Source organism: Engystomops pustulosus, chromosome 5 (genome assembly GCF_040894005.1).
Source record: "Engystomops pustulosus chromosome 5, aEngPut4.maternal, whole genome shotgun sequence".
NCBI classification, from domain to species: domain Eukaryota; kingdom Metazoa; phylum Chordata; class Amphibia; order Anura; family Leptodactylidae; genus Engystomops; species Engystomops pustulosus.
In genome coordinates, this window is record NC_092415.1 from 104,555,600 (window position 1) to 104,699,778 (window position 144,179).

General features: G+C 40.3%; 2 protein-coding genes across 2 annotated transcripts in view; both read right to left on the reverse strand.

Moving 5' to 3' along the window:
* Nucleotides 1–10,122: 10,122 nt before the first annotated feature.
* On the reverse strand, nucleotides 10,123–79,543 carry SLC6A3 (solute carrier family 6 member 3). Its single transcript, XM_072152792.1, has 15 exons — nucleotides 79,357–79,543; nucleotides 71,014–71,352; nucleotides 69,323–69,454; nucleotides 64,184–64,421; nucleotides 54,783–54,921; nucleotides 51,506–51,640; nucleotides 50,165–50,268; nucleotides 47,314–47,438; nucleotides 43,177–43,289; nucleotides 41,981–42,109; nucleotides 40,483–40,582; nucleotides 34,746–34,846; nucleotides 16,385–16,552; nucleotides 12,451–12,522; nucleotides 10,123–10,763 (listed from the first exon to the last, which is right to left on the reverse strand). The coding sequence occupies exons 2-15, from the start codon at nucleotides 71,297–71,299 to the stop codon at nucleotides 10,740–10,742; spliced, it is 1,866 nt and encodes a 621-aa protein (XP_072008893.1). The 5' UTR covers nucleotides 71,300–71,352; nucleotides 79,357–79,543; the 3' UTR covers nucleotides 10,123–10,739.
* Nucleotides 79,544–129,855: 50,312 nt separating this feature from the next.
* Nucleotides 129,856–144,179, reverse strand: part of LPCAT1 (lysophosphatidylcholine acyltransferase 1) — a 93,749-nt gene continuing 79,425 nt past the window's right edge. The window contains exons 9-14 of the mRNA XM_072152797.1: nucleotides 143,442–143,524; nucleotides 141,598–141,723; nucleotides 141,131–141,284; nucleotides 140,117–140,215; nucleotides 136,954–137,095; nucleotides 129,856–135,320 (exon numbers count right to left, since the gene is read on the reverse strand). Coding sequence (XP_072008898.1) covers nucleotides 135,139–135,320; nucleotides 136,954–137,095; nucleotides 140,117–140,215; nucleotides 141,131–141,284; nucleotides 141,598–141,723; nucleotides 143,442–143,524 — 786 coding nt within the window. The 3' untranslated portion in view covers nucleotides 129,856–135,138. The remainder of the gene's footprint in view (nucleotides 135,321–136,953; nucleotides 137,096–140,116; nucleotides 140,216–141,130; nucleotides 141,285–141,597; nucleotides 141,724–143,441; nucleotides 143,525–144,179) is intronic.

The following is a 144,179-nucleotide window of genomic DNA, read 5'->3' on the forward strand; positions in this document are numbered from 1 at the left end:
GTTGAATTTGTATGCAAGTCGAAACTGTATATTTTATAATTGTAGATCCAGACAAAAAATTTTTGGGCCCCAGTGACAATTGGAGTTTAAACATTTTTTGCTGTAATGGGACCAAGGATTATCAATAAAGCTTCATTACAGACACCTTACAGCTGATTATTGCAATCTAGGACTATAGTAACATCCAGAGACTTCACCAGAGGTCAGAGGGGTCTGTCTGTAACTATCGGTTGCCTGTAAGTCGGGTGTCCTTAAGTAGGGGACCGCCTGTATTATAAAACACTAATTACAGATTGCACTGCACAGATAGCAGGTCAATCTCACACTCTATATACCCCAGGATATGTCACTCACATGAATGTCCAATATATCTACATTTTTTGTTGCATCTACTCTAGTGTCCCTCTGAGGAACCCATTTTATTGGAAGAAATGTGTCAGGATGGGAGAATGCGGGGCGTCAGTTAGGGTTCAGTACGAGGTACTACATTTGTAATTGCGTGAGTAATTATGTCGGGGGTTAGGGACAGTAAGTTGTTATGTCTCCTTTGAGCCACACATTCAATCTCTTGCTCGCTCTTGGCAGTTGCATCTCAGAAACATCTCTAGAATCCGACCGTTTCTCACATTTGAAACCTGTAAAATGCTAACTGTTGCTCTGATTCACTCTCGTCTAGACTACTGTAACTCTCTACTAACCAGTCTTCCACTCACCAAACTCTCTTCTCTCCAATCGATTCTTAATGCAGCAGCCAGGCTCGTCTTTCAGACTAAACGCTAAACGGATGCCTCCAGTTCATGCCTGTCACTACACTGGCTGCCAGGCTCCTTTCAAATGCAGTTTAAAATAATAACCCTCATCCACAAAGCTCTGTATAATGCTGCACCCCCCTACCTCTCCTCTCTTATCTCAGTCTCGTGCTCTTAGATCTGCCAGGGATCTTAGATTAACCTCTATCCTAGTGCGGACCTCCGAATCGCGTCTCCAAGACTTCTCTAGAGCTGCACCCATTCTATGGAATGCTCTGCCCTGGACTATCAGACTAATACCTTACCTCCAAAGTTTCAAATGTGCTCTTAAAACCCATTTCTTTAGGCAAGCATATAACACTCATTAACTGCATGAAGTTTTAACTCTTTTACTAGCCCGTCATGTGTCCTCCTCCCATCTGTTATCCAGCAACCAGCAGGCACCAGACTTCTCTGCAGTCCCATTCACCCTGGACCTTGTATATAAGAGGACGGCTGATGGGTCAAGTGACAGCAATTCCACTTATTATATTTTGTTCTATTCCCTTAAGAAGAATGACAACACCAATAGAAAAAGGAGATGAGCATAAATTGTAATAAAAATGCAAAAATTTATTGAAGTCATTTTTTTAAAAATAGAACATAACAAAAGGGTAGTGTAGTTTTAGGTGCTGGGCAGCGAGCACACAATGGCTGACAAGGAAGTAGACAAATTTAAAGTGCTTAGTGCATAGCCAAAAGGTGCTAATTACATCACAGAAGCAGGTAATGTAGAAAAATATCACAATGCATAAACAAGGAGCGCACAGAGGGAAGTAATAACCTGTACCTGACCTGGTGGGTTTAGAGCAGTGATGGCTAACCTATGGCACTGGTGCCAGAGGTGGCACTCAGAGCCCTTTCTGTTGGCACTCAGGCCATCACCATAAATGACTCCAGGTTCTTCCTACAGTCCCAGACAGCCCAGGACTTGCTGTGCACAGAGGTATTTTAAAGTGACAGCTCTACCTGGGACTATTTTCTACTTTATTGGTGTCCTCAGGTGCTGGTGTCAATGAAAACTGTGACAGAGAAGGAAGTATAAATCACTAATTAAATTTCTAAGCTGGCACTTTGCGATAAATAAGCGGGTCTTGGTTGTAGTTTGGGCACTCGGTCTCTAAAAGGTTCGCCATCACTGGTTTAGAGTATGAGGGCGCTGAGGAGAAGATGCTGCCCTTAAGAAGAATGGCTTGACCATTATATATTCTTTTACCTCTTGTGTCACCCAACTCCTCCTCATAAACTGTAAGCTCTTGCAAGCAGGGACCTCACTCCTCTCGTTCCATATGAATGTTTGTGCTCTGTCATGTTTTATTATATTTGTATTTGTCCCCTATGATTTATAAAGCGCTACGGAATATGATGCCGCTATATAAATAAAGATTATTATTATAAGATTGTTATATGTATTGAATACTCTTCCCAGCTTCAGGACTACCTGCCTAATATTGGTGACCACAAACATCATTTGATGTGTCTTCTTTTGAGTATTTTGTTTTATGTCGTGTATGTGTATCTTTATAGGTACCTTTTAATGCATAATTAATAAAGGTCATGTTTTAGCTTTTATATACTATTGCTGGTGTTATACCTTTTCTAGTATAATTAGGGCATTTTTTGAGAAATCCTGGAGTCTAGCAGGGTGGGGGGTTGAATAAAGGAAGAGAATTTCTCAGATCACTGGCAGATCGAAGAGCATGGGTTGGTGTATAGAATGATAAGAGAGAGAAGAGGTAGCGAGGTGCAGCCTTGTGTAGAGCTTAATGAATATGGGTGTTTAATTTAACCCCTTACTGACATGTGATGTAATACCATGTCACATGCCCTGTGCGGGTGCATGGAGAGGGCTCACAGGCTGATAGCCGGTAAGTCTTTGCTGCATAAAAATTCCCCTAAAAATATGCTCTCGCACCAGCTCACCCTGAGCTGGTGCCATGTATATGTGTATAAACCTACCACTTTTAAGTGGTAGGTTTCCTTTAAGCTCACATTGGGTTACTATGGGAGCACTATTCTTGGCATTGATATTTTGGGAACACTGTTAGATACATCCCTATACAAATATTGTGAGGTAACACTGTTTAAGCACATTTGATGTTTGGAACACTATGCAATGATGCAATTATATTTAACCCCCTTCACGTCGCAGCCTTTTTTCCTTCATATGTCGCATTTTTCATTAATGTTTTCATTTTTCTGTGTACAGAGCTGTGTGAGGACTTATTTTTTGCATAACAAATTTCACTTCTCAGTGACGTTATTTATCACACCATCCACCACTTTTTTATGGTCTCAGTTTTTACAACTTTTCCTGTGTGCTTCAAATGATGCATTTACTTTAGTCTTAAAGGGGACCTACCACTACGATTCTACCTATAAAGGTAGAACGGGTGGTAGGTGGATGAATGGGACCTTTTTGGGCTAATTCTTATGTCCCGGCTATTCTTTTGTAAACTTTAATGAGTTTATATGCTAATTTATTTAAGCGGCTACTGGGGCGTGGAGTAGCCGGACATGAGGCTACTAGTCGCGGCTACTCCGCGCCCCAGTAGCCTCGTACCTCCGCCTACCAGGTAATCTTCGTCCGGGTACCCGGCGTTCTGCGCATGCGCAGTAGCACAGGCCTCGGAGCTACAGCCGCGCACCCGTAGGACGTACACGTAGTACTCGGACGAGGAGTTGCGCGCCGACGATTACCTAGTAGGCGGAGGAACGAGGAACGATACAAAAATAAATGAGATTTTCTCTGCATTAGTTTTAATTCAGTAAAATTGTAAAAATATATTAAAAACTATATAAATGAGGTATCACCATAACTGTAGTGATCCATAGAATAAAGATAATATGTTATTTTATGGTACGGTGAATGATTCCAAAAAAATACAAGAAGAAAGGAAACCAAAATTAAAAAATTGTTTCCTACATACATTTAAGAGTTAATAAAATCTCATCGATGAGCTAATGACCCACTTAAATGAAGTATTTGTAAAGTGTATCTAATGTCGCAAAAAAATAAGCCCTTATTTGTCCAAATTCCCCCCCCCCCAAAAAAAATTGTATAGCCAATAAAAATGGACAAGGCATAATCTTCTCTGAATGGCGAAGCTTCCCTTTATTGTCCTGGCATGTGCCAATACAGCAGCTTACCACCACATATGGGGTATTGTTACACTCAGGAGAAATTGGGTATCAAACTTTGTGGACAGTTTTGGTATTTTATCCACTGAGAATTTGTAAATTTTTTTGAAAAACACATTCATTTAGCCACAAAAAATTAAAATTTCAAAATTTCATCCGGTCATGCTTGACCGCGGCATGTAAGGGGTTAAACACCCACGATCTATGTTTTGTTAGTGCCGGGTTTGGGCTGTGACATCACAGCTCGACACCGGCACCAGCGAGACCCCGTCTCCCGAAATCTTCTTGTGACGTGCCGCCGTAGAAAGGCGTCGCATCAGAAGAAGTACCCTTAATGACCGCCGCAAAAAGCCGATATGGCGGTCATTAAGGGGTTATATACAGCTATGAGTTATATATCTGTATTACTGAAAATTTCATACTCCTCCTCGGCTAAAAATACTCCTCAAAAAAAAGAGGAGTATTATTACCCTTCTAGAAAAATGTTAGCACAACCTCTGTTATGACCATTACATTAACTTATATTTAACCTTCCTCTATTTTCCTAGTTAATCTCCCCTGGTTAAGACAATTTAGATAGATGTGCAAAAACAACCTCCTGACGAAACCACAGGGTGAAGAGTACATTGAGGTGTTTCTACTCCCCAGCATGTTCCTACACATTAACAGCATGACACAAGATAATGTGTGCAGTATGGGACCCTTTATACTTAACTTGGAGGGAGAGATTTATCATATGCCAGGGCTAGTTTTAGTAAATAAAAATGTTTATTTTTTTTAAATACTTTTTGGGGTAGTCAAATTCCTATGCAGCTCTTGATTATTTTGGGGTTGTGGTAGAAGTGCAGAAATGGTCCGGAATAGGTTTAGGGAAAATTTTTAATATGAAAATGAATTTTGCCCTCAATAAGTTGTGTTTCACAGGTTTAAATTCACATTCATTATAGAACTTTGAAGGATAGTCAAATAAATACTTTAGGTCAGATCCGCAGCATTTTAAGTACAATCATCGAGTATTAGGTATGACACATTTTATTAATACAACCAAGCTGCCAGGGGGATATTGCTTTTACATTTCTACCAGACCATTGCTATCACTGCTTGATGCTGCCTTCATTATCCATTATATATGCATTAAAGGACATCTACCACCAGGATAAAAGACTATATGCAAATGAGATGGAAGGGCTCCAGACTCCTTAAACACCTATGGAAACTAGAGCCCCTGAGGCTCATTTGCATACAGTCCTTCATCCTGGTGGTAGATGCCCTTTAACTCATCTAAAGACCCCATAGCCATCCAAAACTAAAAAGCAAGACATCATAGAACATTGAAGAAAATTAGACAAGCAAAAGGGGACCAACCCCATACACACCTGCACCTTTGGGTGTGTCACTAGCAAAGTTAATCAATAAGAAACTTGATTTTGCGGCTTGTCATACTTATTTTTTCATGCAAAAAAGTAACATCAGACATCGAGGAAATCAAATTTTTTATTTGACTTGACATAGGATTGAAATATCAATATTTTCTCAATACGTGGCATTTTAACAAGGATACATCAATATCTATATAAATCCATGTGTAAAAATGTTTAGCACTCATTTGAAGTTTTTTAATATGCACATAAGCAAATTCTTTATGTTCCATGGCTAACATTTAGATTACTAGTTGGCACTTAAGCTATATCACTAGTTATCAAACAGAAATCAACTAATTATCAATTAACATAATTTTAAAGGGGATATCCATGCACTTAACTATGTATGGGGTATACAAAGGATGAGTGGAAATGTGCCACTATACCAGTAGTGGACTACAAAACTGCAGGTGCTGCTCTCATTCACTTCTTTGAGAGCTAAGCCCGCAGTGTGGCCTCATGGCCAATACACTACTAACAGATCCATTAGCTTCTTGCTCTATCCCTAGTGTAGTGACACACAGGCACTTATGCACACAGGTTAACAAATGCCTCCTTTGCTAGTCCCACACTTTATAACAAGCCATGCCCGACAAGAAGCAAAAACCCACAGAAAGCAAAAAAAATTTTAAGGAATGTGCACCTTTGTTTTAGCACACATTTACAAAGTATGCTTTTTTTTTATTAATTTAACAAGATTAATGTATAACTAAACTTTTAACAAGGTTGCATAAATCAACAGTACAGATGATAATAGTAAACTGTATAATGTACTATGTAAAGATACATGTTTCTATGTCCTTCTTTACCCCTTACCCCTTGCTGCCAGGGGCGTAACTTGATCAGGTGCAGAGGTTGCACTCACACCAGGGCCCAAGAGGTTTAGGGGGCCCTTATGGTATTATTTTCCCATATGAGAAGACTATTACTACAAACCATAAATTAAAGTCGGGGGCTTGGCATAGATTTTGCATTGGGGCCCATCAGCTTCTAGTTACACCACTGCCTGTTGCTGTTCGATATTAATTCATTCTTCTTTATTTGAGCAGTTTGTGTAAATCACCTTTCTTTACTGTACTACACCTGAGAAATAAAAGAACTTGATAATGTTCCTAATGACTTGAAGGAAATTAGGAACATGATAAATCAGGGGCACTTACTCATAGATCCAGGCACTATGACTGTGGTAATCTTCTTGTATTTGTTATCCATGGCCTTCCTCCTTCTAAAATCAACTTTTAAAGTTATGCTGAATGACTATGTGCATGTTACAAAAGCCCTCTGTACTCTGGCTTCATAAGCTGTTGTTATATTACTATATTGGTAAAGAATATACCTTAGTGCATATTAAAAAGCCATATTGGTTGGTTGCAAATAACACTACTGTAAATATAAATCCAATCAAGGATTACAGTACACAACAGTACAAATTTACAAATTAAGAAGAAACAAGACAAAACATTTAATTTTAACAAAGTTTAACAGTCAACTATATAGCAGCTTAAAATAAGGGACTGAACTTGCGATGTGAAACAGTCTTTGCGCTGGCTCGTTATACTTATAACAGCTCTCATTGACATAACTAGTCCCAAACAGGATTGTATTGTAGAGATGAAAAATTGGTGAGCTACCATTAGGCCTCTTTATTATCCCCATATTTAAAAATCATTTGATTGAATTTTCTTAATGAACATCATTTGTGATGCCAAAATATTGTATTGGTTTTGTTCCATTGTTACTTACTGAATAGACCAGATATACCTAAAACTCTGTTACCAAAAGAGAAAGCTATTTTCAAAAGGGGCTACCCACACTATGACTACCCTGAACCTTATTATTTTTTTTGCATTGTGATTCAGTAGGTCAATGAAGTAGTACATACCATTGTGAATAGAATAACAAATAAGTTGTAACATATACAAATGGGTAAGAGGAATTTTTCACTCGCATTCAACTTCTCACTCAGTGATATTTTATTCCACAAGTTAATATAAATGAAGACACATGTAACACCTTTCCTTATCAGTTACCTATTGATTACTAATATAAGCAACAACACTACTTTAGTATACATATAAATTGAATTATTCATATTTAAGAGTCTATGTGATACAATGTAGTTTATATATAATATAACACAGTATTAAATCCTGTATTTGATTTAACTCTACAACAATACAGTTAAAAACCATAATGTCTTTTATAATACATATTTCATGACACTAAAAGTATACATTTCACAAATCTTTACATGTACATCTCTATATACTCTCAAGGGCTGAAGTAGATTTATTCCTTTATGTCCTATGTGAGCCAAAGCTTTTTACAAAACAAGATTTTTCACATTTCAATGAAGCTCTGTGCTTTATAGGGAAATCCAAAGATGTTATCAAACCACAACTAACATAGTGAGCACTCAAATCATTTTTCTAGGGTTTTTGTACAAATTATGTTATTTGTTTCTTGCTAAAGTTTGCTACTTAGATGCATCTTCAGGACTGCAGAAACAGGAAGTGGTTCAAATATTTTGGCTGCTTCTGCACTACTGCACACAGCAACGTCATACCTGTTGTCTTAGTCAAGTTTATCACGTTTTTTATATAGCTGAAAACCAACATGTTTTTTCTACTATACATAAATTACCTTTGGCATCTATTCTAATCCTCTGCTATCATCCTGTCTCAGTCTTCCCCTTCAGCTTAGCATTCTGATTGCTAACAACGATCAATCCGTAGAGTGGAAGTGGAGGGAACAGGAGGTGCACTTTATGGACTGAGGGGTCACAAAAGGGTGGGGATGGGGTTTTGCACTCAGCTAGTTCTGGTCACTGCTAAGTAATTACAGCTGCTCAGTTTAATAAAGAATCTTTTATCAGCCATAAGTCTTCCCTGCACACCACCAACCTTTCTCAAGGTATTGGCATGGCTGTAGTCAGGTCAGTGTAGAGAGGCAGTTAGGATCAGCACAGAAATCTTATATATAGGAATAGAAAGCTATTTACTTTTGTGTGCTATGTCTTCTCCGTTCTCTGTACCCCCATCCCCTATTGTCCTGAGAATAGGAGGAAATGATAGCATCTGCTTAATAGCCTGGCTGACACATCCATCACAGCAGGTAGTATGTGAAGTGGTCATAAGGCTGTATTAGATTATAGGTCTATCAGTATAACAATGCATAGGTGTACATGTGTGTGTAAAAATCTGTGTACTAGAACTGCTAGAGGTTGATAGGAGAGCTCTGCATTATGGGAAGTAAAGGAAAGCTGCTCTGGCCTCATAACCTTTAGCTGATCCCACGACCAAAAGGTGCCTGCCAACTTCAGGAGAAGTTGACGATGATTTTATAAGTAAGGCTGATAGATATATATCACAGAAACTGATTTGTCCCTAGGCACTTGAGACCTTCCTCCAACTTACCATATACACTTGAGTATAAGCCGACCCAAATATAAGCTGAGGCTCCTAATTTTAATACAAAAAACTGGAAAAACCAGTATATAGTCAGCCAGCCTCAGAATATAGCCAGCCAACCTGCCCACATTATAAAGCCATCTTGCACCTAATATACAGCCAGCCAGCCCCATGTGTATAGCCAGCCAGCCTGCCTCCGGTATATAGCTATCCAGCTCCAGTATGCCCAGCACATTAAAAAAGTCAATATTTACCTTTCAGATGCCCCACCCGTAGGACCTCTTCTTACGTCCAGCAGTGGCACGACATTATGGGTACAAGCTCTGACATCAGCAGCTGCTGCCATCATATTGTGTGTGCCAGCAGCGGTTGTCATCATAGCCTGTGCGCCACAATGTCACTACAGGACCTGTGGGGGGGGGGGGCATCGAAAAGGTGACTACTGACTTTCTTTTTTTACTCCAGTTTGGGTTTTTCAGCACATTTTTTGTACTCATGTATATACGCTACTTGTGGGATGGTTTAAATATCAATAAAAAGATATAAGATTGCATTGCGTCATCAGTTTGTGGTTATATAGGTAGAGAAATAAGGTGGTTAGAGGTTTTACAACTGTATTAAATTATAAGAATATTAATTATGTCTAAGATAGGCTGCAGTACCAAAATATATGATCCATACCCTAATCAATCTCCAGATTTCAGTTGCCTCCTGGATTTTTAAGACCTGGTGTCTCTTGACATGCAGTTAAAGGGAACCTGTCGCCAAGGAACTCATTTTCACTAAAGACAGGTTGCAGAAGCCTATTACAGCTGCATTGCAAATATGCGATTATGACCTCTTTAAGCATTTGCATTACAATATTATTTTGTGTTATAACTTACCTTGCACCCTGACAAAATCATCTGCTAAGTCCCAGAGATTCACTTTGGTTTGCATGCATTTACAAAAACAAGATGTGACTTGTCTGCGCTGTGCACTCCTGCGCACTCAGCCCCCACCTTTGTGCTGCTATACAGCTACTCCCTCCTCCTTCTTCACTCATAGGAACAGAGATCACAGCCTGGTGAGCTGACATTAGTGGGGGAGGGAGTAGCTGTACAGGAGCACAAAGGTGGGGGCTGAGAGCTGAGGAGTTTGCGGCACAGACAAAGTCACGTCTTCAAATGCATCCAAACCAAAGCAAACCACTGGGACTTGGCAGAGGATTTTGTTAGGGTGAAAGGTAAGTTTTAACTCAATTATATAGCAAAACAAATGCTTAGAGAAGGCACAAAGGCATGTTTTCAATGCAGCTGTAATAGGCTTCTGCAACCTGTCTTTAGAGAAAATGCAGTCCCTGGTGACAGGTTCCCTTTAAGATTTAATAATCCCCAACCAGATATTCACTGACTAGAGACGTGGCACAATCAGTGTATGTGAATTCATGTACTTTAAACTACCACCTACATTCTGAGCCCTGTGAAATACATGTAAACACAATTTACTTTTAAATATCAAGAAAAACCTTTAGTTTAGAGAATATATAACTCTTCAGTTACAAAATGTAAGCTTAAGCTGACCATTCTGATGGATGTGTGAACCATTAAAAGATTGACTTGTGTTCTTTAAATATTTAAATGCATGCCATAGCTTCTAACATTGTGTTAATTAGCTTAGTTTTGGTTTACTGCTCCCTTTCTAAATGTATTGTATCTGTGTAAAAGTTATCCTTTTTAACATTTTCCTTTCAGTTAAAATATACTAGATGTATAAAAATATAACATTAGTAAAAAAAAAAAATCACAAAGACAAGACAGCATTGATACCTATCTAGATTCCACAGACACTGAACAAACATTCTGTAGAGGAAGGCTTTCTTGGAAAAAACAATAATGCCTCTCATTGGACAGTATATTATAAATGTTATTTTTCTTGCTGCAAGTCTTGTCAATCTTCTGAAAACACAAGATGATATCCCAACGTCCTTTTAAATTATCTTACACACTCAACCAATGGTGAAGCTGTGAGAAAAAAAAATAAGAAAGAAAAAAGTATAAAAAACTAATTAATTATGAAACCAAATAGCAAATATATTTCTGAAAGATACAAATCTGTTTTTCACTAGGCCTTAAGAAAGGGTTATAATACAATTTCCAAACAATTTAACGAGTAGAAGCATTCATTTGACTGTTGACATCTTTCTCAGTAGTGGACATCAGAGGGGCTACTCTATGTATGGATCCGTCCCCCCCCCTCCCCCCGACACACTGCAGGAATAGTGCTTTTCTTAGATCTGCAATTGCTGCAACGATTAAATGAATAAAAATGAGACTGTTCGATGTATCAATGTGTAACAAAGTGTAACACAGTGTAACTCTTTTTAGAATATGGCAGGTATGTTTTCTAATGCCAGATAATCTGTTTAAATTTACATGTATATTTTTTCAAGCCAATTTTTTTAGAATACATGCAACATTTCAAGCATTAACTCTTGTGTACATGTTTAGCATCTCTGGTTTTCTCATTATTGAAGCTATTAAATGTAACACTGGAATGAAGGCAATAACAGGGTCAATGTCCTGATTAAGCATGTGGCCGGCAGTTGAATGCGTTACTAATTACATTGTTATACCTATTATTAGTATGCTTCACTAAGTCAGTGAATAGCGGAGCAAAAGTAATGACAGTCCAAGGAAAAGGGATCCTTATTTTGCTCTTTCCTGTTGGATATGGTATGTTTAGAGCAATACTGATTTGGTCCTTCTAAAATATTATACAATATATTATATAATATAAATTATATTATATTATAAATTATAATATAATATACATTATATAAATAATTCATAATTTAAAATTACATATTTATCTATATACATTTTCTAATATTTTTCTACACACTCTTTATTTTTCCAAAGCATGTTTTCCAGAACATGTTATGCTAGGAAATCTATTTGACCTAGTTCAAATGCTCATTTGTATCCTTTCAAAGCATTTTGGAGATGGGTACTAATCAGGAGACACTGATCATACTAAGGGGGGCACAATCCCTATTATTAATGAGGATTTGTACTGTCTATGTTATTAAAGGGGGGTGTTATTCCTATTATTGATGGGGGTATTAATTGGGGTACTGTCTGTATTATTATTAATGGGGGCATTATCCCTATTATTAATGGGGGGTGTATTGTATGTATTATTATTAATGGGGTGCACTATCTCTTTTGTTATTAATGAGAGTCATTAATGTCTAATATTGAATTGGGTGTGAGGGCACTGTTTCATATTAATTGCATGAGGAAGCACTTTTTTCTAATATTATAAATTAGGGGAGAGTAAATAATGGAAAAGGGTAATGGCATTAAGGGCTTAATGTTAGGAGATGAGGCATCTTTTTATAGTTCACCATAGGCTGCAGAGAGGTTAGCTTCAGCCCTGTTTACATACAAGCATCCCCACTGGGGATATTGATTGGTTGCAGTATGTGTACTTGAGGGGCAGTGTCTGTGAGTTTGCTATTGTCTCACAGCTCTTAAAAGGAGGTCAGTCAACAAAGTGACTGTCTGCAAATTACATCATTAGAAACCTTGCCAACATCTACCTATCTTCTGTCTGTGACACAATGAGTAAAGCAGGAAGAAATGCAGAAATAAATAGGGTCAAAGGTTTAATTACACGTCAAGCCTGATAAAATAGAAAATAACTTACAGTAAACTGACGCACTTCTCCTCTTTCTATTAGATCATGTTCTTTTTCAGGAGTTATAGAGTATGCAATTTTCTGTAGTATAACAAAATACAAATGTTATATTACATATCACATAGTATGTGCACATATAGTGCATAATGTATACAAGTACAAGTCTATTGGGCATTTCTGACTTAAAAAAACATCATTATTATTTCTGTACCAAAATAGTAAAGAACTCATTTTAACATTTAGAAAGTTTTTTATTACAACTCACTTTTTTCACAAATCAATAGCTCTTGTCATGTAGAACTTTGCCTATTATTTTAATGACCAGTTTCTTTGCCATCATTCTCAGTTATGCCTATTTCTGCAGTAACAGTCTATACTGGCTGTGCTGTCTTTAACTTTGAGACCCTAGCTTGTTTACAAAAAAAAATACATACGGTTTCACTGAAGGAAGATGCTGCTGCTCCCTGCACACTTTGGAAGTAGATCATATAATGCTCTCTGTGTGTAGCTAGCAGGAGAGCTATATCTCTGCAGATCTGTGGAAGCTAAAGTCTTCTATACCGTGTGACAAAATGTTTTACTGTACACTTTTTACATAGCAGGTAAGCTATTAAGCTTTAGTGCTCACACAGCAAATACTATATACTTAATGTAACTGTTTCACTGTTGATTTCTATTACTTATTACATGCTCAGTGCTCCTCCATGTGATGAATGCTGCCAGACTGGTCATTATATAGCACTGTATGTACATACTATGGAGATATTTACTTTAGGAATCTCACTTTTTATTTCTGCTAAATTACTTAATGAGTGAACACAAGGTATCAACTGAACAGTGGGCAGCCTATATTTGACTCAGCTTAAGGGCAAATACAGGAAGAGATTGCCTTGTCTCTACCATAACTCTGGAATGAAACAGCTAAGCAGCAACATATGGGTATTGTTCTGTTTGTTTTTAAAAAGAGAAATACATATGACAATTTGATTTTTTTTTTAAATGATACAATTTAAATTACACTTTAATAAAAGGATTGAGAAATGAATTCTTTTTTTATCTGAAAAACATTGAAAAGGGTTTTCTAGATTGGAAACTTAAGGAGCCTTTCAGTGTCTTAAAAGAAAAACAGGGTGAATGTATCACTTGTCTGATTGTGTGTAGGGCCCTGAATGTCGATTTTTTTACACTAAAAGTCTATTCATTTCAGTAAGAATGAAAGTCTTAATGAAAGAGATCCTCAAGTAGATACTAGTTTTAAAAAGTTTACATATGTTCAACTTTAATGTTTAAGCTTTTAGGTTTAGGACTACAACTTATATTTACAAAAAGGAATTTATGCACTTTATGTAATATTGTGGCCATTTTGAGATATCTTCTGGATAGATGTATCCTAATCTAAGATACAGAAGGAGACATTGGCAAACTGGTTAAGTCCAAACTTATGTTATTTTAATTGTCCTGGAAATTGATATATTACCCCCTCTAGTCCTTTAAAACATCAGATTTTTTTTTACTTTAAAAAAATTTGTAAAAAATTAAAGTAACAAGTAACAAAAATTAAAGTAAAAAAAAATCTGATTTCATCTGATTTTCATTTCTTTCTAAAATGATACCACAGGACCACTAGGCCCAAGGATAAAAAAAGGAAACCATCAAAAGTCCTTTGAAATCAAACAACTGAGCCAAATCCAAATATTCTGATTCGATTCAGTGTCTGAAAGTTTCTGAAATTTTAGGGTCTTATTTTGTTTTTTTAACTTTTCAGCTTTTACTAAAACAATAACAACTGAGGCCTAATGGGAAACGGACAATTATGGAAACCATTAAAACCAATTAAATCAACTAAAATACTCAGATTTGATTCAGTGCCTAAAAGTTTCTAAGTTTAAGATGTCATAAGGCTTAACAAGTTAGCCAGGTATAGGGTTTGCAACGTACTGGCAATAGTGGTACACAACTGGTAAGTTCAGTTGTTTGCTAAGTTGTTTCTGCTTATAACCACCAAGTTGGAGAATTTAAGCAATAACCAGAATCCCTTGAAGGAAATATACCATTGGAATCAAGCATGGATAAACCAAGGACACTTACTCATATCTCCAGGTATCATGACTGTGCTAATTTTACTATTGAACTAGAAAGGTTCCGGGGGGGAGGGGGGGGGGGTTCAGGGGACATTACCAGAACCTCTCTGTGCGCACCCCGGCTCCTGCTCCCTCTGCAGCAAAGGAAGTTTCTGCATACAGTGGGAGAGGGAAGTGTTCCTTGCATCTCAATTGTAATGAAAGAGAACCTTCCTTTCATTGAAGTCAATGGGGAAAGGAAAGTAAATGGAGAGTTTCTGTTCAACTGCAATTCTTAGTTTGTGTTGCCTCCTAAAATTTAGAGTATAAAACAAACCCCGGACACTGGTGTGAACAGAGACTAATTTAGTAATTGGGGCTTATTTACAATGTCTGCACTGGGATTGTGTTGCACGCGGTGATCATTTTTTGGCACAGCTGTACTGGCTTCCATGCAAAACAAATTGGGGGGCGTGCCTTTGGACAATCGGACTGAATACGGGATTTCATTTTCAAATTGTGTCACAAAACAATGCAGTTACATGCAGGTAGAAGAAAGTGAACTTGCGCAATATCATGTGCACGATCTTTGTGAATTGCAGCAAAGTACATTATAGTCATTTTTTTACAAATACCTTAAAGGGAACCTGTTACCACATTTTTCACAAATACAGCTACTGCCAGGTTCCTGTAGAGCCCTAGTAATTATTTGACACTCATCTTTTAGCTAAAAATCTTTTCCTTAACAAACCCATAAAATCAGAGTTTTAAGCTTGCCTCGTACCTAGGGATCTATAGAGCAAGTTGAGTGGTGTGATCTGATGTGATGTGACCAGGATGACATCATCACAGATTCTTTAACCTCTTAACATTAGCAAACTGTATCCCAAGCACACATCTGACCACATAAAAAAACAAAGCATGCCTGCATGGACTTCTCTCCATTGAGGCTGCTTTGATTTCATGTAATATCATATGCTGTGATTGCATGAGATGTATGCTTGGTGTACACTCTGCTAATGTTAGATGGCTAAAGGACCTGCGATGATGTCACCCTGGTCCCATAGAATTACTGCAACATGCAGAGATAGCATGGGGAGGAGCTTCTGCATTCACCCCGGCGAGGCCACTTCAACCTCCACTTGTTATAGACATCCTTGGATACTAGTTAAAATTATAAAGCTGAATATATGGGAATCTGAAGGGAACAATTTTTAGATAAAAGAAGGGTGTCAGTTACCAGGGCTCTATAGGAACCTGCGACTAGCTGTGTTTGTGTAAAATATGGTGACAGGTTTCCTTTAAAGGGAATACATCAGCACCTTTGAGTATGCAAAACTGCAGACAGTGTTAAATAGTATCCCTGGAGAGCATTGTAACTATACCTGTGAGTGTAGTGTAGTATAAATAGTTGTGAGTGTAGAAATAGGGCTGGGAAAAGTTAAATTTTAATCCTGGTGTAACTGCAAGGGCTCTGGTTGGGTTTTTCAGCCTCAAGATATTAGTGCATCATGCTATGAACTGCTCAATGGTCCCTAACATCTGTTTAGAGACTGTTTTAGTTTTAATCCACCTTTTGCTAGAGCTCTTTCTAATAGCAGAACAGAGGGCTGTATTGTAGCACACTTCATATAAAAGAATGGTCTCTATCCTAAAAGACCAACCAGACCTTTAAGATGTGGATTAATAGTTTCACAGTCCTGCTGCTCCAAACAACACACACACAAATGTATGGTTACACAGGCTGTTACCTTATACTGACTGCAGCCTTGTATGGTCAAATCTACTGAGAAAATTGATTTTAGTTCTGTTTAGATACTGTATAACCAATAAAATATATATATATATATATATTCATAGTAAAAACAACATGAATAACTTACTTCTCGACAGGATCCAGGGAGTGTACAAAATTTATATATAGCATAAATCGGTACCATTGCCATGGATGAAATAGCAAGTAACCAGCCAATCACATTTGCCCATTCAGGAAAAGTGTAGCTTCCGTATTTTGGAGATCTATAGGTTACAATACTGACAACAACCACAAACTTAAAAAAAAAGGAAATTGTCATTATTTTAACAATAAATTGAAATATTTTTTTTATACGATAATACATATTTCTATAATACATGTCATTATAATACATACCACTACTATGCCAGTAAACTGAACCAAAAAATTGTACCATTTTGTCCATTTTAGGTCATAGAAGTAATTCAAATTCAACATTCCTCTAGCGCTTAGCAGACAGATGACATATGGCCAATAATAATTATGATATGGCAAAGAAATAAGGTGTGCTAAGAAGAGGGAGAGTCTGTCTGCTCACCTGGAGGCTATGCAGTGATGTCACATTTTTCTCTGAAATGTGTAGACTAAAACCTTGTGTGTGGCTTTGCGCCTAACATGTGTTAAACATACGTTTAATGGATTTTCCTGGACTGTTGTATGAAGCTGGACCCAGCATTTGTTTCTTTGTTGTGAAAGAAATAAGGTGGTCTCATTTGAGAAATCAAGATTTTACATCATTCCATGGACATATGAATGTTTGTTGGTTAGCTGGAGAAGATACAGCACCAGAATGCACCAAGCAAATACTCAATTGTGATGCTGTAATGATGTACCAGCAAGAACTAGCTACTCCCATTCATGTGGATGTTACTACTTTGGCACAGACAACTTCCTTATATGGACTCTGCCGGTACCACAATTCCTGGCTTAAAGAAAACCCATCAGGCAAAATAACCCCCCTAAACTAAATAGATTTTCATAAACTGCCATTAGAGAGCATTGCCTCTATCCCTTCATTCTCCCTCTACATGCCTGTAAACTTAAGCAATGAGGTCCTAAAGCTGTATGCAAATGACCTGTGAGATGTCCAATGAGTCATTAGCATATTCAAGCTGTCCAGCTTATTCATGAGTGGGAGGCAAAGCAACACCCCCAGTGCATGACTGACAGCCTGTATAATGGTGTGAGGCTGCATAATGATGTGCTTCCTGGCGCTGACCACCCCACCCCCCTGCAGCCTGTGTATAGGAGAGATACAACAGCTCCGGGATGCAGCCATGTTATAGCAAAACATGTCAGGTCCTTGTGTAGCTGATGTCTGTGTCTCTCACATGTGTATTAGGAGGACAGAGCATGTCAGCAGATGCAGCACACATACTAGCAATACTTTACTATACATTACACACAGACATGAGCAGGGGGAGGAGGGGGAGGAGTAACAGCGGTGACATCACTGCCTCTGACCATGTGACCAGCCTTAGTAACATAATAAAGAAAAGATGATTTTAGAATGATTAATGTATGAATTGACTAGATAAAGGCTGTGATGGGATCCTTGTGAGCTGCTCCAACAGGTAGTAGTGACAGGACAAGTGAGACAGACCTGATGACAGGTGTCCTTTAACATACAGGAAGTGATCAAGCTCCACCGCTGCACCTTTCGGTCACTACTTTCTAAGTTCTTTATTCATTCAGCATAAACAGTGACGTTTCAACTCGTGAGTAGAGATGAGCGAACATGCTCGTCCGAGCTTGATGCTCGGTCGAGCATTAGGGTACTCGAAACTGCTCGTTGCTCGGACGAATACTTCGCCCGCTCGAGAAAATGGCAGCTCCCGCCGTTTTGCTTTTTGGCGGCCAGAAACAGAGCCAATCACAAGCCAGGAGACTCTGCACTCCACCCAGCATGACGTGGTACCCTTACACGTCGATAGCAATGGTTGGCTGGCCAGATCAGGTGACCCTGGGATAGACTAGCCGCTGCCCGCGCTGCTCGGATCATTCTGTGTCTGGATGCCGCTAGGGAGAGAGCTGCTGCTGGTCAGGGAAAGCGTTAGGGTGTTCTATTAGCTTACTGTTAGGCAGGAGTGATTCTCAAAGAACCCAACAGCCCTTCTTAGGGCTACAATAACGTTCTACTTTTTTTATTTTAATTTGCATCTAGTACCATTTTGTGAGGAATTAGCAGGGGGACTTGCTACCGTTGTGTTTAGCTCTTAGTGGCACACATATCCATAGCAAAGACCGAAGTGGGAAAATTTAGTAGGGGTTGGATTTCAATTAGGCACTAACTCAGTGTCATCTCATCTGGCATAGTAGTGTGCTTTGATACTTGGCTAGAAAATAGCCATAGGAGAATACAAAGAGCTTACTTACGCATACAGTAGCGTTCTATATATTTGATTTCTGGTTGATCTGCTGGTGGCTGTACTTTCTGCAGTGCATGTACTAGCCAATTCTGAGCAATTTGTAGTGAGACTTGCGACCGCTGTGTTCTGCGCTTAGTGACGCACATATCCATAGCAAAGACCGAAGTGGGAAAATTTAGTAGGGGTTGGATTTCAATTAGGCACTAACTCAGTGTCATCTCATCTGGCATAGTAGTGTGCTTTGATACTTGGCTAGAAAATAGCCATAGGAGAATACAAAGAGCTTACTTACGCATACAGTAGCGTTCTATATATTTGATTTCTGGTTGATCTGCTGGTGGCTGTACTTTCTGCAGTGCATGTACTAGCCAATTCTGAGCAATTTGTAGTGAGACTTGCGACCGCTGTGTTCTGCGCTTAGTGACGCACATATCCGTAGCAAAGACCGAAGTGGGAAAATTTAGTAGGGGTTGGATTTCAATTAGGCACTAACTCAGTGTCATCTCATCTGGCATAGTAGTGTGCTTTGATACTTGGCTAGAAAATAGCCATAGGAGAATACAAAGAGCTTACTTACGCATACAGTAGCGTTCTATATATTTGATTTCTGGTTGATCTGCTGGTGGCTGTACTTTCTGCAGTGCATGTACTAGCCAATTCTGAGCAATTTGTAGTGAGACTTGCGACCGCTGTGTTCTGCGCTTAGTGACGCACATATCCATAGCAAAGACCGAAGTGGGAAAATTTAGTAGGGGTTGGATTTCAATTAGGCACTAACTCAGTGTCATCTCATCTGGCATAGTAGTGTGCTTTGATACTTGGCTAGAAAATAGCCATAGGAGAATACAAAGAGCTTACTTACGCATACAGTAGCGTTCTATATATTTGATTTCTGGTTGATCTGCTGGTGGCTGTACTTTCTGCAGTGCATGTACTAGCCAATTCTGAGCAATTTGTAGTGAGACTTGCGACCGCTGTGTTCTGCGCTTAGTGACGCACATATCCATAGCAAAGACCGAAGTGGGAAAATTTAGTAGGGGTTGGATTTCAATTAGGCACTAACTCAGTGTCATCTCATCTGGCATAGTAGTGTGCTTTGATACTTGGCTAGAAAATAGCCATAGGAGAATACAAAGAGCTTACTTACGCATACAGTAGCGTTCTATATATTTGATTTCTGGTTGATCTGCTGGTGGCTGTACTTTCTGCAGTGCATGTACTAGCCAATTCTGAGCAATTTGTAGTGAGACTTGCGACCGCTGTGTTCTGCGCTTAGTGACGCACATATCCATAGCAAAGACCGAAGTGGGAAAATTTAGTAGGGGTTGGATTTCAATTAGGCACTAACTCAGTGTCATCTCATCTGGCATAGTAGTGTGCTTTGATACTTGGCTAGAAAATAGCCATAGGAGAATACAAAGAGCTTACTTACGCATACAGTAGCGTTCTATATATTTGATTTCTGGTTGATCTGCTGGTGGCTGTACTTTCTGCAGTGCATGTACTAGCCAATTCTGAGCAATTTGTAGTGAGACTTGCGACCGCTGTGTTCTGCGCTTAGTGACGCACATATCCATAGCAAAGACCGAAGTGGGAAAATTTAGTAGGGGTTGGATTTCAATTAGGCACTAACTCAGTGTCATCTCATCTGGCATAGTAGTGTGCTTTGATACTTGGCTAGAAAATAGCCATAGCAATAGGATAGCATTGTTTGGTTTTAAAAACTCAAAAAAAAACAAAAAACACAAAAAAAAAAAAAAACCACAAAAAAAAACAAAAAAAAGTAAAAAAAAAAATAAAGTTATAACTCTCATTTTAAAAATGTTTAACCCGAGGGCTAGGGGTAGAGGACGAGGGCGGGGACGTGGGCGTCCAACTACTGCAGGGGTCAGAGGCCGTGGTCCTGGGTGAGACACCACCTGCTGATGAGGGAGCAGGGGAACGCCGCAGAGCTACACTCCCTAGGTTCATGTCTGAAGTTACTGGGACTCGTGGTAGAGCACTGTTGAGGCCAGAACAGTGCGAACAGGTGATGTCGTGGATTGCTGACAATGCTTCGAGCAATTTGTCCACCACCAGTCAGTCTTCCACGCAGTCCACCCATGTCACCGAAATCGCCACTCCTCCAGCTCCTGCACCTCAGCCTCCTCCCCCCCAGTCTGCCCCCTCCCAGGAAAATTTGGCATTTGAACCGGCATACTCTGAGGAACTGTTTTCTGGACCCTTCCCACAGTCACAAACCACTTGTCCGGTTGCTGCTGAGCAATTTTCCGATGCCCAGGTTTTCCAACAGTCACAGTCTGTGGGTGATGATGACCTTCTTGACGTAGTGGAAGTGTGTAAAGAGGTGTCCGACGATGAGGAGACACGGTTGTCAGACAGTGGGGAAGTTGTTGTCAGGGCAGGAAGTCCGAGGGGGGAGCAGACTGAGGGATCGGAGGATGATGAGGTGACAGACCCAAGCTGGGTTGAGAGGCCGGGTGAACACAGTGCTTCTGAGACGGAGGAGAGTCCTCGACCAGAACAGGTTGGAAGAGGCAGTGGTGGGGCCAGACGGAGAGGCAGGGCCAGAGCTGGTGCATCAGCGCCAAATGTGTCAACTAGTGAAGCTCCCGTGGCGAGGGCTCCTGCGGCGAGGGCTAGATCTTCAGAAGTCTGGAGGTTCTTTAAGGAAACACCGGATGACCGACGGACTGTGGTGTGCAACATTTGCCAAACCAGGCTCAGCAGGGGTTCCACCACTACTAGCTTAACTACCACCAGTATGCGCAGGCATATGAATGCTAAACACCCCACTCAGTGGCAACAAGCCCGTTCACCTCCGGCCGTGCACACCACTGCTCCTTCCCCTGTGTCAGCTGCTAGTCAGCCCCCTGCCCAGGACCCTGCCACAAAAACCCCATCGTCGCCTCCACGATCCTCCACAGCATCCACCAGCGTTCAGCTCTCCATACCCCAGACGCTGGAGCGGAAACGCAAATATAGTGCAACCCACCCGCACGCCCAAGCCCTTAATGTGCACATCTCCAGATTGCTTAGCCTGGAGATGCTGCCCTATAGGCTAGTAGAGACCGAGGCCTTTCGCAACCTCATGGCGGCGGCCGCCCCTCGGTATTCGGTCCCCAGCCGCCACTACTTTTCCCGATGTGCCGTCCCAGCCCTGCACCAGCACGTGTCAGACAACATCATCCGTGCCCTGACCAACGCCGTTTCTGACAAGGTCCACCTGACCACGGACACGTGGACGAGTGCTGCCGGGCAGGGCCACTATATATCGCTGACGGCACATTGGGTTAACTTGGTGGAGGCTGGGACCGAGTCTGACACTGGGGCTGCTCATATACTGCCGACGCCGAGGATTGCGGGGCCTACCTCGGTCCAGGTGTTTCAGGCCTACTATGCCTCCTCCTCCTCCCACCCCTCCTCCACCTCCTCCTCCGAACTACCATCCGTGGGCATGGCGCCATCAGTCGGTAGCTCTAGGCACAGCAGCAGTGCCGTCGCTAAGCGACAGCAGGCGGTGCTCAAACTGCTGAGCCTAGGCGACAAAAGGCACACCGCCCAAGAGCTATTACAGGGCATCACGGCGCAGACTGATCTGTGGCTGGCACCGCTGAACCTCAAGCCGGGAATGGTTGTGTGTGACAACGGCCGTAACCTGGTGGCGGCTCTGCAACTCGGCAGACTGACACATGTGCCATGCCTGGCCCATGTGTTAAATCTGATAGTTCAGCGTTTCCTCAAGACATACCCCAATCTGTCTGATTTGCTCACGAAGGTGCGCCGCATCTGTGCGCATTTCAGGAAGTCCAGCCCAGATGCTGCCACTCTCAGGGCAGCGCAGCGCCGCCTACAACTGCCCGCTCACCGACTGTTGTGCGACGTGCCCACGAGGTGGAATTCAACACTGACCATGTTATCCAGAGTTTACCAGCAGCGCAGAGCGATTGTAGACTGCCAGATGTCAACTTCCACCAGAACTGGTAGTCAGGTCAGTCAGCTTCCTCAAGTCTACAATGAGGAGTGGACGTGGATGTCTGATATCTGTCAGGTGCTGAGTAACTTTGAGGAGTCAACACAGATGGTCAGTGGCGATGCCGCCATCATCAGCCTCACCATCCCGCTGCTTGGCCTGTTGAAAAACTCTCTGGTCAGCATGAAGTCGGAAGCTTTGCGCTCGTCACAAGAGACAGGGGAAGAATATTCCCTTGTTGATAGCCAAAGCACCCTCAGGTCTGTTTCTCAGCGCATATCGGAGGAGGTGGAGGTGGAGGAGGATGAGGAGGAAGAGGAGGAGAATGTTGGTGAGACACAAGAGGGGACCATTGTTGAGTCCTTTACTGTTCAGCGTGTATGGGCAGAAGAAGAGGAGTTGGAGGAGTTGGAGGAGGAGGAAATGGACAGTCAGGCCAGTGAGGGGAGTGAATTCTTACGCGTTGGTACTCTGGCGCATATGGCAGATTTCATGCTAGGCTGCCTATCCCGTGACCCTCGCGTTCAAAGAATTTATTCCAGCACCGATTACTGGGTGTTCACTCTCCTGGACCCACGGTACAAGCAAAATCTTTCCACTCTCATCCCTGCAGAGGAAAGGAGTGTGAGAATGCATGAATACCAGCAGGCCCTGGTGCACAAGCTGAAACAGTATTTCCCTTCTGACAGCGCTAGCGGCAGAGTGCGTAGTTCTGCGGGACAAGTAGCGAGGGAGAGTAGGCGAGCAGGCAGCTTGTCCAGCACTGGCAAGGGTACGCTTTACAAGGCTTTTGCCAGCTTTATGTCACCCCAGCAAGACACTGTCACCTGTCCCCAGTCTCGGCAGAGTAGGGCTGATCTTTACAGAAAGATGGTGAGGGAGTACGTAGCTGACCATACCATCGTCCTAAATGATCACACAGCTCCCTACAACTACTGGGTTTCAAAGCTGGACATGTGGCACGAACTGGCGCTGTACGCCTTGGAGGTTCTTGCCTGCCCTGCCGCTAGCGTCTTGTCCGAGCGGGTTTTCAGTGCAGCTGGTGGCATCATCACCGATAAGCGTACACGCCTGTCGACTGACAGCGCTGACAGGCTGACGCTTATTAAAATGAATAAAGGCTGGATTTCTCAGAATTTCCAATCTCCACCAGGTGAAGGAAGCTCAACCTGAATAATTGATCCACTCCTCCTCCTCCTCATTTTCCTCCTTCTCCTCCTCTTTGTACAGTAAAGCAGAGGAAAATGGCTATTTTTTGACAGGGCCCACTGGCTCTTGCTATAGTACTTCATGCATTTAATTTTTCTGGAGGGCCACCTACCCGGTCCTCTGTTTGAAACAATTTTTGTGAGTGCCACATACAGGCACTCAATCTATTCCATTTTACTGCAGGGCCACCTACCTGCTCCTCTGGTTTGAAACATTTTTGGGACTGCCACATACAGGCACTCAATCTATTCCATTTTACTGGAGGGCCACCTACCTGCTCCTCTGGTTTGAAAAATTTTTGGGACTGCCACATACAGGCACTCAATCTATTCCATTTTACTGCAGGGCCACCTACCTGCTCCTCTGGTTTGAAACATTTTTGGGACTGCCACATACAGGCACTCAATCTATTCCATTTTACTGCAGGGCCACCTACCTGCTCCTCTGGTTTGAAACATTTTTGGGACTGCCACATACAGGCACTCAATCTATTCCATTTTACTGGAGGGCCACCTACCTGCTCCTCTGGTTTGAAAAATTTTTGGGACTGCCACATACAGACACTCAATCTATTCCATTTTACTGCAGGGCCACCTACCTGCTCCTCTGGTTTGAAACATTTTTGGGACTGCCACATACAGGCACTCAATCTATTCCATTTTACTGGAGGGCCACCTACCTGCTCCTCTGGTTTGAAAAATGTTTGGGACTGCCACATACAGGCACTATCCAAATTAAATTGTCTCCATAGCAGCCTCCACACGTTGTCTCCATTGCTACCTCCAAAAGTCGTCCATATAGCTGCCTCCATACATCGTCCCTTTATCAAACGAGGTGTGTCAGGCAGAAATTTGGGTTGTTTTCATGGATTCCACATCAAAGTTGTTAACTTTGTCGCCACCCTGCTGTGTTATCCACAAAATATACTGGCAAACTTTTACCATTTAGGGATATTATTTCAGCGCTTCTTGCGCATCTGTTTACATTCCCCTCACCCGGCATATCCTAAACTTATAAGAACGCTACTACACTTGATCTTATACAAAAGGTTCTTAGAAGTGCTGTTTGGGGAGTAGCCTAGAGACAGGGGCTTGAATTGGCGAAAGCTCGCCTGGCAGCGGAGCGCCAGCTCCATGCGCATCATGCGCTTCTTGCGCATCTGTTTACATTCCCCTCACCCGGCATATCCTAAACTTATAAGAACGCTACTACACTTGATCTTATACAAAAGGTTCTTAGAAGTGCTGTTTGGGGAGTAGCCTAGAGACAGGGGCTTGAATTGGCGAAAGCTCGCCTGGCAGCGGAGCGCCAGCTCCATGCGCATCATGCGCTTCTTGCGCATCTGTTTACATTCCCCTCACCCGGCATATCCTAAACTTATAAGAACGCTACTACACTTGATCTTATACAAAAGGTTCTTAGAAGTGCTGTTTGGGGAGTAGCCTAGAGACAGGGGCTTGAATTGGCGAAAGCTCGCCTGGCAGCGGAGCGCCAGCTCCATGCGCATCATGCGCTTCTTGCGCATCTGTTTACATTCCCCTCACCCGGCATATCCTAAACTTATAAGAACGCTACTACACTTGATCTTATACAAAAGGTTCTTAGAAGTGCTGTTTGGGGAGTAGCCTAGAGACAGGGGCTTGAATTGGCGAAAGCTCGCCTGGCAGCGGAGCGCCAGCTCCATGCGCATCATGCGCTTCTTGCGCATCTGTTTACATTCCCCTCACCCGGCATATCCTAAACTTATAAGAACGCTACTACACTTGATCTTATACAAAAGGTTCTTAGAAGTGCTGTTTGGGGAGTAGCCTAGAGACAGGGGCTTGAATTGGCGAAAGCTCGCCTGGCAGCGGAGCGCCAGCTCCATGCGCATCATGCGCTTCTTGCGCATCTGTTTACATTCCCCTCACCCGGCATATCCTAAACTTATAAGAACGCTACTACACTTGATCTTATACAAAAGGTTCTTAGAAGTGCTGTTTGGGGAGTAGCCTAGAGACAGGGGCTTGAATTGGCGAAAGCTCGCCTGGCAGCGGAGCGCCAGCTCCATGCGCATCATGCGCTTCTTGCGCATCTGTTTACATTCCCCTCACCCGCCATATCCCAAACTTATAAGAACGCTACTACACTTGATCTTATACAAAAGGTTCTTAGAAGTGCTGTTTGGGGAGTAGCCTAGAGACAGGGGCTTGAATTGGCGAAAGCTCGCCTGGCAGCGGAGCGCCAGCTCCATGCGCATCATGCGCTTCTTGCGCATCTGTTTACATTCCCCTCACCCGGCATATCCTAAACTTATAAGAACGCTACTACACTTGATCTTATACAAAAGGTTCTTAGAAGTGCTGTTTGGGGAGTAGCCTAGAGACAGGGGCTTGAATTGGCGAAAGCTCGCCTGGCAGCGGAGCGCCAGCTCCATGCGCATCATGCGCTTCTTGCGCATCTGTTTACATTCCCCTCACCCGCCATATCCCAAACTTATAAGAACGCTACTACACTTAACTTGGTGCAGGCTGGGACCGAGTCTGACCCTGGGGCTGGTCATATACTGCAGACGCAGAGAATTGCGGGGCCTACCTCGGTCCAGGTCTCAAAGGCCTACTATACCTCCTCCCACCCCTCCTCCACCTCCTCCTCCTCCGAATTACCATCCGTGGGCATGGCGCCATCAGTCGGTAGCTCTAGCCACAGCAGCAGTGCCGTCGCTAAGCGACAGCAGGCGGTGCTGAAACTGCTGAGCCTAGGCGATAAAAGGCACACCGCCCAAGAGCTATTACAGGGCATTCCACATCAAAGTTGTTAACTTTGTCGCCACCCTGCTGTGTAATCCACAAAATATACTTGCAAACTTTTACCATTTAGGGATATTATTTCAGCGCTTCTTGCGCATCTGTTTACATTCCCCTCACCCGCCATATCCTAAACTTATAAGAACGCTACTACACTTGATCTTATACAAAAGGTTCTTAGAAGTGCTGTTTGGGGAGTAGCCTAGAGACAGGGGCTTGGATTGGCAAAAGCTCGCCTGGCTGCAGAGCGCCAGCTCCATCCCAAGATCCAACTAACATAGTTGCAGCACCTTTAACCTCTTAACGCTCAGCGTCCGATATATCGGACGCTGAGCGCAGTGACTTAGCGCTCAGCGTCCGATATATCGGACGCTGAGCTGATGCCGGTTCAGCTCAAGATCTGAGCCGAACCGGCATCGGGAAAGACGGGGTGCCGGCTGTGACTGATAGCCGGCACCCCAGTGTAACACCCGCGATCGGAGTTGTCTCCGATCGCGGGTGCTTAACCCGTTAAATGCCGCGGTCAGCGCGACCGCGGCATCTAACATGTATCTGGGGGATCTTTCCCCCACGATCGGCCCCCCCGAACCGTTTTCGGGGGGCGCCGATCGTTGCTATAGTAACTCTGGGGTCCGATCTGGACCCCAGAGTTACCTGCAAGAATTGCCAGTAAGATGGCGTCTGTGACGTCATCTTACTGGCAAAGTGCCAGCCTATGCAAGTGCATAGGCTGACACTGATAATACTCTGCAATACATGAGTATTGCAGAATATTATCATGAAGAAGCAATCAGATGATTGCTTCTTCATGTCCCATGGTATAAAAGTGAAAAAGTAAAAAAAAAAGTTATTCAATAAAAAAATAAAGTCATAAATCACTAAAAATGCCCCAAACCCCCAAAACATATAAAGAGACATATAACTCAAAAAAAAGTCTAAATCATAACACAAACCCCACATATATAGTATCACCGCGTCCGTAACAACCCGTAGAATAAAAGTAAATCATTATTGAACCCGCATGATAAACGCCGTAAAAAAAAACTGTTATAAACCCTCCAAAAATTATGATTTTTACCTTTTCAATCCCACAAAAAATGCTATAAAATGTGATCAAAAAACCATATGTACTGCGACATGATACTGGTGCAATGTACAACATGTCCCGCAAAAAACAAGCCATCAACCAGCTCCGTAGCCAAAAACGTAACAAAGTTATGCCACTTGGAAGACGGCAATACATAAATGATAGATTTTTCCCCACATTAGGGTTTTGTTTGACAAATTTAGTAAAACGTAAGAAAATATATTCATGTTTGGTATCCCCGTAATCGTATCAACCCATAGAATAAAGATAACATGATTATTAGTCTATACGGTGAACACCAAAAAAAAAAGAAGTAAAAAATCCAGTACAGAATTGATGCTTTTCTACTCCTGTCCTCAAAAAACGTTCCTAAATTTTCAACAATAGGTGATACAAACCCCAAAATGGTAACATTGGAAAAAGCATCTCATCCCGCAAAAAAAATGGCATCACATGGCCCCAATAACGCAAAAGCGAAAATTTTATAGCCTTCAAAAGGGGCCAATGAGGAAACTAAAATCCTGGCAGCTGCAGCGCCCTCCTTCCCTTCTGCACCTCGCTGTGCCCCCATAAAACAAGTCACAGCCACATGTGGGGGGTCTTTGTACTCAGGAGAAATTGCAGAACAAATTGTATGGTGGGTTTTCTCTTTTTATCTTTTGGAAATGTGTAAATTTTAGGGCTAAATGAACGTATAAGGGAACAATATGACCATTCTAAATTTCACCTCCATTTTGATTCAATTACTATGAAGATCTCAAGGGGTTAACAATCTTCGTAAAAGCTGTTTCTGATAGCTTGAGGGGTGCAGATTTGAAAATGGGTTGGTTATATAGGGGGTTTTGATGCTAAATATGTAAAATTTCATTCCAAACTGTATTTATCCCCAAAATAGTCAATTCTGAAAATCCGGAAAAGCGATATTCTATTTGCAAGCCGCGTGACATCAAAATAAATTATCCAGACATTTCAGAAATTATGAAAATGTAAACTAGACAAATGGGAAATGTTATTCAGCAACTTATTTAGGTGGTAAATCGATCTGCCTGAAAACGCAATGATTTTGAATTTCGAAAATGGCAAATTTTTCCAAAAATTTATCATATTTTCTTTTTTTTTGTAAATAAATGCAAAACTTATCTGCCAAAATTTACCACTAAAATGAAGTACAACATGTGGGGAAAAAACAATCTCAGAATCGCTTTGATAAGTAACAGTGTTCAAAAGTTATAACCGTATAAAGAGACGCAAGTCAGAATCCAAAAAATCGGGCTGAGCCTTAAGCTACAAAATGGCTGCGTCCTTAAGGGGTTAATCTACTACTAGTTCACTGCCTCCATAATAATAATAATAATAATCTTTATTTATATAGCGTCATCATATTCTGTAGCGCTTTACAAATCATAGGAAACAAATACAAATGTAATGTAACAGAGCACAACATTTGTATGGAACAACAGGAGTGAGGTCCCTGCTCGCCAGAGCTTACGGTTTATGAAGATGATGGGGTAACACGAGGTAAAAGAATATTTAATGGTCAAGCCATTCTTCTTAGGGAATAGAAAAAAATATAATAAATGGAATTGCTGTCGCTTGAACCACTCAGCCGTCATCTTATATACCAGGTCCAGGGTGAATGGGACTGCAGAGAAGTCTGGTGCCTGTTGGTTGCTGGATAACAGATGGGAGGACGACACAGGACGGGTTAGTAGAAGAGTTAAAACTTCATGCAGTTAATGAGTGTTATAGGCTTGCCTAAAGAAATGGGTTTTAAGAGCACGTTTGAAACTTTGGAGGTTAGGTATTAGTCTGATAGTCCAGGGCAGAGCATTCCATAGAATTGGTGCAGCTCTAGAGAAGTCTTGGAGACGCGAGTGGGAGGTCCGCACTAGGGTAGAGGTTAATCTAAGATCACTGGCGGATCTAAGAGCACGGGTTGGGCGATAGACTGAGATAAGAGAGGAGAGGTAGGGGGGTGCAGCATTATACAGAGCTTTATGGATGAGGGTTATTATTATTTTAAACTGTATTCGAAAGGAGACTGGCAGCCAGTGCAGCGACTGGCATGAACTGTAAGCATACATGGTCCCCTTATCAAACGAGCTGTGTCAGGCAGAATTTTGGGTTGTTTTCATGGCTTCCATGTTAACTTTGTCGCCACCCTGCTGTGTAATCCACAAAATATACTGGCAAACTTTTATCATGTACCGATATTATTTGAGCGCTTCTTGCTCACCTCCTTTGGTTCCTCTCTGACACCCATTGGTTTGAAGCCTGAGTCCAATTAGGGTATGTCGCCATGCCACTCTCTAGCCTGCTGCCGCTGCCTCTGCCTCTGCCTCTGCATGCCGTCCCCTATAGTGTCAGGGTCAATTATTGGATGTTTTACATGCTATCTAGCTTCATTCTGTCACTCTGTCATGGCCATGCTGTTGCCCATAATTTCGGCATAATGGTGCGATTAAGCAGCCTCAGAGGCATCCATGCATGCTGCCCCTGCTGTTTCCTGTCCATTTCCGTGGTGTTTCCATCCTTTTCTGAGGTTCCCAGGTGTTTGGCCAAGCTTCCCTGTGCAGAGCCTTGGTCCCCTTGAAAAATGCTCGAGTCTCCCATTGACTTCAATGGGGTTCGTTATTCGAGACGAGCACTCGAGCATCGGGAAAAGTTCGTCTCGAATAACGAGTACCCGAGCATTTTAGTGTTCGCTCATCTCTACTCGTGAGTCTTTATCAAGATGCCTGATAAAAATTCACGAGTCAAAACATCACTGTTTATGCTGAATGTATATTTTTCACAATGATACTCTAAGGTGCTGCTGCCTTTTTCCTTGAATAAATTAGAATGGGTCTGTGGAACCAGGACCAACAGGCTGTGTGGACCAGCCAATAAGGACTTTGAACAAATAAGTAGTGCTGTCTATTTCATTTCTATAATTACTCACTATAATTCTATTATTAATCATTATTAATCATCAGAACATGGCAGGGGTGAGTTGTATGTTACCTCATTTTTCTTTTTTGTGTGGCAAGCAGGAGCCCAGACTCTGGAGAGATGTTTGATCATATGTTTGTGTATGCTGTTAGGAACAGCACCACTGAGCAAAATAGATTTATATTCCAGGGTTGTAGGTATACTTGGAGCACTGTGGGGGTCCCCTCAATTTGCTGTGCCAACAGGTAACTGCATTGCACTCCTCTTCAGCCTTCCTGTTTTTTCTGCCTTTGTAGCATGGATGGGCAGATTGTGTAGCTTATGGTGTATATTTCACATTTTCATCCAGGCACCATAAAATGCTCTCCTCTCAATATCTACTCTACATTCTGAATGGATCTTTGAGACACCATATACCACCTTTGCATATAGCAAGGCTTCTGACTTGTTCTATGCCTTCCACTTTTTAATTAAAATAGAATGTTTAACTTTTTCATTGAAAGGTCTGCTTTTTCTATGACTAGAACTAATTAACATTTACCATATCTCAGTTTTGTGTTGGTGTCATTTTAGAAGTGTCCTTTTGTTTTATTACGATCACACAATTAAACAGCATTCTCTCAAATTCTACAGAAAATTTTGGAATCAATTATTTTAGGGACCATTTCATTTCTATAGGGGTTTTGGAAGTTCTGTTAATTAAAACCCCCACATATCACCTCATTATATTAACTTCACCCTTCAAACTATTCAAAATAGGTAGAACGCTGGAATTCACTGGAATTCACTAATATTTATCATCAATACATTCATATAGCTGCAAATTTTACCAAATTAACTGAATAAAAGTAGAAAATGCATATAGGAATATGTTGGGCAGTTTCTTTCAAGTAAGAGGACCCCCATAAGTGGATGCCCACTGTCTGGGCACATGGCAAAGCGCGGAAGGGAAAAAGCCATTGAGCTTTTGTAGGGTAGAATAGTTTTCAGGTGCCAGGGGCTGGACCGAGCAGGCATGTGCATACCCGGGGACCTAATGAAGGGTGCCCGGGTTTGAAGATGACATTGTGGGGTGCCGGGAGGAGAGGGAGGGTATCCCCCTCTCTCCGCAGGTATGTCATAAAAAAATGTGCTGAAAAACCCCACCTCGGCTTATACACGCATCTATAAAAAAAAAAACTTACATACACACCGTCCAGCGCCATATGCTCCATGCGGCTCCTCTTCTCTCTGCTGTAACAGCCACCAGAGAAGCAGCCATAGCTCTGCCGCCGGCAGGCATAGCACATGGCCGGAGCTCTGCTGGCTGTTACAGCATAGAGAACAAAAAAGAGGAGCCGCGGGGACGGGAGCATCGGGGGGCCATGTCGAGTATCAGGGACCACCGGAAGGGGAGTATGTAAGTTTCCTTTTTTATGTGCTGGGCAAACTGGGGGCTGTCTGGCTATATACCACAGGGGCTGTCTGGCTATGTCTCACAGGGGGCTGGCTGCTTATATACCACAGGGAGCTGTCTGGCTATGTACCACAGGGGGCTGTCTGGCTATATACTACATAGGACTGTCTGACTATATACCACAGGGGGCTTGCTGGCTATATACTGGGAGGCTGTGACCAATGCATTTCCCACCCTCAGCTTATATTCGAGTCAATAGGTTTTCTCAGTTTTTGGTGATAAAATTAGGTTTATACTCGGATCTGCTTACACTCGAGGCTAAACAGTAATTAAAACAAAACACTTGTTTTTTACACCGCAAAATGTACAAAATTATTCTGAAACAAATATATTTAGAAATCAACAAGTTTGTTTTATAATACAAAAAAAGATTAACAAGAAGCATTTGTAATTGGAATGACCAGAATGTACTAGCTTCAAGACTACAGTATAATGTGCAATAATAATTACAGCTAAATAATCTCTTGTTAGTGATTTGTCCCAAATCAATTATCTATTCAAAGAATAAAACAGAAAAGTCCAAGGATAATTATAAAAAATTAGTATTAAAGGTGACAAAATTTGAAAAAAACACCTATTAAAAAGCTATTTATAGAGTACAGCAAGTAAAATATCTTTTACTACAAATAAATTAAAAGACAGCCAAGTATAACTTACAGCTTCCCTGACTCAATAGTACAATGTTAAAAAAAAAGGTACAGACTTTCAAATTTAAACACAAATGATAAGGGTTTTTTCCCCATTAAAGGTATTTCTCTGATATCTTAAATTTAGGATAAGAGAAGGGATGTATGAATTGTACGCCATACCACTATCAATGCACCCTTTAAAGGGTTTAAACTGCCATTAGAATGCATTGTCCCAGTGGTGTAACTAGGTGAGGCAGAGCCCCATAGCAGATTTCTGAAGGGGACTCCCTTCTGGCTTAAAAATATACATATATTACATTCCTATATACATAAACATACAGTTCATCACTCATACATACACATTTATACACTGTTACACACATATAGAAAATATACACCTCACATATACAAACATACAGTGCCATATACAGACATACAGCTTACATACACACATAATGTACTGTATTTAAACACACCATACACCATATACACATACAGCATATACACATCACAGATACACACACATAAACAATATATATACCACAATGTGCAGCGTAATATGTATATAATGGTGAACATTCTTCATTATTTAGTGTCAGTTCGGATGATGGGGCCCCCTGACACTGTGGCTGCTATGGCTGTTACTGCTGTAGTTATGCCCCTGCATTGTCCCTATCCAGCCATTGTCCCTCCACATGCCTGTAAACTTAAGCAATCAGGTACTAAAGCTGTATGCAAATGACCTGAGAGATGTCCAATGAATCATTATCATATTCAGCTGTCCAGCTTATTCATGAGTGGAAGGCACAGCCACACACCCAGTGCTTGACTGACAGCCTGTATAATGATGTTAGGTATAATGGTGTAATGGCTCCTCCATGTACTTCCTGGTGTTGGTGGCCACGCTCCCTGCAGCCTATGTGTATGAGATACTCCTATACACATGACTTACAGCCTGTATAATGATGTGAGGTATAATGGTGTAATGGCTGGCAGCCCCTTCAGTCTGTGTGTGTGTGAGATACTCCTATACATATGACTGACAGCCTGTATAATGCTGTGTGGTATAATGGTGTAATGGCTCCTCCATGTGCTTCCTGGTGCTGGCGGCCACTGCAGCCTGTGTGTATGAGATACTCCTATACACATGACTGACAGCCTGTATAAAGGTGTGAGGTATAATGGTGTAATGGCTCCTCCATGTGCTTCCTGGTGTTGGTGCCCCCTGTATGTGTGTATAGGAGAGATACAACAGCTCCAGGCAGCCATGTTATAGCAGAACATGTCAGGTACATGTACATGTGTGTCATCTGATGTCTGTGTCTCACACATGTGTATAGGAGGAAATCATGTCAGAACATAAAGCACAGGCACTAGCAATGCTTTACTATACATTACACACAGACATGAGCAGGGGGGGAGAGGGGAGGGGCAACAGGGTTGTGACATCAGTGCCTCTGACCATGTGACCAGTCATTTACATAATAAAGAAAATATGATTTTACAATGATTAATGTATGAAATTACTAGATAAATGCTGGGATGGATCCCTGTGAGCTGCTCCAACTGATAGTGGTGACAGGACAAGTGACAGAGACCTGATGACAGATGTCCTTAAATGTGAGTTTAATCTTCAAAATTCCATTGAAGGAGATATGTATCTTATATTTTTAATGATGAATAGGTGGCATCAAATGAGGATTCTAGGAAGGGGCCCAGCCAACCTAAAGTCAATCGGACCATGCATACTTTCCACATGTACTCAATAGGTCTGTTCACGTATATCAGTTGCTATTAGAAATTTTCTTCTTTTTCATTCACAAATTAGGATTATCCTGTTTTAGTCAATTTTCCTTGGAAGAATAGCAACTTTCATTGTGTTATTCTACCCTACAGGATTCCCAGAGCTTAAGTGATTGTTGATAGATAGCAGAAAAAATAAAACCTTAATGATAGATAAATAATTTAATGACTGTAATACATAATAAGAAGAAGAATGTAATATTTACCAAGAGAAAACAAGGGCTGACAAACTTCCAACAAAGCCTCCAGTACAACCCTGGTCTCTTTCCAATCATTTTCTGTATGTCATCACTGAACTGGCTAACTCCTGGTGAGAATACATACATATACAGTGTAAATGAGCATTCATGATTTAGCTTTAATATTTTATGGCCTTTTAAAAGGGAATCTGTCCGTTATTTTGATTCAACTTATATGCTATCACATACTTTATGTACTAATGAGATTTTTCTGATCAGTGTCATTAGTAATGCATATTTATTTAAAACAGAAAATGTATTTTTCTGGGCACCTCCACTGCATGCATACGCAAGTGTGACAAATTGTCAAGCCATGGGGTGCGACACCACTTATGTCATGTGTAAATGGGCTTGTAGTTAAGATATATGCCTCAATACATTGAATATGGGTAGTATAGACAGCATGTTGAGTAAACTATGAAACTATGCTATTGAGTCTCTGCAGTCAGATAGGTGGCCCTCGACTAGAGCAGACAGCCTAGCTCCACACATGTGACACTAGATATCCTAAAATGTAGACACTGATTGCTTCAGAATGGCTGATACTAGAGGAATAATAAATAGAGAAAAATCTTCTTTAAAGTACTGAAGTGTACCTGTGTAGGTGAGCTGTAGTCAGGGTCGGATTATAGGGGAAGAGAGCTGGGCGCATGCCCGGGGCCCCCACCAGGCAGTCGCATGGTCGCCCAGATCGCCTACAATACGGGTCCAGCACCCCAGCATGAGCCTGCAGCTGCTGCTTTAACAGCCAGTTCAGGAAACTGGGTGGTTGGTGGAGGCAATGGCAGAGCGAGGGAACAATAAGTTCCCTGCTCTGTCATAGACCATCAGGCTCCTACAAAATGGCGACGCCCTGCTGCTGATGGTGCAGTGACGTCACACACTGCGCTGCCAGGACACTGGCACCGCAAAAGAGGAGGAGGTCGCTCCCTTGCTATTGCACAAAGCCTAAAAAAATACCTTTATGTTTCCCAGATAATAAGATATCTTTTTCAAAAATGTTCAGGAGAAATAACTCAGCGGAAACTGGGAATATTTTCTTTCGCAATCCTTTAGACAGGCTTACTACTTGTACCCAGAAATCCGTAATAAGTGGGCATTTCCACCATAAATGAAAGAGATTGGCCTGTTCACCACACCCTCTCTGGAAGATATTAGATAAATTGTTATATATGTTTGCTAATCTGGGTGGAGATAAATGCCATCTTAAAGCAATTTTTAAAAGGCATTCGCTATGATTTAAGCAATGTAGACTATTCTGTGCATCATTTATAGAGGAACGCCAAACTTTTAACTTAACGGGAAAGTCTTCCCCAATTCCGCTTCCCATTTTGACATATATGCTAATTTTTTATTTGAGACGCTAGGAATAATCATATCTCTATAAGCAATTGAGATTCTGCCATTAAACTTGCTTTTCATCGCTACAAATGTTATAAATAATCGTCCGATTTCCATTGCTGCAAGATATTTTCCCTGAAACATTTTCAGATATTAAGAACTTCTCTATTTTTTTGTAGTTGAGAAATTCCCTGCTCGGAATGTTATATGTGTTACAGATGGCCACAAAGGACATTAATGTTTCCTCTCTATAGATATCGCTTAAGGAGACGATGTGAACCTGTTTCCATTTAACCAAAGACAAGTCTGTAATACACAGACTTAATGCTTGTAGCCCTCTTGCCGCCCTAGGTGCCACCTGATCCTGCCAGAGTGATAAAGATGCCAAGCTGTTAGCATTGCCTTGGTGCTGTCGAGCATGTATATGTTAGTAGAGCCTCAGAGCCAATCTCCTATGACTAAATTTTTCAAGGATGACTTCCTTATTACCCCTTCCTCTATGATGACCCACTTTCACATTCTATATTTTGCCAAAAACATTTTAATGGTTCTAAGAGAATAGCTTCTTGATATTTAAAATATTCGGGTGGCTAACCCAACCAAAAGTTTTGGGGCATATAAAGTTTCTTAAGATAGGCGTGGGGGTTTACCCTTCCAAATATATCTGTCAATATACTTTTGGATCCTTTGAATTGTTTGCTTCAGAAACCTTAGGGGAATGCATCTCATATAATAAAATATTGTTGGTAGAATGTTTCTCTAAAATGCTGCGATTTTATTTAGCCAAGTTAAACCACAACTTGTTAGATATCTTAATTGTTAGATTATGTTAATTATTTTGCCATTTAGTTCTGTTATATTACTACCCATAGTTGCTTAAAGGGTACCAGCCACTCGTATACCAAGGTAGCTGAACCTTCTGGGGACCATGAAAATCTAAATTTCTCCCTGATGTAGTGTATAAGCACGCTGGAAGATGATCAGAGACTATAAAATGAAGGCGCTGCATCCGCTTCAGGTAATTCTTAAAACAATGTATTTTTTATTTGTATAATGCTACACGTTTCGATCTCGAACCGGGATCTTCATCAGGCACAAAAACATACAATTTCTCCCTGATGTCTTGCTCAGTCGCAGGTGTCCCATTTATTAAAAACAATTTACTTTTACTTTCGTTAATTTTGTAATATGAAACAAGAGAGTACACATTTACAATCTTTTTAAAAGTAGCCATTGAAGCAACGGGATCTTTGCACGAAATGATTATATCATCAGCATATAGTTCGACTATAAATTCAGAACCCTTCATTCTCAACCCCTTTATGTCTTTATTTACTCTAAAGGCTTGTGCAAGGGGTTCAATAAAGATGTTAAATAAAAAAGGGGAGAGAGGGCACCCCTGGCGTACACCATTGGTGTTTGTAAACAAAGCCACAGACCACTTATGAAAGCCGAAGGTCGGCAATATAAACACATTAGCATTTTATTCAGGAGCAGGTACAAATTTTACCATAGCTCTTTCTAGGAAGTCCCCCTGTCAAATTCCTTCTCAGCATCAATCGACAGGAGTGCACATGGAACCCCCCAGACTCAGCTACTTGGACCAAGTCTCTATCACTCTACGGGTGGCGTCTCTAGTTTGGCATAAAGCCCACTTGGTCTTTGAGATTATAGTCGAAATAACTTTGGCTAGTCTTGCAGATAGAATTGCAGAATATATTTTAATGTCGCTATTGAGAAGTGATATTGGTCTATGATTCTGTACCTTTGTAATATCTTTCCCTGTTTTGGGAATGGTTATGATCTTGGCTATCAACATTTCTTCTGGAATATGATTTTTTTGTTTAAATTCGTTGAACATGCTAACTAAATATTGGGCCAGTATATTACCAAACTGGCTGTAATATTCATTTGTTAACCCATCAGGACCTGGTGCTTTTCCTTTCTTTATCTTATTTATTATAGTCATGACCTCATTTACGGTGAAGTCAGCTTCTAATACTTTGACTTGTTCTAGCCCATAGTCGTGGTAAGACTAGTGAGTCTAAAAAGTTATTTATCTGGTGGAAAATCAGGTTTAGCCACTTCTCCATGCTCTTCCAGATTATATAATGCAGAATAGAAAGTACGGAAGGTGGCTATTATTTTTTAAGGATCGTAAATACATGTTCCAGATGAGTCAATAATTTTTTCTATTTTACTAGTAGTTATTTCTTTTTTAAGTTTATTCAATAATAATTTAGTTCTGTTGCTGTTAAGTTCAAATTTGTTGTATTCTTGCCTCTGTAATGACTCCCTACATTCTTTTATGGACAAGACTTGCATTTTTTTCCGTAAATTGGTAATTATTTCGCCAATTTCTCTATCCGGTCTTGCTTTGTGACACTTTTCTAATACGTTAATACGTTTTATTAATTCCTCACATGCTTTGTTTTCTTACTTTCCCATAAAGAATTTTACATTTTGAGATGACCCCTAAAATGCCTTGTGGGTACACCATAGTTGAGAAGGAGGACTACCATCAACTGAGTTCCTTTGAGTTCCCAAGTCATACCCAGAATGGGGGGGCAGTGTATATATGTTTGCTGGGGGGGGAGATAGTGTATATATGTTTGCAAGGGCGGCAGTGTATATATGTTTGCTAGGGAGGCAGTGTATATATGTTTGCTTGGGTTTGCAGTTTATATAGGTTTGCTGCGGGGGATGGTGTATATATGTTTGTTACTGAATTGGGGTCTGTGAATATAGGACTGTGTATGTATGTTTGCTACTGAGGGTGGAGGCTGTGTATATATGTGCCATATATATGTTACCGGGGACTGTGTATAATTGTGTTACTGGGAGGGCTGTATATTTTTATTACTGGGGGGATCATATATATTTATTTTGTGGAGGGGTCACCCAGTTTCCAGGGCATGCACTCTGAAGCAAGGTGCACTACCCCAACATCACCAGGCACACTGTGCATGCGCCCATGGCCCATGGTTAAATGTTCATAAAGGAATATTGGCAGTCAAGTAGGCCTGACATATTCCCTATAAACAATTTTGACATATGTAAATGTAAAAATGTAAATATGATCTAAAACCATAGCAAAGTGTTGGCCCGCTACTTTAATTGATAAAAGTGAATAGTCAAGTGACACCAGTCTCTTGTAAGCTCTGCTCAGGTCTACTTACATTTAACGCCTTTTTAGCTATTTTCAATCTCATTACTGCTCTGTCTGATGTCAGAGAACTGATCCAATCATCTTCTGAACTAGGGCAATGGCATCTCGTAAAACGTTTTGTGGACTATTGTTCTGGGCTTGCTCTAGTCTTGTACTGTATCTAGTGTTCATTCTGAGTTATGGATTCTGGTAATCTTAGAACTCTTGCCTGCTTCTTTGACTATCAACATGCCTAGTAATTTTGTATTGTATTATCATCTTGGTTCTAAAATGTATTTTGTGACTATACTTCTCTGTTTGTAGTGTCTTGTCCTTGTCTCTGTGTTTGCACTTTGGAGCAGGAATGGAAAATTGAGTAGATGTCTACATACTACTTAGGGAAATTAGGCAGGGACAGCTGTGAAAGGGGTTAAAGGGGTATTCTCATCTGGGGACTCACATTCAGTTTCATTAATCTGACATATGTAAACATTTCTTCAATTAGATGTTATTAAAAAAAATGTTCCTGTGTGAAGATAATTTCTCATAAATGTAGTCATGTTGTCCCTTAGAAACGAGATAGCTTCCTCGGATACGGCCACCTCTGATGGATTGAGTGCACAAAGAAACATAAGGTTATTGTATATAAAATGTCCAGGAGTTACTGCATGTCGCACACCCACCCTGTGGTAATGATTGCTGAATCCTGGTGGTCCGGCAGGACTCTATATAGCGCATGTCTGGCCACCGCTGCCAGAGTGTGACGTGGTCGTATCCGAGAAAGCTATCTCGTTTCTAAGGGACAACATGGCTACATTTATGAGAAATTATCTTCACACAGGAACATTTTTTTTAATAACATCCAATTGAAGAAATGTTTACATAAGGCAAATGAATTTAATTACCATAAATGTAAATGCCCAGATGGGAATACCCCTTTAAGTCTTAGAGCCCACTGTCTTTGTCTGTGTCACAAGTATGTTCCCTGATCTTGTATAACATCAAGATCCTAAGGATGTGGATGTTGTTTGCATATGGCATAAATGTAGAAGATGGAAATCCTCTTTTGAATCTAACGATATAGATAACGTAGCAGTAAAAATATTAAATAAAATTGATTACCACAGAACTATACACCTATTTAGATATAGAAATTGCCTGATCAATATTACATTTAAGATACTACATTACTCATAAAAAAGATTCAGTCCTTACCATAAAACCATGCAATTCCTATAGCTTCAATGAGTACTCCAAACAAAATTGAAGTACCTGCTGCAAAATGATCAAGCAAAGTGAAAACATAAATTCCGCCCTATAATGAAAGAAAGAAAACATAATTGTTCTTTTTATTTATAGACATTATACTATAGATCAATAGATCAATAATAGATCAAACTTTTAAAGATATGTTTTATATTAAATATTGTTCAGTTAAAAGGGGTTGTCCAGGTTTGAATTATTTAAAATATATGGCTGGGAGTGTTTGAAAATTAAGAAAATGTATAAATGTACTCTCTCCCCACTCCCATTCAGCTATTGTGCCAGCCGTCACTTTGAGGTTGATTTAGAGAGACCTGGAAGGGACGCCTCGACCACTGCCTCATACCTGCTACAGCTCTAGTTTCAGTGTGTAGCAGGCGTGCAGCAGTGGTCGGGCCAGCACTTCCGGGTCTCTGGAAACAGACACTTGGCAGTGCAGCTGGCACCACAACTGAACAGGAACAGGGAGAGAGGTACTGTAAGTATATGCATTTCATTACTTTTCAAGCCCCCTCAGCCATATATTTAAAAATAATCAGAAGTGGACAACCCCCTTAAGCGGGAATCAGTGATGAGCAGACCTGTTAAAATTCAATCCTAAATTTTAAAAATCAGGCACTTCGGCATTTAAATTACTGTGGTCACTCCGTCACCAACATGTTCACTGTCATTTTTGCTGATGTTTTTTGTTTTTCAGTCATTCATGAAAAGCTGGAAAGAGAAAAAACGTTGGTGTTGCCAAAAGTGCTATTCAGTAAGGGAAATAAATCATTTTAGTAGTGAATGGAAGTCTGATACTATAGCCTGTAAAAAAGATTTTTGTGTTTGGGGCCACATGCATGTGTCATGATATTCTGAGTGTTGTGAATAAGATTTCAATAGCACGATTACTGCATAATGCTTTTGCTTAAATTTTATTAACTTAACTGGAGAGATATTATATAAAAAGGAAATTCTACCAGTTTCTTGTTTTATGACCGTGGAGCATATATAACACTAACTTTATTCTACGAGTCAGTACCAGTCACTATACTCTACAAATAGAAATGATCCAAATGTCTCTCTTTAGATAGGGGTGCCAGGGATCCCTATTCAATTGCTAAGAGTTTGACCATTGATAGGAGATTATATTTAGGTGTCAAATTTCTTAAAATGACTCCAACAATCATGTCCTCAATAAAACTTTTACCTTGTATCTGAACTGTCACATGAATGAAGCAAATAGCCACAACTACAGCAATTAGGCTATATCTGGCTGTTCCATAGAGAACTATTGAAGTAGCCACAGATGAAGGACCAATAGCTTAATTCATACTTGGGTACAAGGAAGAGAGTTTACCTAAAATTACCTAAATACACCTTTATGGTTTCTAGTTAGGACTTAAGTAAGACTTAATAGCAGGAGAACCCAAGCATTAGTTTAAATAATACAACCTTGAAAATAACATACATTGGTTACACAAGACAGCGATATGAAGAATGTACAGAGGACGATGACAAGAGTGAACAGTTCTCGATGTCTATGTAGAAACTTGAATTCATCAATGAGTCCTGTAATGACTGATTCCATTCCTCCCATCTGTTATGTAAAAGGGAAAGTGAAATAGTTAAAGAATACATCAAACTTTACTGAAGACAAACTTTACAAAGTCCAGTGAGTGTACATGAGAGGAAGCACAGTTTCTCTTCATGATGTTTTTTTTTTATTATTTTACAACTTTTGTAAGCAGTTTGTGTCTATTTACAGTCCTCTCGGAGTTGGTGGGTGAAGATAAAGCTGCTGTCACTCCTCTTTCTCACACCTGAGTAAGCTTATTTCTAGCTTGAAATACTCAATTCAGCAGAGAGAAAAACTGACTAGAAAAAAATGCAGATGAGAGATAAATTGAGAATAATATATTTTACTCTTGTAGTCACTTGTACTATTCATTCATGTAACATTTGTTGAAAAGTAACCATTTAAAAGTACTCAGTATACAGAACGACTTAACTTCATTGCATACATTTATAGTGAGGACCTTCATTTAGGACATTAGCTATTTTCGCTTATTGTCAGGGTCGGCTCCAGATTTTAGTAGGCCCCTGGGCGACAGAGCCTCAGTAGGCCTCTTTGCACTGAACTCTCATGGCAGCATTAAAAACTCTGAAACTAAAACAGTCACCGGTACCCTTAAATATTTGCTAGCCTTATTTGGGCCCCCCAGCAGCTCTGGGCCCCGGCACTTGCCTGGGTATGCTCATTATACAATGTGTATTTAAATAGTACTACTGAATTTCTGAAAAGAATATCCATTTTTAATGGCTGTACAACACTGATTCTGTGCAAAAGACAGTTGCTGGAAGAGGAACACACAACAGTCGTCAGCAGACTTCATGTATTGTCATGCCATGTCTTACAACTGCATAGAACTGTAAGACTGAGGTCCTGGTGTTGTTCTACAAGGTTCTCTATCTTGCAATTTTGGGTTACATATTTACTAACTCAGGCCACATGCACATGAACATGTTCTGCTTGCAAGCTGCAAACATGGGATGTGATTCTTGTCTGTGACAATATCATTTTAACTGAAGGAAAAAGTTACATAAATGCAAAGACCCAATACATACAAAATATAAACATTGGTTATATCTAACATATTTACTTACAGCACTATCAATTCCAAGTGTAAGAAGCATTATAAAGAATATAACTGCCCACACAGAAGAGAGTGGAAGAGTGGCAATGGCTTCAGGATAGATTATAAATATCAATCCAGGCCCTAAAAGACAGCAAAATCGATACCAGTGGTCAGATAATCGCTGTTAGTCATGTTTACAAATAACCTATGTCTGGATGAAGCTACAAGGTTACAAATATTTTTAGAAAACTTTGTGATTTTGGTGACTCCAATTCTGTCAGCAACAATTTTGGCATGTACATTGAAAAGTATACACATAAGCCCCATATACATAGGCCCCAATCAGAGTTAGTGTCAAATGCAAATGTATAAACCATCAGCTTATAGTTAAAAAATATGTTGAGTATATAAAACATTAAAGGGGTATTCTCATCTGGACATGCACATCCTGTTTCATTAATCTGCCATATATAAACATTTCTTCAATTAGATGTTATTAACACCTTCGCAACCGAGGACGAACTATATCGTCCTTGTGCTGCAAAGGGTGTATAGAGAGAGCTCACGAACTGAGCTCTTTCCATACACAGCGGGTAACGGCTATATAACACAGCTGACGCCCGCCTGTTACTACTGCGGTCGGTCCAGGCACCGCTCGTGGCAGTTAACCCGACTGCGGCTCCTAACTTACCTTTACATGGGAGCAGCCATCTTGGATGGCCGATCGCCGTCTCCTGTGACGTCATCGGAGGCTGGTGATCAGTTGGCATTGCAGTCTACAGTCTCATTGAGAATCGCAGGCTTGCCATGTGCAATGATCTCTAATGGCCAGCAGATGCCGGGCTATAAGAAATCATTGTAATATCGGTATATACTACCATACAGTATTATTGCAATATACACTCACCGGCCACTTTATTAGGTACACCTGTCCAACTGCTCGTTAACACTTAATTTCTAATCAACCAATCACATGGCGGCAACGGGAAGAAAGGTGATTTGAGTGCCTTCGAACGTGGCATAGTTGTTGGTGCTAGAAGGGCTGGTCTGAGTATTTCAGAAACTGCTGATCTACTGGGATTTTCACGCACAACCATCTCTAGGGTTTACAGAGAAAGAAAAAACATCCACTGAGCGGCAATTCTGTGGGCGGAAATGCCTTGTTGATGCCAAAGATCAGAGGAGAATGGGCAGACTGGTTCGAGCTGATAGAAAGGCAACAGTGACTCAAATCGCCACCCGTTACAACCAAGGTAGGCAGAAGAGCATCTCTGAATGCACAGTACATCGAACTTTGAGGCAGATGGGCTACAGCAGCAGAAGACCACACCGGGTGCCACTCCTTTCAGCTAAGAACAGGAAACTGAGGCTACAATTTGCACAAGCTCATCAAAATTGGACAGTAGAAGATTGGAAAAACGTTGCCTGGTCTGATGAGTCTCGATTTCTGCTGCGACATTCGGATGGTAGGGTCAGAATTTGGCGTCAACAGCATGAAAGCATGGATCCATCCTGCCTTGTATCAACGGTTCAGGCTGGTGGTGGTGGTGTCATGGTGTGGGGAATATTTTCTTGGCACTCTTTGGGCCCCTTGGTACCAATTGAGCATCGTTGCAACGCCACAGCCTACCTGAGTATTGTTGCTGACCATGTCCATCCCTTTATGACCACAATGTACCCAACATCTGATGGCTACTTTCAGCAGGATAATGCGCCATGTCATAAAGCTGGAATCATCTCAGACTGGTTTCTTGAACATGACAATGAGTTCACTGTACTCAGGGCCGGTTCTAGACAAAGTGGGGCCCTGGGCAAAACTAAAAGTGGGGCCCCAAAATAAAACTATTTTATGACCAGTCACAGTCAGCAAGAGGCTCCCTTTAGTATGGTAAAACAAACTGTAATTTTAGAGAATTTTATAGGAGATAGATAGATCATGATAGATATTGATGGGCAGCATGGTGGCTCAGTGGTTAGCACTACAGCTTTGCGGCGCTGGTCAACATCTGCAAAGAGTTTGTATGTTCTCTCTGTGTCTGCGTGGGTTTCCTCCGGGTCCTCCAGTTTTCTCCCACACTCCAAAAAATTACTGGTAGGTTGATTAGACTGTGAGGCCCATTGGGGACAGGGACCGATATTTTCTGAGAACAGATACTTGCCCCATTTTCAAAATTGCATCAAAGAGTTTATAGACATAGGCGCCTTCATGCAATTTTGATTCAAACTGAAACATTTTATAAAAAATACTTAAAATTTGACTTTGATGGCAAAAAATTTGTTCCAAACAGAAAAAAATTTACCTTCACATCTCCTAAATGTCATAGATGGACATGTGTAGAGTTCATAAATGTCCCATATTGATATGGTCACATAAATAAATCCACATAATATCACTAACACTGTAATAACTAGATATCTGCTTTCCAGCTAGAAATTTTAAGACAGTCACAACTGTTTTATTGCAAAATATAGCAATAAAACAGAATACTGTGTACTGCGGCTGTAGCTCCATGTATGGCTGTGTACTGCGGCTGTAGCTCCATGTATGGCTGTGTACTGCAGCTGTAGCTCCATGTAAGGCTGTGTACTGCAGCTGTAGCTCCATGTATGGCTGTGTACTGCGGCTGTAGCTCCATGTATGGCTGTGTACTGCGGCTGTAGCTTCATGTATGGCTGTGTACTACGGCTGTAGCTCCATGTATGACTGTGTACTGCAGCTGTGGCTCCATGTATGGCTGTGTACTGCAGCTGTAGCTCCATGTATGGCTGTGTACTGTGGCAGTAGCTCCATGTATGGCTGTGTACTGCGGCTGTAGCTCCATTTATGGCTGTGTACTGCGGCTGTAGCTCCATGTATGGCTGTGTACTGCGGCTGTAGCTCCATGTATGGCTGTGTACTGCGGCTGTAGCTCCAAGTACGGCTGTAGCTCCATTTATGGCTGTGTTTCTTTGTGTTTCTAAGTGTTAATAAAACTGAGATATTAACTGTTAAACTGCCGTTGGGAGTGATTGTTATATATAAAAATGGCACCTGATATTCTCACTTTAAACCTGAATATCTTTGGATCCCTGGTACCTAGAAACAAAATTCAAGATTCATTTGAAAGAAGAGATTCTCCCCTTTCAGGGGGCCCTGGGCAATTGCCCCCTTTGCCTACCCATAGCGCCGGCCCTGACTGTACTCAAATGGCCTCCACAGTCACCAGATCTCAATCCAATAGAGCATCTTTGGGATGTGGTGGAATGGGAGATTCGCATCATGGATGTGCAGCCGACAAATCTGCGGCAACTGTGTGATGCCATTATGCCAATATGGACCAAAATCTCTGAGGAATGCTTCCAGCACCTTGTTGAATCTATGCGACGAAGAATTGAGGCAGTTCTGAAGGCAAAAGGGGGTCCAACCCGTTACTAGCATGGTGTACCTAATAAAGTGGCCGGTGAGTGTATAGTATTAACAATCAAACCCTGCAGAGTTAAATTACCCTGGAGGATCTGAAATTTTGTACAGAAGGTTTAGATTTTTGTAAATGTATGAAAACATTAAAAAACATATACAAAATTTGGTATCCTCGTGATCATACCGAACCAAAGAATAAAATAGACATGTAATTTGGGGCGCTCAAAACCCACAAGAATATGTTAAGTGAATATGCAAAAATGGAAAAGGGCCACGTCCTTAAGGTGTTAAAATTATTTTTTTACATGTGTGAAGATGATTTCTAATAAATGTAGTCATATGGTGCCTTAGAAACAAGACTAACTCCTTGGATACGGCCACCTCTGCTGGAGGGATTCCACATAGGAACAAAAGGTTTTTGTATATGAAATGTCTGGAAGTTACTGTATATACTACAGCCGTCCTGTGGTAATGATTGCTGAATACAGGTGGTCAGGCAGAACTTAATAGCACATGTCTGGCCACTGCTGCCAAAATGTGAGGGGGTCGTATCTGAGGAAAATCTCATTTCTAAGGGACAACATGACTACATTTATGAGAAATTATCTTAGGATAATAACATAGGAACATTTTTTTAAATAACTTTCAAGTGAAGAAATGTTTACATATAGCAAATGAATTAAATTAAATGTGAGTGCCCAGATGGGAATACGCTTTAAATAAACCTATTCTTATACTGGCTTATAGACACGTTAATGATCTTACCATCTTTTGCAACATCACCAATTGGCACATTATGTTTCTGTGCCATGTATCCAAGAAAGGAGAAGATGACAAACCCAGAGAAAAAGCTTGTCAAAGAATTGACTGAGGTGGTAATGATTGCATCTCTGTAAGAGACAAAAGGACGGGACATTCCAATGAAGAACTAAGAAGTAGATAATATAAAACACATTGTTTAGCAGTCCACAAAATCTATGGAGTACTTTCAAAAGACTAAGTTAGGAGAGATGAGAAAGCTAAAACCATGATGACACAAAAGGGATACAACAGTTATAGAATCTAAAATAAAAATACTGTTATCAAGGCTGGCGATAAAAAAATTGAAAACAAGAGCGAGCCCTTGAATCTAATGCAACTTTTGGTATTTAGGAGATGAGCCAAATCAGTAATCTAATGAAAGAAATCTAGTGTATGAGATTGGCTTTAAAGAAAATCTACAATCAAAATCAACCATGGATAAACCAGGAACACTTACTCATAGATCCAGGCCTTGTGACTGTGGTAATCTTCATATATTGCTTATCCACTGCCTTCTTCCTTTAAAATAAACTTTTTAATATTATGCTATGCTGTTACACTGTCTCAACTCCCCACCTACTCCCTCAGCACTTGTGCAGTGAGCACTTCCTGCTCACTTCACAAGTGCTGATGGAGCAAGGGGTAGGTTGAGACAGTGTAACAGCCTGTAAAGTCAGATGACTGAAGGGTCATGGATAACAAATGTAAGAAGATTTACTCATAGATCCAGGCACTGTGACTGTGGTAGTGACCCTGGTTTACCCTTGTTTGCTTTTGATGGTAAATATCCTTTAAAGGGATTTCTCCATGAAAGAAAATTCTCAAATTTCAATCCTCTAGTGATGTTTACACAATAAAAATCATTTTTAACAATTTTACAATTTTACTTTGTGATAATACCCCTTTAAGATTCACTCTGTTAACAGGATTCACATTTCACAGGGTTCGTGGGGGATATCCAGTTGAAACATTTTTTAAAGGATCCTGAATCTCATTGATTATATCTAGTAGAATTGTGCATAATGCAATATTGTTAGTCCACTGTTTTTTAAATAAATTTCTCATGAAATAAAATCTTAATAACTGTGGTAGTTAAAGGGAACCTGTCACCAGGGACCTCATTTTCACTAAGGACAGGTTGCAAAAGCCCCTTACTTCTTCTTTCTCTAAGCATTTGCATTACAATATAATTGTGAATTTAACTTAAATTGCACCGTGACAGAATCCTCTGTGTATTCACAGGGGTTGGCATTAGTTTGGATGCATTTAAAAAACAACATGTGACTTGTCTGTGCAGGAGACTGCTGAGCTCTTGGCCCCCACCTTTGTGCTCCTGTACAGTTTCTCCCTCTCTCACTGATGTCAGTTCAATAAAGTAAGAGCTCTGTGAAGGAGCTTGAGGGAGGAGCTGTACAGGAGCACAAAGGTGGGGGCCAAGAGTTGAGGAGTGAGTAGCACAGACATGTCACGTGTTGTTTTTTTTTAAGGCATCCAAACCAAAGCCCAACCCCTGGGACTACACAGAGAATTTTAAGTTATAACACACAATTATACTGTAATGCAAATGCTTAGATAAAGCAGAAAGGCATATTTTCAATGCAGCTGTAATAGGCTTTTTCAACCTGTCTAGTTAAAATGAGGTCCCTGGTGACAGGTTTCCTTTAAACTGTTACAGTTGAAATTGTTTATCTAGATATAACAGCATCTATATCTTAGCATCATATAAATAACATGTTTCATAAAAATGAACAAGCCAGAACCAATTGACACAATTATTAGATTTTAATAGGACGCAATGCATGTTATATATTTACAAATATATAGATGTCCCTAGAAATAATACCGTAGACTCATACTTAGATAAGAGTTTGGTTTAGCATGAAATATAGAGTCTATAATATTTGCATGGTATCATTGATCCACAAGACTATGCATTACAGTCAGTTTCACTCTAAGACCTCATTCAAACTACCATATGGTGGAACCTGATCCCGCTGCACAATTTGCGGCCAGGTGAGGGCCCCAGAGATGTCTATGGCACCTGGACATAGCAGTGTGAGCACATGCTGCCTGGCGACTGCTGTACACAATATGGGATACATCTTTCAATGGAGAGGAGAGGAGTAAGCAGCATTAGTCTGTATGTTCGCCTGGGCCGTTACCACATACTGTAGTTTGTTTGAGGCCTAACAAGGTATGGAATACAGAGCATGTCTTTTTTTGACACAAGTGTGTTACATGCAAAGGATATCTAATCCTGTCATATCCAAGCAGCCTTCTTCAAAAATTGCATCCAAAAAGTAGCTTTTTTTGTACAGTTGTAACTTGTACTTGTAACCATTTAAGTGCAAAAATACACCTCAGATTTGTGTCACCTCACTTCCCATAGTTTCTGAACAGAACCTTACTATTGTGTGAAAACATACAAATGCCAAGACATATTTTATATTACATTCTATGAATATACTAATAGTTATCTTTATAAGACTGCTTGACATATTATTACTATTATTATTATGTTTCATATTTCATAGCGTGCTATATTTAAACATATGACTAGTGAAGTGCTCTATGGAAGATTTGTCAGAAACTGGTGTAAAGTAAAAAGAATGTTTGTAAATTGGAAATAATTTTGAGCTGTTTTTCAATAAAATATATACTTATTTCTGGTATCAACATCTGAGAGGCTGTAGAATTTTCTTCTAACATTTTTCTGTTTAACTGACATCACATATGTGATAAAATTATCACAATTTTCTAGGAAAAAGCAAGATATTTACCTGGTGCAAATGCTAGACATGTGCTTATTGCTTACCTATAGCAGTTGTTTGTAAACTTGTTGTAGCTGGAAAAAGCGATTAGCACACCAAACCCAACTCCAAGTGAGAAGCAGATCTGAGTGGCAGCATCAATCCAAACCTTAAACAATCCCCAGAACCAACCAGACAAAGAATGGTAAAAGGAGGAGGGAGAGCTGTTATTAGAGATAATTGCAGGAAGCTCATTCAGCATAAAGATGAAAGATACTGTTGAATGCAAGGTAATTTCACCAATTACTGAGTCCAATTCCAGTTTCTCAGATTATTGCTTTGAGTTGTCAAGTCGTGAGCTCACGAAAAGGGAAATTATGCCCCTCTGGTGCTCTTTCTTATGGAAAATAAAATATTGGTTTAAATTAAGTGCAAATGAAAAACAATGGGTCATTGGAATTGTTTAGTTGTCTTAGTTTTTTCTCTAATAAATTCATTGTCAGATAGCTTTGAAATTATGTTTAATCTTGTGAACTGTTTATGTGCAGTATACACAGAGGAGAATAACAAATCTGCAGTTTTAGTAGGATGATCATTAAGCAATTGTAACAGACAGTGGGGGGGATTTACTAATTGTGCCGCAAGGACGACTGTCGGCATCGGAGATCAATCTCCGCAAAGCACAGCCCGATGTATTAAATTGGTGCACGGCTGTTAGTGATTACTAGGTAGACGGAATTAATCAGTCGTGCGCCAGAAAAATGCAGACAGTAATGAAGTGTGCGCCAAAATCTTTCATGGACTGCCCCTTAATTTTGCTCTCAGACCAATTTTTTCCTGGTCTATCGTGCGCCAAAAATAGCATCTAAAAATGCTGACAAAATACACATAAATATGGAGGATAATGTGGAAACGTTCGTCCACACCCACTTGCGCCAAAAAAAAAAAGATGGAGGTGTCGGGATAGTCTTTCTGGTGCAAACTCATTATAAATGATTTTTTTTGGCGCAGATGCGATAATACATGTGCCCCAATATTTTCGATTTACCTGTTGTATTGGTGCGTATTCAGAAATTCAGGAAAACACAAAGTGCGGCCGTCTGCTCCATTAGTCTGACGGAGCGACGAGGGGACTCCATTGACCCATCATTTTCATGATCTGTGGGGGTCTTATCACTAAGACCTGAACTTATAAGCAAGTTAGGCCCTATCCTGTGGTTCGTGGAACAACCCCTTTAAATTTGCTAGCCTCTCCCTTGCCTATTTCTCTATATTATTATTAGCTGGATGAAAATGTAACAGATTATGATAAAATGATAATTCATGCAGCAAATGAGCTAGACAACCCCTATTAAAGCTAATAATGTAACAAAGCACATCCCAGTTCTGATGGTATGTCCACTTACCGAGGCCTCACAAAGCCGAAGAAAGTCAACACTTAAATAAGCTTTGATTCCATCTATCGCTCCTGGAAGAGTGATACCACGAAGTAACAAAGCAGTCAGAACAACGTAGGGCAGTGTAGCTGTAATCCACACTACCTAATATCCAAGCCGGAAGAAAGGTTATGAAGGATGAAGTAAGTGTCACAATAACAAAGCGGATATATAGAACAGCATTAAAAATGTTGCATAGGAAAACAGAGGGTGTCCCTATAATATAGTATTTTTCGGGCTATAAGGCGCACCTGATTATAAGGTGCACCATCAATAAATGTCTGCTAAAACGTCTAGGTTCATATATAAGGCGCATTGGATTATACGGTAATATAGTTGTTGTTACACTGATCTGAGCAAAAGGCTGAAATTGTTTTGATTTTTTTTTTACTTTCAGGCTTCATTCCTCCATATCTTGAGCTTAGACTACCATAATTTCATAGCCAAGTCTTTGCTATTTTATACATATATTTGGCAACTATTTACAGGAGCATATGATTATCTCAAATATGTTTCATGTAACTACATTGTTACTGTTTAGTTCCTGTTGGTCGGACAATCTTGTTTTTTTGTATACTACAAAATTCAACCTGTTCTCACATTTCCTAAATGGTCAGTTTATTATTAGTGTGAGGGAATAGAATCCCCTTTTTATTGTGTTCTCCTACCATGTATCTTTACAAAGACCCCTATATTTAGTACCATCCCCCGCACACACAGATCATTTTACACTGATACATCCTGTTCAGCAAGTTTCTTTGTCTCAAGAACCTATAAAAACTGTCTGCTACCTAAATTAATTCGAATGCTCAAACACATGAGGGTCTGAGTGGTTCACCGAGCAGCTCGTACTATACAATGATTTGGACACACATCACATCCGAGACTGGAGATTTCTCTACAACATTAGATTGGTTTGAAACTAGGATCAGCCATGAACAGGCAGTCGCTTGGACAAGAAAATTACCAGAATGCATTATGTAAGTGCCATGACAGTTGAAAGAATATGAAAAGAAGTCTGTCCATACATTCCAAAGCCAAGGGGTGAAGATCCACGCAAAACATCGGAGTCAATATGTCATTCTATAATATCTGGCCTGAAAGCCTGAAATAGTGGCAAGAATGAAGTGTCAACTCTAGTGGATAAAAAGTATGGAAAGTGGACAGTAGATGGTTGGATATGGGTGACTTGAAGCAATGAGATGACAGTCAATAGACTGACTGTGACGAGTGCAAAAGGGTCTGATAGAATTAAAAAAAGGAGTCTTGAAAAGGGATTGAGAAATTGAAGGATTGTCAGGAGGAAGACTGATGATATGAAGTGGCCTCACAGCCAAAAGTGTTGAATACTTCACCATGATAGATGGTGGTTTATATGCTGAGCTATATGTAAATATCTTATAAGATGAGTTACTTACTACAATTGAATGCTATGAGTAGGAAAAAGGATGTCATGTCAGCAGGACTATGACCCGAATCATCCATTGAGATTGGAGAAGAAATTGTTCAGTGACCATGAAGAAGCATTGGTGGATTGGCCTCCAAAGTCCCCAGCCCTCAAACCAATTGACTAAGTGAGTAAACTAGTATGCACCAAAAATGTGTGGAAGAGACCTGGCATCATATTTAGGAGGAGAAATACTTATATCTGATTGAGAGTGCATCCAAAAAGATTCAAGCAGTGTTGGAAGCCAAAATAATTAAAATTTAGGTTTTTAAGAGCAAAATAGTAACAATAAAGTCATATGAAAAGAATTTGCATAACTAAACATAACTAAACTAAACATTGCTACATAGTTGCAATTTATGTATGAAATAGCCAAGATGAATGTCCATAAAATGATGGTATTATCAGGTTCAAAGCTTTAGTGAATGGTGATATATGGAACCTGAAATCAGAAGTTTAAATGACTGTTACCATTTTGCTCATCAATGTATTTCCATTCCATTGTTAAAGCGGTTGTCCATGAGTCCATTTTTTTTTGTTCATGGCTGGGCGAAGGAGGCTTAAAAAATAAAAAAGAACTCCATCTGTACCCGACTACATATAAAAAATGTGAACTCCTGGACAACCCCTTCAATGCTGTGGGTTAAAAGTATGATATTCTTTTTAGAAGTAATTTTTGGAGGAAATATAATTTTTAGACGATGACTGAACAGGCTTTGAGTTTGACAGGGGTCATCTCCAAATGAAATTAGCTAATTTTAATACCATTATGAGCGATGGGAGGCAGATTTAAGACCTATAGATGATAACCAATTGCAGATAATAGAGTGTGTGCCACAATTATCACTCACTGAAGATACATTTTCAAAATATGTTTTTACCCCACTGGGTGAAAAAAAATTATCCAATATCTGGACCAAGGTAAATGCTTAATGTCTCAGGCGTCAGGCTGAAGTTGAGGAGTTGTAATATGCAATGTGGCTCTGTCCAAATTTGGAGGGCTGCTGGCTGTGTATGTATATTCTGTCAGCATTCCCCTGTCATCCTTTATATGTGTGTCGGGGTATGTGAAGGAGGACCAGATGACCACTGAGGCACAGCAATTTGGAATTTTCAAAGACGCTATAAATAGCGCACAAATTGATTAGAAAATTGGCTGTATTCAAGTAACTGCTATTTGGATCATGTCATCACAAAAACGAACTGACTTATTATCTACAGCAATATTGCATAGGTCTTATGTGATGTCATGAATCGGAGGATTTAGAATGGTCTTTGATTGAGGTCTTAAGGCCCTGTCTAACTGGGAGTGTCACCCTGATAGCATTGTAAAATTGTGCTATTGGTGAATATTTTTGCTTTTAGAAGAATTTAGACTTAACCTGTAGAGGACATAGCAGCTCTTTAATGGACTACTGCAGTACATCTCTATTCATTGTTTTGTTTGTTTTGTATTTTGTTGTTTTTTAGGAAGGATATAGGGGGTTTTGTTGTGTTTTAATGCTCATGTAATACATTGAAAGTGTTAATAAACCCCTGCTAACTGTGAGATTGCAGTCATTCATGCACACTTCTATCATCTTCAAGAAGCTGTTAATAATTGGTTGTCAAGAGTTGGACGCTTGAGACAATACCATCAAGTTCTTTATTTCGGGATAATTTCATAGAAAAAAAATACCCAGGAGCCACCAAAAAAAATACCCAGGAGCCACCAACCTCTTTAAAATGCTTATGACTAAGTTAATAACATTAAGTGCACGTTACTTTAATACTATAGCTTTTAATGCACAACAATCTTACCTTGCCGGAAGTTTTCACTCCTTTCCATAAGCTGAAATAAAGGAATACAATCACAACAATAAGACAAGATGTAAGCTTCCAGCGGGGCAGGCCCAAATCATGGATTCCATTGCTTTCGTGAAGGTGCAGAACACCTCGCCTAAAAGTAACAACGAAAGTAATGATAGTGTGTGATAAGTTAGAATGGTAGCTCTTTTACAACAGTTACGGCATAATTGCAAGGGCATTATAAGAAAAATGTAATATATATACATTGAAGGTAAAATCCAATTTGATGCCCCAAGCAAGGCCACTTTTTTTCCAATCCAAAGTGTGTTTCATCTATAAAAATTCTTGTTAGGCATTACAGAATTTCGGCATTAAAAAGCTCTGTATACAAACAGAAAGCCATCAGTGATGTGCAGTGCCGTGGCTGAATGTTAGCACTGAGAGAGGAGAGTACCTCTTTATTACTTTCTTAACTCACAGAGCCATATAGCACTGAGCAGTGACTTGAGAGAAAACAGAGAAACATGAGAGTCCAGAGTTGCACAGAACAAAAGAACAACAAGAAATAGGGGAAACAGTGTAAGCCCCCACCCTTTTTACTTCCTTGGGTTATGTGCATACACTGCTGCAAATATCTAGTTCATGGTCTATCCATTTAATTATATTTGTATAGTCATTTTCTGATACAGGGAATGTAATTTTTTATGTGTTCTATGGAAAGGGGACAATTCAATTTTTTTATGTATATATTTTTTTTTTAATATGTTGTGGTGGTGAACATGATCATCATATTGGAATAATGCTTGAACAGAGAAGGGCATTCCTCAAGCTGTTCCTACAATGTTGTAAGCATTTAATCAAACAAACTGTCTTGGTATGCTGAGGCTAGGTCAGAAATAGGAGGTACATTTACTTTGCATCTCAGCGCACCACTAGATAAAATAAGAGAGGTTTCATATTTATTGCCTAGTGGAACATATTAACAGGGGTTTCTTTAAAATGACTGGTGTATAAATAGATAGATAGATATGAGATAGATATGAGATAGATAGATAGATATTAGATAGATATGTCAGGTATATTTAAAAAAGCAAATAGTCAATTACAAACTAGTGTTCAAATGCTCAAAGCAGTTAGTGTTCACAAGCTCATATACAACATTTGATGTGCACATAATTGCATCTAAACTACAAAATCTATCATACACATCGTACAGTACATAATCGGGTGCCAATTTATTATAAGGGCAAATGTGCTCAAGTATGTAGATATAAAAAATATGAGTGCTGTATATTGCAAAATATACAAAATTATTTGACACAAAACACAGTATTATGTTGATTGTAGATGCATCAAGATAAAATGCAAAAAAATAATCATATTCTACCCATGCATGGTAAAAATGATCTCAAAATAGTTACATATAGTTATAGTTTGTAGTAACTACTGATCCTCCGATAGAATAATTTGGAAAATTTCTTGGCTTTTATGTATTTCAAACAAATAATTTTAAAACATATGTATATTAAACTTGAAAAAAATTGTGGAGCTGGAATGCAATGATAAACAAAGTATTGTGTGATAGGAGACTTCTGGTTTCTCAATTTTTTTAGTGGGTTTTTAAATGTTTATGAAAGATAGGTGATATAGTTATGAGTAAGCCCTCGGAGAATGCTTAAAAGAGTATTCAGCCAAGCATACACTGTACTTTTGATGTTGTTCATAATAAAGTTTTGAAGTTTTATTCACTCCATATGCTGGATTATCTCATATGTTTGGATATTCAATACATTTCAGCCGTTTTCCTTTTCTGTGCACCTCATTGTTCGGTGAAACTGAATTATCAGGGGACATATGCACGCCTATGACTGGAAAACCTCTTTAACACGTTCAGTATTCGATCAATATTTTGCGTCAGTATTTGAAGCACAAAACCAGAACTGACCGATATCCAAACCTACACAGTGAAAAGGAATCATGAGCATTTGCATATATTATGTGTTATGGACCTACTCCTGTTTATAAACACTAATGCAGAATACAGAACAAATACTAACTGTGTAAAAATGCCCATAGACTCTTCAAGGTTGGAAGAGTGGATGAACTATGTTTGCTTTGGTTTTATCCTTTTTTGTTTTTTCCGTTTCTGGAGAATGCATCGTACAATTGTTTCCTTATTACGGATATCCTTTTATATCATTAAAAACCTTCAAACATTTTAATTTGAGAAACATAAGCATCAATCTTATAAGATATTATAGAGATGTTCTTTCTGACCATGGTCCTTTCAGTGTGTTTTTGCTTTTAAGATAGCAATTGCACATTTGTTTGCTTACTTGTACTTGCATATCTTTTTGTAGATACGGTCACAAAGCTAACATATTTAGCAGCTATCAAAGCCAAACAGCTTTTAGCCAATGGATGGAAAACGTTAATACCTCAAAAGAAATTCTCCACCTCTCTAAATCAGACATCATGGTAAACAAGTAGCAGCCACACATCAAAACCTCATGACAGCTGCAGGATCTGCTGCGGGTGAGAATTTGCACAACAAAAGCACATCTTACTAGTAATAAAGGACCAGCTGTGTAAGACAACTATCATCATGTGGATCAGTGCACTCGATTCCCAAAAAGTTTAACAGATAAATGTACTTCTCACGTACATTTTTCATGTATAAATCTTCACTAAATATTTCACTAATAGATAACAGGCTAGGGATATAAGTAGCCTGGCCTATAAGTACCAAAAGTATTGCGTGGTGCTGCGCCTTCTCTCCTATGAGCTATCCACAACGGTCCTAGATGGATACAGCAAACATCCACTATTAGGTAATCCAGTAGAATAATAATTCTTATGACCGGAGCTCAAAACCCAAATGACGATCCATGCACGATTCCTCCTTATTTATGTTCCAAACACAAGGGATCACTTTCAGGGATAAGTCACCATTCAGACCAGAAACCGTCAATATTTTCACTCCTGTCCTAGTCTCCTCCACTCACTGTATATGAGAGACATATCCAGACATAGTGTAGACAGTTTCAAACTTTTAAAACTTTTTATTGAGGTTCTACTCACATATATAAATAAAAAATGTGCATATTAAAAGTAACTCCACGAGGACGCCAATCCTTGCCCACACTATGTCTGGATATGTCTCTCATATACAGTGAGTGGAGGAGACTAGGACAGAAGTGAAAACATTTGCAGTTTCTGGTCTGAACGGTGACTTATCCCTGAAAGTGATCCCTTGTGTTTGGCACATAAATAAGGAGGAATCGTGCATGGATCGTCATTTGGGTTTTGAGCTCCGTTCATAAGAAGAATTATTATTCTACTGGATGGCCTATAAGTAGCCTCTAAGCCAACATGGTCAAAGGTTTAGAGGTGTAGCTATAAAGTGAAAGGCATAGGTTTCAGATGCATTGACATGGTGGGGTCCTCTATATACACAGTGATAAATGTTGGGCTTTGAGACAATTGTAGGACCCCCTCCATGAATTCTGAGCATAGAAAGATATATCTTATGTATGATTTTATACATATTTTTAAAGTGTGTCATGCTTATTAAACATTTTTTTCAAATCAAGCATGGTATCAAAGGTAAATGGAAGCCCGAAGATCTCTGCCCCAGGATCTCAGGATTTCAGGAGGCCATTACAATTCTATTTCTTAGCAGTTTCCCAGAGGTTAGTCCTCAAGAATAAATCCACAAACACCATAATTTTTCAGGGTGTCTGGTCTAGTGTGCGTCCTCTGCCTTTTCCATATTCTCCAACCAATTAATCTTGGTGACATACTCTACTATGATCCAAGCCAGCGGTGGGCTACCAATTTCCAGGCTTTGTAAGCATACATGCCACTAAAGTGTTACAAGGCTCAGAGGTACACGGCAGGTCCTCCACTTTTCCCTCCACTTAGATTTTTGAAGGAGCGGGGTGAAATAGGGAAACAAAAACAAAAAATGACTGCAGCATTAAGGAGTTCAAGTCTGCCTTTGTTTCCTGCATTGGCCTTCAGAAGTGAAATCTGGCAGAAGTATTCTCCCTCTATACAGTGGTTTTGCTACTTTATTTTAAAAAGTTGCAATTCATAAATCCAGCCTTGCACTAGTTGAGATGGCTTTTTTGCACCAGAAAGAGTCACAGAAAATCAATGATACAATGGATGATCAACATCCACCAACAATTTTGCCAGCCATGTAAAACCCTTCTGCTTTCATCTGTGGGATCCCTCCACCTGCACCTCCAGGCCTTATATATAATAAGTGAATTTTTTATATATCAGTGAGTACATATCCCCCTGTAAAGAAAAATGTTCAGCACCTTCTGCTCTATAGCATGCTATCTGTAGCTTATACTACCTTTTTAATAAGCTCTCTTAAAAGTCTAAGTTTCCAGAAAGACCATTTTGGTCTGGAGAATTCAGGTTAGTTTTAACAAAATGAAAACAAAACAACGCAATGTTCTTAGAAGTCCCCAGTTAACATGTTAAATGTTCAAGTTCATGACAGTATTAAAAACTAATGAATATAAATCTCAATGAACTCAAGCAACATTGTAAGCATCCTCAGAATGGTTCACTCCATTGGCCTGAAGGACACTATGCTCCATTGGTTTTCTTCCCATCTCTCTAACCACACTTTTAGTGCCTCCTACTCTGGAACCCTGCCTTACTGCAAAACACAAACACAATACTGCTGTCCCTAACTGTCTACCTGAAGTTTAATATTTCTAAAACTCAATTTCTTATCCTTACACCTTTCACTAATAAAAAAAAACATGACATCTGGAATGCCCTACCTCAAACTTTCAGACTAAAAACTCTACATGACTGCTTGTAACTTTCATTTTCTTCTCACTAACCTCCACTGATTTCTCCTTCTGTCTATATAATACCTCAACACTTGATACCATGAAACAGATCTCAGTACACGCCGATTCACATTGGTTTCTGTAATATTGATAGCGGCTGGTGACTGCTCATTCAGCATTATCTATTTATTTAATTATTTTATCCCTTAAAGAATGGCTGGACATTATTTTATTTTTATAAGTCCCCTATGATTTGTAACCTCTGCAGAATATGATGGTGCTATGCAAATAAAGATTATTATTATTGTTTATAATGGGCCAAAATTTCTTCAGGACAGGATGAGAATGACTGAGTCATACAGATAACAATTGCTTCAAGCAATTGGTGCAAAAGGCAACTCTACAAACTGCTGATTTGTAGAATTTTTTTAGTCTTTCACACATAGATACATTATGATATAATATTCCTTTAACCCCTTCCCGCCGATGCCCTTTTTAGTTTTTGCGCTTTCATTTTTGATTCCCCACTTTCAAAAATCTATAACTTTTTTATTTTTACTTGTACAGAACTGTGTTATGGCTTATTTTCTGCGTAACAAGTTACACTTCAAAATTGTGGCATTTAATATTGCATGCTGTGTACTGGGAAGCAAGGAAAAAAATTCCAAATGCAGTGAAATTGGTGAAAAAAACACATTTGCTCCATATTCTTGTGGGCTTGGATTTTACGTTTTTCACTGTACACCCCAAATGACGTGTCTACTTTATTCTTTGGGTCAGTATGATTACAGGGACACCAAATTTGTATAGGTTTTATAATGTTTTCATACATTTACAAAAATTAAAACCTCCTGTGAAAAAAACATTTTTGGATTTTGCCATCTTCTGGCGCTAATAACTTTTTATACTTTAGTGTACAGAGCTGTGGGTGGTGTCATTTTTTGCTGTTTATGGTGTTTTGGTGTTTATTATTTTTACTGTTTATTTATAGTTATATCAGTTCTAGGGAAAGGGGGGTGATTTGAATTTTTGTTTTTTATTATAATTCTTTTTAAAACTTTTTTTTATTTTTATTTTTACTATTTTTCAGACTCCCTAGGGTACTTTAACCCTAGGTTGTTTGAGCAATCCTACCATATACTGCCATACTACAGTATGGCAGTATGTGGGGATTTTCCTCCTCATTCATTACAATGTGTTGATAGCACATCGTAATGAAGGGGTTAAAACGAGACAGCCTCCGGTCTTCGGAAGACCGGAAGCTGTCATTGCGAAGGATCGGTGCTCCCCGATGACGTCACGGCAGGAAAACACCCGCGATCGGTGCTAGCAATATGCAGCAAAGACTTGCCGGCTATAGAGATGGCTCAGCCCATGAGCCCTCCAGGGCTGCATCTGCCAAGAGGCAGGGTGAAGTCCCCACCTCAGGCGGCAGATTGCGGACCGCTGTTGGGAGCAGCGGTTCCCCAGACACTGACAAGTCAGTACTACCAAAATAAAATCAATTATCTGGATGCCTTTAAGACGTCAATGTAATTGAGAGGCAGAGCGGCGCAGCACAGACTTGCTTGTGTGCGCCGCACTGCAGGACATAGGTTGGCATGACGTCATCACACATGCTGGCCTGTGTCCCTTCACAGTCAGCGTGTGGCTTTAAGCTGGAGAAGACAAGATGGAAGTGTAAGCAGTTGCTTGGGAGCGATGGGGCTGGAGCCTAAAGGTAAGTTTCAAGGTTTTTTTTTTTAATGTTCTACAGGGGGTCGCTATGTGTTGCTGGAGGAGGTGGAGATGTATACCCTGTGGGGGAGCTGTATACCCTGTGCTGGAGGGAGCTGTATGCCCTGTGCTGGGGGGAGCTGTATGCCCTGTGCTGGGGGGAGCTGTATACCCTGGGCTGGTATATAATTATATTAATTATGGGGTCCTGTATGTAATCAGTTCATGGGATTTGGTATATATAATAAGTTGTGGGAACTGTACATACTATAAATTACTAAGGGATTATATAAAGGATATTTATCTTTTTTTTTGGTGAAGGGGTGCAGCATTTCAATTTCCGCCTCAGGCAGTAATAAGGCTAGAAAGGGCCCTGGAGCCCTCTCCATGCATGTAAGGGGTTAAAGGCCAAATTTTTATTTACTAGGTTCTGGTATGTAAAACATTGAATTCATCTTTAGACTGGGGCTTTGCACTTTTTGGCTTGTTACATTTATCTAAGAGGGTGATATATATGATATTTGAGCTTGTTGGTTTCTTGTGACTTTTATTTTAAAAAGTTGCATAAAAGTCACACAGTTTTGAGCTACCCCCTACTATTCTTTTGCCTATGTCTGCTTAGGACCGGAGTTTATTTGACCCGCGTAGCCTCTGCAGGGCCACCCCTCTGCATGTTCATGCCACTTGATACACAAACATCCCAGGGTTTGTGCCGCCACATTCACATGCAGTGTGGACATGCAGATGATAATCCGGTAACCAGGGCATGAAGTAGCCTTAGCCCCAGGAGCTCACAGAGGCTACTCCATGCCCCAAGTAGCCTCTGCATGTAATTTACATATTAATACAATAAAGTTTTAAAACCAAAAGGTTGCATTCCAGAAAATATCAAAAGTAGGAATGAGGCAGAAATGGGGAATTCACCTTTAGATCTACTCAGGTAAGAAGATTCCAGATGATAGATTTCCTTTAAGATATGTTGAAAACAGTATTGCTAGGTTAGAGAAAAACAGTTCTTGTTCCATATTTTGTGGAAATAACACTCCACAGGGAGCATGATTCACAACATCATAACTACCTCTATAACAACTGCCATTAGAAAGCATTGCCCCTATCACTAAATTGTCCCTTTACATGCCTGTAAACTCAAACTATTAGGTTCTAAAGTTGTATGCAAATGACCTGAAATGGGTCCAATGAGTCATTATCATATTCAGCTGTCCAAGTTGATATGACTGAGAGCCTGTATAATGATGTGACACTCCTGGTGCTAGTTCCTCTATGTGCTTTATGGAGCTGGCAGCCACACCCCCTGCAGCCTGTGTGTATGAGATACTCCTATACACATGACTGACAGCCTGTATAATGATGTGACACTCCTGGTGCTAGTTTCTCTATGTGGTTCCTGGAGCTGGCAGCCACACCCCTTGCAGCCTGTGTGCATGAGATACTCCTATACACATGACTGACAGCCTGTATAATGATGTGACACTCCTGGTACTAGTTTCTCTATGTAATATAAGATCTCCAAAGGGCAGGGGCTCACCTCCGTCCTCGTTGATTCAGAAGAAAAAGTAGGACTATTTCCAAGGCGCTCACCGATCCAGATGGTTAATTTTAAAAGGTTTTATTACCAATGATGAAGTAAAAATAGAAAACATAAAAACATAGTAACATGGACAACGCGTTTCGCGTCCTCTATACCGGACGCTTCATCGGGTCAGAGACCTTGGTCGATGCACAATTCTACAGCGTTGTGCCTGATCGCACAACCATTGAAGGTGAGCGCATTACCTTACTAATAAGGACACCATTGGAATATCCTAGGATTTATTGCACCAGGAAGCGCTTTTTGTTTTTTTCTTCTCTCTTTAGTTTCTCTATGTGCTTCCTGGTTCTGGCAGCCACACCCCCTGCAGCCTCTGTGTATGAGATACTCCCTTACACATGACTAACTCCTGGTGTTGGCTCCACTATGTGCTTCCTGTGTTCTGGCTGTCATGCCCCTGCAGCTTGTGTGTAATGTCTAAATGATAAAATGAGTCACATCGGACACACTTAAAAGATATTGTGTTGGCGCCTCCTCCTGCAATGTGGCAATTGAAGCCAGGATAATGCTCCAGCTTCATTTTCACACACAGTATCTGCAACTATTCACTTGCTGCAACATGCAAGCACCAAAGGGAATGAGGGATGAGGTAAGTATGAAGTTTGTTTCTTTACCAATTGCTTAAAAATCATACATAGTCATTTGAGACACTAAACCATTTATAAGGTTTATATGGAATACCCGGTCTAGTACATCTGAGGGTTATGTGATCCAAATTGTCCATGACCAGTTTGTATCAGCTCTACCTTGCAGACACTGATTGCATTCAGTGTCATTACTGGTACCCCACTGTATTGCAATTGGGTAGCAAAACGGTGTTGTGAAGACACAGTACAGGTGAGACTGTATACTATTATAAGGTTCTGGAAGATATATTAGTCATGGACTTTTACAATCACATGACCCTGCATCTGGGCAATTTATAGGACAAAAAATGACTGGCTGATGGGGTAAAAGATATTTTTGAATCAGTGGGCGTGACTTTACATTTTTAGAAAGCAGTTCAGAACTTTTAAGAAATGTAAATTGGTACATTGCCTAATATCTTAAACCCCATACATTACAAAACAACATGAAGTTAAGTGGCCAACATCTTTAATGTTATATAAGAGCTAATATGCATTGATCACCTTTTCACCCTATACCACTATAGCATTACAGGTTGGTGGATATGAAGGATGTTCGTAAATAACTAAAAATACAGAACAATGCTAAAATAAACTCTCATGTTTGAGCAGGTTGTTTCATTGAAATGGTGTAAATGTACTTACTCAAAGTATTCTGCAGCAGGTGTCACTTTATAACTATCATTGATGTAGGAAAATCCTGAATCATTGAAATCATTATATCTTGTCTCTGAACAGTTAATACTATTCCATGAATTGTTACAGTGGATCCAAGGTAGTTCTGATGTAAATGAGGAGAAGAGATAATGTATTGCCCATGCGATAATAACGTTGTAGAAAAAGCCCACATATAATGATATAAGAATGACTGTATAGCCAACACCTAAGAGGAAGGAAAAAGAAAAAGTTGTTAGGTAATTACAGACATGTTCACTGTTACTGGTGCTCGAATTTGGACAAGGAATGGATACTCTTAAAAAATGTCAACACAATATCGTGAAATAATAGCAAAACCCTTGATAGGATGAAATTCACGTCAGTCCCTTACTGATGTTAACACAATAAAGATCATTTAGCCCTTTACTTCACATGTTATTCTTGCAGTTTTAGTTCCTATCTCTCCCTGTGCTGCTCAATGCATATTTCTAGGGTGTCGGTGAGGTCTCTCTAATCAGATACATTATGATCCCTCTAGTTCTGTGAGCTGAAAGTGTGGGTAGATTATCAGTGTACAGGTTTATATACATTTTCATCTGGCTTATGAACATTCACTAGTATCTTACACATAGAAACAGAGAGATGAGACAGATCAGAGATATTGAGATCCATTAGATGCCTATTACACACAATGACAGTCAGCTCTCCTACATTACTGCTATTCCACAACACACTAGATCTGCTGTGCCTTCCTGTTGTGCCTCTCCAGATAAAGAACTTATATGTCTGTAGCTTGTAATTCTCCTCTTGCTGCTGGCAGGAGCACAGTGTCTGTGTATCAGTGTGCATCAGTAAGTGGACCCCATCCTGGACTGCGGGGGGGGGGGGCTATAGTGCAGGGAACAGAGAGAAACTCAGTTCTACAGCCGTCACACAGAAATCCAAGATGGCTTCCCCGACCCTAAGTCATAAGTTACAGAGTCAGGTTGGACTAAATCCTGTATTTATGTTAATAACAGTGAATTAAATAATGTGTTATTTTGTTATCCTGAGTACATTTAAGAAACTTGTCTTCATGGGAATACCCCTTTAAGGGCTGTGTTTAATTATGGTTAAAAAAGTTATAATTGTATGTCATCAACTACATTATTCACTCTCTTTGGTATAAAATAGTTTTTCTTTTGTTTTTTTTTCTCTTTCTTCACCTGTGGGAGTTGGCTAGTTAGTAGTAGATTCTTCTACATTTATGTTTTTTTTATTTGTGAAACTATGGATTCTCCTGTGTGCTGTGCTCAACTGTTTTTTACAACAAGGCCAGTTCAAGGCCCAAAAAAGAAAAAATGTAGACGAGGCACTAGGGGAGGCACAAGAAGAAGTTTCAACAAAAACATCAAGACCACTCCAAAAGAACAAAAAACTGAAATAAAGATTTTCAACTTATCTAAATATAATCTCAGCGAACCAGAAATATGCTTACTTAATAAGGGTCTCTCATATTGTCCTACATCTAAATTTGATGATTTCCAACTGTTTCGTGACCTACACTCTTTCACCAGGAAACTGACCTTAGCAAGACATTTTAACCTGCCAAAAACCACAAAAACCCTTACTGAACCCTTACCCTCCACCGGGACACCACCTGACAGAGAGGAATCTACAAATCTGGTCCAAGTCGAGCTCACCCAAACCCACTCACCCCCCCAGTCATAAATAGTGGGTTGAAACCCAAATCCACTTTTTACCCTTTACACCATAGGGGTAATAATATTCAGACATTTGTGTCACTAGTAGAAAAAGAGCTTTGAGGTATCAATTCCGTTACACAGCTCTCACATAATCTTACTTACAGAGAAAGAATGGCAATAAAATCTCTAATGAACAATAGTTCCATTGTCATTCGCAGTGCAGACAAAGGGGGGGTATTGTCATCCAAGACAGAGAGACGTACATCGGAGAAGCTTTGAAAATTTTATCTGATACTAACTACTACGAGGTCCTACAGAACAACCCAACCTATTCCGACGCACAAGAGCTTAAAGCTCTCCTAAGTGACGCCCTCTCTAATAACATCATCACAAAAACTGAAAAAGATTATATCTGGATCGATTCCCCATCAACCCCAATATTTTACCATTTACCAAAAATCCATAAAGATCAAAAAAATGCCCCAGGACGACCAATTATATCAGGTATTTCATCCATAACCTGTAACCTATCCCACTATATTGATGTGCATTTACAAAGCTATGTCCAGAACATACCATCCTACCTCCGGGACTCAACCAGTGTCCTCATCAGTCTACAGAATGTGACCTGGGAACCCTCCTACTGGTGGGTCACTTTAGATGTGTCTGCCCTGTATTCAAATATCCCGCACCAAGAGGGCATTTATAGGATTAACCAGCACCTAGAAAGAGGTGGACTAATGCCTAAGAAACAAAGAATTTTTATCCTTGAAGCAATACACTTCATACTTACCCATAATGTTTTTAACTTTCAAAACAAAACCTACAGACAGACGAGGGGCACGGCGATGGGTACCAAATTCGCCCCAAGTTTCGCATATCTGTACATGGGCGAATTCGAAACTGAATATATCTCCAATAACCCCAAATGGTCCAACAATATCATCTATTACAAGAGGTACATTGATGATTTGCTGCTGATCTGGAAGGGTACAGAGGATGACATTCTGTCCTTTGTAACTTCCATCAACCAGAACAACTGGGGTCTGGCCTTCATGCAATCTATCTCCAAAACAGAAATCGAATTTTTGGATCTGCACCCACAGATAAAAAGCAACAAAATCTGTACTGAGACTTTCTTTAAGACAGTAATAGCTTTCTCCATTTCAAGAGCGCACACCACTACAAGTGGCGTAAAAACATTCCCTTCAGTCAATTCAGATGTATCCGTAAGAACTGTTCTGAAACTGAATCTTTTCAAACACAAAGCAAGATTTTAATAGACAGATTTCGAGATAAGAAATTTCCTCCAAAAATTATCTCTTCAGCCTACAAAAGGGCTGGACTTCTATCCCAAAAAGACTGTCTTATTCCAAAAGAAAAGTCATCATCAAATCGGGGACAAAAAACATGTAGACTAAATTTTATCACGACCTATAACAATAACCACCATCGTTTAAGAGAAATTCTAGAAAGGCATTGGCCTATTTTACTAGGTGACCCCTATCTGAGACCACAACTCCCTAATAAACCATCCATGACCTACAGGAGATCCCAAACCCTAAAAAATTTAGTTGCACCTAGCAGACTTCATACTGTGGACAAAACACTCGTCACCAATAATTTTCTCCCCAAAACCGTGGGGAGCTATAGATGTGGACAATCCAGCTGTAAATGCTGTAATAACATCAGCCATAGAGTGAAACAATTCAAAAGTAATACAACAGGTGAATCATTTGTTATCAAGTCTTTTTTGAACTGCACCTCCACCTTTGTGATCTACTTACTGGAATGTCCCTGCGGATTACAGTATATAGGCCGCACAATCCAACAACTCAACACCAGGATCAACAAACATCGAAGCAACGTAACTAATGGTTTAAAAAAACACAGTGTTTCTAGACACAGTCATATCGAGCATCAGGATGATTTTGCAGGTTTTACAATCACCCCCATTGAACAAATTCCAGTAGGAAATAGCAGATATAACAAATTGTGTCAAAGGGAAATGTTTTGGATATATAAACTGAACTGCCTGGCTCCCAATGGGTTAAACGAGACCCTTGAGAATAACTTCTAAATTCAAAAGAGGACCTAAATACCCTGATCATGTGCCATACCCCCAAATTCTTAACACTTCTTGCTAAGTCCCCTTTATGCTCTAAATTATGCTACATCAAAAAAAACAAAAAAAACAACATGGTTCAAATGAAACTAGCACACTGACAAATAAAGAAAAAAAAAAAAAAAAGCCGCAAGCCACTCCCTGTGCTGACAGAATATAAGCTAGGCTCCCCCACTAAACACCAATGCCCAAGGAGGAAGCCACACTTTCCTCGGCATCTGGTAAGTGGCCCACACTCACTGTTACCTTTTTTCTCAGCATTTGGTAAGTAGACTACACTCGCTGTTACCTCTTTCTAAGCTCACCACAGCACCCATAGTAAATTTGAAGCGCTCAAACTATCAATCCATGTATTTATATTCATATTTTTAGATCTTTTATCTTTTTTTATCTTTGATATCCTATTATGTGTAAGTAACTAACCTTGTCCTTAATTATCATCTCTCTATATGTACTCTTATATGAAATTATGGTCCAATATGTGTGTATGTATATTTACAAATCTTTATTACCGTTTGTTTATTATTTGTACAATATTTTATAGTTGATACACAGATGTGATACTTCCAATGATGATATAATTTTACGACCATGTTCACGATTTAAGAACATATCTGCCAACCAATACTTGAGAAAGGGGTAGAACGCGTTGTGTTTTAAAGACCTTGAATAAAAAATTTTAGTTTACTCACCTCTGTGTGCGCCATCCCTTTGGACCCCAACAATAGACCACTGTGCTCAACTGAGGATGGACATTTTCTTAATGTATTCACTTAATAAAACTAATAAAGTTTTTTTGTGAGTATTGTTTCTTAAAATGTTTGGTCTATGCACATTTATACTGTGTGTTCTTAGTGGATATATCTAAAATCCAATTATTCATAGTCCATGCTATGTGATAGCATATGATGCTGAGCACTTGCTACTGGTGTGGTTTTTAGTTTTCTTAGAATTACAAACATAAAAGTGTGATCCGTGGGACCCTTAGTAAATAAGCTCCATTGTTGGCTTTTAGAAATTTTTGAGATTTGCGCTGCTGTGACAGCTATTTAGAAGGGGATTTTGTTGCACGCCGTCAGATGATCCGACTGATTCAGACTGAGCGCGGGATTTAACTTTAAAATTGTTTTGCAAGACATGCACTTACATACACCGGGAACAAGAAGGTGAACTCCGGCGGACCTGAGCAGGGAAGCAATGGGTGCAGGAAATAGGGCATACGATCTTTGTGAATCGTGGCAAAGTTAATTCTCATCAGACAAAGCACAGCGGGATCGTGCAGGACCGGGTAAGTAAATGTGCACCAATATCTTTTACCTTTAAATATTGGACATATCTTCCAAACTCCAGCAGCTCCCTCTCGATTGAACTGTCCTATAGCTAATTCCATGTAGAAAAGGGGCATTCCAGCAATTATCATGAAAAACAAATATGGAACGAGAAAAGCCCCTGTGAAGACAAGAAATTACAACATTAGTCTGACACCTCACCTCAGTATCTTAAGTAGATATAACCTATGAGTACTATCCAGTTTATCCAGCATTTCATAATAATAATCTGTATATAGTGCTTCTCATAAAAAGACACTCTAAACAAACCAATTTGTGTGACATGGCAAAAATCTAGCAATAACATAAATAATAATAAATTGGCTAGTAGTATATTTATAATATCCACTGGGGGAGATTGATTATACCTTCTCTGCCAGATTTTGGCATGTCAGAAAAGGGAGTGGACATAGAGCGGGGTGGGTCTGTTAGAAAACTGACGGTGACTATAGTAAAAAACTTTTTCAGTTGAGACCTGGTCTACAGGTCAGAACTGGTAGTGTTTGCGCCCGTATTTACTAAGAGGCTAGGCTATATATCTGTATATACTTCAGGTATGTACACTATCTTACTAGTGTAAGTAAACAATTTGTTAAAACAATGATAAAAACGAGCCCCATTATGGCAACATAAAAAAAGTTGCTCATTGAGTAAAAGAAGTTCAGCTAATAAAAATGTCACTACTAGTTTTGGCTTCAAAGGTTGCATGAAAGAGCTTGGTGTAAACCTACACTTCAGTCATCAGTGATCAGATAAATGTTTATAGGTTTATATTCAAGGGTTTTCCCATCAAACAAGTTATGCCATATCCATTGGATGGGGTATAACTTGCCGATTTGTAGGGGTCTCAGGGATGAGACCCCCACAGACAATGAGAACGGGGTGGATGAGTGGAGCAAGCAACCATGCATGTCCATTCTGCTCCGTTTTTCCATTTCTAAGTGCAGTAAAATCACCTTTTTTATGTTTATGTAAATATAATACAGAAGGACCTTTTATTGCTTGTGCTGAACACTATGAAACAGAGAGTATCTCACTTGCCCTTTTACTAACATTATTTGACGTACTACAATAAACTAGAGCAACACACTGGGGTAAACCTAGTCTCTTTGCTGCCTGCTGATTTTTAGAAAGGCGCCCCATCCCCTAATAATATATCAGCTGGGGTGCAGTGTCTCCCACCCTAGCTGACATCAGAAGTGAAAATTCATCCGTTTTAAGTGGCAGGTCCTGATTCGTTGCAGCTGACTGTACCACTGATCCCTTTGAATACCATTTTATTTATTCATTATTAATAAGACTTGCTGTAGTTTACCTTTATTCAACGGTTTGCTTAGGGGCTAGAATTTGGCTCATTGAGGACCTATCCTAAGAATAGATATTTCGAATTTTAATAGGTATTTCAAATTATACTAATTATTCTGAGGCACTCCGGCTACATGATAAGAGAGCCTCGTCTTTTAATTTATTCCTTTTGTAACTCTATATTGCCACAATCACAGTGTATAAAGTTATAATAAAAGAAGTCATGAGGAACATGAACAAACTATGTACTGTGAGTTTTTAAACAACTACCAATGACATCTCAATTTTTAAAGTACTTACTTATTTTGACAAACACGATCAATAAACAATGATGCAGAATTAGTGCATTATATTGAATGACAGTAAAGATCTTACCTCCTCCATTTTTGTAACACAAGTAGGGAAACCGCCAAACATTAGCTAAATCCACAGCAAAACCAATAACAGAAAGAAGAAAGTCAATCTTCTTACTCCAGGTCTCTCTCTCTTCAATATCAGGATTTGTCTCCGATGGGTTTACCAGTACAGAATTGGTAAACTGAACTCCATTTTGTTCCTTTACTAATATAAGCTCCACTTCCTTGGTTCCCATTGCATTAGATTCTTTAGCAGGAGCAACCACTGAAGACATCTGCCCAACTGGTGGTCTAGGTTTAATCATGAGGTGCTATTAACCGTAAACCAGAAGTGTTAGACGAAGCAATAGTTTTCTACCTGTAGAAGACAAGCACAGTAGTTAATAAAATCAATTACACATTTATGTGCATATATTTGCCCTGCTTATTTTCGGACCTGTGATAAATAGAATAAAATGGTAGAATACTTACACTTGTAAAATAATACTTTCAGAAACAGAGGTCAGTCAGTTTGAAAAATTGGGAAAACTTTGAAAGTGTCCCCAATTGCAGTTGCAAAAACCATCAAGCACTTAAAAGAAACTGGCTCACATGAGGACCATCCCAGGAAAGGGAGACCAAGAGTCACCTCTGCTGTCGAGGATAAATTCATCCGAGTCACCAGCCTCCGAAATCGCAGGTCAGAGATTTCTAGCAACAGACACATCTCTACAACAGCTGTTAAGAGGAGACTGTGGCATGTTATTCCATTCTGAAATGGTCTTCTTACAGTCTTGAAGGGGTTCCCAGAGATGCTTAGCACTTGTTTGCCCTTTTGCCTTCACTCTGCGGTCCAGCTCACCCCAAACCATTTCGATTGGGTTCAGATCTAGGGACTGTAGAGGCCAGGTCATCTGGCGTAGCACCCCATCACTCTCCTTCTTGATCAAATAGCCCTTACACAGCCTTGAAGTGTGTTTGGAGTCATGGTTCTGTTAAAAAATAAATGATGGTCCAACTTAACGCAAACCATATGGAATAGCATGCCACTGAAAGATGTGGTAACCATGCTGGTTCAGTATACCTTCGATTTTGAATAAATCCCCAACAGTGTCACCAGCAAAGCACCCACACACCATCAAACCTCCTCCTCTATGCTTCATGGTGGGAACGGGGAATATAGAGTCCATCCGTTCACCTTTTCTGTGGACACCTTTTCAATGGACAAGGTGAAATCATCTCAAATTTGGACTCATCAGACCAAAGCACCGATTTCCACTGGTCTAATGACCATTCCTTGTGTTCTTTAGGGCAAACAAGTCTCTTCTGCTTGTTGTCTGTCCTTAGTAGTGGTTTCCTAACAGCTATTTTATCATGAAGGCTGCTGCACACAGTCTCCTCTTAACAGTTGTTGTAAAGATGTGTCTGCTACTAGAACTCTGTGGTATTGACCTGGTCTCTAATCTGAGCTACTGTTAACCTGCAACTTCTGAGGCTGGTGACTTATGAACTGATTAACTTATCTTCTGCTCCAAAGGTGACTCTTGGTCTTCCTTTCCTGGGGCGGCCCTCATGTGAGCCAGTTTCTTTGTAGCGCTTGATGAATATAATATTTGTGCACAATCAGAACCACTGTTGCTATATAGAAAAAATATATATATAGCAACAGTGGTTCTGGATTGTGCACAAATATTATATCCACTATTGCGAAATAAAAAAGAGACTGTAGTGATAAGGGTGTAAACAAATGTACCAATCATACACCCACTAATCTGAGGGCTCTAGCACTACAAGAGACATCAACATCTGGATATCATAATATACATAGTGAGGTGTGTCCCAGTGTTGCCTTTCACCTCCTAGTATCTCCACTAGAGGCGATGTATCTAAGTCTGTAGGACACCTAGTAGTAGATATAGGTATGTGATATGGTGCAATAGGCTATACAAGCCCTACTCAGAAGGGGGTAATTTTTCAGCATTTATTGGCAGACTTTTATTTTAGCCATCCCCTTAAGAATTTTTATGTGACACCTATTAAAAGTTAAGTTAAAACTGCTGTTCGTCTATTTTCTTCTTGTCTCTTGAGAAGAAGGGTAAAATAAGCATTACTCATCTCACTGATCTTCAGCTGTTTCTGTTCTGATAATTGCTTGATTCCATCTGGTCTCTACTTCCTTTTTATAAATGGGAAATTCCTGGTAACATCTCCACATTCAATTCCTGGCAGGGGTGTTTTGCCAATAATTGCCCAAATGGGCTTTCCCAGGCATGCTCAGTATATGAAGATGTTAGGCAATAGAGTCCAGAAAAGGCTTTCCGGAATTACTATGCTGAACAAATACCCTACTTAAAAGTAAGATATGCCACCTTTTAGTGCTATCTGCAGCAGCAATGTCCCCATCTATCCTTTCCAGTGTGGTAATGTTGTCCCAATTACTACCTTTCCCCCACTGGCAGGAAGACTTTACCTTTATATACCCCACTGCCAGTCAGAGCAAAGTTATTGAATTTACCACCCTTTTGCGCTCAAATAAAGCATTTCCCCCCTCCACCCATCCCCATCAAAAGCAGCATTTTCCCCTTTCCACCCTTTCCTTACTGGCAGCTGCACTGCCATTTTTCCCATGGCACTGCCCCTTCACAAAGTAAAATAAATGCCCTATTTATCAATGTCTAAAAATGATTATCCCGTATGATGACTGACATCACTTTTTAATCTTTTTGAACTGAAATACATTTGAACAAAAAGTGATTGAAAGGTTGTACCTTTCTCAAAATCATTGAAAAAATCTGCAGATCTTGCAAAAAAAATATCTTTTTGCTGGCTCCATCCAATGGAGTATACATATTACAAGTGTTAGAAACATTTTACACATTTTTTAAAGGTACTAAGCCATGACAAAATTATATAACTATCTCTGTGATCATGCTGCCCCAAAGAATAAAAGGGATGTGTCACTTTGAATTCAAAGTTAAAATATTAAAAACAAAGCCCACTAGCAAATGAGGAAATTGCCTTTATTTGTCAATTCCACTGCACTTTAAGCACATTACAAAGAACAATAAATGGACCCACTAGGAAGTACAATAGCTAGCATTCAACATGGCTCTATAAAAAAAAGTTTTACCTTTTAGAATAAGTGAATTAAAAGAAAGGAAATACAAAAAAGTAAAATGGTCTAGTCTGTAAAGGATGGTCTAAATTGTAAATGGTCTAGTCTGTAATGCAGCAGTGTTCTAAACAATGGCATGTGTCCAGCATTGACATATATTTGACAGCATGTAAACAGTCAGTTTTTAAATTTGTAGTTTTTAAGGCACAAACAAACAGAAGCAATACAGCCAGCTGATGCAGTGATTACAGCTTAACAAAGTGGAAGGACTACCATAAAACCACTGACAAGGTCACTGATGCACTTATTTAAAAAAGCCAGTTTATCTACTCCAAACCCACAGAAGAGATACTCATGCAAAATGTTACTGCTAGCTATGAAAGAAACAGAAAATGTGCAGTTTGCCTGTAAAGTGTGCAGGGGTGAGCCAGATTCAAGAATTGTGGCGCACATTTTTTTTGGTGCATCTTTAATATGGGGCTTGCGACACACTTTTGTTGGACTGAATGTGAAATGTACCACACGGTCCGACTGGGCTTTCCGCCCCTTTATGAGCATAAATTTGTGACACATCGGGTATAGTGCAGCTGCAGCACAAATGAGTGGTGTGCGACAGGTATGTGTCTCAGAGGCTTCTTAAATACACATGCAAGCAATATGAACGAGAAAGAATGTGCAACGTCCAACAGGAAACTGGCGAAGGGCCTTAATAAACGTGCCCCACTATCTTTGGAAAAGCTTTGCATATCAAAACTTTTTTACTTTCTTTATTTCATGACATGTGAGATTACAAATGTGAAAAAATAAGCTTTATTGTCATTTTTCTGATTTACGTTTTTTTAATAAGTAGTAAAACCAAATGCACTTTTACCAAAATATGTCATATATATATATATGTACAGCATCAATCTATCATCATTTCTCCAAGTTCAGCTATAAATGCAGAGGGTGCACTTTTGCAATTCTGCATGCTGTACACTAAGCCTTCCCTGCAGCTCCTTCTATATTCTGCCTTCAGGGAAAAGAAGAAGGACAATGCGGGCGCCACATGTGTGAGATCTATTTTCGATGTGTGAGTTTAGACAAGATCAGTTCCACTCACCTTTTCCGGTACAACACGTTAAAAGAGGTTTTTGATGAAGTATGAGTAAATCCGGCAGCCTTCCTGCTCTCCGTAGCCGTGGGCGTCTATGGAGCTTGCATAATAAGGTAATAGTGTTCTTCCAGGAGATTATTTTGGCGCCAAATACTCAGAATCTAAAGTTATATAAACTTAGAGTTCCTTTATTGGGTAAGACGCGTTTCAAGCCCGAACCGGGCTCTTCATCAGTTACACAAGGCCTTGTGTAACTGATGAAGAGCCCTGTTCGGGCTCAAAACGCGTCTTACCCAATAAAGGAACTCTAAGTTTATATAACTTTAGATTCTGAGTATTTGGCGCCAAAATAATCTCCTGGAAGAACACTATTACCATATTCTGCCTTCAGCTGACAGGCTGGAGGGCATCACATTTCAAATGCCTATATCTCCTGAACCCTTGCACCTAGAAACACAATGGGGCACATTTACTAAGGGCTTTGAGCCGCACTTTTGTTGGACTGTGCCTGTCTAAAGCGGCTTGAACCGGTATTTAAGAAGTGTCTTCACTGCTATTGTGTCGCACGTGAGCCTCTTGTGGTGCAGCTGCGCTGGCTTCCATGTGACACAAATTAGGGGGTGTGCAATATTTATTTTGCAAATTGTGTTGCGCCCCCTATGTTAAAGGTGCACCAGAAAAAAGACAGTGAACTCTTCGGGCCATTACGGGGAAACGACAAATTTATGATTTCTTGTTGCACGATCTTAGTGAATCGACGAAAGCAGCATTATACACACACAAATTTCTAAGTAGACGTGCCCTAATTTCTGGTGTCATTAAAAAGGAGAAACTCCCCATTAGTGTTATCTGGATTGTGTATCCAGAGATACAGTTACAGTTGGAAATAGAAAGCTGTATCTAAATTTTTTACTACAGTTTTAGTGAAGTATATCTTTGGTTCTGTGAAGCACCCATACACAATCCATATGTCATATTAATGTGGAGATTCTGTTTACTATGACATAAAAATTGTGTTTCTTGGTGTCAGGGTTTAGGAGATATAGCCGTTTGAAGTTGGCCACTATCAAGAGGTTTATGAACATAAGACATATATAGCCTGTATGGCAGTCGTGATGGGGTTAAGCATCATTTTAATGTGTGTGTCAATCACCTTTTGCTAGGAAATTATGGTTACAGGCATTAATGTTACTTTGACAACTACCAACTACCTGATTGTTGGTAGTTGTCAAAGTAGATTGTTGAAAAGCAATCATTGCAACAATATAAGGAGATGTCCAGGGTTTTAAAAAACATGGCTGCTACATGCCAGGAACAGCACCACAACAGATGGTGTCTGATTTTACCAGTCATCTTCATTCATTTTATTGTAACTGAGCTTCAATACCATACAAAGTCAAAGACCAGGTGCAGAGCAGATCCAAACATTTATGGTAAATCTAAAGCCCTACAAAAAGACTGCTTCCTCTTGTACTGTGCCCATAGCCATGTTACTGAGCTGTTAAAGGGGTATCCCCATAAAGACAAGATTCATAAATATAGTTAGGATAACAAAATAACACATTCTCTAATTCACTTTTATCAACAAAAATAAAGCATGTCACATGTATAATTCCAACCCATCTCTATCAGTCATGGTGTTTACAAGTTTGGCTGTCCCTGTATATGACAGGATTTTCTGACTATGGTCGGATTCCATATAGCTTCTCTTGTCTGTAAGGCTGCAGTGCTCACTGCCTCCTGCCTCTCCCTCTGCATTACAAGACCAGCCAAGACATGGTCTTTATCCAGGGGAGGGGAGGGGGGAGGCATATAGCCGAGATGACTCGGTGTGTAATATAGGTGAGTTAGCAGAACTGAGAGTGTCATTGTGTTTAATATCCATATCATGGATCTCATCATCTCTTATCTCTGATGTGTCTCACCTCTCTTTTCCTATGTGTCAGATACTAGTAGAATGTTCAGAAGCTAAATAAAAGTGTAGATAAACCTTACCCTGATAATCTAAGCACATTGTCAGCACACAGCATCTCATAACACAAAGGAAGTGTCTGCTCAGAGAGTCCCTGCCCACCCTCTGGAATTTTACACTGACCACCACTATGTTGTAGGAGCTGAAACAGTAATAAAACTAAGTAAAATTGTAGAGGTCAAAAATTATCTTTATTATGTAAAGATCACTAGGGGATTAAAATTTGAGAACTTTCTTTCATGGGCAAACACCTTTAACTTTGTATAAAGATGGCTTATGACAAGATAGAAAATCCAGAATCTAACTAACAAACATTGCAGGAATTGCTGTACATTGCAGTACAATGTGTGTATGAGACAAATAACACTATTTCTGGTCATTATGTTTATAATATTCCCTATTCCTATGCAGTGCACTTGTAGCTGTTGGGAGGATACTTTGCTCATGTAGATCTTTGCCCCTTATCCACTTTCTCTATTAAACTTCTATGCAATCTCACACTTCAGTGAGATTCTGTCTTGCTTGTTGTGAGATAAAAGTCAAAGAAATGGTTAGAGAGAAAAGCAGACAAAGAAGAAAGGAAGGAGGGAGGATAAGAGCGAAAATAATTGTACAAGGAAGCACTTTGCTCTCATAAAATACGTTACAAAGTTACTTGTACTACTGATCTATGAAAAGTTTTTTGAAAAATTAGCAACCATTCACTATACAGTAAATAAGTTATGTGCAAAATATAAGGAAGACAATTTGATATACATGGCATAATCAATTAGTTGTAAAGAACTAATATTTGTAAATGCAGATCTTAAATAGTTTTTCCTAGAACAATTTACAAATTCCTACATTATGCTGAATTGAGCAAAATTAAACTAAAAATTGCATTTTCTAGGAAATTGAATAATATAATGTTTATTCTATATAATTAATTAAGTAGTCCAGCATTTTATCATGGTGTGTGATTTGTTTTTGTTTTAGGAATGCATGTAAATTATCTTAATCTAAGAATTGTAGAGATATGCTAACATTCCAATAACTAATTTTGGTCTATGTCGTCTAATTGCTTGACTATGATGGTGAAAATTACTCCATTCTGGACACATACAGGAATAGGAATTATGAACACAAAATATCTTTTCCAATAATTGAATAAAGTTTAGCAAAAATCAGATGTCATCTGCATTTAGAACAGTATCTTACAAACTGCAAGATGTACAAGGCAAATAATTAATTTACTTGATTTATAATAGCTAGTAATTTCAAAATACATGGCACTTCAGCTCAATCCAAGAGCAAATATTGAGCAACATCTATCAGTTTAGGGGATGCTAGAATTAGTTTCTTCTGTCCATAATAATCCAACCATTAATGTTTTATGCTCTAAAATATTTAGCATATCTGAGTGACTATAGAAAGATGTCTCAAAAATTATAAATTTGCTATCTTTCCATGAAATGCACATTTCCTAAAAGAAGATGACACTAACAATGTAAATGTCAGCCTGACATTTTGCAAATCAATCGTTAGGTTTAAAGCTGACATCTATTACTGCTATTGCCAGTACCTATAGATCCATTGTGCTAACTGTGATAACATCAATCTACAGTGATCAGAACATGGTCCCATGGTTTGCAGAGCTTAGCAAAAGTTAAAAAACATGATATACGCAACAAGAAAATAAACTATACTTACAATACTTTATTCACAGTCTATGATAAAACTATAAAACTAAATGGCATATATAATGCAATTGCATTGTAAAACTCTTTTCAGATGTTTATGAATGGGGTCGAAAAAGTTTAAATTTTTGTATCATAACTAGAACAACATAGCCCTATAAGTTATTTAGAAAATCTTAACAGAAACTTGACAGACCCTTTAAAAATCAATGTGGTCTTTAAGCATTTGTAGTAGCTTTTTGGCATGGTAATACACTAAAAAGGTATGTAACCTTTTTAGTGTATTACCATGCCAAAAAGCTACTTTTTGTAAAATGTGTTATCTATATTTTTTTTTAAATATAATTAAATACAAAGAACATAAAATATCAAGAATGCATCCACAAACTAAAAATAATTATATGAATACCAATGTAAAAAATCATTGTCTTAGAATGTGTAACAATAAGGGGAATACACTGCACACATATTACAAATAGGGCATGGGTAATTTAAATGCATAGTCAAGAAAGAGTTTCACTTACTTTTGTAAATCTTTTTCAAAAAGACGTACAATATTGCATGTCAAGTAGGATAGGAAATGATTTCTGTTTGAGAGATGTCACAAAGTATTCATCTGCTCAAAGTCTTCTCATATTCTGGATCCTCCTTGGTTGAGGGATTTGTAGGAAGTCTTCATCTCTATAAGAGCCGTTGAGGTGCTAAGATCCACTGCTCTCCCTGAACTTGTACTACAGTGAGGAGCTGCTGGAAGATAATAGGCAATAGCCCTCCCTCATCTGCTCATCCTTTCGATGACTCTTGAGCTCAACCGCTTATTAACAGCAGCCAACCTATGCCCTGCCTTCTATATTTTTTTTTACAGGCAGAGAATTGCTGAGACTTCTGGTTGAGGTAACTAGTTCAATTTACAATTTCCATCATCTAGAAAGATTTAGATATACTAGACATACTAGGTTCTATCACAATAAATAATATTTAAAAAAAAAACATGCACTTTCATATTTTGCTGTTATCACTGGTTGGGCAGATTTACATGTTGATTTAGAGTTTTCTACATGCATTCATGAAAAGTACATAATTCTTTTTGGGTAAGCTGGGTCAGATTAAGGGTGGTGGAAGCTGCTGAGCGAAAAAACTGGTGGAGGCTCCCAATGATTTCTTTTGATGCAGTTTTATTGCAAAAATTATGTGTGAATGAACCAAGAACATATAAGAAGAGTTGATCATTCTAGTACTGTATACAAATCCTGAATGTGTTTCCTTATCAAGGATAAAAACACATCATCATGGTTGGTCTGTGGGTCCCAGTCAGTGCCCTTGATTATACTTACCTAGGTGAAACTTTGGTTTTATTCAGCGATATGGCCATGCCTCTGCATGTACTGTATATATTCCTGTACCTTTGACTCATTTGAGAGCTTCAGCCTTTCCCTGTTCTTAACATGCATATTACAACTTAATATTTCTGATTCCTTCAGTTCATTATAATGACATTACCCACACTAACTCTTTCTCTCAGTGCTTTTAATCAGTGCTCAGACAAGATCCGTCCCATTGAGAGACACAGGATGAGGGTTGGGGAGTGCAGGATGAGTCATAATATCCTGCTGCAGCTCCTCCTATTAATCAGTGCTCAGACAAAGATTGACAGAGAGTTTGCAGACAACACTAAAGTGAGTATCAGCAATGCTTAATCACTTGATGAACATTCAGATATTATTATTAAGGCAGTAAAGGCACATGGGCAACTTATGTGAAAGAGTCGCCAACCCCTTTAAATTTTCGCTAAGTATAACGTGATAATATAATATTGTTCAGTTCAACAATCAAGTCATTTAGATAAGCATTCCAGTGCAAACACTCAAAATAATATAAAAATGTTGACTAAGCACATTTATTTACATCACATTTTGCCATCTACCATCAAAATCATGCATGATAAACCAAGGAAACTTACTAATAGACCCAGGGCACTGTGACTTATATTTATTATCCATGGTCTCCTAAAATCAACTTTTATAATACTAATGAGCCTGGAGGGCTGTGGAGGTGTTACCAGAACCCCTCAATGCTGTAGCTTCACAGGTTGTTACAATGAGCAGAGCAGGTCTCACCTTCCCTTACTGCTAGATTACACAGATAGAGAGAGGAGGGATGGAGCAGGGGGTTGGGTAACAGATGTTCTTCTCTTTGTAACAGTTTGTGAAGCTAAAGCACCGAGAGGTTCTGGTAATGCCAACAGAGCCCTTCAGGCTTATTAGCATGATTTTAGAGTTGATCTTGAAGTAAGAAGGCCAAATATAAGAACATTACCACAACCAAGGTGCCTTGATCTATGAGTAGGTGTCCCTGGTTTATCATGATACATTTTTTGGTGAATTTTCTTTATATTATACGTTTCCAATATGTCCCTTTGGTTTTGCATATTATCTTTCAGCTATCCACCCTTAATCCCCTACAATGTGGTTTCGACTCTGTGCACTCTACTGAAACTGCTCTTTCTAAAGTCTACAATTAACTTCTCACCTCTAAATCCAAAGTTGACTATTTTCTCCTTGTTCTTATGGATCTCTTGACAGCGTTTGATACTGTGGACCACCAGCTCTTCCTCAGGATGCTTTGCTCCATTGGCCTGAAGGACACCACACTCTCTTAATTTTTTTCCTATCTCTCTGACCATACCTTCAGTGTCTCCTTTTCTGGATCTCTCTCTTCTCATCATCCTCCCACTGTCGGGGTTCCTTGGGGCACAGTCCTTGGTTCTCTCCTCATTTCCCTCTACACTGCCACCATAGGTCAAACAATCAGCAGATTTATTAATCTTTATGCTGATAATACCCAGCTATATACTTATGCAAATAGCATCGCAACTGACTTGCTGCAGAAAAACAGTGACTGTTTCTCTGCTGTCTCTAACATCATGTCCTCTCTCTTCTTGAAACTTAATCTTTCTAAAACTGAACTTTTTTGTTTTTCCACCATCTACTAGATGACCTAACCTTGATATCTCCATTACCATCTGAGATGTCCCCATAACCCTCAGGCTCTTGGGGTTGTGCTGGACTCCGACCTCTCCTTTGCAACTTAAATTCAATCTGTTGCTTGTTCTTGCCATATGTACCTTAAAAACATTTCTAGAATAATTTCTAAAATCCATTCTTAACACAGCTGCCAGGCTTGTCTTTACGGTCAAATGCCACATGGATGCCTCCAGTCTGTGCACTGGCTTACTATCTCCTTCCGAGTAAAGTTTGAATCTATCACCCTCATCCGCAAAGTTCTTCATAATGCTGTACCTCCCTATCTTTCCTCTCTTATCTCAGTCTATCGCCCAACCCTTGCTTTTTGATCCACTAGTGATCTTAAATTATTCTGTTCCTCAATTTGCTTCTGGGACCTATTTAAGTAAAGAAATGCAGCTTACTGCAATATTTCATAGTTTGTATGGTTGAAAAAAGACACTTGTCCATCAAGTTCAACCAAGGAAGGGATTGGGGGGGAAACAATTATATAACATAACCATCAATGTTATTTAGGTGTAAAAAGGCATCTAGAACCTTCTTGAAGCTCTCTGCTGTCCCTGCTGTGACCAGCGCCTGATGCAGGCTATTCCACAGATTGACAGTTCTTATAGTAAAAAAGCCCTGTCGCCTCCGGTGATTAAACCTTGATTTCTGCAAATGATGACAGTGCCCCCTCTTCTTTTGATTTGATTTAATCTGAAACAACTTACCACCATATTTTTTGTATGGACCATTCATATATTTAAATAAATTAATCATGTCCCCTCGTAGTCGTCGTCTCTTTTCCAGACTAAATAAATCCAGTTGTTTTAATCTTTCCTCATAACTAAGACCCTCCATAACCCTTATCATTTTTGTGGCTCTACGTTGAACCCTCTCCAGCTTGAATATTGTTTAATAGAGGCTAGATTGGTGATGACACATAAATTGCGATCCACCATCCCACCCTCCCTAGTGGAAAGGGCACAGGAAATGTTACAAATATACTACATGGAAGGGCTGATGGCAGAGTTGAATGACTTAACGGAGAAATTTCTCAAGGTACGGCAACTGTGGTTCCTCGTTTAGAGTACTCAGGGGATCCTTCGGGGATTTCTTTGTTTATGGATAGGAGCAACAGGGGACAGGAGCATGGTTCAAATCTTCCCTTCCCTATGCCCCCTGTGGAGTTCTGTACTCTGGCTTTTGAACTATACTGGAATGAAGAAGCGTTGATCGCAACTTTCAAAAAAGGGTTTTCTGGGCCGAATGAAGACGCACTGGCTGCATGTGACCTGCTGACTACACTGAGTTGTTTAATCTCTCTGGCCACTTAGATTGACATATGGTTTGCTGAGCGTTCTGAGGAGCAGCGTCTGGAACCACTGCAAGCCAGGTTTCAAGATTTTCCTTGCCTGGCTCCTGTCTTCCAAAGACTGTGTCTCCTACAGAGGAACCGATGCAAGTGTATAGAGCTCATCTGACCACCCAAGAGCATTCCAGATGAAGACAGGAGAACCTCTGTCTTTATTGTGCCAGCCCGGAGCACTTTCTTGGAACTTGCCCTGACCATCCTTAGCAACTGGGAAATGCACATACCTACTGTTTTTGGGAGAAGCATCCCTAGGTGAGAGCAAAGCTTCTCCGCATCTGAATATTCCCATTCTGCTCAGCTCTGGAACAGGTAGCCAGTAGTTCCAGATTTCTGCCTTCTTGGATTCCAGCACGGCAGGAAACTTCATGGATGCTGCTCTGCTCTCCCAGCATCATTTCCCTGTGGTCCGTTTCGAGTAGCCCCTGGTCATCTCCTCTGTCAGTGGCCAAATCTTCTCCGATACAGTCCGGTACTGCACCGAGTCTTTGTTCCTTTGACAAAGAGAACCTGTAGATGGGGGTCATACATACATCCTCTTCTCCTGCTGGTGCAGGCTTTTTCTTTGGCAAGAAAAAGGATGGGTCACTCTGTCCATGTATACGCCAAAATGAAAAGTGCCAATGAGAAGAGTCTTCCCTTGGCTATATTATCTCTGACAGAGATCTACAGATGGGTCGTGCTAAGTTGTATGCAGTTCTTCAAAGACCACGACTAGTAGGACTGCGTGCTATACAGGGATTCCTGGGCTTTGAAAATTACAGTTTGTCCCGCACTTCTCCTCTGTTGTTTCTCTCCCCAACTCTGGCCTCCGGCATCTGAAGAAGCCTTCTCTAAATTAAAGTCTGCCTTTGCCTCGACCCCAATTCTCACATGGCCTGGTACAGAGAAGCCTTTCCACCTGGAACTTTATGCCTCCTCAGTAGGAGATGGGGCACAGCTCACCAAGAAAGGGTCCAAATGCCGAACTTTCGCTTCTGGGTTTTTCTGTAAGACTTTCTGCTCCGCAGAGAGGAATTGCTCCATAGGGGACATAGAACTATTGGCGATAAAACTTGTTTTAGAAGAGTAGCTCTATATCCTGGAGGGAGCTCATTTCTGGTCTGCATAAACACAGATCACAAGAACCTCCTTTATCTCCAGATTGCTCAGTGACTCAATCCGCGACAAGCTCGCTGGACACTCTTCTTTTCCCGTTTCAATTTTCTCATCTAATTCTGTCGGGCTGAAAAGAACATCAAGGCTGATGGTCTTTCCCATGCCTCAAATGTCATTGGGGAAGAACCGGATCCTTCCTTCTGAGCGACTGTTGGTGGCCACTCCAGTGGACCTATGGCAGCTACCTCCTGGGAAGACCTACATCCGACCTGATCTTCAGATGGGAATTCTGACTTAGGGACATTGCTCATGTGTGGCGGGGCACCTTGTGGTGCAGCACTTTGTCGCCCTCATTTCCCCTACTTTGTGGGTTTCTGTGCTTCCTGTGCCCAAAATAACCCATCTTGTCTCAAACCTGCTGTTCTTCTTCAGCCGTTGATGATACCCAGCTGCCCATGGACTTGGACTTTATCACGGACCTTGCACTTTCTTCTGGTAATACCGTCATCTAGGTAGTAACTGACCGGTTTTCAAAAAAGCTCCATGGACTCCCACAACACGTTGTTTCTGACTGGGGGGTTCAGTTTGTTTCTAAATTCTGGCAATCCCCATGCAACCAGTGTCAAGTGAAATTGGACTTTTCTTCTGCCTATCACCCACAGTCTAATGGTCAAGTGAAAAGAGTTATACAGGTTCTGAGCTGCTATCTCTGCCATTTTGTCTCTGCCCATCAGGACGGTTGGTCCACTCTGTTGCCATGGGCAAAGTTTTCTTCTTACTTCCTAGATCCTGCATCGGCTAGTTCTGCACCACTTTTCATTGTTTATGGACTGAATCCACATGCTCTTCTTCCTCTACCAGTTTCCTTGGACGTTGCTGCCATTGAGGAATCCTTACTGCAAGCTCCAGGCCCATAAGAAAAGCAGGCCTCTCCAGGTGACAAAGGCTGGTTGTCCTCCAGGTATGTCCGCGAAAGATCCCTGGCTACAAACTTGGTCCACGTTTCCTGGGTCCTTTGGAGGTGCTGAGGGACATCAATTCTGTGGCCTACAAGGTGCGCCTTTCTCCCTTTCTTTACGTGTCATCCTGAAGCACTTCTTCTGCCAAGTTCCTCCTGGTGCTCCTGAGGCTGATTCCACCGACGTCTTCGAGGTAAATGAGATCCTAGACATCAAGACGTTGAGAGGTAAGAGGGGTTCGGGCCTGAGGGGAGATTTTGCGAGCCGGAGGACAATATCCTGGACCATGGTCTCCTGCACAGATCTCTCCAGCTCAAGAAGAGGGGGAGACCAAAGGGGAGGGGGGTAAAGTTGGGGGCTGACCCGTGCCGCTCTCTGTGCTTTTAAAAAGGAAAGCAGATTGTGTCCTCTCCTAGTCAGTTTAAATAACTTGTCCTTACTGCTTCTTCCTACAAGATCCATTTTGTGGAGATTCTGTTCACATCGCCTTTAGCGATAGATACTGCAACTTTTCTAATATTTACAATGACAAAAATAATGTGGGTAGCATTGCTATTTTGTATAACTAGCATACATGCAAGCCAATATGAAGAGCATGGTAATGGAAGGTATTCCATAACAGAATAGACTAACTTAGCCTGATGGGGGGCATGGCATGGCTATGGACGGGAGCAGACGTGCTTCAAATTAGCTCCCACACTAACCTGAGCTTTTCTGTGCCTGCATTGTCACTCAGCATCGCTGCACTTCCACACATGGACCCAAAGAAGAGGAAATAGCTGCAGAACGCCTGGAACCCTGAATTCCGGGAATCGACAAGGGGTATTGGATGGTATCTGACACGCTGCCATGCCACCGCTGTTAGATCTTCTAGAGCCAACATAGCAGCAACCGACATCTCTCATGGGGCCTCCCACAGAGCACTGAACCCTCCACCCACCCAGACACATCGTGCCCCCCCTACCAGTTCCTCGAAGGTAGGAGGCAACAAGGTCCGGAGATGCCACACCTCATCCACAGAAAATGGGCGCCACACACATGGGGCTTCCCGCCTCGCAGGCCAGACAGCCCTCATGCCACCCAGGACACCAGGATAACCCATGACCCCGAACCCAGCCGGGACCCACAGAAAAGACAAGGTACTGTACCGGGGGAACAGGCAGGACCTCCCATAGGTGGTATGATGGATGGGTCCCCCACCCCCCCACTGCTACCTGCATGAACGGAGCAGGGAGAAACCACCAGCCTACAGGGCTTCCCATACACTGAGATTGCACCCCACACTGCTTCCTGATACAGATGGAGGTACATCAGCCCTCCTGCCCCAGCGATGCAGAAGACCCAGTACACGAAGCCCTCCTTCAGCAAATGTTCACCCGTGATAATAACACAGGGCCACACAAGTTAATGAAGCCAAGGCCCACATCAGGAGGGCACCCTAGTCAAGTGGGGACATATACCCCCCTCAGTGGGTCAAACCCCACCCTGCCTCAGGGGAGTACCCATGCCCTGGACTGCGACCGATCTGTGGATACCCAGGGACAGCCACCCTCTGTTGTGAGCATCCTCACACAGCCTCTTCCATCATCACCGCTACAGGCAGCCTCATGGGACCCCCTCGCCCATGCCTCTCACCTGCACTCTCATGCCATATCTTTGTGACCACACAGCCCCAGAGAGGTTATCCACACTGCACACACACCACTATTTGTCAATAGCCCTATGTGCTCTTCTTCTTCTCCACCAGTCTTTATGTCACTATCATTTGATACCCACCAAGCCACATTGTTGGCCCAGGTGCTGGAGGGACTGGCTGAATTGAGTAATTTCAATCTGAGAGCCAAAAGAAGATATGGAGTGCTATGTACAGTCCTACGAATAGTCCTACGGCGCTAAGGTGGCTGTCCTGAGGGCAGAATTGCAGCAGATGCAGGCCAGGACAGAAGCAACAGAAGATGCTCAGGTGACTTTACGAGATCAGGTTCACTCCCACTGGCAGGGTTCTCAGAGGGGATGCTGATGCTGGGTGGGGACTTCAATCTCCCTTTAAATGTCAAACTCGACACCTCTTCAGAGAGAAGCCATGCCTCATTGTGGCAGCTGTAAGGTAAGGGTTTGCCTTTACCTCCCTCCCTTCCCTAAACAGTTAAGTGAGCTGTTTAGTAGTTATATTTATGCAGTATTACATTCAGCCCTTTGCAAGCACCCACAAACCTGAACATATTGTCAAATAAAATGAGACACCCGCGGGAACAATATGTGCCCTAAAGTAGGCAATAATCACATTGCCCCCACACTGTAACCAATAGTCTCAGTATCCCCACACAATAGCTACAGTGTCAACTAGTAGCAAGTAGTCACAGTCACTGCCCCGCAGTAGCCAACAGTCATAACTTCCGCAATAGCCAATAGTTACATTGCCCCACAGTAGCCAATTGTCACAATCTTTTCTGTAGCCCCCTCCTTATTATGACCACTTTCTGTACAAGCATCCTCATAAGGACAAGCCACAGAAAAGGGGTCATTATAAAATGTGGGCTACAGATAGGGCTTCAGCCTCCTCACTTATTATGGCTCCTGTCTAGCCGCTGATGTATTACCCCTTTGTTCAAATCACCACCCAAGCTTCATACTTATTTAAGCTGTGGAAAAATACAAACATGCTTATCTTTCAACCTTCCACTGAATCAGTGTTCTTCTCCCTCTCTGTGCAGTGGCTGTTAATGGCTCTGAATCCAGCAGATGCAATGATGTCATCAGATTTCATCTGCTGTCTTTAGAAATACGTGCAAAGAGGACTGTATCTGCTGCTTTTTGGTCAGGGAAAGATGAGTATCAGAGTACCGATGGGGAGACTGAGCAGATATCACAATACTGTGGGCTGTCCTATAGGCCTTTTATTTGATACCTAAGGACTAAGTCTACAACATTTTTTCACAATGTTGAAGATGGATGATAAATTTGATCTATCTTAAGCCTATCTGGTAAAAGTTTGAAGCAATTAAAGTTGGCTCACTTTGTTCGAGAATTTTGATGCGATTTTTGCACACATAAAATTCATCCCTCTTTGTAGGAAGTGACACCTTATTTTGAATAAGGAAAAAAAATACACTGGGGCACATTTACTAAGGGCTTTGAACCTGTTTTCTGATGGTCTTTGCACTTTCTTTTAGGTGTAAACTGCTTGCACAGATCTTTAAGAAGTGTTTGCGCCACTATTGTGGCACAGCTGCACTAGGCACCATGCGACACAAATTAGGGGGCGTTCTGGTGCTCAGTCTGATCATGCGCGTGATTTAACATGTAAAGTTTGTTGCACGTCGTATGTTAAAGGTGCACCACAAAAAAGTTGATGGACTCTGTTGGGCCAGTGCAGGGAAGGGAAAGATTCATGGTTTCTGGCGCAAGTTCTTAATGAATCTGGCGCACCGAGCATTATATACAGGCAGAGCACTTTTAGTACAGTTTCTCACATTCTTAGTAAATGTGCCCCAATGTATAATAAATATTATAAATTGCATTATATATTGTAGCTTGAAAAACATTTGGTGAATAATACTTTTATCTTAAATCATCTCAAAGGACTGGGTGTCATTCTCCCCATCTATAGAAAAAGATCTTTAAAAAGGGCCTAGTTGACATCTTATCACTAAATAATACGGATGGTTACATAATTGTATAGAACTGTTTTCCCTTGCATCCCTTCCTAGTTCTTGCCCTTTGCCTTCCTTGCCTAAAATTGATTGACATTTGTCTTTTTCAATATGTAGGCCTTGGTAGTTTTATCACAAATTAAGGAAAAATTGTGGCACATTTTAGCTTAATTCAGCTCCCAATAGGTTTGAAAAGCAGTTAAAGGACCTATGAAAAGAAGTACCCTAATTCTTAAAATGAATGCATTAATGAGCTAAAGTTGTACACAGTTGAACTGGGCCCCTGAACCAGGTATAAACCAAGAACATCTGTATAAGAAGACTGAGATGAAAAATAAACACAGCAGGTATCAGGCATTTTTCAGACACTGAATCAAATCAGATAAATCTTTCAAATTCGTGGTTAAAGGCAAAGGCATGTTATTGATACTAAGGCTCAGGCAGGTGGGTTGGGTGAGGAAAAATTTAAATATTTATGGAAAATTAACTAAGTGAGATACGATCTTTTTATGGAAAATCTGTGTTTTAGAACACTACAGTATATATATATATATATATATATACAAGAGCAACATTGGTTCAGATCCAAAAGGAATCTTTTGAAAAATTTGAAAAAGCTTATACAAATCAAATCTTGGGTGATTGGCTCATCTATACTGCCACTATGGGGCAGATTTGTCAAGCTATCTGAAAGTCTGAATATTTCTAGTTGCCCATGGCAACCAAACACAGCTCCCCTTTAAAATATTCATGAGCACTGGTAAATTGAAAGCTTAGCTGTAATTGGTTGGATTTTATGGTTGGTTGGTTAGTTGGTTGGATTATATGTCCGAATAAACCCTTTAATCTCGACAGTTTATAACCTTTTTTTCTGTAGCTGCAATAGCTGAAAACTAAAATTTTTTCAATATACATTCATTACCCAGTTGCAGCTGTTTCTCTACTAATTCTCTTCTATCATCATGTCTCATTCCTCTCCTTTAAGCTTGGCATTCTAGTTGCTGAGAAGGATTTTACGAATAGGGAACAAGAGATGAAGTCTACTAATTGAGAGGTCACAGAAGCAGGGAAGTAACTAGGTGAGGTTGGGCCCCAAAGCAAACATATAAATGGGCCCCCTTTTCCACTTGAAATTTTCTACCTTTTGCCACATTTCAGGCTTCAAACAAAGATATCAAATTGTAATTTTTGGTGAATTCACAATTGTGAAGAGTAACAAGATTTAATACTAGCTGCAACTCCCAGCATGTCTCTTAGCTGAAACAAAATAGAATGGGTTAACAAAAATATGTTATATGTATCTATAGACTGTCTCTGTCACTAACTGTCTCTGGCAGTCTCTTTCAGTGACTGTCTCTGATAGTCTCTTTCAGTGACTGTCTCTGATAGTCTCTTTCAGTGACTGTCTGTCTCGGGCAGATATTATTTGTCCCCTTTACTTTCAGTGCAGCAAACTCACTCCAGAAGTTCCACCTGTGTGTAATGAAGTCTCCGTATAATTACACCTGCTCTATGATAGGCTCTATGACAGGGTTCTGTTTAAAGCGCAGACAGCATCATGAAGACCAAGGAACACATCAGGCAGGCCCATGATACTGATGTGAAAATGTTTAAAGATGGATTTGGATACAAAAAGATTTCACAAATTTTAAATATCTCGAGGAGTATTGTGCAAGTGATCATATTGAGATGGAAGGAGTATCAGACCACGGCAAATCTACCAAGACCCGGCCGTCCCTCTAAACTATCATCTCAAACAAGGAGAAGACTGATCAGAAATGCAGCCAAGAGGCCCATGATCACTCTGCATCAACTGCAGGGATCTACAGCTGATATGGGAAAGTCTGTCCATAGGACAACTATCAGTCATACACTGCATAAATCTGACCTTTATGGAAGAAAGAAGACGAAAGCAATTTCTCAAAGATATCCATAAAAAGTCTAATTTAAAGTTTGCCACAAGCCACCTGGGAGACACCAAACATGTGGAAGATGGTTCTTTGGTCAGATGAAACCAAAATCGAAATTTTGGCCACAATGTCAACCGATTTATCTTCCAACAAGAATTTCAGTATCTTGATGTGCAAAACTGATAGAGACCTGATACCCCAACGACTTGTAGCTGTAATCGCAGCAGAAGGTAACGCTACAAAGTATTAACTTAAGAGACCCAAATTTTTCAGTTTATCATTTTTTACAAAAGAAATATCTAATATACGAGGGCGGTTCAATAAGTACCCGTGTTTTTTTTTTATTTTTCAACATAGTCCCCTTTTGGAAAGATACACTTCTCCCAACGTTCCTGCCATTTTGAGAAACCTAAATACCTAGAAACTGCCCTGATCATACACACAAATGGAGGTTGTTTGATTTTAGAGGTATTGACAGGGTGATGCTTGGTGCAAGAGAACGTGATTTTCATAGAATTATTGCTCAATATGTATGCAAATGGTTTGTTACATTGCAAATTGCAACTGAATTAAATGTGATTTGCAACAAGTAGATTCCAATTGCATCACAACATGGATACCCCAACATATCCTGCTCTTCTCCCACTTGCTGGTTTCTCCCATGTTATTTAAATTCTCTATAAACTCGACATCTCATTTTCCAGAAGATATATTTTTCACTAAATAATAGTAAAAACATTTGGACTAAATGTGATTTTTCAGGTATTGTGTTTTTTTCATCGGTTAGCTGTGGCCAGCATGGCACAGTTTTAAATATGAAAAGATATGTAGCGCCATCTGCTGGGCTAAGCTGTGACACTAAGTGAGCATCATATATCAATGGCTATCTAGTTCTGGGCCCAGCCTGGGACTTGTATGACAAATTCACTGTGTACCAAATAATGTTTAGGGTGTCCTAAAAATGACCTTTTATTAATTATGCATTAAAAATAATCTTAGTATAAAATAATACTGCAGTAATTATTTTCTTTCTGTGGGCATGCAATATCTTAGGGCAATCTGTCGATATACAGGTAGTCCCTGGGTTACGTACAACATAGGTTCCATAGGTTTGTTCTTAAGTTGAATTTGTATGTAAGTCAGAACCATATACTTTATAATTGTAGCTCCAGGCACAATTTTTTTGGTCTCTGTGACAATTGGATTTAAAAAATGTTGGATTGTCATAAGAACCAGGATTAGCAATAAATAATAATTATAATAATTACAGACACCTGTGATAACTGTTACAGCTGTTTATTGTAGCCTAAGGCTAAAGTACAGTAAATTACCAACATCCAGAGGTCCGTTTGTAACTAGGGGTCGTCTGTAAGTCGGCTGTTCTTAAGTAGGGGACAACTTGTATTTCTGATAAGGTAGGCTAAAAACTGGTATCTATATGCTATATCTATTCAACCCAACAAGTGTCACCCATTGAGACCATTTGGAGAAGCACAATCAAACTGATAAATCCAATCTCATAGATTGTAAACTCTGGCGAGCAGATCCCTCAATCCAAACGTTATTAGTCTGTAATGTCTTATTTTATTTGTATTTGTACCCCATGATCTGTACAGCGCTGTGGAATATGATGGCACTATATAGATAAAGCATTATAATTACAGACTGTGCCAACTTTCTGTAAAGCAAATTGTCCCAGTCCCCACCATGTTTAGGTGGCCTCACAGGATACGGGAAGTGGATATGCCTGCAGTCTCAATTATAACTAGCATATAATTATAACGCATATGTCAAGCTATTGACTTTTGTGCAAAACATGTCCCGCATGATCCTGTATGCGGCATTTCAATGGGTAAATAGTTTTCCAGTTCATAGGGCATGAGCACAATGGCACATATATCACCCCTTGCGTTCTGCAGTCAACATGGTTTCTAATAAGGTAATCCTTGCCAATTCTAACACATAGTACAATGTCTCCATTTCTGAAATGCCAGTAGACATTACAATGTTGGCATCTAAATGTGCCATCACGTCTCATTTCATACAGCCAGTTGTAATGAGAAGCAGGTCAAGGCAGCTATGGACTAATTTGTTCCGAATAATAATAATTCCTTTATTTATACAGCACACACAGATTCCACAGTGCTGCACAGAGCTTGCCAAATCAGTCCCTGTCCCCATGCAGCTCACAATCTGTATATAGTCATGTATAAGCCAAGTTTTTCAGCACAATTTTTGTGCTGAAAACTCCCCACTCGCCTTATACTCGGGTATATAAAAAAAATAAATGAAGTACTTACCATTTCGACACCCTGGGTAGCTCCTCTTCGGTCTTCATGCGCACGGGTACAGGCTCCAGGTCCGCGACAGCTTTGTGTGCACGTCCCGGCAGCGCACAATTGTGCTGACCATACTGGAGGTTGGCAGGCTATATACTACACTGGGCTGGCTGGCAGGATATATACTAAAGGGGGTGGCTGTCAGCCTATATAATTAAGGGGGCTGATTCATCTATGACTAAGGACCTGATGGTCTGAAACGTGTCAGATGTAGATGTGTATGGCATCCTAATCTTTGCATCTGCCCACTGCCTGTATTGTACCTATTTTTGGATGAATAAAGCTGCACAATTTTAACTGATTTTTTGAGTGCCGATCAACTTATTTTATTTTTTTTATCTATACCTACTGGAGTGAAAGACCCTCCTCTGGATTGTGCACCTAATGGTAAGCGAACCTGACCCATTCCTTACCTATCAGCTATATACTAAAGGGGGGTGGCTGGCAGGCTTTATACTTAAGTGGGCTGATTGTATACTAAAGTGGCCTGGCTGACTATATACCACAGGGGGGCTAGTTATATACTACAGGGGGCTAGCTATATATTACAGGGTGCTGGCTGGCTACATACCACAGGTGGCTGGTTGGCTATATACTACTGGGGGCTGGCTGGCTATATACTGGGGAGACTGTGACCAATGCATTTCCCACCCTTAGCATATATATCTAGTCAATAGGTTTTCCCAGTTTTTGGTGGTAAAATTTGGTACCTCGGCTTCTACTCGGGTCGGCTTCTACTCAAGTATACACTCACCGGCCACTTTATTAGGTACACCATGCTAGTAACGCGTTGGACCCCCTTTTGCCTTCAGAACTGCCTAAATTCTTCGTGGCATAGATTCAACAAGGTGCTGGAAGCATTCCTCAGAGATTTTGGTCCATATTGACATGATGGCATCACACAGTTGCCGCAGATTTGTCTGCTACACATGCATGATGCGAATCTCCCGTTCCACCACATCCCAAAGATGCTCTATTGGATTGAGATCTGGTGACTGTGGGGGCCATTTGAGTACAGTGAACTCATTGTCATGTTCAAGAAACCAGTCTGAGAGGATTCCAGCTTTATGACATGGCGCATTATCCTGCTGAAAGTAGCCATCAGATGTTGGGTATATTGTAGTCATAAAGGGATGGACATGGTCATCAACAATACTCAGGTAGGCTGTGGCATTGTAACAATGCTCAATTGGTACTGAGGGGCCCAAAGAGTGCCAAGAAAATATTCCCCACACCATGACACCACCACCACCAGCCTGAACCGTTGATACAAGGCAGGATGGATCCATGCTTTCATGTTGTTGACACCAAATTCTGACCCTACCATCTGAATGTTGCAGCAGAAATCGAGACTCATCAGACCAGGCAACATTTTTCCAATCTTCTACTGTCCAATTTCGATGAGCTTGTGCAAATTGTAGCCTCAAAGTTCGACGTACTGTGCGTTCAGAGATGCTCTTCTGCCTACCTTAGTTGTAACGGGTGGTGATTTGAGTCACTGTTGCCTTTCTATCAGCTCGAACCAGTCTGCCCATTCTCCTCTGACCTCTGGCATCAACAATTTCCGCCCACAGAACTTCCACTCACTGGATGTTTTTTCTTTTTCAGACCATTCTCTGTAAACCCTAGAGATGGTTGTGCGTGAAAATCCCAGTAGATCAGCAGTTTCTGAAATACTCAGACCAGCCCTTCTGGCACCAACAACCATGCCACGTTCAAAGGCACTCAAATTACCTTTCTTCCCCATACTGATGCTCGGTTTGAACTGCAGGAGATTGTCTTGACCATGTCTACATGCCTAAATGCACTGAGTTGCCGCCATGTGATTGGCTGATTAGAAATTAAGTGTTAACGAGCAGTTGGACAGGTGTACCTAATAAAGTGGCCGGTGAGTGTATATGGTAATCAACCTAATATTTTTACCTCTGCAATATGTTACAGATAACCTGTCTGCAATCCTTTTTCCCAAATCTGAGTCTGCTTTCAAAAGTCTTGCAGACACCTCTTGCAGAAGTCTTGAAGACACCTTTTCACGGCTAACTGGTGCCATTTATTCTGTCTCCTCCTGTTCCTCCCTTCTCCCTGGTGTAAGCAAATCCATACTTTTTTTTCCTCTCACCAAGTTCTGTGCTTGGTCTATGATCCCTACTGGATATCCACTATTAACAAACCTAGCACTCAAATCATGTGCCTGTGTCTCATAATCAAGTAGATGGCAATAGTTCCTTCCAAGAAACTGTCCTGTAGGTATACCTGGCTTTAGTGGCGCTGGTTGACAGATTTCCTCCCATTAGAGTCTACTCGTGGCAGTGGATTTTCTATGAAACTTTGTACATAGATTTCCCTCTCCCGTAAGATTTTATAATGGCGAGATCCAAGAAAAAGAGAGTTTCACTGATCTCGCTCATAAACCGCTGCCTCAGTTCATTCCAGTTCAGATCCACAACAAACAGGTGAAACTCATGTCTTGTGCCCAACCATTGAAGTAGTATATCTATATAACAAATCCAGATGGGGATACCAGATACTAGTATTGTTTTTTTACTCCACTCATTCCAAAAGCAATAACTTTTTTATTTTTACGTTTACAGAGATGTGTGAGGACTTGTAATCCTCACCGTTTTTTCAATTTCTGAGGCCAATGATTTTTTAACTCCATAGAAGGCATAATTTTTTTGCGGTACACATTTTTATTTATATAAATTTGGGACCCATATGGCTGTGTGATCATTTCTTATCCAACTATTCATAGATGGAAAATGGTGAAAAAATGTTGATTCGGACATTTGGGCGCTATTTTTCGTTACAGTATTTATGGGCAGGAGTAATCTTTTTTATATTTTTATAGAACATGATGCGACAATAATTAACATAGTTTCATAGTTTCATAGTTTCTACGGTTGAAAAAAGACACTTGTCCATCAAGTTCAACCAAGGAAGGGAAGGGATTGGATGAGGAAGGGATTTAGGGGAAACAATTCTATAGAACATAACCATCAATGTTATTTAGGTGTAAAAAGGCATCTAGGCCCTTCTAAATCATGTTTATGATTTAAACTTTAATTTTTTTTTTACTATTATTTTTTACCCTCTAGCACTTTAACCCTGCAGGGTCTGATTGCACATACTATATACAGCCATATTACTGTATTGCAGTATGGAGCAATTTTACTGATGGTCTCTAATAGCCTGCCATTCGGAGGGAATTGGAGATCATTATACATGGCAAACTTACAAGTCTCAAAGAGACTGTAGGCTGCCATGGCCACCAATTGCCACCCTCCGATGACATCACTCGAGCGGAGATTGGCCATACAAGATGTAGGCACCCATCAACAGCAATTTTAGGTGCTTTGGTCAAGTTTGAATCCAACACTTAACATGTTAACTGCCACGGTGCCTGCACAGGACGCAGCAGTAACAGGTGGGTGTCAGCAGTATTATACAGCTGACACCCGCTGTGTATGGACAGAGCTCAGCATGTTAGCGCTCTCCATACACCACCTGCAGCATCAAGACGTTATAGTACATCCTGGTGCGCGAAGGGGTTAAAAAAAATACATATTTATATACTCAGACATGTGAGTTACAATCACACAGTATATACACACACACCATATATTCATACATACAGCATATACACACAAACATCAAATATCCACATACAATAGCATATACAGACATACATCTTATGCACACACAGCATATACACCACACACACACACACACACACACACACACATACAGAAAATTCATACCCAATACACATCCAATACCCTAGATGCCGGGGTTCCCTTACACTGTGGACCCCATTGTAGCTGCTTTGGCTGTAGCTATGCCCCTGGTAGGAACAAAAGAAAGGCCTTTCTTCCAGACACTAATCTCGTGTCTTCAAGAAATTCCCTTCACACTCACTTCTCACTGATCAGATATCGAGATATGGAAAGTTTTGTTCTAAAAAATCTACTCTTTAAGTACCACCCATGGATCTCCTTCCACTTCTACCACGCCTACTCCTATTTCCAGTACCTACTCCTATTTCCAGTACCTCAATTGTTAAATTTTTCTTTTCAAAATTTGGATTGTAAGACACAGTCCGGAGTTTAATATTCTTTTAAATATAAAACACTATGAAGATGCAAAAACATTCAAAACTTTGTGGTTCTTTTTCTCATTACATTTCTTATCTCATTCACAATGAAAAGTCAATGGTAAACATAACTATATGATCCCAGCACTTAAACATGGTGTTCAATATCAAATTACCACCAGGACATAATAAGGTGATGACATGCAGGTAAATATGGGATGTAACTATATTACCGTATATACTAAGTAGGCAATTCATATAATATATGATAATACATTTTCTCAGTTTTCTTAATGCGTAATGCTCTAAAAAGATTAGGTGGGTTAGGTAATATTGAAAGCACGACTATGCATGCACAGATACAGATATAATATAGATAGTACCTTTATTCAGCTGACACAGAAGTTTGCAGGAGAAGTTTTTTACTGTCTTTATCCCCTTTGGATACTGCCAGTTTATGTAATTGTCTAGGATTCACAGTGTTCAGTACTGTGGCCAATACACCGCACAGCAATATTTGCTTTGTCTACGCATTCCTTTGTCATACCAGTCACAACTTACTTCTGCCTGGTCTGTGCAGTCTATATCGGCACTGAGGGTGTTATTTTCCACAGTAAATTACAAAGAGTTTAAAAATTGATGTACTTTGTCATTATAATTCCAAATCCAGATGTTTACGTTTTAGTGACAATATCCTTAAATGTGTTTTATGTATTTTGTTTAAAGAAATTTTTCCCTAATGGTATAAATTAAAAAATATTGCCCTTTTTCTTCTAGATGGCAATGTATGACCATTTTCTTCTAGCCTGCTGTGTAGTTGCATTGCAAACATTTGCACCATCCTACTGGATTTTCTAAAGCAGTGGTCCCCAAACTTTTTGTATTCCAGGGTAAAAATTGCATACCCACCAAAGACATGTATAACCCCAACCCATATCATTTGTCATTTTCTGCAGCCCTTCAATCTAAAATGCTCCCTTTTCTGTTTCTTCCTTTATAATGCTTCTACCTTTTCTGTAGCCCCCCTTTATATGGCTCTCTTTTATGTAACCCCCTCCTATTACTGTAGCCTTCTTTATAGTGCCCAATTTTTGTAGCCCCTCCCTTTTCTACCACACATACTCTAGTACAGGTCCACCTGAGTATAAGCCTAGGAACCTGATTTTACCACAAAATAAACTGAGAAACATTGACTTGAGTATAAGCTTAGTGTGGGAAATGCACCCACTACTCATTAACTAAATGTCCAGCAGCCTCCCCTCATTAATAAAATGTCCAAATCAGAGAGCCTCAAAAACGCACTGCCCCCAATAATAATTTCCCCTGCCCAACCCCATAGGAATGTCCTCAGCACAGCCCCCTTAAAAATAAAAATCTCTATACTTCCCTCCAACCCTCCTCTTCTCCCCACAGCTTCCTGGCAGATGTCCAGTGCCTGTGCGCACGCACTTTGATGCAGCCAACTACGCATAGTGTGTGCGCATATGTGGTGCAAATAGAAGTGCCTCTGGTGGAAAGCCACGGGGCAAAGAAGAACCTGGAAACGTAGAGAGAAGAGAAGCTTCGGAGGCAAGTATACAGTTTTTCTTTTTAAATTCTTTTGGCACTCCGGCCCGGTGGTTGGGGATCACTTTTCTGAAGAACACTCAGATTGATAATAATCCGGTACTCCATCCGGGCTTTGGTCCTGGGTTTTAGTATAACCCACAGGTGCAGGTCACAGGACTCGTTAAAGCCTGATTTAAACTCCAAACCAAAAACAGTAGGAGAGGCAATACCTGGAGAGCTTAATGCTGGACTGTGTTCGAGTGACTCCTGATATACTGCTGACCAAAAGCGGGCGCTTGGCAGCTAGGTGCTTGTATAGACAGTACTCAGAGAAGTAGGATTTGTTTTTGTTTACGCCTCTGCTGACGCTAAATTTAGGTTGTTTGACTGCAGAGTGTGAATAAAACACTTGATTTGGACTATATCCTGCGTTTGTCCCTGCTTTCTGCACTACCAAGCGTCTACCAGAGCAAATCCCAACAACTCACAAAAAAGTGTTACATATGCCCTGGTAGAAGCCATGAAGGCAAAACTCTGAGTCAGGCAGGAGCTTGGCGTGCTTGGAATGCAAGAGAATAAAGAGTAACCCTGACCTTTTCTGCCTGTGAGGTAGCTCCCTTGTTTCCCTTTTCCTTTAGAAGAATGTTTTTGTCCCTTATCACTCCAAGAGGAAGATTTACTCTAAATTGGTTTTGTCTCTTAAAATCAGGTTGTAAGGGTTTCAGATAAATATTTATTCTGTCAAGTATGCAGAGAAATGAGTATCAGGGAACAGGCATAGAATCGAGGTACAAGCTCAGGAACAGGTTCTTGGCTTCTAAATAGAGTCCGTTGTTCCGGATCAGGCCAGGATACAGGGTTACCAATACGGTTAAGATACAGGGTACCGGCTCAGATACAGGTTCCAGTTCAGACTTGAGTTCAGGGTACTGGCTCAGGCTGGATACTGACATAGATACAAGTTCAGGGTTTCCGTTCCAGAAGAACAGAAAAAAACAGTAGTAGTATAGGACACAGGAGAAAGTATAACAAGCCCTGAGTGAACTTAGCCCTGGGAATTTATCCAACCCCAGCAACTGACTACTTCAGCGGCGTAACAAGGAGAGGCAGGGCCTTATTTTAAAAAAATATACATATTTGTATGCCCACACATGCAAGTTACAATCACACATTTTTACACTCATGCACACACATACAGTGCCATATAAAAAAATATAAAGCATGTTGTCACTAACCCGCCTCACCGGAGTTCACACACGGGGATACCTACTCTATGGAGTCCCAGAATTTAGCCCTTAAGCTCCGCCCACTTCCACAAAATGGCGTCCTTACGCTAAATTTACTCCACAGAATTTCAGTCCCAGCCAATCCGCACTGCCACCACCCACGAGTTACTTACGCAAAGAAGGCCGTAGGCACCTCAACCACACAGCCAATGCACCCTGATGAAAACTCAGCACATGCACTCACTACTTACACAATATTACAATTATAAATTCACACAGAACATGCAATCGCTTACTACATGGACTATGCTAACAATGACCTATGGTAACGTGATTCCCTTCAGAGACTCAGATTCTTTAAGGCTACAAGCCGAGACTAATTAAAAAGTTTTAAAAGTTTTTTTTTACATAAAAATGCAGCACACTCAAAGAATTCAATTGTCAGATAAAATAAAAAAGGATTAAAACAATACACATACAATACTTACAGTTAGGGAAGAAAGAAACAAAAAAACTCTTGCTAGTGAAATAGGAAGAAATTCTTTGGTCCCCAAAACCCCATAACTTTTGATTGAAGATGGCACAATTGTGCCATGGCTTCCAACCAAATGGGCACGTTATTCCCATTAACCCCCATACCAAACTCGGGGTGTCTTAGCCTAATATCAGGGGTGTTCTGCTATTGGTTGCCTCCCATTGCAGCTAACATTCTGGTTTTCGCTCCAGGAGTGTGTCTAGACCCCATAACTGTCCTGTGTAACTGGGGACCCATAATTATGAATTATGCCCCAGTTATGGACAGCTATGATATTCCCTTTGTCTAAATTTGGAGGGAAAAAACTAAAGTCTGTGGGTTCTTTTCATCCCCCAGTTCCTGAACCATCTCTGGCCAAACGTGTCAATTCTACAACTTAAGAAGACCATGCTCCTCTGATCAAACATAGACTCCCTGGGGTGTTATAGACACACTGCCAGGCTCCTTGTCCTGGCTTTTCTTAAAACAAATGGAGCCTAATGACTCATAACAGGCAGAATGAAAAAAAAACAAAAGAAAGAAAATTAAAGAATATAAAACAAACAAATTGTGGAGGAGTAATATTATTATCACACATGTATACACACATACAGTATATACACACACTGTTCTGATTCTGGTAGGCACGGCTGGAATCCAGTAGCTTGATGGAGAGAGACAGACACAAGGATGGACTGAAGTGTTGGAACAATAATGCAGGTAGAAGAGTAGATCACAGCAGGTATAATACACATAGGTACAAACTGTCTGGGTAAGACCGGTCAGCGAGCAGGAGACTTGAACGAGCCATAATACTCAAGCAATATTAGGATTGCCTCATAATTTTCGTATAGGCCCAAACAGGGAACAAGATGGCTCCCATGATGCATTAAATCCACCATCTTGGGTAAGGGCAAATTCAAGGGAAATTACAGTAGCCTCCATTTGTGAGGAGCAGAAGTGCAGCACAAAAAAAAGAAACAGCAGCCACTAGAGGTACATAATAAAAGAACAGCAGATTCTGACACATACATCAGATATACATCACAGATACAATATATACTGTACATCACATGTACAGTAGTGCACCTTCTCCATTCCTTAGGGTGTTGGGTCGGATGATGGGGCCCCTTGACACTGCGGGCCCCATAGCTAGTAAATGTTGGTCAATGTTTTCCATCAGACCTAAACTTGCTTTCCTGACTTAAATGACTCTGGACCACTTTTTTTGTGTCCACACAAAATGCTCCTCTGCAAAGCTGAATCTAGCCTTTTGATTCTTTCTGCTAATAAGAGGTTTGGTCACTGCAGAGTGGGCTGTCAGTCCAAATGCTCTAAAAGGACATCTACCATCAGATTTACTGATGGTAGATGTCCTTTGCTTTCGCTGTCTCGTGTTCCGAGACAGAGCCCTCGCTCGGTTCCGTGTCTTTATGGGTGAGAGGCTAAGCCTGCACAGTGCGTGACCAGGCCGTGCAGGCCTGGCAGATGAGGGTGGCGACGGAGGAGCAGCTGACGGTGGAGGAGAAGGATCCGGCTGGCACAATAACGGAGTCAGCCAACCGGAGCTTTCCCTCCTCAGCTTTTTCTCCAGCAGGGCCAGCAAAGCAGGGTCTGCCATACTTGCACATTCCTGGAAATTTCTTGAGCACGGAGCAGTCCAAAAAAGGTAGGACTAGCTCCGCGCTGAAGACTAAATAGCCCTGCGCTAGCGCCATCCAGTGGCCAGCGGATTTGCTGGCCACGTGACCCCAGGCAGTAGGGGGGGGGGGCAGGGGGGACGAGGGGGGGGTGCTAAAAAAGAGCAGGCCAGGCCATAACTAAAACACGGACAGCCCTGCAGCCCCCAAGCTTAGGCAGCCTGCGGGCTGATAATTCCGTGCTGAACTGGAGAGCAACTCCAGCTGCAGTGTTGAAGCAATTACCAATGGAGATTCTCTGCATTACCCTGTCCTCTTGCATTTGTCTTTTGAGGGTGGTCAGCCTTCTTGGGGGACTTGAATGAATTTGTGATGATGTAAAGATGCAATATTCTAGAAATCACAGAAATGAAATTACCAACTTCTCTTGTTATGGCTGATATGGTCACCCCTTTGCCCTTCATCTGGACTACCTGCTGCCAGAGAGTTTTGGAACGGGACACAATTTTTGCAAAGTCAGTGAAAACTGGAAAGTAAGGCTGTCAGTTAAATAGGTTATGACATATAATTAATGAAATTAGCACTCGGTGCTAGATTAATATCAATAACTTGCAGGTATCTAATTTTGATCTTTCATTTACATTTTTATTATGTTTCTTAAAATATATACAATTTATGAAATAAGCTTAAGATACTGCTATTTTACTCATGTTTTTTTTTACTCATAGTACTACACAATGTGGGGATTTATAAAAACACTTGTGCCACAATTCTGGTGGTTTAGCACCAAAAACACTGTCTAGAATGCCTTGCACCACAGTTATCAACCCTTTTAGACCTTTTTTTGGCACTTTGCTGACTTGTCCGATTAAGGGGCGTGGCTTGTATGAAATCGTCCGTGCACCCTAAATTCTGGCGCACAGTTTAGACCAACTAAAAGTAGGTCTAAAGTAATAACTGACAGTCTTATACTGCACCAGAATTCATCATGTGATAAATCTGGCGCAGCAAAAGTCTAGTGTTTTCCAGCTAGAAACTGGCGGAACCTGAGACACATTGTTAAATCCCCCCCAATGACTGTAATATTTAGGAAATTCTGTGTTGTGCTCCAATTTGATTTCCAGTGTAATGTAATAATCACCCAGAGACATGATTGATGATACAGTCAGAAATTGTGACAATGCAGCTGAATCTCTGTCCACCCACTGTAGTCAATCATAACATGAATGTCATCCAAATCAATGCTGTCACTGGCGCCATGAGGTTCAGCACACATTTGCCAGACTGTGTGGCAATCCCCACAGGTAGGTAGATGATTTTTGGATCAATTTGTTAGAGTTTTTTCTGTATGTGGAGCATCATATGTAAGAGACACATCTGATTTTTTATCCAAATTTATGGAATGTTGTGATGCGTTGAACATTAGACTGATGTCAATTTGTGATCCCATTGTACACATCTATTGATCATGAGGGAGAAATTAGATATAATTATTATTATTATTTTTTTTTACAATTTATATCAATTTCAGTTGAAGACTGTGGCCAGGGATGCTAAAATGGCCTCAACATATTGGCAGCCTGCAGACGTACCTTGAATTGTAGCTATAGTGTTTGAAACTAGGCATAGTAGTGATTATCATGTAAAGTTTCACCATTCTATTTAAATGCAACTTGTTAGGATGTTATTAATACCCTAAGCTTATACTCGGGTCAATAGGTTTTCCTAGTTTTTTTGTGTTAAATTAGGTGCCACAGCTTATACTCGAGTATATATAGTATTTAACTGCCATTATAACTTTAGAATGATTTAACTTAGGTGATTTCATCACACAGATAACTGTAGGTTACTAACTTTAACCATATGTCTGCTTTATGTTGACATCATTTTTTTATATTGTTTTATCCTATTAGGATTTTAGGAGGCTTACAAATCAATCAGCAATTTTCCAGATTTTCATGAAAATGTAAGATTCGATTATTTCAAAGGCCTATTCAAATTTGTAGGGATTTTAAAAGTTCTATTCATTAGAAACTCAAATTTTGACAATAAAATGATTTTTTAGCCCTAAAATATACTTGTTCATGGAGTATAAAAGGAGAAAACACATCTCAGATTTTGTTGTGCAGTTTCACTCGAGTTTGGCAATATCCCACATGTGGATGTAAACCACTTTATCGGCACATAACAGAGCGCAGAAGAGAAGGAGCGCCATCATGCCTTTGGAGGGCAAATTTTGCTGAAACAAATTTCAAGCGCTATGTGGCATTTGCTAATCCTATAAAATACCAGAACAAGAGAAAACCCTAAAAAGTTACCCAATTTGAAAACTAAACCCCTCAAGGATTATAGGTACACTATTTTGGGTGGCTATAAACCATTTATTTTATTTTAACAACTTTATAATTTTATAATACATGGGGCATTTAGGGGGACTTAAAAATTTTTACAAATAAAATAATAACATAAAAATATATTACTTTGATTTTTTTTACTGTCTCACTCTGGGACTTGAATAAGCAATTATCTGATGATACTGCTGTGGCGGTGTCAGGGGCTCTGACGGGAGTCGGCTCTCTGAAGTGATCTGATGGCTCACTTAACCCCATCCCTAACTAGATCACCATGCAATGGGGGGACTGGCTGGACATCAGCTCCCTTTTATACATGTAATAGGGAGCCATTCAAGAGCCAGACGAGAGCTGGTTCTTCTTAGTGAGCAGAGCCTAATTAACCAGCTCACTAAGAAGAGCCGTAATTTCTATGACGTCAGTGAGCAGGATGTACTCATAGCACAAGTTCTGAGGAAGCAGGCGGAGGGTGAGACAGTGTAACAGCCTGAAAAGCCTGCTTTTAGACAAGAGGACATGGATTACAAATATAAGAAGATTATCACAGTCACTGTGTCTGGATATGATATATGTAAACATCCCTGGTTTATCATGCTTGATTTTTATGGTAGATTTCCTTTAATACCCGCAATCTTTGCGAGCACTACAGTGGGTGTTAGTGATGGGTTTTACTGCAATATTCAGAAAACATCCACTCGGATACACATTGATTAAATCCATAAAAAGCAAAAGAGAGGAAACACCAGTGACAAACAATTGAGAAAAAAGAATATATACTTTGTTTGATATAATTTAAAGTAGTTGGTTAAAAAGAAACAAGTTGCAGAACTAACAGGACCTGCCAGCAGGTGTGTAACATATTACAGTTGTGTACGGCTAGTGTAAAATGGAATTATGCAAGAGCAAAGAGCTATTAACAATTCTATTAACAATTTTCATAAATAAAGTACTTTTGGAGAATTGGCTGTATTGAGTGGTGCTGTTTTATTTATTGTGTATCATTCTGCATCATCTAAGGTCTGAAAGGGGTCCTAGAGCACAGTCATAGCTGCATGAAAGTGGGTGAGCTCATCACATTCTTTTTCATTAAAGTGTAACCGTCATTCTGAGCAAAAAAAAACATAATTCTGCTACAGGTGTCCCTGGGAATCATTAAGTATTTAGTACCTTTTTTAGTCCATAGCAACCATGTTTTCCAGCTCAGCAAAAGCCTAGAATCAGCAAAACAAAGGCGTGTGAGCTACTTCCTGTGACATCATAACACACACATGCTGCTGACCAATGAGACCATAGCTTGTGCATCTTAAACACACCCACACAGGCAAGAGAGGAGCATGTAGCTGATGGTGCATTCACACATGAGGTTAACGCATGCATTTTGAAAAGCTAATAGGAGATTTGGCTGATTACATTGCTGTCAACATTGCGTTTACAAAATACATGTGTTAACACAATGGTTACATGTGTTAACATAGCATTAACAAACTTGTGTTAATGTTAACGCATGCATTTTGTAATCCCAATGTTGACAGCTTTGTTATCCAGCAAATCTCCTCTTCTCAGCTATTACAATGCTTTTCAAAATGCATGCATTACCGCCATGTGTGAGCGTACCCTCAGAGGCTGAATCATGTACATACATGAAAATGTAAAAGTTTATTCAATGACAAGAAAAGTTTCAGTATTATAACTTTTGCAACTAGAAAACAGTGTAATATTGAAATGTCCCACCCCTTCCTTCCATCTATCACACCTATCTCGATTATATAAAACTGGAGCACAGCACATGGGGCATATTGGAGACTTGGAGAGGGACAGATTACATTATCACTGCTCGCTCCCTCTTCTGTCTGTGGGGTATGGGGTGAAGGGGAGACTGCATACGAGGTGCAGCTTCTGGTGGTTTATTTATTTAAATACAAGTGTAGAGAAAGCTGAGGATGTATAGGGAGAGATAAGAGTGTAGGTGTGTTATCAAATTAATTAGGGCTCCTGGCAGCACATGAGTGAGTGCTGGGAGCTGTGTGAGGAAATCTGCTGATCAGAGAAGGGAGAGAGGGGGTGTGGCTGATATCTACATTCTCAGGCTACATTCACACTAACGTATGCCCACCGTAACGTAGAACATCAGGCACACGTCGGCGCTGGAGAGAGGAGGAGAGCGCTGCTCACCCCTGCCCTTTTCCATAGAGAAACATGGGGCATGGCGCCGTATTCCGGGGAAAGATAGGACACGTCCTATATTTTTCCCATCTACGTTACGGTCCCGTGCACACATTGCCATCTATTGGGAACGTATATACATCCCCCATATGGCTATATGAATGCAGCCTCACTCTGTATACAACAGAGTGATGGAAAGTGCCTAGGAACAGTCATCTCAGGGATCACTGACAGAGGCCGATAGCAGGGGAAGACTGGAGAAAGGAGAACCCATTTCACAAATATAATTTCAACTTCTCTATGGTTGGATTCTTCTCATGAATAGCTTCTTTGTCTGCACACTGGAGTGTTCTCTGTCTCCTGCCCCTTCCACCCTGCATTACAAGAACAGCTCAGTCACAGGCACTTCCTGATGGCAAGCAGCAGTGTGCAGAAACTTATGCTACTAGCGACAGGCAAGATAAGGTCTTTATCCGGGAGGGAGGAATATAGCAGAGCTGACTCTATGGGGCATATTTATCAGGACTTCTGTGCAACGCCAGTGGCGCAGAGGCCCTGAAATAGTTGGAAATGCTAGCTTATTGCTAGCTCTTGCGATTATTTGCCCCAATCCGCCACCTTCACGCCAGTGGGCCGAGAAGGGGAGTGAAGAGGGGGCGCGGCCAGTTGGGAGTGGGCCGGCGCGGGGCGTTTCTGTCCCCGCGCCTATGCCCTCGCTGCTGCCGGCGACTTTTTCATACGCACGAGCGCCAGCGTATGATAAATATCCCCCTATGCAGAGCTAAGAGTGTCATTGGGTCTTATATCTATTCCATGGATCTCATAGTTTCTCATCTCTCTTGTCAGATACTAGTAGAATGTTCAGAAGTTAAATAAACGAAAATCACCACTCACACTCTGGAATTTTACAATGACCATCAGTGATTGGAGCTTAAAACAGCAATAAAACTGAGTAAAATTGGAAAGTAAGGGGTTAAAAATGATCTTTATTGTTTAAACATCACTAGGGGATAAAATTTTGAGAACTTTCTTTCATGGACAAACCCCTTTAAGGAAAGCTTTGACTGCAGGATTTCTTTACAGCAAAATCCAAATGCAAGCACCACAACTCAAATCAACTCAAGTCCTCTTATCTCCTTAATTGAGAATGACCAAATGAAGGAATTGTCCATGCCTGGCCATTAACCAGCCATTGAATCAATCATAAAATTACTTTTGGTCCTTTTGAAAAGGTGGCACATGTGCAACATCCCCCACCAAGGCCTGACCTTTTGGGCTTGGAAGCAGCTAAGTTTCCTTTGGTACCTGAGTGGCTGGCTGAGTGCGGTCTAGGGCTCCTAGTTACAAGAGGAGTAGGCCTTGTCCACGTCGGGCAAGTGCTGTGAATGACAAAGTCTTTGAGGACAGTCAGCAGCTGCTTGGTCAGTGAAGAGGTGGGGCAGACATCCGCTGCTTTGTGCAATAGGCGGGAAAGTAGAGATGTAGAGAGTGTCACGGGAAGTTATGTTGCACTTGCGAGTAGTCAGGCTGTGCATACTGAGGATTGAGGAGAATAGCAGTGACAGGGAAACACAAATGGATGATGATGTAGCTGATCGCACTTGGGAGCCAGGTGAAGCATGGATTTCATCATCGTCGTCGGGAGACAGCAGGGTGGCAGCAGTGCAAAGACGGGAGTCAAACGGCCGAGGGGTACAAATCCCGCTTCGCAGGTCCAAGTAAGCAGTGGCACAGGGGCTCAGCGAGGCAGCGGCAGTAGTAGTCACTCAGTGCAGAGTGTTAGTGGTAAAATCACCCACTCGGCAGTGTGGCAGTTTTTTGTTGACAAGTTTAAGAAAAGTTGATATACACTGCGCTCCACGTGGGTTTGAGGATATATGGGTTGAATTGTTCGAATTCAACTGGCAGCCCGAATAACCTAAGTGGGATCGGGCCCTGAGGAGTGGGTAATGTGAAAATGGGCTGCTGCAGAGTCTGGTATGCAGGAAAAGATTCCTGATGCAGTAAGGTAAAGAGGTGTGATGTTACCAGATAGGGATCTGCACTGCTGATAGACAAAAGAAAGGTTCTACAGGACATGTAGTGATCAGTTTACATAGAAGAATTGAATTATTAACAACAAACATTTATTGGTCAATGCAAGCGTCAAAGTACAGGTATACGTATTGGAACAATGCGTTTCGGGGAGGATTTCCCCTTCTTCAGGTCCAAAATAATGTTCGTGTTTCTGCGCTCGATGTTTAAGCCTGATGTGCCTGTTGATATTCTTTGGCTATAATGCTATAGCTGAGGTTGTGGACAGGTAATGGGTAGTGTCTGAGGGTGGGACAATAGGTATGGCTTCCGTGTCCTGTCTCACGTTGCTCCAGTGTGTGTGAATCTGTTTCAGTAATCACAATTTGGGTCAGTGTCCAAATATTTATGAACCTACATGTACATCTGCTTCAACTTGCAGGCAAGTTAGGAAGAAATTCTGTCATCACAATGCAATTGAATCTATAATTTATTAAAAGGCGTTTTTAAAAACACTGCATATTTTAAGCAAACCATTATTTCTTAAAACAGAGCAGTACTTCACAATTTTAACTTTACCTTGATAATATCATTGTTTGTGTTTTCCCCACTAGAGGGTAGTCTTGGCATGTAGATAAAACACATGTAGAAATGGCAGCTACAGAACATGACTGTGATAGAGCGCTGCTAAGCAATTGCATAATGAGGCACCAGGCACAGATAAATAGGTCACAGGAATTTATCAGAAACGGGATAGGGTTTGTGAAGGAAGGAGATGCTCTGAGGGCACAGAAGACACTCAGGTATTGACACAGTCTGTAGCAGGTGGATATGGAGTTGTGACAGTTCCATGACCTAGAACCAGACAGTGGGGGTGGAAAAAAGATGTACCTAAAATAGGGGCCGACATCTAAAATAGAAATGGTTCCACTCCTTCTGTTGTTTCCACACAGAAGGGAAACCTACTGGATATATGGCCCAGGCTATGCAATGTTGGTGCGTATACCCATGAGCAGGAGATTACGAAATGGCACCTTCAGCAATATCTAAAACCAAGAGGAATAGAGGCATGCCTGCACTACAATTTATAGAAATGATAATTATGTTAACCGAGTAATGTTTTAGGGCGATAAGCACAAAAGCCACTAAAAAAAGACAAACTCCTCTGTTAAAATATGTTGTCCATCGAACAACCGACGCCCACGCATAGCACTCTCCACCATGTTCAGACACAAAAGGCTAGGTGGCCTGTCACTTCCTAACTTTGTCCTCTATTACAAAGCAGCACAAATTGCACAATTTGCCCCCAGATGGATTTCACTTGAATCCCAACTCCTATACCCAGCATCCATGCCGAGCATGTTCTAGATGACATTTCCCCTGCCCACCTCACAAGCCACTTCCCCTTTTTCACTGCACTCCTTAAAACTTTGGCAATCTATTATAGTCCGACAGAACCTCCAATCAAGCCCCTCTCCATTACTACCATTAACCCCACCTTTCCCCGAGGTATGGAACGTGGGTTATTCAGGGGATGGGCGGCAAAAGGCACCTGATGTCTGGGGGAAAATTTCTAACTAGTAATAAAATTATTGCTAATTTGAAGTCCCCTCCTCTGAACATTTTCGGCTTAATCAATTACTACACTTTGCACGATCCATACCCCGAGGCACCATCACAGATTCATGAACGGCATTCAAAAACATTTGCCTGAATAACCTATTCGGTCGAGGGACAATTTCCCTCCCCCAAACATCAAGTAACGATTTATGGACCAGTGGGAATCAGATTTAGGCTGTGAACTGTTCTTGCCGAGATGGGGACATTGTGGAGGGCAGGAAGCAGTTATCGCTGACTGAGACCTCCCTTAGGTTACTACATAGAGTTTATTAAGTTCCCACCCGCCTGGCCAATATGTACCCTCACCTACCCAATACCTGCTTCAGAAGCTGTAATGCTTTGGGTGATATGGCCTACATATGGTGGCACGCTGGAACAGCGTTAACCCAAGCTGTACTCCTCCTAGGGGATAAACCAGCGAGAGTCAAAAATAAATTGACTCAGTTTTTGCGTTTTGCAACTAGAATCCATATAGCGGCAAAATGGAAACACCGGATCTATCATTTACCACGGTGAAAAACAGAGTAAACCTACTGATTCAGTGCAGGTACAGGGGAAGGTGAATCCAGCAACCAGCAGAAACCATTGCAAAACATAAGTATAAAACTATTTCGAACTAAATGCAGTTCTTAATCATAGTCAACAAGTCACCATACTAGGTTAAAAGCTATATGAGAAAAAGGACGGAAGTGGGCGGCAAGCGAGTCATCAGATACGTCACAATTACATACAGCCGAGAGGCAACAAAAAGCACAGAAAAACACATGGAAAAATAAACAAAACACAATACAACTTGAAAGGAATAGCAAGTTAATAAATATACATTACATCATTTCTGGAATTCAAGCCTAACGGTTTTCTAGTTTACATAGTCAGTATCCAATAGGCTTCCCTATTGCGGAATGCTTTGATCCAATCCCCGCCTCTTTTGGGGCGGTTAAGTCGTTCTATGGGCACAACTGATAAGTGCTGAAATGTTATGGGTGTATTTAATAGATGAATCTTGACGTGCTCCCGCTATATGTTCTGCTACTCTCTGTTTTAGCGCCCGTTTAGTGCTACCTATATATTGTAGAGAACACAGGTGGTGGCATATACTACATACATAGAATTACAATTCATAAACAAATTTATTTTGTAATTAATATTATTTTGTATGGATAGTACAGATTTGGTTTTAGAAATGTACCTGCATGTGCCGCATCTTGGCTGTGCACATTTGAAACTGCCTTTGCATGTATCATCTCACGAACAAAGGATTTTTAATAATACCACCAATGTAATATATCTCTTGATCTGCCCTTGCGGTATGGGATATGTAGGTAGAACTAGCCATAAGATCAAAACTAGGGTGGCAGAGCATTGCCGCAACATCAAGAAAGGCATCACAAATCATAGTGTTCCAGCACACTTTAAGAAATGTCACAATTCAAACCCACAGGGTACTTATTTCACAGCTATAGAGAAAATAAGGACACACTGGCGAGGGGAACAAATCAACATAAAACTAAACAAAAGGGAGGGATATTGGATACACAAATTAGAAACATTGGCACCTAGGGGATTAAATATAGATTTTGAATTTAAATGTTTTTTAAAAGAGGATTAAAAAACATAGACCACACAACTTTTATTCTCCTTTTTCTGTAAAACGTTCACATAATTATCAAATAAATGGTGAAACTTCACTGTCAATATTCAAGAAAACTGTAAAAAAAAAAGTTTATTTACCACATAGGACACACAAACACTACACTTTGGTCTTGTATGATGTATTAAACTCTCAATCGACATCAAACTATTAGACAATATCGAATATACATTTAGTACATAGATAGTTAGATGGTTGCAGAAGCATGTCTACTTACATATAGACAATATAGAAGGAACTGGAAGAGCCAAATAGGGTATATAAGGTTGGGTAATTGCTGAATTATAAAAGAATATGGATGGGTTAAATAGAATAATGGAATTTTTCCTTTTTGATCCGTAGGTGTTTTTTTCTGCTGTAGAAGTTATGTTTTAGATAGAACAGTAACCTTAAATATGACAAAAAGTGGTCTCTGCTATACACAGTTGAGACGTACAGATGGTTAGCACATCATCATTAGCAATAAGTAGAACAATAAGGAAATCATACTGTCTGCATCTATGGGGGACTAGGAAGATTGATGTGGTGACACCATTTTCTTCTTTAGTTTCTGTGCCGAGATGTTTTCTCCTTCCTGACTAATCGAGTGGTATACCTCCGGGTGTGCTTGGTTAGATGCTGGTTCAGTCGGATGGAGTCATACCCCTTTGAATCGAGTGAGAGCTGTCAAATAGGGGTGAAGGATTTGAGATGACCCACGTGGGCCAAGGGGTGGCACTTGCTTGCGGATTGGTCCGGACAAGCAGGGCACCCAGGGATTGGTCCGCAGTTGGGAACCGCCCATTAACGATATGGAATACGCGTAGCATTGGGTGGACGGGGTGGCAGTGCAGCTCTGAATGTACAGGTGGAGAAGTGGGTGTGTTAAATTATAGAACAGCGATAGGTGCATCCGAAACACCCATAGAGACTAGAGAATGGGTGCGAACGAGAAAATGGGAGGGTCTATAGGTATGCACCCACCCACCAATGTAATAGATCGGGGAAGTAGAATTCATATAGCTTATTCTGGCAATAAGCCATATAGACGTTATTAAACCCAGAGAACATACCTGTATCTATTCCAAGTAGGTCACGTCGATATTCTAAGAAAATTTGTCTGTTATTTTGTCTTTTTATAAGATGTTGTATGCTATTTGCCTCACATAAGAGAGGAACGGGACACCAGCTATGCCCCGGAAGAAGCCTTGTTGGCGAAACCCAGGGTCGGGCGGTGTGAGGCTGGTGTCCTTTCTATGTATATGCCCATTCTTACCAATGTTTGTGAGTAGTTTTCAATTTTATTAAATTATTTCTTATGAAGACATTCTACACGATTGGAGTGCATGTTTCTTCTAGTGGTCCGCTGTGGCGAACGGTGGTAACAATAGAAGGAACGAAAATCGCATCCGCGTGGGTCTGAACAGTGGGCTACTCCGGAGAATCTGTGGATTTGTGCTGTGAGCATAATGGAGGATGAATGAAAATAATTATTGTGAACATTTGAAAAAAGAAGCAAAACTTCTGAGAACGTCTGGAGCTCCGGTCAGATAAGAAATTCATACATATTTTCATCTTTTTATCTTTTAGTAAGGAGTAGCTTCTCTTCTAGATTAAAATCTGTTCAGCATTTCCATTCCAATATACTAAAAGGGGCTCTGCACTAACACAATTGTATTTAAATACAGAAAGAACCATATGCATTTTGAAATGGTACATTGTACTATGGATGGCATATAAAAGTAATTTGTGCATTTTCTATAGGGGTGCACATCGGCAGAGATGTGCCTCTACCTGGAACCTGAGGAGAGATGAAGTCAGAGCCGTGGGGTAAAGGGGAGCATGGGAGGAAAGTGTTGTCTTATTTGTTGTATTATTTTTATGGGCCTCCACTATGGACATTTTATTGGGGGGGAGCACTGCTGGGGGCATTTTATGGGGCCTCTGCTGTGGAAATTTCATGCAGGGGGGAGAACTGCTGAGTGAATTTCATTAGGGGGGGAAGCACTGCTCAGGGCATTTCATTAGTGAGGAGCACTGCTGGGGCCATTTCAATAGAGAGGAGCACTGTTGGAGCCATTATTTGAGGGAGCAATGTTTGGGGCATTTTCATAGGGGTGGGGAGCACTGCTGGGGACACTTTATGGGGGGGCTAACACTGCTCAGGGAATTTCATTAACGTGGGAGCACTGCTGGGGACATTTCATTTGGGGGGAGCACTACTGTGGACATTTTATGGGGGCGTACACTGCTTAGGAGATTTTATTAATGTGAGATCACTGCTGGGGACATTTCATTGGGGGGGAACACTACCGGGGAAATTTTATGGGAGCGTACACTGCTTAGGAAATTTCATTAATGTGAGAGCACTGCTGGGGACATTTCATTTGGGGGGGGACCACTGCTGGGGACATTTTATGGGGCCTCCACTGTGGACATGTCATGCAGGGGGAGGGGGGCATTGCTGGGTGCATTTCATTAGGGGGAGCACTTCTCTGGACATTTCATTGGGGGTAGCACTGCTGTGGGCATTATAAAAGCCACCCATAAGAAAATGCTACTGACAGTGCTCCCCCCAATGAAATGTCCAGAGCAGTACTCCCCCTAATGAAATGGGTGGGGGACTCTGCTAGAGAAGTTTCAGTGTGTGGGGGGAGCACTGCTGGAGACAATGCATTGGTGGGAGCACTTCTGGGGACATTTCATTGGGGGGACTACTGCTGTGGACATTGCATTGGGAGGAGCACTGCTGGGGACATTGCATTGAAAAGCCCAAAGGCAAGGGGACAATATAAGTGTGTGGAGGCTGCTATAGAAAAAGGGGTTTTATAAATATAATGATCTCTTTGTCCTTATCAGGCTTCAGTAGTTCATCGGTCTCCTAACCACTGGCTTCCGTTACAATCCTGCTAATATCTCCATGACTACGGACGCTACAAACCCAATACACGGAGCCACTCCCCTCCCCTTTCGTTACATTGACTCCATAAGGCTAAATATCTTTATTAAGTAGTTTTCATTTTTTAATGTTTATAAATGCTATAGATTGCATTGTTTCTTCTTTATACCTTTAGCTTGTATGATTTGTAAAAATGTTAATTTTTCATGTCGCTTTTTCTGTATCGCGCCCTATTGGTCTAGCCCTTCCCCGGCTATTTCACAATTTTGTATTTAAAGAGGATGTATACTACACTATAGCATGCCTGACGAAGGCCCTTGTTCAGGGCTGAAACACATAGCAATATTTTATCATTTTATAATAAAGCATAAGCTTTTACAACCACTACTACCTAATAGTAATTTGGATCCACGCGGCGCTGCCGTTTCCCTTCATCGCTTCCACGGGAAAATTCCACTGTATTGTGGTGGCACAAATAGGAGAGTGCATTACTGATGTGTGTTTAGCAGAACTTCATGGAAGATAGACACTTGGCTTACTGATGTGTGAGCACAAATAGTGAGGTGACATTACTGGCATGAGGGCAAAATTAGTGTGGGGGAGAACTGCCATTAGTGGTGCAGAGGCATTATTCAGTGTAGTGTATTATTTAATGGGAGTATCGCATTCATGGGCATTATTAGGTGGGAGTCACACTGAAGTGGTTTTAAAGGGTTATTCTCATGTTTAATATATATGTCAGGCCACATTGAGGGGCAATTGTTAGGTCAATGGCACATTGAGGGCCTAATGGAGACCATAAAAAATGCAAACAACCACAATCCGAGGAGATGAAACTGGGGAACACTGGTGATGTCACTGTCCTTATGGGGAAACTGGGGAAACACCCTGTACATCGGGAGCAGCCAATTAAGGCTGCTGCTGTTCACTCCTCTCCCTGCAATCATCCAAGACAAATCCGCCTCACATGTCCATACAACATACGGCAAAAAACTTGATGTGAACCCAGCCTGGACTTTGCATGGAACTGAAAGCAAATACATTTGCAAGACACGCACACAGAAGCCATTAAAAGTCTATAGAAATAAATGGACATTTTAACAGATCCATCAGTCTTTCATTATGATAGCTTAACCCCTTAATGTCATGTGACGTATCTGTACGTCTCATGTCTGTTAGGGATGTATGTAACATCCAATTCATACATAGTGAAGTATTAGTTGGTCCTTGCATCAATTGCAGGTGTTAACTCCTTCAGTTCCTCCATCAAACATATCATCTGAGAGCAGCGGCTGGTTGCTATGACAGCTGGGACCGTCAGGAACAGTCTGGTGCATGTCATAGCAGGATCTGTAAAAGAGCCAGCTGTCAGCAGTCTCCTTTACAAATAAAGCAATTTACTACCATACAGTAGTATTGCAGTATCTTTTATAAGTGATCAGACCCCCTAAGGTTCAAGTACCGTAGAAAGTCTAGAAGTACAATTTAAAAAAAAAAAGTTAAAATCACCACCTTTCCCTAGAACGCAGATAAAAATAAATAAATAAAAACAAACACACATTTTTTTTATCTATAAAACAACTAATAAAACGTATAGAAGTTTGGTATCTTTGTGATTGTACCGACCTAATGGAAAAAGTTAATGATGAAGGTCCAAGCGCAGTTGTGTACTGGCCCTAACATACATGCACCGTACTTTCCATAAACTTTTATAATACGTTATGTGAGGATAGGACAATATTCTAAAACAAAATAAACTAAAAGTTTTCCAGGGTAAGAAAAACACATTTCAGACCAATAACCATGCCTTAAATGGTACAAAACTACCATGCAAGAAGTCTCAATAGCTGACAAACACCCTCAATGTTGCAACCTTATTTAATAAAAAAAAAAAAAAAAAAAAAGGGAGTGGAAACGATAGATAAACCACTCCCATATCCACATTACAAAAACAATGGCCCACATTTATCAAAAACAGTGCAAACTGCCCTATGTGTAGTTTGGCTGTGGAGTGTACAGGATGCGCCTGATTCATGAATTGTGGTGCACAGTCTTCATGAATCTGGCGCCCCCCTGCTGCTCTGAAAATGTAAATCGATTTTTGTGAACTTTGTCATGCTGCAGATTTGTGGCAGAGACAGATTAACACACCCCTGCACCTTTTTTCTGTCTTGTCAGACATAGTGCAGCCATCACACAAAACTGGCGCAGTCATATGAGGGCCTGTTGTCCGTAGGATAAATTCTACTTCTTGGTGGTACCATTTACTATTCTGTGCAATACTGAAGAGCTCGAAACATATTCCAAATTTAGTGGAATGCAGTTTCTTATGGGCTTGGTTAATACATATTTTACTGTCATGTCGTAGATCATAGAGATGCCACAGTCAAATATTTTTTTTCAGGTATTCAGGCACAACAAAATGAAAAACATAGCAAAAAAGAAATTGTAATTCTTGTGTGAAAAGTTGATATTTTAATTGATACCATTTTGAGAACATGCGACCTCTTGATCAATAAAAGACAGTGCCAAATGACAGATCTGGGAGCATTGGGCGCATATGAATTAAATGGCACATGTACAGTAGTCTGGTTAAAAGTAAAGTCAAATAAAGAAAATAATAATAATAAATTAGTGATGAGCGAGTATACTCGTCCGAGCTTGATGCTCGGTCGAGTATTAGCATACTCGGACCGGCTCGTTGCTCGGACGAGTATTTGCCCTGCTCGAAGAACAGTAAAAAGATACAATTAAAACATTTAATTTAATTGTTTAATTGAAGAAAACAGTGAAAGAACACAGTGCAGAATAGATTGCAGATGTTCGGGAACATCTGCGATCTGTTCCGGAGACACGCGTGCAGAACGGTGTTCTCCGCAATAGTATTTGAAGAACAATATGTGTGAAGAACAACTTGCAGATGTTTGGAAACATCTGCAAGTTGTTCTTCACACATATTGTTCTTCAAATACTATTGCGGAGAACACCGTTCTGCACGCGTGTCTCCGGGACATCTGCGATCTGCTCCGGAGACACCCGTGCAGAACGGTGTTCTCCGCAATAGTATTTGAAGAACAATATGTGTGAAGAACACATTGCAGATGTTTGGCAACATCTGCAAGTTGTTCTCTACACATATTGTTCTTCAAATACTATTGCGGAGAACACCGTTCTGCACGGGTGTCTCCGGAGCAGATCGCAGATGTCCCGGAGACACGCGTGCAGAACGGTGTTCTCCGCAATAGTATTTGAAGAACAATATGTGTGAAGAACAACTTGCAGATGTTTCCAAACATCTGCAAGTTGTTCTTCACACATATTGTTCTTCAAATACTATTGCGGAGAACACCGTTCTGCACGCGTGTCTCCGGAACAGATCGCAGATGTTCCCGAACATCTGCAATCTGTTCTGCACTGTGTTCTTTCACTGTGCTCGTTCAGTTTGTAATTTTACTGAAAAATGCTCGGGTCTCCCATTGATTTCAATGGGGCTCGTTACTCGAAACGAGCACTCGAGCATCGGGAAATGTTCGGCTCGAGTAACGAGCACCCGAGCATTTTAGTGCTCGCTCATCTCTATAATAAATCAATTTTTTATAAAGCACACACAGATTATGGAGCACTGCACAGAGATTGCATAATCGGTCTCTGTCCCCAATGGGGCTGACAATCTAATCAACCTACCAGTATGTTTTGGAGTGTGGGAGGAAAGGAGAGAAAACTTACAAACTCTTTGCAGGTGTTTAAAAAAACTATTAGCAATTTTTTTCTTAAGCATAAAACATTACAATTTAATAAATGCTACATTCAGTGTCTAGAAGAAGGATGCTTCCTAATTTCACTGTTTTGCCAAACTTCTTATAGACTGTCTTTATGTAGAAAAACTATTTTTTTTTAAATCCCCAGAGAGTTCTTTGCTATGAGGTACCATGTTGAACATCCAGTGACCAGTAATTGAGAGTGCCTGTGAAGCCCGTCAGTATTTATTCACGTTTAATATGTGGCTACTGATGTATTTCGTACTACCTTAAATATGCCCTGTGTGAAATACAGTATAAATCATCTCAAGCCAATGGAAGAATCACATGATTCTGCTGTAAGGTTAGTTTTACATATTATAACATTATACATCAGTGTCTGATGTGTCAGAACTTTGGCCCGCTTGGGCTCTCTTAGGCAAATTGAACACGAATATAGCAGAAATTGATGTTAACAATTTTACTGTTTTTACAGTCAATTTGAATAAATCTGCCAGTGATCCATATAAACCAGGGTGTTCAATGGAAATTGGATATGAATAGGGCAACCGCTAATATTTAACAGTACATTTTAGAAAGACTAAACAAGGTCAAATAACACCTATATAATAGTTTCCTGGATATTTCTAAATTGTTAATGCGAAGAGATGATTTAGAGCTCAGCAGGAACACCTCTTGCCACTGTTCAAGAGAAAATTGGATTGTAGTTCCTTTTCCCATCTAGAGACAAAGCAAATAGGTCTGGTGATGCCTTTTATGTTGATCACATAAAATGACAGCATTATTGGGCACCAGACTTGCACGATGTCTCTCATGATGTTTCAATGTAGACATCAAATCATTGCACTTGAGCTAACAAATAGAGTAATAAAGGAAAAACTGGAAAGCTAAGCATAGGGCACAAGTTACACTAGAAGTCCCCATTGTAAGATAAAAAGGAGTAATGAAGACATTTTAGATTTTTTATTTTTTGGTCAAGAAATGTGTTTAAATTTTAAATGTTGCCACATCATTGGAGGAAATTCAATTTATAAGAATGTTGAAAAAAAAGTCTGTACAGGTAGTATAAATGTGTATATGGTATTACAACCTGCTAATTGTATTAACTATTAGGCTATAACCTGTAAAAAGCAAATTGTGAATAAAGTGTTACACATGCAAGTATATAATTACCGAATGAGAGTAAATTAATTTAATCATAGATCAATTAGACTCTACTGGTAAATTATTTTACCTGGAATTGACATGAAATATTTTTTTTTTTTACATTTCACAGTTAATCTACTTATTTCAGGTCGCCTTATGAATAATGATGTTGCCAACTCTGCTCCTGTCTGACATAGAAGTTGAGTCAAGTACTGCTCTTACATAGCATATTTAGCTTTAGATATGAATAGAGAAATATAATGTAACTTGCCATAAGATACTACATGATGCTTAAAGTAACTGGTGGATTTTAAAGAGTATTTTAAACTATAAAATGTTAAAATTTTTAAAACTGGATTTAGGGTTAAACCAAATGATAATATTCTGTAATCACCTTCAGCATGTGAAATGTCTTTAGTATTTGGGGAGAAGAGAGAACACTATAGCAATCCAGACTACTGGAATGCTTGTGGCATAATTCAATTATGCCAACAGTGTAGGAGTTATATACCTGTTTACAATGCAATAGTATAGAGGGCAGCGGCACACTCATGAATAAGGGGTATGAAAGAATAATTACTAGGGAGCAGCATGAGTTGTAGACAGCAGAAGCAGCAGAATACTGCCAGAATACTGCCAAAACGATACAGAAAATACCCAGCTTTTAACATGATGAAGTAGGAAATGCATGTTTGAACACGGTGGCTTAGTGGTCAGCATTACAGCCTTGCAGCACTGGGGACCTTGGTTAAATTACCAGGGTCAACATCGCAAAGTGTGTTCTCTCCGTGTTTACATGGGTTTCCTCTCACTCATACTAAAAGGTTGATTAGATTGTGAGCCCCATTGAGGAAAGGGACCGATTAGTTCTGTGCAGCGCTGCATAATCTGTGTGCGCCATATAAAAAAAGGAATTATTATTATATCTTGTTTCACCTGTGTATACAGTAGATCCTTGCCTGCAATCATCTTATGTCTGTTCCAAAATCTTGGAAAGGGGTATTTTCTGAGTATGTAGCAGTAAACTTTGAAAATTACTCAAAGAGTTGATTGGGAGATTATAATCCCTACAGAAGAAAAAAATAGTAATTGTATTAGTCCTGATGATAACCTGTGGACTGTTGTATGCATGACAGTAACTGCTGCTTTATACAGACCATCTATTCTGTGACTAAGTTATGAACATCTGTTGTTGGGAATCCTTTTAAATCATGGCATGGAGACTGGGAATTACAGAAACATACAGAAAGTATACTGCACTCCATGGTTTTCAGGACTCTAGTTCATCACATCAGAAAGTTCAAAACTTGTGTCATCAAACTTCAGAGTTGTAATGGGGAACTTGGGGTCACATAGCAAAACTTGGTTAGCTAGCCTGGGACAGGACGCCAAGGAGGTGATAGCTCCAAACCCTTAATCACTGGTATAGAAGAGGAAAGGAAAAGAAAGTCAATTGCTCTCTTTGTGACGTACAGTAATAACTAAAATAATCGAATTCCTGGCAGCCAGTCTTCAGGTCTCCTGTCCTCCTCGGTCCATGGAAAACTGATGGGTAGTTTAAAAGCTGAGTAAGGCTGATTTCCTCGGTGGGGAGGATTGAAGGGTTAACGAGTTCTTTATTGTATATTGGCAACACGTTTTGGTCCAGAACATGGACCTTCGTGAGGCATAACATATAAAACAGAATTCATTTGTATACACATAAAAAATTAATCAATTTGAAATCAAGGCAGTTCTAAAAACATCTGTGATGGGTTCCAGTTACTTGATCACCGGATACATAGCATAAGCAGGATTGTGCCTGTGGTTTTCAATATGTACAGTAGGTCGTACCATCCAAACCTTAAGAGTACCTATGAATGTACAAAACCTACAAAATAAAAATCGGTTTTCTTAAAGCATCTCCATCTAGTACATGAAGGGGCCTTCGGAATAATAAATGTAACTCCAATAGAGCAGCTTCCAAAAGATAGCAAGAATAGGATAAAAACCTTGAACCGTAGAGAATCCTACTGGATCTTTAGTCTCAACTCTTTGCACCCACATGTGCAAACTATTATGGTAATAACGTGATTTCTTGGGTATTGTCCTGGTAGAATTCCAGAAAAATCAACTGGAATAAACTTAGGTGTGCACTGATGTTGCTGTTCTACCCTATCGAGTGACAAAGTTGCCATAAGTGAAATCCTTTCTTACCTCTATAGAAACTGAGCTGCTTGACAACAAACCAGAGTGTATTCTTGAGCACTTTCAGCAAACCAACTTTGACCCTCTGCGGCTTTTGTAGTAATCCGGTTGCTGGCCTACCAACCTAGAGTACTTTACAGAATCACTTAATAAAAAACCAGAGCGTATTGTGGAGATCCCACATCAAACCAAGTTTGATCCTCTGCGGCTTCCATAGAAAATCTGTTGCCGGGTTACCAACTCAGCATCGATTGGAGATCATGTGTAATAAGGATTCCCCATAATACTCGCTTCGATATGAGTTTCGATTGAGTAGAATGTACTATATAGACATGATGGGATTAGAATGTATTTTAATAGTTGTATTGCTTTTGTTCTGCTTATGTAACGGATCAAGTGATTATGTGACCGGAACCTATCACGTCTGTTTTTAGAACTGCCTCAATTTCCAATTGATTAATTTTTTTATGTGTATATAAATGAACTCTGTTTTTATAGGTTATGCCTGACGAAGGTCCTTGTTCTCAACCGAAACGCTTTGCTAATATAAAATAAAGAAATCAGCCTTACTCACCCCAGCAAAACTTGGAAAAGGGCGCAAATTCGCAATGCATAAAGGAATTATATATGGTTTTCACCGTCCTCTGTGTCTTGTTCCTTATTTTGGTTGCAATTTGATGTGCATTTATGTACCCAATCTCCAACACATAGAATCTTCATTTTCTCCACTTATCCTAGCTATGTGTAGATACACTATGGGTGCTTGCACACAAGCAGCTCGTGTAAACATGCTGTATGCTGGCACGGGCTGCACACAGTGCAGTGGATAGGAGTCCCTGCATTATGTAGAAATATAATGCAAGGACGTTCCCTCTATTGGCCAAACAGCTGTGCCGGAACTGCATCAACTATTACAGTTCTGGTGCGTCTGTTCAGCCGGCAGAGGGAACATCCCTGTATTATATTTCAATATAATGCAGGTAGTCCTATCCAGGCAGTCCGTGTGATCATGCCACCATACGGCACGCTTACAAGGGCTGGACCTTGTCTCTCATCCCTGCTGAAGCAATCTGATGGCTTTTGATCACATAGGTAAAGCTGACATAACTGTACAGGTTATGCAGGGCAATCCATATGGGTTGTACAGTGTCCAGAAAAAAAGATATTGTTGACTGTCACTATATGATTTAAAGTTATACAATTTTTCAAGATACTTCTATATCAGTTTTCATTATACAAACTTGCCGAAACTGAACAATCCCTTTACGTGGCTCTAAACTGCACCAAATTTATTGATTCTTGTGTCTGTTGGAAATAAAACCAAATTTTCCAACATAATTTTCATAGGTTAAGGGTTAAATGGTAACAGTGTTCATTCATTCAATTAGACCAGGGAAGCACAATGTTTATTGATCTGGGGACCACACTAGGAACCAACACTAATGTGCAAAAAAACACAAAACGCTTTTACTGCATTTGCTGGGACATAACTACAGTAGAAGCAGATGCCATAGGAGCCGGCAGTGGCAGGAGGCCCTGGGATCTGACCTAAAACACTAAAGAATGGAGGATGTGCTCCATTATATATATTTATATTATGCTGTGCATTGTACAACATAATATGTATATAAACAGTGCACATCTTCACAGTATCACATGAATCAGAAGCTCAGATAAGAAATGTCAGGGGAGAAGAGAGCACAAAGAAATGCCTGGGGATTTCTCATCTCCAATTCCTGCTGTGTACTTCCTCCATGTGGTCAGCAACTACTGGGACAAAGAGAGTATAAATGTATATATCAATGTGTGCACACAAGTAGATAAATGTGTAGAAGAGTGTATAAACGTGTGAGTATGCAAATATGTATATTTTATCAGGGGTAGGGGGACCCAATTAAGAAGTCTGCTATGGAGCCCTACCTCTTCTAGTTACACCTCTGTATATTTGTGCAATAACTACTACAGACCCCAGTGCAAACTACAAATACAGTCATGGCCAAAAGTTTTGAGAATGACACAAATATTATATTTTCACATGATCTGTTGCCCTCTGGTTTCTATGTGTGTTTGTCAGATGTTTTTTTATCACATACAGAAATACAAGTGCAATCATATTATGAGTAACAAAAGCTTTTATTGACAGTTAGAAGGACTTAATGCAGCAAGTCAATATTTGCAGAGTTGACCCTTCTTCAGGACCTCTGCAATTCTCCCTGGCAGCTCTCAATCAACTTCTGGACCAAATCCTGACTGATAGCAGTCCATTCTTACACAATCAATGCTTGCATTTTGTCACAATTTTTTGGTTTTGGTTTGTCCACCCGTCTCTTGATGATTGACCACAAGTTCTCAATGGGATTAAGATCTGGGGAGTTTCCAGGCCATGGATCCAAAATCTCTATGTTTTGTTCCCTGAGCCATTTAGTTATCACCTTTGCTTTATGGCAAGGTGCTCCATCATGCTGGAAAAGGCATTGTTGATCACCAAACTGCTCTTGGACGGTTGGGAGAAGTTGCTCTTGGAGGACATTCTGGGACCATTCTTTATTCATGGATGTGTTTTTAGGCAAGACTGTGAGAAAGCCGATTCCCTTGGCTGAGAAGCAACCCCACACGTGAATGGTTACAGGATGCTTTACAGTTGGCATGATACAAGAGTGGTGGTATCGCTCACCTTGTCTTCTCCGAACAAGCTGTTTTCTAGATGTTGCAAACAATCGGAAAGGGGATTCATTAGAGAAAATGACTTTACCCCAGTCCTCAGCAGTCCACTCCCTGTACCTTTTGCAAAAAGTTCATTTTCTAGGCAAATATTGACTTTGCATTTACTCCAGAATGTTATAAAGAATGATCAGCTTAACAGCAATCAATTGCAAATTGCCATTATAAAACCTGATGCACTTGTATCATTCTCAAAACTTTTGGTCATGACTGTACAGTGCTCAAACCATACAAAAATAATAATGATGATGGAAATTGTCCAAAGCAGATAATAAAAATGGAGACCCTTCCCATAGAAATGGCACTTATAATACTGGAGATACAACAGCAGAAAATAATCCTGGAGCCCCCGAGTAGGTTACTTATTTTACTGGAGCTTCTCCTCCCCCAAAGAGATGACTATAATACAGGAGACCCCCCTACCCCACACAACACATCTAGTTGGTTAAAGACTGAGTAAAGGCATGTCTGGGTTTAACTTTACTAAGCCATATGACCTTATGTCCTGTGTATAAGGTTCACATATTGAAATGACTGTGTTGAAGTAGTTTATTGGAGAAATAGTGTCCAGTGGTAAAACAATGAGTGAAGGGGGAAAGGGCCAACATAATCATAATTGCAATAAACAGTATTTAAAAATCCAATAAAGCATCACATACCTCTACATTGTACATCTGTGTAGCTAACCTGGCGAATCATTCACTTTTTCAGGTGGACGTTGTGGCATGTGGATCCATTGTAACATCTATTTAGAAGAATGTTGTGTCTAGTTGGATAGGAGTCTTTCCTGGTACTAGACTGTTAACTTAACCGGTTAAGGACCGGGCCCTTTCCTGTTTTTTCATGTCCATTTTTCACTCCCCATCTTCAAAAATCTATAACTTTTTTATTTTTACACGTAAAGAGCTGTGTGGTGGATTGTTTTCTGCGTAACAAATTGCACTGCATAGTGATGGTATTACATTTTTCATGCCATGTACTCGGAAGCGGGAAAAAAATTCCATATGCAGTAAAAATGGTGAAAAAACGCATTTGCACCATTTTCTTGTGGGCTTGGATATTACGTCTTTCACTGAGCATCCCAAATGACATGTCTACTTTATTCTTTGGGTCGGTACGATTAAGGGGATACCAACTTTGTATAGGTTTTATAATGTTTTCATACATTTACAAAAATTAAAACCTCCTGTACAAAAATTCTTTTTTTGATTTTGCCATCTTCTGGCGCTAATAACTTTTTTAAACTTTGGTGTACGGAGCTGTGGGTGGTGTCATTTTTTGCTAAATTTGATGATACTTTCAATGATATCATTTTTAGGACTGTACAACCTTTTGATCACTTTTTATAGATTTTTTATATTTTTCAAAATGGCAAAAAAAGTGCCATTTTCGACTTTGGGCGCTATTTTCCGTTACGGGTTAAACGCATTGAAAAACTTTTAGATATATCGGGCATTTTCGGACGCGTCGATACCTAATGTGTTTATGATTTTTACTGTTTATTTATATTTATGTCAGTTCTAGGGAAAGGGGGGTGATTTGAATTTTAGTTTTTTATTATAATTTTTTTTAAACTTTTTTTTTATTTTTACTATTTTTCAGACTCCCTAGGGTACTTTAACCCTAGATTGCCTGATCGATCCTATCATATACTGCCATACTACAGTATGGCAGTATATGAGGATTTTCCTCCTCACTCATTACAATGTGCTGTCAACACATTGTAATGAAGGAGTTAAAACGAAATAGCCTCGGGTCTTTGGAAGACCCGAGGCTACCATGGAGACGGATCGATGACCTCACGGGGAGGGGCGATCCCAGGTAAGATAGCCGCTACCTTTTTGAGGCTGCAATCGCAGTGATAAGCACCGATCGCGGGTGTTACCGGTAAGCCTTTGCTGCAATATGCAGCAAAGACTTACCGGCTATGGAGAGGGCTTAGCCCGTGAGCCCTCTCCATGCAGCGCGACCCGACCGCCGCCGTGAATACACGGCGGGCGGTCGCGAACTGGTTAAAGTCATAAACAGATTATTTTACCTATCTGAGAAGGTTTTGTGTATGAGGCTTTCACAACTGTGTCTAGCCACGTAAAGTATCATTTTGACCCCTGCTGCAGAGATCATATTTATAATATTACCCAACTTGTGTTCAGTGGTGCTGCTGAGGTGAGGTTGTCTACAGTGATCCGGTTGACCCTCTGCCAGGAGGTTTGTACACTTGGGCAAAGGGGACAGTACTGCCTCCTATGTACAAAAATATAACTACTAGGATACTGCTCCCTGTGTACATGAATATAATTAGAATGATAAATGTTTCCTATGTACAAGAAAATACTATAATACAGCCCCCTATGTACAAAAATAGAACTAATATAATACTTCCCTCCCAAAGCAGAGTGCTAACCCGGGCCAACTGGACCCGCAATAAGCGGTCTGAGGATCCGCTGATTTAGTTGGCGTTATATTGTTATTGCGTTTAAGTGTTCCCTTTATTTTTTTGAGCAGCTTATACAATGTGTTCTAAAAATAGTTCCAAAAAGTATGCCTGGAACGCTTATAATGTGCCCTACACAATGTTGGTTTCAATATAAAACAACATTCCAAACAAGAAATTATGAAGTGTAACGATAAAATGGTGTTTAAAAAGACTGTGCTATTCAGGGTATCCATATCCTGGTTTGGTTCCTCCAGTTATTGATGTTTTATTTCAAGGTTTTATTGTGCATGCACAGTATTTTATAGTGTCTTATATTGTTACTACCAATTTATGAAAGTCACGTTACAACACTATACTGTATATGGTAACAGTGGTATAAATTGTAACCAAGAATGTTTCCAAAAGGGTGTTTTCATATTAAATATATACAGGCGGTCCCCTACTTAAGGACACCCGACTTACAGACAACCCATAGTTACAGACAGACCCCTCTGCCCACTGTGACCTCTGGTGAAGCTCTCTGGATGCTTTAAAATAGTCCCAGATTGCAATAATCAGCTTAAAATTGTCTGCAATGAAGCTTTATTGATAATTCTTGGTCCTATTACAGCAAAAAAATTTGAAACTCCAATTGTCACTGGGGCAAAAAAAAAAATTGTCGGGAACTACAATGATAAAATATACAGTTTCGACTTACATACAAATTCAACTTAAGAACAAACCTACAGTCCCTATCTTGTATGTAACCCGGGGACTGCCTGTAATACATTTTAACATATTTTATGTAATAAATACAAGTTAAGTAAACTGAAATAAGTAGTGCATAGTATGCTCTTTAATTAGTGCTATTTTCTATATACCGAGTGACACACTGTACAACCATAGCACACTTGCCAATTAGGGGGTTATCCAACAGATTTAGTGCAGTCCAGAATTTGTATTTACAACCAGAGGTCGCACTAACATTTTTCTAGAAGGGTAATAATACTCCTCATACTATTTTTGAGTATTTTTAGCCAAGGAGTAGTATGCAATTTTCAGTAATACAAGTATATAACTCATAGCTGTATATAAATGTTGATAAGATGCTATTTATATAAGAAAATAACGTGTCAGTATCTTCTGTGTTTAAATAGCAAATTGAGGCAGTTATAGTGATCTTACATCATGCATTGCCCAGACTGGAGCTGACACCACCAACCCCCCAACCACACTGCTGCCGCCGAAACGTCCCACCACCAGACTGTGGCTAACGCCGCTGACACCAAATGTCCAGACTGCGGCTAATGCCCACCGTTTCCCCCCTTCCCGTGCCTAGACTGCCGCAGACAGCGCCGAGCCCTAGCGGTCAGACTGTGGTTAACGCGCACTGCCTCTCCCCCTCCCTCATGTGACCAGACTGCGGCAGCCGGCGCCGAGCCCCCGTGACCAGACTGCAGCTGACACTGCAAATCCATGATGGTTGCTTTGTAAAAAGCTTTTTTTAAGATAAATTTTAGCTTATTTTATTTGGTTTATCTTGTGTTGGGGGGGGGGGCATTTTACTTTTTTTTTTTTTAATTAATTAAATTTGCAGTCCCATGTAACATACACCTCAGCACCTGCCATACATGCAGCCCCATGTAACATACACCTCATGCCACCTCAGCAATCACCAGACAGGCAGTCCAATGTAACATACACCTCATGGAACCTCAGCACCCGCCAGGCATGCAGACCCATGTAACATGCACCTCATGCCACCTCAGTACTCGCCAGACATGCAGACCCATGTAACATACACCTAATGCCACCTCAGCACCTGCCATACATGCAGCCCCATGTAACATACACCTCATGCCACCTCAGCACTCGGCAGACATGCAGTCCCATGTAACATACACCTCATGCCACCTTAGCACTCGGCAGACATGCAGTCCCATGTAACACATACCTCAGCACCTGCAAGACATACAGTCCCATGTAACATACATGTCTCCCCTGACCTTACTACAACCATCATGTCCACTCCTCTCCAGCCCCCTCACCTCCATACACATGTATGCACACAGTACCTCTGCAAGTTCTACTTGCAGGCAGCCATTACAGCTCCACTGCCTGCACTGTGAGGAGACTGTGTACAAAACCACACCCATTTCCCGGAGGCTCTGCCCCCTCTAGTGACATCCAGAGCAGTTCCATTCTAGACGCTACCAACGATGTGGTGTGTGCTGAGCAGTGCCGGCAGGTGCGCTGGCATTCTAATGTTGTGTCCTGTGCACGATTGCTGTGCGCGCCGGACCGCTCAGCCCACACACTACAGGGGATAATTGCCAAGCATACTTTAACGCTTGCCAATTATTCTGGGGAGTAATGGCGCCTCATCATGCGTCTATGACGCTTGGTGAGGTGTTAATGCGATCTCTGTTTACAATGGTGTCTAATAAGAGACTATAAGAAGTAAAACTTATTAACCAATTCACTCATCAAGATACTACAGGTCCTAAATATAGTGAAAAGCAGAACTAGCTACTTAGATTATGTACTTAGATTACATCAAAATGTTGTTACTGGATTAGGATGAACCACAGGAAGGAAGGATCATACTTATCTCTGCAGAATTAAAAGAAACGAATTCGGCAAATGCAAATCCATTCTGAGCTCTGCATAACATATGTCAATTACGTGTTTGGAATGCAGTCATAGTAGTAAACATAAATAATAAAGCAAAAAAATAAAACACATGAATAACGTGAAACAAAAAGTACTGGAAATCTCACTTTTATTCTTCCATAGAAATCAGTACAGTTTAGAATTAAACACTAGCATATTTTCAAAAATCCTCAATTCTAAGACACAGCAAGAGATTTTACTAAAAATTTTAAGTGTTCTAATACAATGTAACAGAAACTATTCAGTTGTGCATAAATTTATGTTACAAGATAACATACACACAACAATCAGTATGTCAATTTGACAGATACAAACATCGGCAGTGTAAAGTAACACACGTATTGAAAGTGTGATCAGAAACATAGTGGAACGTCTTCCCTTCATATGTTATTTTTATGTATTTTTATAGGTTGCCACTCATCAAGGTCCTCAGTCCCTCACTCAGAACACATGTTTAACAGCTTCATATTGCATACCCAAAAGGTTTGATTAATCGAGGTCACAGGGCATCAATGGACCCGTCACACAGAGGCAAATCACAATTATTGAAGAAAAGTAAAGTCATTGATGTACAAGTAATAAGAATAGTAATAAAGACAAGCAGGCGTTTCCCCTGGCATGAATGCACGTGAGTTTATGACTTCCTAAATCCACATTTAGTGGCACAGTAGCCAAAAGCGCCATCATCCCTCATTTAATTCACAGTAGCTGCTTTTTTGGAGAAGACCTTAGTTAGCATCAAGCGCCAAGTGTCAGATGCAATGTGCTCAAGCTCAAAACTGAAGGTTTAAGTATTTAAAGGATAAATGGAATTGAGGAGAACCATCAAAGTGCAGCTCTTGAAGGCCCCTTTAATGTCACTTGCAGGCACCTTTCATGTTGCACCCACAGAAGATCAACCTGAGAATTAGTTCAAACATTTCTACATTGACATCTTAATGTAAAATATTCCTGAACTATGGCATTCAGCAAGGAGAAAGAATCAGCACACCAAGAGAGAAAATCACAATTGATCAATTTCAATTAAATGATAAAGTGTCCCAACAGAGGAAAACAGAAAAGTAATCTTTACATTTCCCCAAAACATACAGTAAAATTCCTTTAAACCAGCATCAATAGGACGTCTATTGGATTATGGGGTATTCTACAAAATTAATCATTAAATGATTATAAAAATTGCTTGAGGAAATAAGGCCATTCTATCTATACACTAATTTCCTACCAATTGTTAATCAAAAGAATTTACTTATTGATTGAGCTGCTCAGACCCGTGATATTACACAATTTCAGGATTATTTGATGCAGGATTAACGGCATTTCACTGGACACCTATTTTGAAGAAAATCATTAAAGTTAGCTGCAAACATGTATAATTGAAGAATCTTAAAAAGGAAAATTGCAATGTGCAACAGATGATAAAGCTGCACCTATGTCCATGTATGGGTAAGGTTTTTAAAGTCAAGCTGTTTTTTTTAGGAAACACCTCACAGCAGATAAGGCCTCTTGACTATTCCTACTGCTGGGGTCCCAACCAATACTAGGAATGGTGGTATCATGTACCTGCATGAAGCGCGATTTCTCATTTCACCTGCTGCTTTGTGGAAAAGGAGAGTAAAGTGCTCGACTTTCTTTGGCAATGCCACAGAAGTGAATGGGACATTAGCATACTGTACATGCACAAAGCAATTCAAATGGTGGCCAGGACCTCAAATCTTGTAAAAGTAAGTGGGTCACCCAACGACCAGACACTTAAAGGTGTTGTTTGTAAGACATACATTAATATTTTATGACTACTAACGGGTAACTGTATTCTAAGCAATTCTCTTATGTATTGTTATCATGTAAATAGTTCCTTCTGCCAGCAGAAGAGAAGCCAAAAGGAAGAAGGAAAGCCTTAGGGAAGTTATAGTTCCCTGGGGCTTTCTACAGCTGCATACATCTAGTACTGTGTTTTACAACAGATTACCTCTATAAGGGCGACCCTGGGGAGATCAGATTTCTTCTGTGAGAGTGGTCTGTTTAGAATACTGGGGGACAGCACATAATGTAGTTCAATAAAGAGGCTTTCTATGCAAAAACTTAAAAATGACCATATATTGGTAAAACAAAGTTAGAGCGGCAGCCAGGGGATGATGTTTTCACAGGGAGTCAGGAATTTTTTATCCCTCAAAACTGTTGATAAAAGGTAGGTAGTTACCCTGAACAGTAACGAAAAAATGCATGCGGTGATGTTCATACTACCTGCGTGGACCAGTAACAGAAGCTTTAGTATGCCACAAGCCGTCATTGCCATTGGTGTACCATACACTAGATTGGCAGAGGCTGCCAAAGAGTGCTCCCTCTTCTCTGGGTGATGACTACTACCAGAAGTTCTGCAGCCTTCCATACAGAGACTCCGGAGCACTGCACATGAAGAGACCGTCTAAAGGGGTCTTACAAACGCAGCCATGGCATCCTGAAGCTCATATTTCTGCACCCACTATAAACTTAACTAGAGATACTCTGTCCCATCAAACATTTAGGGCAATTTGTGATCCGGTGGACATAAAGTAGAAGGAGTTTGTGGGAAATTATTTCTAACTTGTATTTTATTATATCAGATCTGAGTTTAGAAGGCCAGTGGGTGATCAAACTCTTTGACTTATGAACTCATACAGAGAAAGTTTGAGAATCACTGAATAGGGCTATCCACTGGAATCACAAAAAATAGACTGAATGTACTGAATCTGAGAATGGGTCCTAAATCTGCATCAGCCGTCCCTAATTAAAATGCACCTCTTAAGGTAGTTTCTTTGTATGGGGCAGAGACACCTGATGTGCCATCATCCACTGCATCACCACAAAATACATCCCTGTTAAATCTATTCCCACAAAATTATATCATTCTTCTTAATTCCTCTTGCTGTATAACATGCTGTACTCAGATCAGACATCATGTTCAACACCAAAGGTTCCCTTCAAGTAATTTCCCTGTCCCCTCTGCAGCGACCCCTCAGAACTGCTGATAGACTCGCTGAAAAATGACTTCAGAGACATCTCTGCAACACCACATGACCTGGAGGGCCAATGCATGACTCAATCATACACCAACCACATAAGGTTCTACACTTTCATTGGCAGTGTCATTTTGCCACAGATTTTTCAGATTAGAAAATCTGAGCCAAAAGACAACGCCGTTTATTAACCTGTGTAAAAGGTGCGAGAATCGGGATGAACAAACCCTTCAATCTCATAGTTTCCTTTTGTCAGTATCACATTACTCTGATTATAGACAAACTGCTTAGCTGGAGGATGGTATCTGTTATGTATTGCCTATAATCAGAGTAATGTGAAGCTGACAAAAGCAAACTGTATGGGGATGGAGGGTTTGTTCATCCATACACAAAAATGATGATAAGTGAAAGTAAATTTAGCCCTGTGAATAGGCAATAAGGAAAATCGTTCCCGCTCATTGGCTTAATTTTCAACCTGTATAAAAGGTTCCTTATTTGTTAGACCATTGTCTATCCTGTAACATCCTCACCTAACATCATGCAGTCAACAGGTACCATATTCCCTTTCTCATTGACAAATGTATATAAAATGACCTAATTTTACTGGGAGACCTGTAAATCATTAATACTTGATAACAAGAAAATGACCTGAAAATGACAACTGTTTATAATACTAGATTAATGTGCAATGCAGAGAAAATTAACTATCTATAGAATTTTAAATAAAGTTTGTTCAGTAATAAAAGAGGTTAACACAATATGAAGATTGACCTAAGGAATTTAACAGAACGCATAAGACGTCACGGGGAATAGATTCTGCTGTTCATGCACATTCTATACAGCATATAGAAGACACATTATATCTTGGGTGTTTACTTAAGGAAGAAGTTTAACTCTCCCCTGCACCCCAACATTCAAACAGGAAATTTATTGCCAGGAACCCAGTGTGAGAATTTCTAAACAGATGCTGTACAGTGCAACAAATACCAAAAAACCTTACAAAGCTGCAATTACTGACATCCTTTAGACTTCCATGCAGTGCTAGGTTTACAGAGATGAGAGGACTCTGAACACAGCCAAAATAATTCAAGGTAAGTGAAGGGCAATTCCTTTAAAAGGGAATATGTCAACAGTTTAGCCATACAAAGCTGCAGACAGTGGGGGAGATTTATTATGCCTTCTACGCCGCAAGAAAGCTGATGGAGGCACATGAATATCCCCCTCTCACCCTTGGGCGAGTCAGGGAGCAGGGCAGGCAGAGGGCAGTGAGCGGCCAATGGATTTACTAGTTTCCTCATAAAAAAATGGCCAAAACTATAGCAAAAAAAAAAAAAAAAAAAAGGGTCTACTGATCCAAAGTGGCGGGGGTTAGCACCCGTATTTACAAAGAGGCCTCAGCCTCTTAGTGGATATGGGTGGTGGAAAACCAGCTGGGGGGGATCTTAAAACGGACATTAGAAACACTAGTCTTAATGCCCCCACAGTATTATACACCTGGACAGCTGTTATATTATACATGTGTTTGTGTTAGGAGAAGGAGGACTGTGGAAAATACATTTACATTCCACAATAAGAGCAAGACTTGGAGTACTCTGGTGCAATTATGTGTGGGATATTTTAAATGAACAAAGCACAGCTCACACCCCAGCCCAACCCCTCCCCCCGAGTAACTGCTGTCGTATTTAAAAAGAAGCCTTCTATGGAAGTGACTCAGAGCAGGGGGAGTGGTGTGCTTTAGGATCCAACACATCAATACATCAAGTTTTTATAGTCCTGATCTCTAGAACGGCTACCGGACACAGTCTGCAGTTTTGTAAGGCAAAACTGCTGTCGATTCCCTTTTCAGTTGTCTGACAATGGTCCAAACTCTAATCATTATGATTAATCGTCACTATAAAGCATTATTTTAACAAAAAGGGGAAGAGGGATGGAAAATCCCATCATAGAGCACTTTGTAAGGGTAAAAACAATCCAATGCACAGTTCCGATAATAGAAAAAAAAAATCTGTTGTAGGAGGGACCATTGCACCTTTGAAACATACTTCTTGTATTCTGAAGTACGAAAGGCACTTTTTGCAAGCCTTTTTGGTATCTGTTTACTATATCTCAGCATGCATTGTGGGCCAGGTATGAAAACCAGAACAATGAAGTCCAGTATTTGGTCACTATGTGCAAAAGCACCATTTCTCCAGTCCCAGTTAAGACACATGGCCCCATCTCATCTTTTCAAATGTTTTGATTGTGCAAAAGAACATAAACTAAGAAAGCAAAACACATGGGAGTTGTCACAAAGATACAAACAAAAATATGGTGATATTAACTATGTTGAGAGGTACAATACATATATGCCCCTCACCAGGAGAGGGAGGTGTAGTTCCAGCTTTAGTTCAGTTTCTTTTGCTCATTATGGTATTCCTCCATGTCTTCGGGAGTGAAATCAGTACAGAAACCATTTGGTGCAGTAACAGAAGAGCTGTTTACACATGTTTCAGAGTCCACCATATTTGGATAAAGAAACATTTCAGCAAAATGTGGATTCAAAGTAGCAAACCTGTCAAAGTCCACTGTGGAGAAAAGAACATGAGGAATATTAAAATTATAAAATATTTAGCAAGATAAAAGCATTAATATAAACAGGTTACTTAAAGGGCAGCTCCGATATTTTTTTCACAAATCAATAGCTCTTGGGAAGTAGGATAACGTTGTCTATTACGTTCATTACCAATGTTGAGCATTTTTTTTAGATTCTGCAGGGACAGCTAAAGTGAGAGAATAGCAGTCTCCTCTGGCTGTACCAATTCTCTGTGTAAAAATCTCATTTGTTTAAACAAGAAACAGACAGAGGTGAGATCTGCTGCTCCCTGTTCACTTTGGATGGAAGAGAAGATCATGTGAGGTCTTTTCTGTGTAGATAGCAGGAGAGTTGTGTCTTTGCAGATCAGTTGATGCAGAAGTCTCTAACACGGAATAGTGAGGTACAAGATCTGCCCTGTTCCCTATAATGTCATCTATCCCAGTCTGACTTTACAAAATGTTCTCGGTTTCTTTCTGCACCTAAAGCTGTGCCTTATGCTCCTATGTAGCAATCCTTCTCACACCATCTTTAAAACAGGGAAGCTGTTAACCCACAGCACAGACTATACACTTCACGTTTCACTCTTGGATTCTACTGCTCAGTAAATGCTGCAAGTTCCTCCATGTGATGAAATCTGCCAAGCTATTCACTTTATAGTCCTGCATGTACACACTATGGGGTGCTCAGTGAATTGAATTGTAGCAAATCCAGCAAGATTCCTACATTAGTTCAGTTACTTCTCACAGGAGTTACTTGATAAAAGAAGACAATATATCAAGTGAAGAGAGCTCAGCTTATTCAGGGAAAAAGAGGAATAAGTTAGTCGCCGCCCACTTCACTGCTGCTAAAGAAGTAGTTTCCGAAAAGACAATACCTTAACAATAAATTAACATGCTCAGATACTATATAATGTGGATCTAAATCACCATGGATGCCTATGTACATTGGACAAAAATTACTATTGTCAGGCCAGGTAAGATGGAAACTTTGTTAGCTATAGGGATTTGGATCCCCCCTCAAAGTGAAAATGATAACACTGCATCTGACAGATTAGATCATACAATTTTTATTTTTTAATCTTGTTCTTCTTAATAAGATTCTTTCAGAATTAGATTTCCAATCTTTTACTTCTGTGTAATTATAGTTTTGTATATGTTGATAGTAGCAGGACAGGAATAACTCATGTTTTGAAGCACTAGGGCTGTGTCCACTAACAGCTCTTCTCTTAGCATTTCACCTACTCCACAGACCCTCCCACCTCGCTCTGAATAAGAGCTGTAGTAGGCTCTTTGTTGATTACTAAAGCATCAACTTGAGCCAATGGGAGTGGTTGTAGTGCGGCACAATTCAGATGATATCTCACAGCACAGAAATGTTAGGACACTCCCAACAGTACTCCCAGTCACAATCCTAGAATATAAATACATTTTTCACAGTCATTCTGCAATTAACAACATACACAAAGGTATGGTTACACAGCTATACAGGCCTTTGCTTGGTCACACAGTCTGATAAGACTGCCTTACGGTTACCTTTTATTATTTTTTTTATTTATTTATTTTTTTTACAAAAGACTTCACCCACATTTGTACAGAATACACTTATAGGAATCAATGGCTTACCAAATGTGATTTTACCCTTCTCCTCTTCATCTATTGCTCTAAAAAGATCTGTTACATTCAGTTCCGACACTCCCAATGCAGTCTTCAAAATGACTGCCAGCTCCCCCTCTACTATAGTTTTATAATTTTCTGACTGATACATCTGGGGGAAAGAGGAAAAAAAATTATATCACTAAACACTGTGAAAAAATGAAGCTATAGATCATTCAGTGCTTCATTAGTAAGAGAACGTAAAGCTTGGCATTAAAGGAAAGTTGAAAACGAAATAATAAACCACTACAAGTATGTTGTAAAGCATCTTAACACCTTCCAGATCAGGTTTCTTTTATGGCTCTGTATGGTGGATTCATCCAATAACTCAACTTTGCAGCAAGATCTTTAAGGAAACCTACCACCACAGATCTACATATTAAGGTAGATCCGGTGGCAGGTTCCTCTAATGTATAGTAGTATAGCCCTTTTTAGGGCTAATTCTTTTATGGCCCAGAACTTTTATAAATTTTAATTCCTCACAATATGCAAATTTCCTAAAGAGGCTGGGGCAGGAAGTAGCCGGAGCTGAGGCTACACGGTACGGCTACTCCAGGCCCCAGCAGCCTAACAATGCATCTTCAGCGTACAGCTACGAGGAGCTGCACACGCTTGTCTGTGAAGCAGGGTTGCACGCATGCTTCAGAGCAGAGACTGTGCAGCTGGTAGCCTGAGCTCTACGCATGTGCAGAGCCCAGCTTCGCAGAGGAGTGTGCGCAGCTTCTCATAGTTGCACACTGAAGATGCATTGGTAGGCGAAACGCAAGAGGCTACTGGGGGAGTGGGGTAGCTGCGCTGTGTAGCCTCTGCTCCGGCTAGCCTCTTTAGGAAATCTGCAAATTGGGGGAATTAAAATTGAGTTCTGGGCCACGAAAGAATTAGCTCTATACTATTATACATTAGAGGAACCTGCCACTGGATCTACCTTAATTAGGTAGATCCGAACTCAGCACAAAGTCAAGCACTGCCCATGTAAGAATTCCCACATCCAAGTAATTGATGGTGTGGAATCCAGGGACATAAAGTAACCCGCTGAGAGCTGCTATCATTGACAATATGCAAACAATTCAACAACATCGATGCCATATTCCGATGCCCATAACTTGTTATACTTATATATGTGTATGGGCTGTATAAGATATTAGTATATATCAGTTTGGGACCTATATGACTTTTTGATCACTGTTTATCCAAATGTTTATATATTATTTATTTTTTTTACTTTCATTTAAGGATCCCTTTAGTACTTTAACCCTAGGAGGTGCGATCGCCCACACAATATACTGTAATACTACTGTATTGCAATACATTGTGCACGTAATGCTGATCTGTTTGCCTCTGGTTTCATGGCTGTCATGACGACCAATTAACACTCTCTATGACGTCAATTGAAATGCCAATTGGCATTTCAAGGAGTCCACTGGCAGGTTTCAACCACAGCACTCAACAATCATTACATGATACATATTGCAGTAATGATGGTGTAGCTCCTTGTTACCCTGGAAATCTTGAGCACTGGGCCAAAACTCCTTAAAAAAAGCACAAATCACCCCAGGATCCACACCAAATAAATGACATGCCTCGGACTATAAATAATAATGTATGTGCGGCACCGAGGGTACGAGAGCTGGAGTGGAGCTGCCAAAGCAACACAGGAAATAGCATTACAGCAAAAACCAGGAAGCTTTCTCCCTCGACTTTGGCTGATAAATATTGCTGGGTGCCGATGCACAAGCCCTCTCCACTATTATCGGGGGGAGTAGTATGGATAAGGGAGCCCAGTTTAAAAACCGGTAAAGCGATCTGATTCTAGCCCGTCTCCACTGCTTTAGGTAGTCATGTGACTGCTGCCTGTAGTGAGTAACTGAGCTCCAGTCACATGACCTCGTATTGGGCTGGGAGCTGGAGCTGCAGCAGTGAAGAGACATGAATAGGCTGCAGCTCGCTTCACCAACATAGGCAGAGAGGACAAAAGTCCTGTGCGGATTTTTTAGAAAAGCATGGGGCTTTTCTTAAGGGACAAAACTGCCTTACAAGCGTCAGAAACTTTTAGAGGCTAGCACTAAATCAGAATAGTTAAATGCAGGTGTCAGCTGTGTAATACAGCTGACACCTGCACAGTTTGAAGAGAACTCAACCCTATAGGCTTTCTCTATATAACCAGTACCAAACCGCAATACACTATAACATACCACTGGGGATAAATGTTTAAAAATGAAAACAAAATAATAAACATTAACCAGCATTTACTATACGACATATGGCATAACTGGACTCCATGGTGTGGTTAATAAAGTATTAAAAAGGCTCATAAGCTGGGCCCCTTTCATGCATGGAAGGTGTCTACTGTATAATACAGCAGACATCAGCTGTAAAATACCGCAATTGGTTCTGCCATCGACTGGGGCAATTGACCTGTTAGGTACCGCGGTTAAACCGCAGCATCACAGCCTCAGTTGTATCAGACAGGGATTTTATTACTTAAAATAAAATTGCTTCCTAGGTCGCACAAATAAACATGTATAAAACATATTATATATCCCCCTTATCCAAAAATGGCAAACCTATCAAAAATGTGGCAACTGCATTCTGTTACACAGAAAAAAAAATTCACCTCAAAAGTCATATATAAACGAGCAAATGTTTCTTGGTACTACAGAGGGCTGGATATGAGCATCTGAGCATCCTGCTTCAGCTTCTAAACTTGACTCATCTCAGGCTCTCTTCAGCTATTTTCTCATTTCTCATTTGCATATGCTTTTTAAAGTTAATTTTTGATAGGTAAACCAGAGAGATTTAACATAAAAAAGGAATGCTTGAAAATTTTTTAATGACCCTGAGAGTTCTGGTAGTTTAGTAGGGTATCAGCCAGTTACAGTGTCCCTTCAAGGGATTAAAGGATATTTTAAGAGATTCATTATATTAAAGATAATTCTTCAATCCCCATAACCTTGTAAAGCTGAACTAGATTAGGGCCATGTGAAAGTGACAACCCTAGGCCAGTAATGGAATGTGGCACCTAGCCATAAATCCTCATGTTGCCAATGTTAGGAAAATGATAAAAGCATTAAGAGATAATTATAGCATAAAGTTCAATGCACCAAAGAGAGTTCACCAGTAAAAGCATACTTGCCTCGAAAGCCAACTGAATGGTTTCCAGTGTCTTCGAAGGTCTACATACGACAGACAGAGCAATCACATACTCCCGTAGGTCAATGACACCCTCTTCATTCTAAAATAACATGCAAGGATTAAGTTTTTTTGTTTTTTTTTGTTTTAATGTAAGAGGCCTGGTTACCATTAACATGCAGTCTAATTAAGAAACATAATTTTATATAGGAAGAGTAACTAAAAGATCAATCATCAGTAGGTGTCAGCCATCTGTTAACTATAGGAGGAGTAGGTATGTTCATCAATAAGTTACTATTAATGATTTCCAACAAATATATATCCATTATTCTGCTCAGCTCATGGTGACTGGTTCTCTTCATATGCATTAATCATTTACCCTTTACAGTCCTGTCAATCATTTTCTGTCACTACAAGATATGTATAAAGCTACTTATGTATATTTTATAGAACTATTTGAAGTTCCAACTAAAGAACTGGAATTTGATTGGCTACAATGGATATCGCCTTCATATTCCCCCTCCCCAAAGACAATGATACCATCATACCCTCCTCTAACTGAATTAATGTCATGTTTCTGCTATTTTCTTCAGCTTTTCCTTGCACGTATCATGTTCCTGTGGAGATTCCTCTAGTGTTCTCCGATGTATGAATAGCAAATCCAACTCCTTTTAGTGCTTTATCCAATTGCAATGAATTTTAAAGCAAATACACTTTGCGTGACCATCCATTTCTTGCTACACAGACAAGTCACTATAAGAGTAAATGACCCTGTAGACAACCTGATTTACCATGCTAAAAGTAGAAGATAATAAAATTTTACAGCAAATTACTTAAATTGTGTGTGCTGAATGCGCTTTTCTATAAAGATCACTCAATAGCCCCATTCTCCTGACCAGAGGGGTCCCAGCAGTCAGACCCCTGCCATCACACTGTACATCTCTTACTTTATTGCAGTTGAATCACTCTTTACAAAGAGTTATGAAAATACATCATACAATTGATGTTGAAGCCAAACCTCATCAAATAAGGCAAAAAGGTCTTCTAATTTCTCAGTTACTGGAACAGATAGATACTCTGCAAATTCCTTCAAGTTTATCCTTTCCCCATTTCTGTTTTTAGCATTTACAGAGAATTGTTTCAATTCCTTTTCAAGCTTCTCTGGTTTTAAGCTGTGGGGGGAAAAAACAATTACCATTAGTTAAAAAACGACTAACCTTTTAGTCAACTATTGTAATTATTATGTTTAACTCCTTAAAGGGGTTGTCCTACAAAGCGAGTAAGGCCCTATCCACTTTAAATATGCATTACAGGTGCACCTAATTGCTGATGCAGATACCTAGCTAACGCTATGTGCATGCCACAAAAACACGAGCACCTGACCATGGGTCAGGATACTGTGCGTACAGTGTAAAATGTATTTATCAAGTAGTGCTACTTTTGTCTCTAGTACATTGTACATGCATACATAAAGATGTAACCTACCCCAGACTTCTAACAAGCCTTGCAAATTCCAGAAGAGAAGTATCTGATGGGAGACGGAGCTGTCCTTCAGCTAAGGCCAGCTGGCAGTCTTCAAATGTATAGTCTGTGACAGAAACACCCAGGGCTCTTAAAGAGAGAAATAATATGAAATCAAGATCAGTTTTCCATTTGTGAAAATATATACTCCTTGCAAGTTAGGTTGACAGGACGAAAAAAATGCAGCATACAGGTTGTCCAGCATTTTTTAAGAAATAGTGCATTACATATTACGAACAAAGAAGTTACAAATACAAAGGGAAGGACAGCAATAACTACTATTCTCTGGTCACAGAACAAGAAATACAGTATATTGGGTGATCTCAAAGGTATGCACATTGTCAGTACCAGTTTTAATGTTATTGCATTGCTTTCATTATGGTCTATAAACACATTTTTACTAATAATTTAGTTTCCCTCCCTCATTATCTAGAATTTTCTTGTATATGTACACAGCCTTAACACTAATGGATCTCCTGAGAAAAAGGGAACTGAAATTTTAGCATATCATAAAACAAACTGCAGAAGACACAAACATCCTACTTGGACTTTGTTTACCCACAGCTTTTAAGACAGCACACACTTTTACAGCATCTTGCCAATGTTCCATTCTTATCCACTGTAGTTTATGGTACAGTAGTGGAGATAAGATGTGACCTAAAAGTAAAATTGCCTCCCACTACATTATAGAATACATGTTGCTGTAAAATATATAAAGTGGTGTTGTATGTAGCAACTTTTGAGTACATTTATTGGTAACAAACCATATATTTCCATAAAGTAATGAGCAGACCTGATTTGAAAATATTCTTAGGGCCCATGCACACGAACGTCGTCTATGGCGCCCGGACTCGGTACGGTGTGCACAACGTGTGCTCACTGTACCATGCCTGCAAAAATAATAGAGCGCGCCCAATCTTTGGCCGAAAGAACGGCCGCGCGTCATTATTCTCTATGGAGAGGGGAAGGGCATGCAGCACTCGCTTCTCCTCCTCTCCAGCGTCCTGGGCGGGCACACATTTGTGTGCATGGGTCCTGAAGACTGTTATACAGATTTATAGACAAGAATATAATAGGTTCTGCGATAACATAAGATAAAACTTAAAAATAATTCAGAAATAATAAATGAAGGTCCAAAATGTTGTCCCTCCATGTCCCTGCATTAGTGCGGAGTGGCCTGAATGCATTCTTAAAGGGATTTAGAGTATAGATATGTGTATAACATGAAATGCAATTTATGTTAGTAATGTCTCTACTAAATTGACTTCTCCTTGTCCTGTTTGGTCACATCCATAGAGTCTTAAGCCAGAGAATGATGCAGAGTATGTCTGGGTAGTGGAGGAGGTCAGTGGTATCAGTCAGGTTCTGCTTCTACATCACATCCCTGCAGATATCACAGACTGGTTTGGAGGCAAAATGCTGGTAAGCTCTGCCCTGTGGCTGCTCACACGATGAACTACATGGGAATTGTGGTGTTGGCATGAAAACAAGTACAGCAGGAAATAAAGTGTGTGCTAGGATCATATAAACAGATATATTCGGAAATTAGCTAAACATGTGTTCCTAAGGAATGAAAAGTCTGATATTTTGAACTTTTTTTCTTGTAAGCTTGGGAGACAAAGATCCAGTATCTACTGTACCCATCTGCATCTCATCATGATGGATATGCATGTATTCTGTAAAGAGAGTTGTTGTGATGCCTAGGGGTTTTCTTTATACTCATTGTAATGTCAACTATCTCTTAAAACACATACAGCAATTTAATAAAACATGTAAAAATTAGGTTAAAGGAATTTTGTGGTACATACTTGGCCATTACATGTCTTACGTTGTTTGCATACAGAGCAGGGTTTCTCTTTTCCTCTTCAGATGGAGTATAGATAGGTAGAAACTACAAGATTGAATTGGAAGACAAATACACGTAAAAACACAACACAAAAGTTAATCTCACTACTACTTTGTGTAAAATAGTCACTAGTCTGATCATTTAAATTATGTTAGTTAACCAGTTTTGTAAAGCTCCCAACCTGTCAAAATTGGTGATAAAAATACATGCAGTAGGAAATATGTGACGCAAACCTTTATTAACCATTTCTAAGAATCTAAAAAAAAAATTATGTAATGTTGTCTGTTAAAATCAATGAATGACGCCCAAAAATAGCCTGACAGCCCCCTGTAGGGTATAGCCTGACAGCCCCCTGTAGGGTATAGCCTGACAGCCCCCTGTAGGGTATAGCCTGACAGCCCCCTGTAGGGTATAGCCTGACAGCCCCCTGTAGGGTATAGCCCCCTAGTATATGGCCTGCAGCCCCTGTCCCCAAGCATTGGCTCCGTGTCCCGGTCCGTCGCAGGCACCATGACGTCAGCAGCTGACATCATAGTGTGTGCCAATAGTAGAAAGTCAGCGAGCGGCTGACGTAACGATCCCTGCGACGGACAGCGCAGGGACACAGAGCCGATGCCGGAGCATTGCTGTATAGAAGACGACTTGCCGGGGGGGGGGGGGAGGGGGGGGAGTTTCTGTGTCGGAAGGTGAGTACACAGTT

What these genes read in the sequence shown, in the direction of transcription:
- SLC6A3 (XM_072152792.1), bottom strand. Translation starts at nt 71,299, where the DNA reads ATGATTAAACCTAGACCACCAGTTGGGCAGATGTCTTCAGTGGTTGCT. An exon ending in TTCGGCTTTGTGAGGCCTCG is followed by an intron (nt 50,269 to 51,505) that starts GTAAGTGGACAT and finishes GGATTGTTTAAG; the next exon opens with GTTTGGATTGATGCTGCCAC. An exon ending in CACTTGGAATTGATAGTGCT is followed by an intron (nt 42,110 to 43,176) that starts GTAAGTAAATAT and finishes TTTACATAACAG; the next exon opens with ATGGGAGGAATGGAATCAGT.